This window comes from Schistocerca americana, chromosome X (genome assembly GCF_021461395.2).
Source record: "Schistocerca americana isolate TAMUIC-IGC-003095 chromosome X, iqSchAmer2.1, whole genome shotgun sequence".
Classification (NCBI taxonomy): domain Eukaryota; kingdom Metazoa; phylum Arthropoda; class Insecta; order Orthoptera; family Acrididae; genus Schistocerca; species Schistocerca americana.
In genome coordinates this window covers 561,824,431-561,968,609 of record NC_060130.1, presented here as the reverse complement: position 1 = coordinate 561,968,609, position 144,179 = coordinate 561,824,431, and the positions used below count along the sequence as shown (strand labels likewise).

Below are 144,179 nucleotides of genomic sequence, written 5' to 3'. Positions count from 1 at the left end.
TGGAGAAATCCGAAGGAAATGACCAGAGTTGTGGCAAACCACTTGCGAAAATTGCATCACGGTAGTGCTCCCGCTCACACCTCAATACTTGTTTGTGATCTTTGACAAAAAAACAAAACCGTTATGTTATCTCAGCCACCACATTCGCCGGACATGGTCCCGCATGACTTCTTTCTGTTTTCGAGGCTGAAGAGAACCATAAAAAACGTAGTTTTGCCACCATTGATGAGATAAAAACAGAATCGCTGAAAGAGTTGAACACCATAACGAAAAGTGAGCTCCAGAAGTGCTTCCAAGATTGGAAAAACCGCTGGAACGAGAATATTACACATGAGGGGGGTCACTTTGAAGAGGACAGAGTTATTGTTGATGAATAAATTAAGATTCTTTAAGAAAAACCAAAATTCCCGTTACTTTTTGACCACAGCCGTATACTCGTATATCTATGTATGTACGTTCCACATCTCCTCCTAAGCCACTGGACCGATTTCAACCAAACTTGGTTCACACGTCACTTACTGTCTGGAAAGAAATGCTGCGGGGGTAAGAATCACCTACCTGTTAAAGGAGTGGAAGTGGGGATGAAAAAGTAGCGGAGCTCACGAGGCGCCAACAGCTATACCACTTTCATCCAGTGTTTGAGAATGAGAGCACTTAGTGACTTGTAACAAACATTACACGTAATTTCAAATCTTTACGAAACTTTTTCTTGCTGACAACCACCACAAAATTATGAAAGGAAAAAAGTTAATCGCTTAGTACATTTTCGCTGTTCACGCAGTAAAACTGCTTCATCAGGCATCCCGTTTAATTTATTACTTCTTTAACACTAACTGTATTCGTAACACATTTTGTAGACAGCATACATATATACGGCTGAATGTACTAACAAACTTAAATCATTGCAGCTCAAGAGATGCGACGTCAAAAACAATAAGATGTGTGAAAAACTGGTGCATCGTGCATGAACTTCAAATTACTTCTTTGCTGCTAACTTTATTCGCAACACAGTTCGCTGGCGGTATCCAGGTGTGCCTCTGAAAATATCTACAAAATTATATCATCGTACAAGACATAGGTAAGGATATATGACATCCTAAGTATTTAGCTGCGTGATGATGAAACTGCAGGGTGAATTTTAACACAGATAAAGGTGGAATTATGTATAAATGCGTATGAAATGTGTTAAATATCTGTGAAGTACATGTGACACGTGTATACTTGAGCGAAGTAGTGGGTAAAAAGCTCCTCCTAAAGCCCTGGATCGTTTTCGACCTCTAAATCTACACACAAACTGTACAAGCCACCTTACGGTGCGTGACAGAAGTTACCCTGTACCATTGCTAGTCATTTTCTTTTCTGTTGCACTCACAAACAGGGGGAGGGAAAAACTGCCGTCTATATGCCTCCGTATGAGCCCTAATTTCTCGTATCTTATCTCCGTGGTCCTTGCGTGAAACGTATGTTAGCCGCAGTAGAATGGTTCTGTATTTAGCTTCAGATGCCGGTTCTCTAAATTTTCACAATAGTGCTCCCCGAAAAGAACGTCGCCTTCCCTCCAGTGATTCCCATTTGAGTTCCTGAAGCTTCTGTGTAACATCAGAGTGTAGTTCGAACCTACCGGTAACAAATCTAGCAGCCGGCCTGTGAATTACTTCAATATCTTCCCTTAATCCGACCCAATGCTGATCCCAAACACTCGAGAACTACTCAAGAATAGCTCGCACTAGTGTCCTATACGCGGCCTGTTTTACAGATGAAGCACACTTCCTCAAAATTCTCCCAATAAACTGAAGTCGACCGCTCGCCTTCCTCAAATGCTCGTTTCATTTCTAAAAGCTTTGTAACGTCATGGCCAGATATTTAAACGACGTGACTGTATTAAGCAGGACATTACTAATGCTGTATCGGAACATTACATGTTTGTTTTTCCTAATATCCGCATTAACTTACGGTTTTCTGTATTTAGAGCTAGCTGCCATTGATCACACCAGCTATAAGTTTCGTCTAAGTTATCAAGTATCATCCCACAGTCACTCAACGACGACACATTCCCGTACATCACAGCATCATCAGCTAACAATCACAGATTACTGCCCACCTTGTCCACCAGATCATTTATGTATATAGAAAATAATAGCTGTCCTGGGGCATTCCTCATGATACCCTTGTCTCTGATGAACAGTCGCCGCCGGGGACAACATACTGGGTTCTATTACTTAATAAGTCTTCGAGCCACTCACATATCTGAAAACCAATTCCATATGGCCTACAATGGGGCACCGTGTAAAATGGACAGAGAGAGGTGGAGGAGGAGCTGGACAGAGAGAGATGAAGGGAGGAGATGGTCAAAGAGAGGGGGAGGAGGATATGGGCTGAGAGAGAAAGAACTAATGGACAGAGGGGGAGGAGCAGGTGGTTAGAGGAAGAGGAAGAATGAGATGGAGGGGGAGAGGGGCAGGAGCAGATGGACAGTGATTTGAGGATGGAGGAAGTAGGCAGGGAAAGGAAGTGGTGGACATGGACGGAGAGAGGATGAGGAGGAGATGAACAGAGAGAGGGTGATGCAGGAGATGGACTAACAGGAGACTGGAATAAATACAAGCCAGAGTAATGCCAGGTACTCTCGCAGTATAGCCTACCATAAAAATGGATGTATGCACACTGATGAAAAAAAAAAATCAGACACCAAGAAGGACTCGTACGACATGAACGAAAGATGGTAGGCGTGGTCTGTTTCTGAAACATGATGTGTTTTCCAGTTTCGCTCGAATCGCCTAAGTCGCCTAAGAGTGGCACTATGAGGATGCTTTAAATAAACGCCGTAACCGTCATGAGCGTTAGCTACCTTTGAGGTTGGATGTGTTGAATTGATGTTACTCAAGAATGCCCTTATCAACAACACCTCACTGAGATTTGAACAAGATCGTGTAATAGGGCTATGAGAAGCTGGCTGTGCCATATGCGATACTGCAGAAAGACTTGGCAGGAATGTAGCCAGGGTGCATGACTGGTCTCTGGACGGCCACGTGGCACTACCGAGAGGGAAGACCATCATGTTCGGCCTGTGACTCTGGCGCATCGTACGGTACCCGCAGCAGAAATTTGTGTAGCAGCTGGCACCACAGTGACGCAACGAATTGTTGCAAATCGGTTAATTCAAGGACATCTCCAAGCCAGACGAACTGTAGCGTGCGTTTCAGTGACCCCAGTCAACCGGCATTTGCGACTTCTGAGGCGTCAAGCGGAAGCTCAGTGGAGAGGTGGGTAGGGGTCTGTTGTGTTTTCTGATGAAAGGTGGTTCTAAATCTGTGCCAGTGATTGGCGCGTGTTGGTTAGTGCGAGGCCAGCTGAGGGCCTGCAATCAATCTGTCTACTTACCAGACATACTGGACCTACACGAGGGGTTAGGGTCTCGGGTTCTTGACATCAGGAGCACTCTCGTGGTTATCCCACGCACACTGACTGCAACTTTGTACGTCAGTCTGGTGATTCGACCTGTTGTGCTGCCGTTCGTGAACAGCATTCCATGGGTTTTTTTACAACTCGGTAAAGCTCGCTCACAAGCCGCTGTTGTAGCCCAACATGCTCTATAGAGTGTCGATACGTTACCTTGTGTTCCTCGATCACCACATCTGTCTCTAATCCGCCACGTATGGGACATCATCGGGCGACAACTCCAGCGTCATCCACAAATAGCATTAACCGTAGATGTATTAACCGACCAAGGGCAACAGTCATTTAACAACGTCCTACAAACCTACATCCACCACCAGTACAACATAGTGCATGCAGTTTTGCATGCTTGCATTCTACATTCTGGCGGCTACATTCTGAGGTGTGGGGTTGATCTGTTATTCTGCGCAAAAGATTCATCTGAGATGTACCCTTTACCCTGTGGCTCCTGCAAGATGCAATTTCCACCCCCACACTACTACAGAAGTCAGACAGACGCTCCTAACGTTCTAAAGAGAAATGCCTGAAAAACTTTCAGCAATAAATATCTTCTGGAGTCGTCCGCTGTAAGGAAATGACACAAAAATTCACAAAATTTCTTACGTAACTATTGGGATACTTGGGTACTGGAGTAGCGCTAGTTAGTGTAATAAAAACATGAGACTAAGGGAAGTTATGTGGATCAAGACGCGCGAATACCCTAAACTTAGTCATCCAGTACGAGAATGAGAGCGATTCCTTATAACAAATTTCACACATAATTTCAAACCATTAGGAAACGTTTTCTCGCGGACAGGTTCCTCAAAAAGAAAAAAAAAAGTTTTATCACTTACTACATTTTCGTTCTTCACGCATTAAAAGTGCCACATGGATCATGACGTTCTAATTTATTACTTCTTTACTACTAACTATATTCGCGATACATTTGCAGACACTACTGAAAGTACCAGCCAAATTATATCATTGTAAGACATATAGTTCAGCAAATATGACGTCATAAACGCTGAGATGCGTGAAGAACTGCCACATTATGCAAGACGGTTTAGTTTATTACATATTTACTACTAAAACCGTCCCTAAAACATGTCGCTGGCAGCAGCCACTTATACCACTGTATGTACCTCCAAAATTTATCGTTGTACGACATAGTTCAGGAAATATGACGTCATCAGCATTGAACTGCCTGAAAATGAAACTACAGCGCGAAACTCGCTAGAGATACAGGTAAAATATGTGTACACACACGTCTGGATTATGTTGAATACGTGAAAAATGTATTGGACATGTGCGAATGCAGCCAAAGCCACGGTAAAAACCTCATCTTAAACCTCTGGAACGATTCCAACGAAATTTGGTGCATCCATTAGTTACGATCTGGAAAGAAATACTGTGGGGTAAGAACCATCACTCTCATACGGGCGTAGGGTTGAAAACAAGCAGAGAGAAGGGTTCAAAATGGCTCTGAGCACTATGGGACTCAACTGCTGAGGTCATTAGTCCCCTAGAACTTAGAACTAATTAAACCTAACTAACCTAAGGACATCACAAACATCCATGCCCGAGGCAGGATTCGAACCTGCGACCGTAGCGAGAGAGAAGGGGGATGAGGAGATGGGCAGATAGTGAGGGCGAAGGAAGGGGTGGATACAGATAGGGAAAAGGAGCAGATAGAGAAAGAGGGAGGGTAAGTGGACAGAGATTGACGAGAGGAGAGGGGCAGAGAAAGGAAAGAGCAGGAGATGTACAGAGACAGGAGGAAGGAGGAGAGCAACAGCTAGTAGGGTAGGAGGAAATGGACAGGAAGAGTCGGGGGAGGAGATGGGGAGAGAGAGGGAGATGACAAGATGGGCGGACAGAGGAGGAAGAGGCGGAAATGGACAAACACAGGAGAAGAAGGAGAAGGGATTAGATGGCGGAGGAGGATATGGTCAGAGGGGAATGAGCTGATGGACAAAGAAAGGGGGAGAAGAGGATGGACAGAGAGAGGGTTAGGATGAGATGGACTGAGAAGGGTAAGGAGGAGATGGACTACTAGAAGAATGGAATATATACATACCTTGGCACTGCCAAGTACTCAGCTAGTTAGCAAATAATCTTCAAGAACGTAAAATTCACAAATATTCAGAAAACTTTTACCTACTTTTAGTCTTAATTGAATTGATTCATACGCTTACAAAGTGTAAAAATATGATGGACATTGAGAAGGTTGCCGAATAAGTATTTTTCCGGCTTTAGAGAGGTTTTAATGAATTTTAGATTATAAATAACATTGTCGCAAACCAATTGTCTTTCGAATCTTGTAAAGTACAAGGTACCTCCAAAAAAATCGTTGAATGAACAAACACATAAATGACAACGTGAACGGGTGCATACGTAAGGAAGGATGGGTCAGTGAGGCCAAGCAGATTGCTGTAGCCAATTGAACGTATAGACTCGTGTCAAAGTTCAGTGATAGGACACGTAATCGATCATATTGTACAAACTGGGAAAATGACAACGTAGAAGAATGGAATTTTACTTTATGTACATGGAACAGAAGCTGAAAGAAGAAAATAAAATTACTAATGGTTCAAACGCTTTTGTGTCGGAAAGCATATTGTTATATAACAACAGACAATATCTAGCAAGTGCAACAAATACTGAAACTGGCTACTTTCTGCGTGATGGATTTCGGATACTAATAAGAGTAGGGATAAAGCCAGCATTCACAAAAATTTGGATAAGCTAAAGACGAGTTCAAGGTTTGTGCTGTTCAACTTGACCGAATGGCAAAAAGCACTGCCGACGGAAACAGCAGACATTACGTTGATACATATGACCAAGATCCACAATGATAGCTAACTATTATTTCGGAGGTTATCAGTTCAATTTGAGTAGGGATGCCAACCATCAATGTACATGAGTCTGTCTAACATTTCGACGGATATCTAAAATCAGGAACACTATAAAAGTAATAAAAGTTGCATTTCCTCGAACGTAGAAGTATTTTATCTTCTTTTTCCTTTGTGGTACAATGTCATTTCCGGAATTTTTAGGTGGCTCAAGTAATTGCCATGAAGATTTGTAAAAAATGCTTCTTCACCATTATCATATTTCTTAAAATATTACATGGTTAAGTGAAGGTAAATTGAAATAATGCGCTACGGCGGCTAACAATGCAATAATTAATGAAACCCTCTTTGTGCATCTGCGCTGCTGTAGGGCATTTTGATGGGCCAACACCCTGACAGCACCAACGGAGTAACCGTGGTACAAAATTGAGGAACTAATTCTCACGCGTAGTGAATGTAGTGCATGCGAAAAATGCCTTGAACGCAGGTCCTTTTCCTTTCTTACATGTTTATATTTTATCTGTTTATAGGAGCATGGGCAGCAGAAACCAGAAGAGGAGATTGCCAAAAGGCAGTTTTATTAAGACGACAAATGACATTACCTAGAACAAATTATAGGTTTCATTTTATCAAATAATAGTGCTGGGCCATGCTTACCGTCTGAAATATGCTTGAGGGTGTGTAGTGATGCACAAAATTTAACAAATGCTCTCACCTAAGTAAGTGACCGTTATGGTGAAGAATCAGCGAAAACAAAAATACCCAAATCTCAAGGTGTACAAAGTGACTATGACAGCAAGGTGAAAGGTGTTCTGTATTCAGCGAACAACTTTATTTTTGGATCAAAACTGTACTTTTTTAGATTAATGACAGTCTGGACTTGTCCTGTGTTTCTCTAGTGAGTAGGTTTCATCGCTTGAGTGTGATTATAAAGTGCAAAAAAAGTAAAAAGAACTTCAAATGTATGTGAAGTCCTAAAGGACCAAACTGCTGATGTCATCGTTCCCTAGACTCACGCGCTACTTAAACTAACTCATGCTAAGAACAACACATACACCCATGTGAGAGGGAGAACTCGAACATCCGGCGGGAGGGGCCGCGCAATCCGTGACATGACACCTCAAACCGCACGGCCACTCCGCGCGGTTAAAAAAAGTCTACGGCTACAAAATCTCGTCACTGGAAGCAACACGTTTCTCAGCAGCAAATGTCTTTAAATCTGATAATAGCTGAAAGTCATGAGGCACATTGCTGTTAAAAATCTGAAATTTTATTCAGCAAACCAGTCATCTTCTCACGTACCTTTTTTATTCCGTTTGCCCAGAAGAATTACATAATATCAACCAGTTATTATTTTAGATGTTAGGAGATAATCACGAACAAAAATTCATTTTGCATCCCATAATACTACAGCGACAACCTTTCTGTGATAAGAAACCATCTACGATCTACAGTAAGAAAGAGATGAACGACACCGGTTGAATTCTCTCTCAAGATAATTGAAACACTGCTAAGAAATTCACTCTTCCGTTAGCCGGTTAGCTTTTGCTCATCATTTGACCAATGTGACACCCAATGGACACATATCTTTATCATAGCTTCCATGTATGACCCATGCCTTGCAGTGATTATCGACTTATTAAGTGACCCCATCTTCAAAGCCTTTGCTGCAATTTGCTCTTTTATTTCCTGTACTGAAAGTGTTTCATACATGCGCTGTTTATTACCTGTTTCGCACTTTCATTTCTAGCCGCAAGACTGTTGATAATGAGCATAATATTTGACACACGCCCAGTACGTGATACAGAAGTATATATTGCAGCAAATTCGATGAAGATGTTAACGTTTAATAAATTTCTTAAAAAAGTGACACACTTTTTCTTATGATATGCCTTTGCTGTTAACTATTTTATACACTTTTAATAGACGATCGTCCAATATTTTGTTTTGTAGTTTCCCTATGATTTGATCTGTGGTTGCATTTTCGAGATGACCTTCACGTAGATAATTTTCGGCAAAGTAGGGTCACTTAGGATCAACATTCCAATTATATATTTTTGAAGAGATGACTCCTTCAAATTCGATGCAGAGTGATTCATGTAAGACATAACACCCCTTTTATTTCGCGAACGCTTTCAGGTATCAATACGAGGTTTCCATAAGTGATAGTGCTCTAAGGAGCATGTACTTTGCTTTGTCATAAAGTGTGAGACAACTCTGTTGTCACCTGACCATGCTGGGCTTGTTATTGCCACGGAAGGTACAGAATCCAGTTAATTTTGGCCCGCTGCATACGATTCTGTTCATTGCACACGAAAAAAATCGTGAATGGTCAATTACGTCCCAGGCCTGAAGATGACATCATGTGGTATCGAAACTGGTAACGTGTTTTGAAAAGAATAAACAACGTTAGATTTAAATACAGAAGCTGGTTTTGTCATCATTATTCAAGTACTAAGGCGCAGAGATGTTTGATCTACCGCATAGGGCATATCTCTTGGAGGTTAAAACCTAGCGCCAGAGGCCCCTGCAGATGCTGACTGCGCTGGGCAAACCCTCAGGCAACAAGCGGCCTGTAAGTTCGCTGCAATGTAGACCAGACAGAACACCCCGTTATATGAAACTGTTCGGAAAACGCCATACTAGCCCAGTCTGGGTGACGACGCTGTGTACTTGGATTTAGTAAGGGATTCCTCTTTGGATTCCTCTGTTGTTTATGGACATCGCTTAGTTTGCAGGACGGTTGGCTTACTACCTCGAGTGAAGTCGCTCGGCCCCATCTCCAAGCAGGCAGGAATTCTAAATATAACCTTCGCATTTTCTAGCTGATCCATGGGTGTTTAATGGTTGTGGATTCGAACCCCATCACTGCTTGGTGAGATTCCCGTTCGGCGCGTGTAACGAAGAGTGTTTACATCGTAAGGAACTAAAAAAAAAAGTAGTTGGAAACGATGAAAGAACAGACTTACTAAACTAGTAACAACTTGTTGAATTTTATTTAATTGTACGGCTGGTCCCGGCGGAGGTTCGAGTCCTCCCTCGGGCATGGGTGTGTGTGTGTTTGTCCTTAGGTTAATTTAGGTTAAATGGTGTGTAAGTTTAGGGACTGATGACCTTAGCAGCTAAGTCCCATAAGATTTCACACACATTTGAACATTTTTATTTAATTGTAAATTGATTGGTACAAACGAAGACCCCAGCTTGAAATCGTGAGAGCCTCATCAGTAGCTAACAAGGAAGATGTCAAAGTGCTTAACTTCCTGTGTTCGTATTGAGAAGTCAGATCCCTGAACGACTACCTTGACTTAGACTATCTGTGGTTTCCCTAATTCACTGATGGTTAATGCCTGGATAGTTATTTCTGTAAGACAGTGGCCCGTTTCTCTACAATTTTAACAAATTAAGCATGTGCTACATCTGTAATGATATGGTTCAAATAGCTCTGAGCACTATGGGACTTAACTTCTGAGGTCATCAGTCGCCTAGAACTTAGAACTAATTAAACCTAACTAACCTAAGGACATCACACACATCCATACCCGAGGCACTGCAATGATATAACTGTAGTTTAACTATAATCTTTCTTCCATCTTCAGTAGCACTCTTTTGCCAAATTCGTGTTTCTGAGGTTTAAAATACTGCACATTATTCGGATTTATCACCTGCTGTTGGTAATCTACATCAGACAAGAACGCGTAATTCCCAGCATGTATCTAACGCAGACGATTTGTATGATGGCTGACTCGAAGCTGCAATAAATGAGACGTGCGTCTTGTTTTTGCATCAGTCTGCAAACTCGAAGGCTGTATATATCTTTGATACGTCGGAAACCGCAGTCAGCCAATTGCAGCAAATTAGTCTTATAGAGGTGCCATTTCAGGTGATCATGACGATGATAATGTTGATGATAACTATGATGATTATGATGATGTTTCCTGCTCATTAGGCAGACCCATTACTGCGAATTCAGCATTCTCCAGTCCTCCTGGTTTTTCGCCAACCTTTTAGTACTTGCATATGATGCGTTTATGTTGACATTGTCAGTTTACTGGTATCTTCTTCTGCCTCTGGACCTCTTTCCAGCACCTACTTTTTCTAGGGCATGCTTTGTTATGCAGTATCTTCTCATCTAGTATCCTAGAAAACTTCTTTTGCTCCTCTTAATTGTTTCCAGTATATATTTTTCACATTCACCCTTTGTAATACGATCTCATTCCTTATTTTATCACCGGCTGGAGTGGCCGTGCGGTTCTGGGCGCTACAGTCTGGAGCCGAGCGACCCCAACGGTCGCAGGTTCGAATCCTGCCTCGGGCATGGATGTGTGTGATGTCCTTAGGTTAGTTAGGTTTAATTAGTTCTAAGTTCTAGACGACTGATGACCTTAGAAGTTAAGTCGCGTAGTGCTCAGAGCCATTTAAACCATTTGAACCTTATTTTATCTGTCCGTGTTATATCTGCGCTTCTTCTACAGATCTACATCTCAAAAGCCTCTAACCATTTCTGCTCTCTTCGCCGCAGTGTCCATATTTCGGCACTATACAGCAGTGGCGTTATGAAACGCCTACAAAAATTAAGAACCCCAGGAAATATTTAACACTGGTAGACAAGGAATTTGTTTAAGTGGTAGCTGCGCTAATTTCGCCTTACTAGCTCAACGTACTGGCACGTGCTATCTCATGAATTGGTCCCATGGTGCGATAGCAAATATATTAATGGAGCTTCAATTTACGTTCTAAGCATGTGTACTCTGCAAGGCATAACGGAGACATCATCAAATAATCGTGATCTGGTCGAGTATTGTAAATGAAGTATGCAGCCATTCTGCTAAAGTGTCTGATGATTTTTTGCAGTTGAAAAAGGAGCACGCAGGTATTTCTTAATATTAATGCAAGCCTGCTGGTGAATGGTTTCACATTGCGTCCATAGTTAAATGTCGGTTTACGCTACCCAAGATGATCGTCGTCCTTGGGAGGGGTCCCGTTCTTCCAATGTATTGCAGAGGTATAGCGATGTTGCTCCTGGCGTCATCGTGAGGGGAGCCATCGTGTACCACTTCAGGTCACGGTTGGTAGTGATCGACAAAAGCCTGATGCCACAATTGTACATCACCGTCATCCTCTGCCCTCAAGAGTTACTCTCATGAGACAGTATCTTGGTGCCATTTTTTAGCAGATCAATACTCGCTCACATAGAACGTACCCTATGAACTGTTTGTATGATACTGGGGTTCTCCCATGGCCAGCAAAATCCCTAAATCTGTCACCGATGCAATATGTATGGGCTCAGCTCGGTCGTCAATTCTGTCCCAAGGTATCAAGGAGTAGTTACAATTATTTTCGGTCAGCTGGAATTAGGAGATGATACAACAGCTTTATGACATCCTTTCCAACAGCATCCGTGCAAGCACTCAGGCCAGAGCGTGTGTAAGGTCATACTGATAAGTCGACTCATACTGCCAAGTTCTTTATAAATTTGACTCGGCTTCGTAATCGTTAAAGTAACGTCACATGCCCTCTCAACCAGTGAAGCTTCATTTTGTTTCCTTGTCCCTTTATGGATGCTTCGCTTTTTTTGTCAGCTAGTGTATGTTCTGCCGTACTCAGCGCTGCAGTCCACAAACCCGTTAGAGTCCGCACACTGCACGTGATCATCCACTTGTCCTAGGGACCCTCACAATCCTCTGTCTTTTACAGTCACTTCTCATCGCTACCACCACCATCACTACCACCACCGGTAACAAGTGGTCACACGAGTCAATCAACCAGTGTTTGTCACCCCAGCTAAAACTAGAAAGTCTATGCTTGTTTATGATATTAAAAGTAGTTTTGAAAGGACATGTACGTCCAACTATGATGTATTTACCAACGATGTTTGCCGTAAGACAACGAAAGAACAGTCCTTCAGCAGTGTGGCTTTACTTACTCTGGTAACTCATCAGGAAAATGGCATCTCATGGTATCGTGAAGATCGATGCAAACGGGATAAAGGGCTGCTTCCTGAAACACTAAAAGAGGAAAGGTAATCAAATTTTTTGTCGCTAAAGAGACATCAGTATACATAGAACATGAAACACGAGTCCAAATATGTAGTTACAATGTAGAGTCAAGAGTTATATAGAAGCTGTCGCTATCCTGCTTATAATCAGTGCGCAAATTTCTGAAAACTAGCGGCCGCTTCCTATCATACAACGCATAACACTAATTAAGCAGCACTTTAGATGTCCAATAATTGTGTAGATTTAAATGATTATTTTGTGTTTTAGGGAAAATGAAAATTAAGCATCAATTAAAAATAGTGAAACAATCTTATTAAGAAAATTACGAAAGGGAAGAGACGGAAAGCATATATCACAATTAAGCGACCAATTCAGAAGTCTTGTTAAGGTAATTATCAGCTTGTAAATACTTTATGAAATGCATGACACACAAATGCTTACGTTATTTATATTTTATTCCGATCGCTTTTGTTCGTAAACCATGTTCATTGTCTTCGAAAAATTAATCTGCAGCCAACATACCATGTCAAAACTAAAAGTATCATTCGTTTCGAACACTACACGTATGGTATCAGTGTGAAGAGCAACTAACTGGTTGTCTTCAGTTTGCACACACAAAGAAGCTACTCTGTGCAGATAAATAAATCACAGGTTAATCAAAAAATCTTGTAATGTCGGAACACAGGCCATTTAAGGAAAACAGTAACAGAAATACTCCAGATCTGTCCAACTTTGTGATATGAAAACTTTGTAAATATGAAGAAATATTAATTTAATTAAGATTACTTTTTCGTCATAGATTTTTGATTATTCGTCTTTTCTCCTCCTACTGCATAATAAAAAGAAAGCAAATTCTTTTTACAGAAGTAACACTACACTGTGTGGAAACTGAATTACGATTACCAGTCTGATATTATGCAGCTCAGACTTCAGTTACGTGTATAGAAACTATCTGACGTGATCTAATGATACGTAGTTGTCTTGTGATACGACGAGCCACGATGACTGTAATGAGACCTGTAACAGCGGCACAGACGTCAGTACGTCGTGCGAACGGCGGACGAAGTGAGGGACGGAGCGAAGGGGTGCGTATGAGCCACAGGCTGCGTTTGAGGCTCAATGCACACGAGTGATTTACTATCGTCAGCTCGCAGCGTCGTTTTCTCTTGCGTTTCGGCAGTGTATGTGAAACAATGAAGCCGCGCACACTACGGCAGTGACGCTGTGAACTCGCCGCGAGGATGCAGCGAGAGAATTTAGCTTGCCAACCATTGCTGCACCGCAGCGATCTCGCCGACTGCTGCGAAGCAGCAGTCTTTGCAAATGAATAGGTTGTGTATGTGTGTGTATGAAACCAGGGACCTAGAAGCGACGGAGAAGTTTCATCCCGCCGTCGCTCTCAGTGGTTCATAATCCCACAACAGGCACAGCAGTCCACCCACCCCACCGCCGCCCCACACCGAACCCATGGGAACGTCTCATACCAGACGAGTGTAACTCCAAATATTTGCGTGTTTGCGTGGTAGAGCAATTATGATGTACGCGGACGTGGAGACTGGTGCGCAGCAATCGCCGACATAGTGTAACTGAGGCGGACTAAGAGGAACCAGCCCGCATTCCCCGAGGGAGATGGAAAACCGCCTTAAAAACCATCCACAGGCTGGCAGGCACGCCGGGCCTCGACACTAATTCGTCGGACGGATTCGTGCCGGGCACCGGCACGCCTTCCCGCTCGGGAAGCAGCGCGTTAGACCGCGCGGCTAGCCGGACGGGCAAAAGCGAATGGGGTCGTACACACAAATTCGCAACACTAGCAACAGCTACCGTCAGCCAACATGGATGCAGCAGGTCTGAACATGGAATTTGTTCACTGCAAATGTGAAGAAATAAATGGCTCTGAGTACTATGGGACTTAACATCTTAGGTCATCAGTCCCCTAGAACTTAGAACTGATGATGTGTGTGAAATCTTATGGGACTTAACTGCTAAGTTCATCAGTCCCTAAGCTTACACACTACTTAACCTAAATTATCCTAAGGACAAACACACGCACACCCATGCCCGAGGGAGGACTCGAACCTCCGCCGGGACCAGAACTTAGAACTACTTAAACCTAACTAACCTAAGGACATCACACACATCCATGCCCGGGGCAGGATTCGAACCCGCGACCGTAGCAGGCCCGCGGTTCCGCACTCAAAATGTGAAGAAATACCCTGAAATACGGGACACAATTCGCAAGGTGTATCATGATAAATTAAGAACAGAGCTGCATGATTTCAAGTATGTGAATGATAAGTTTTATGAGGGTTTTTCTGTGAAATGGAATCAGGACAAAAATTATATAACTATCACAATAAACTGTATCACTGTTAAACTATTTTGTGTTTGTATTCTAGTGGTTGCGTTTTTGTTCGAATGTGGTCATTCAAAACTTGAAATAATGCTTTGCCTCCTGGCAATAATCCTTTCCGCTGAATGAATAAATCTTCAGTTAATAATCATTAATAGATTCGGTGTTCACTACGATTGTTGCGGACCAGAATTAGATACATTTGTCGTGCCATGGTACTTTGTCAGTTGTGTAAGAGTGAAAACATTACTTCTACCGTTATACCGTTAAGTGAACTTCTTCCTTGGGTTGATGGGATTCCATTGTCTAGATTCCACAGCCTCTTTACAACTTAAGTGTCTTTAAAGTTAAAACCATCACTGGAACGATAGTGGTTGTGAAGAACGCAGCAGCATTTGATCATGCTAACAGTAAGTTTAGCTTAACACTGATAGGTCTGTGAAATATTCTCCATTTAATCGTTACAATTCCAAATGTGCACTGCACATATCTTCGGGTACTACTTTTTTTTTTTTTTTTTTTTTTTTTGTAAAAGGAGAGGAAAGTTCCGACCTCATGACAAGATTAGACGGACTGGGCAGTACTGAATGCCTCTTCTCATAGCCTTTGCTTTTGATGGATGACTGCAGTTATACTGTTTGCTCATCGAACTACTGCACACTCATTCCAAAATAATTAAGGAATTTCCTTTCGTCTTATCTTGACGCGAACGCTCCTTTCAGTAGCCGTGATCTAAGAAGACAGTAAGTCCTAAATCTGCTGTTGCGTTTCTTAACGTATTCATAAACGAAATAAACAAGCACTGCCTGCTTTCTTTGGTCTACGTCCCTAATGTTTGGCTTCTAATCTAGTACTGTGGCGAGATTATCGCTGCGATGACCTCGTGTGTGCTCTGAAACGATTCCCGACGCCGCGATCTCGTTGCGAGCACGCACGGCTGTTACACTCTGGTTATGCATCGAGTCTGAGTCACTGCCTGGGCACGTGTGAACCACCGCGCATGCTGTCCAGTGTTGTGCCTGCAGAATGTTATGAGTAAGACACTTGTTGCAACGTCGCGATTACTCAGCACTGTCACACGGATGGAGAACCGTGGGATTTTCGTCAGTAGTATACACCGGGAATGTTTACATGAACACAATTCCTAACAATGTTATAAAATTAAATAGAAATTTATTTCAAGATGAATCAGTAACCTTTTATGTGGCATAAACTGAGATGCTGCTCTCTGATAGTATGGTCGTCTTCGAGCAAGTTTAGGGAATATTATTATACTATTCACTGTGAAATAGGCACCTACACACTCGCTACTTACAAACAATTCCTTAACATTGCATGTAGGTAAAATACATATTATCGCTTCTCTTCAACTGCAGCCTCAAAGAAGGGGAGATAAAGTTCTACGGGAGACTAGAGAGTCTGAATGTTCAAAATTCCAAAACGGGTCACAACAGAGAACGGTTGACAGACCTCTCATAACTATATAGCAATAATTTACCATTGCCTATAAACAGCGGCAAAGCGGGTAAAATGCTTGAGAAGGCAAGCAGGCAAATCAAGACTCCAAGTATCACAAAACAAAACCTCGTACTGTGGCAATTTGAAACAGGCTGATGAAGAGATATCACTGGACCAGAGGAAATTCAAGAAAGCTGTTAAATTTAAATTTCTCGGTGAATGCATTCGACCTGACTTGTCAGCGAAAGCAAACCATTTCTGCTATAGTTGATAAATTCGAACTAACCTGACCAATGACACGAAATATCTGCAACAATAAATTCTCATCGAGTAATATAAAGCGAAACACTCCACAACAGTCATGCTCACTGAAGCCTGAGTGAAATAAAATTATGAAAGCCGAGAGTATTAAGAAAGACAAGTCGTTTAACGTTGTTGCCAAAAATCTCGAAAAGTTCTTGACCAGTTCACTTCAAATGTTTCCCGAACTCTAACAAACATTCGGAAAGACAGAGGGCACATATTTTTTCATTATATGTGGCATATGAAGATACATATAATTATGAACAATAAGGAAACAGCCGGCCGCGGTGGTCTAGCGGTTCTGGCGCTGCTACGGTCGCAGGTTCGAATCCTGCCTCGGGCATGGGTGTGTGTGATGTCCTTAGGTTAGTTAGGTTTAAGTAGTTCTTAGTTCTAGGGGACTTATGACCTAAGATGTTGAGTCCCATAGTGCTCAGAGCCATTTGATTTGAATAAGGAAACGTTTAAACATTTTTTAGCAAAAATGCCAAACAATTCTTGACCGATTTACTTCCAAATTTTACATGATACTCTAATAAACATTTGGTATGGCATTGGCTATATTTTTATGTTTTTATATTGAAGTTGCCTCCTAGCGTCCGTCTGTATTCTCAGGAACAGCTGTAGGGATTTTGTTCCGCTTTTCACTAACATATACATCCCGCGTCCGGCCATCCTGATTTAGGTTTTCCGTGATTTCCCTAAATCGCTCCAGGCAAATGCCGGGATGGTTCCTTTGAAAGGGCACGAACGACTTCCCTAATCCGATGAGACCGATGACCTCGCAGTTTGATCTCTTCCCCCAAACAAATCAACCCCAACCCAACTAACATATACACTGATCCACGAGGAACGTTTGCCCTATACAATTTATGAATTTTTCTTACAAATAGTCTGAATTACGATGACTTAAACTTGCGTTTGTAAAAATGATGCAATTGTCACCTACCTAACAGCAGCCATGCCTCGATAGAGCAGTCAGCAGTTCCAAGAGTTAGCAGAAAGCGTGACGAAATTCGGATCTGGTTTTATGGTGTACTTGCAGAGCGTTTGCCTGGGAACCGAAAACTGACAGGACTGAAACCTGGCCGGGTCAGTTTTTTAACCCTGCTTTTTAACCTAGCATTCGCCTGTCAATAACGTGGAGATTCGCCATGAACGAAACTTGGCTCCGATTCACGTTACACTGCAGCTCCCTTTCCCCGGTGTGGTAATTGGTTAAGGACATGCAGGTCGCCTGAATGACATGCAGTCGATTGCAATCGTTTCATAACAACTGCCTAGCTAAAAAACACGCGAATCCAAAACCTGTACTTATCAATTATTTACCCATAGAGTAAAACGCAGCGCGGTATGCAGGTTTACTTCGTTTATATAAAGAAAGTTTAGCCGCAGAAAATGACTCAGTTTTAAGCTTCTTGCTTTCCTTGAGTCAAACACAGATGTGAACACGATTCTTTGCTTGGTGGGGCGAAGCATATTAATTATTTTGACACTTTCACATTATACGGAAGACTGGTAGACGAATCCCCACTGGTGAGAAAGAGATTTAGGCCTTTTAAAGACCGTAAAGACACGGGCACGATCATCTAGACTGGAATTCAAAAATTTCTTGTGGATTAATAAAGAAGGCTTCGATATACTTCTACAGATGATTGAGGGAAGCATTTCGAAATATGACAACAAATTCAGAGTACCAATTTCTGTTTCCCTCAGACTACTAGTGGCAAATGGTATCCTTAATTCATTGCAATTCATCGAACTACGGGCAGTGAGTTACTCAGCTTTTAAGCATCACTATAAATATGACCAATAACGGAAGGATAACCACTTCATCATCAAGCTGTAATATGAAACTTACAATTTGAAATAATCACATACACTCCTGGAAATGGAAAAAAGAACACATTGACACCGGTGTGTCAGACCCACCATACTTGCTCCGGACACTGCGAGAGGGCTGTACAAGCAATGATCACACGCACGGCACAGCGGACACACCAGGAACCGCGGTGTTGGCCGTCGAATGGCGCTAGCTGCGCAGCATTTGTGCACCGCCGCCGTCAGTGTCAACCAGTTTGCCGTGGCATACGGAGCTCCATCGCAGTCTTTAACACTGGTAGCATGCCGCGACAGCGTGGACGTGAACCGTATGTGCAGTTGACGGACTTTGAGCGAGGGCGTATAGTGGGCATGCAGGAGGCCGGGTGGACGTACCGCCGAATTGCTCAACACGTGGGGCGTGAGGTCTCCACAGTACATCGATGTTGTCGCCAGTGGTCGGCGGAAGGTGCACGTGCCCGTCGACCTGGGACCGGACCGCAGCAACGCACGGATGCACGCCAAGACCGTAGGATCCTACGCAGTGCCGTAGGGGACCGCACCGCCACTTCCCAGCAAATTAGGGACACTGTTGCTCCTGGGGTATCGGTGAGGACCATTCGCAACCGTCTCCATGAAGCTGGGCTACGGTCCTGCACACCGTTAGGCCGTCTTCCGCTCACGCCCCAACATCGTGCAGCCCGCCTCCAGTGGTGCCGCGACAGGCGTGAATGGAGGGACGAATGGAGACGTGTCGTCTTCAGCGATGAGAGTCGCTTCTGCCTTGGTGCCAATGATAGTCGTATGCGTGTTTGGCGCCGTGCAGGTGAGCGCCACAATCAGGACTGCATACGACCGAGGCACACAGGGCCAACACCCGGCATCATGGTGTGGGGAGCGATCTCCTACACTGGCCGTACACCACTGGTGATCGTCGACGGGACACTGAATAGTGCACGGTACATCCAAACCGTCATCGAACCCATCGTTCTACCATTCCTAGACCGGCAAGGGAACTTGCTGTTCCAACAGGACAATGCACGTCCGCATGTATCCCGTGCCACCCAACGTGCTCTAGAAGGTGTACGTCAACTACCCTGGCTAGCAAGATCTCCGGATCTGTCCCCCATTGAGCATGTTTGGGACTGGATGAAGCGTCGTCTCACGCGGTCTGCACGTCCAGCACGAACGCTGGTCCAACTGAGGCGCCAGGTGGAAATGGCATGGCAAGCCGTTCCACAGGACTACATCCAGCATCTCTACGATCGTCTCCATGGGAGAATAGCAGCCTGCATTGCTGCGAAAGGTGGATATACACTGTACTAGTGCCGACATTGTGCATGCTCTGTTGCCTGTGTCTATGTGCCTGTGGTTCTGTCAGTGTGATCATGTGATGTATCTGACCCCAGGAATGTGTCAATAAAGTTTCCCCTTCCTGGGGCAATGAATTCACGGTGTTCTTATTTCAATTTCCAGGAGTGTATTTTTAACCAATACTTTCCTTACAGTTGCTTAGTGAAAAACATGCAAAACCAAAATATATGGTGTTTTACGTTTTCTATACTTCAAGTATAATGTTTTCCGATGAAGTACTTCGACAACTTCAGAAACATTGGTTCGGTTACGCACAATACATTCTTTCTGCAGGGCAACAGATGACTCAATTTTCAGCTTTCTGCTTCCCTTGAATTAAACCTGCGCGTGGACACGATTATTTGTGAGGCACGACTTAGAAGTTTGCCATCCAGAGTTAACGACAAAGAATTGTGGCAATGAGTCTCATCAGTGCATCACAGTGCGTACAAAGCTTCACAAGAAGAGTGTTGTAACATGGCTGGAATTTCAATGACTGAATTAGAACTGTCTTCAGTGATGAGTCCCGCTTCTAAGCCCCGATGACCGGTGAATACGTGTCTGAAGACGCACCAGACAGTGGTGGGATACCAACCTGACTGTCGCTCGCCACACGGCGACCTGGAATGACGGTCTACTGTGCCATTTCTCTTTATAGCAGGATCCCTTTGGTTGTCATCCGCGGAACACTTACAGCACAACGGTACGTCGACGATATTCTAGGCCCCGTTTTGGTGCCCTTCAGGGAAAGCCATCCTAGTCTTACATTTCAGCAAGATAATGCCCGCCCGCCCACGGCGAGAGTTTCTACTGCTTGCCGAAGACTACCTTGACCAACAAAGTCACCGGATCTCTTCCCAATTGAGGATGTTTGGAGCGTTATGGGCAGGGCCCTGCAACCAGCTAGGGATTTTGATGATCTAATGCGCCAATTGGACAGAATTTGGCACGCCATCCCTCAGAAGGACATCAGAAACCTCGGTTAGTCAAAGCCAAAACCGCATAAAGGCCAGAGGTAGACCACTAGGTTACTGACTTGCTCAATTTGTGAAGCTCTTTCTCTTGCAAAAATCATCCAGTTTTTCTGAAACTGTAATCCTTTGGTTTGTCTGTACACTTACATCACACCTCCTATTTCCGCCCCATTCGGATAATTCCTTCGGTGGGGTTCGTTTAATTTTATTGATTCAGAGTGTCTGAATAGCAACCGTTACATCAAGCAGATTATACAGCCGACGTAGTGCCCCTCTTACAGGTAAATTTACACGCCATATTTCCTTAGGGCAGTGTTCAGCCACGTGTGGTGAAGAATGTGTATATAGCATTTAAAATATTGATCTTGCTTGGCATCCCAAGTTTCCAAAACTTTTAGTGCACATACTTCTTCCGGGATATAAAATAGATTATTGGCACTTAATGGCGAAATTGCTGAAAAGTAAAATCACTGTCTGAAGACACTAAAGTACGCTGGCTGCTATCAATTAACGAAGAAACTACAATTTCTATTTGTTTAAATGATAATGGGATCTCAGGAGTACACAAAAATCATAATTAAAACATCTGGCAACTACGAAAACGTCCCTACATACTGCCCCGAAAAGGATTAAAACGGTCAAACATGCATTTTTAGAATTAACAGTGCCCTCACTTACAAACGGCTGATTTACTCAGGTGTACATTAAATTTTCTGGAAATACAACCATGAATTTAGCTAATCTCTATTATAATTTTCTGAAATGACGAAAAAGTAACAAGCTTATCATGCTGCAGTAAGTCAAAATTAAGTAACAAATAGTTCTACATTTCATCCTTTTATTCAGAACTGCCACGCCATTCTCAACTAATCTTTTCTGGTGTTTACAATAGAAATACCAGTAAGTGAGGCCGAAGCTGTATTTCATAAAATGTCATTTTTAGCTGTCAGAAAAGACAGCCATCGCATGAAACTAACGTGTCATAAAAAAATAAAGATGTAACAAGCATTTTATCACATGAAGTACTCTGAAAAGTTTCGACCGTTGACCTCTCGTTACTTTGAAAAGTTTCGAGCACTGAGTTTTCGTCAGGAGATATTTTTGTAAGTCTGTTACTTTGTCAAGATGAAACACTGCTGTTTACTCAGTCAGATATTTGAAAGGAGATTACTCTAAAAAATAGTTCTGACGTCACAAATCCGTTCTGTCTACAGGGCAAGAAATTGTAGGTTTTTATCTGAAGGCAACAGGCTATTTCTTACCGTTTAGATGCAGGAGAACAGCGAGGTAGCAAGCAGCCTTCATGGTCGTCCGACTTCTTAACACTACGTTGATACGCATTCAGCCCGGAGGACGGCGACTAAATGACTCATAACCCCCTTGGAAGCCAAACTCCTTACTTGTACGCTGTTTCCCTCACAGACTGCGCAGTCGCATAGCGGCGATAGTAATCACCCGCAAGCAGGAATGCGATTCGTTCTCAGAATTTCATGTAATTCGAGCACACAATGCTCTCCTCTCGTTTCCCAATGACTCGTGCTACATAATTAGATGCGTATATATCGTAAAGGTCTCAACGTGTCGTTGTTTCTCGTCTTCATTGGGAAAATGATAAAAATAGTAGATCGTGCCAGCATTGAATTTTCATTAATAACTGTTCAAAGCGTTTATGAACCGCCTTACACATTAAAACACGCTTTTGCTAAATATTTTCCGCCGCTGTCCCAATAATGGGAAAGAAGTAATTTCGTCGTATTTAAAAATTATGCTTCGGCCAGGTCAGTCAGAAATTTTATGACACTCTCAGCAATCACGAGGAATGATGAGAACGGCTTATGCTGAGAACTAAGTATGAAAAAATGGTTTTGGCTGTTCTTACACGCTTATGTCAGTTTTTCACACTTAACCTTTTTGAAGATACGTCACAAATTTTATGGACCCGGTGTAAGATCTTTCGAGCTGAAGGAAGAATACAACTGATCACCATTAGTAAAAGTTGCGAATTTTAGGATTTATGTTACTTAGTTAACGAGCTACTTATTAACTGGAAAATATCAGAAAGTTAAATTACGAAAAACCTTGGAAAAAGCGTATTTACACCTAACGTCGAGACATGATACGAAGGCAACCTTTGAACTGCTGTCGATATCTATGTAGTTCCCGAACAGACAACTGCTTGTGTAGCGGGATGCTGAAATTTACGTGGACTCGACGTTGCTTATGTTTCGAAGGTTATACATCGTCGTTCTAATTACGTTTCATTACTGGTTTCTCCATGTTTTGAGAGTGCTGTTGTTGCGCACCTTATCCTCAATGAATAGCCGCTCCTGTTACTAATAGGTAGCCGGCCGGAGTGTCCGAGCGGTTCTAGGCGCTACAGTCTGGAACCGGGCGACCGCTACAGTCCCAGGTTCGAATCCTGCCTCGGGCATGGATGTGTGTGATGTCCTTAGGTTAGTTAGGTTTAATTAGTTCTAAGTTCTAGGCGACTGATGACCTCAGAAGTTAAGTCGCATAGTGCTCACAGCCATTTGAACCATTTTGCTAATAGGTAGTTTATTTAAGTTCATGATCGATTTCGGGCTTCACGTAAAGGCCATTTTCAAGTGGATCTGAAATTGCCATTGTTAATGCATGATATAATGGATACGTCAATGTTTTACATAACAGAACTTGAAAGACTAAGTTTGCACATGTACAGTTTAAGTACAGAAAAAACGTATATCTTATTTTGTGCTATGCTGAAGTGAATACAGATGATTAGAGAAAGTAAACGTAAAGGAGATCTAAAGTGATACGTTCAATGATTCCGTAAGCAAATGGGTGTGTCATAATTACACACTACTGGCCATTACAATTGCTACACCAAGAAGAAATGCAGATGATAAACGGGTATTCATTGGACAAATATATTATACTAGAACTGACATGTGATTGAATTTTCACGCATTTTGGGTGCATAGATCCTGAAAAATCAGTACCCAGAACAACCACCTTTGGCCGTAATAACGGCCTTGATGCGCCTGAGCATTGGATGGAGTGTACAGGTACAGGTGCCCATGCAGCTTCAACACGATACCACAGTTCATCAGAAGTAGTGACTGGCGTATTGTGACGAGCCAGTTGCTCGGCCACCATTGACCAACCATTTCAATTGGTGAGAGATCTGGAGAATGTGCTGGCCAGGGAGGCAGTCAACATTTTCTGTATCCAGAAAGGCCCGTACAGGACCTTCACAGTTGCTCGGCCACCATTGACCAACCATTTCAATTGGTGAGAGATCTGGAGAATGTGCTGGCCAGGGAGGCAGTCAACATTTTCTGTATCCAGAAAGGCCCGTACAGGACCTTCAACATGCGGTCGTGCATTATCCTGCTGAAATGTAGGGTTTCGCAGGGATCGAATGAAGGGTAGAGCCACGGGTCGTAACATATCTGAAATGTAACATCCGTTGTTCAAAGTGCCGTCAATGTGAACAAGAGGTGACTGAGACATGTAACCAATGGCACCCCATACCATCACGCCGGGTGATACGCCAGTATGGCGATGACGCTTCCAATGTGGGTTCACCGCGATGTCGCCAAACACGGATGCGACCATCATGATGCTGTAAACAGAACCTGGATTCATCCGAAAAAATGACGTTTTGCAATTCGTGCACCTAGGTTCGTCGTTGAGTACACCATCGCAGGCGCTCTTGTCTGCGATGCAGCGTCAAGGGTAACCGCAATCATGGTCTCTGAGCTGATAGTCCATGCTGCTTCAAACGTCGTCGAACTGTTCGTGCAGATGGTTGTTGTCTTGCAAACGTTCCCATCTGTTGACTCAGGGATCGAGACGTGGATGCACGATCCATGCGGATAAGATGCCTGTCATTTCGACTACTAGTGATACGAGGCCGTTCGACTACAAACGTCCCCAGGGATCGAGACGTGGCTGCACGATCCGTTACAGCCATGCGCATAAGATGCCTGTCATCTCGATTGCTAGTGATACGAGGCCGTTGGGATACAACACGGCGTTCCGTATTACCCTCCTGAAACCACCGATTCCATATTCTGATAACAGTCATTGGATCTTGACCAACGCGAGCAGCAATGTCGCGATACGATAAAGCGCAATCGCGATAGGCTACAATCTGACCTTTATCAAAGTCGGAAACGTGGTGGTACGCATTTCTCCTCCTTACACGAGGCATCACAACAACGTTTCACCATGCAACGCCGGTCAATTGCGGTTTGCATATGAGAAATCGGTTGGAAACTGTCCTGATGTCTGCACGTTGTAAGTGTCTCCACCGGCGCCAACCTTGTGTGAATGCTGTGAAAAGCTAGTCATTTGCATATCACAGCATCTTCTTCCTGTCGGTTAAATTTCGCGTCTGTAGCACGTCATCTTCGTGGTGTAGCAATTTTAATGGCCAGTAGTGTAGAAAACTATGCACTTTAATACGTTACAAACATTGGCATGTTTTAGCTTGACAGTAGAGTAATATTCTGACATGTTCAAAAATTTTTAGACTCCAGGGTTTCCCAACAAAAAGCTAAAAGCGATTTTTTTCAGATTTAATGTAATGTCGGAATATTTGGAGTGGATTATGTGTCCAGCTCGAGTGTACAGTTACATCCTCTAGCGTCAACGGGTCAAGGTTAGAACGCAGTGAACTATAGAGAACGTTAGGGTGTCTTGGACGTAATGTGGACTACTTACAAGAACATTTTCACTGAAATTTGGGTGCACTACTAAATTCAAGACTACCTTTGAACGAAGTTATCAATACGAGGTGGCATATGTCGTAGAACTTGGTGTTTCTTAGTGTACACTGTTCGTTGAGCGTCTCATCCCTGGATTCTTTCAGGTGGGAGCAAATTTCTGTTTCTTCCGATATGTTGATAAAGTATCCCCTCTTCACTGTATGAAGAACTAAGAGCTTATTTTCGAGCCTATCTTATATGAGATGACCCGCGAAGGTTGATTTACTTCCTACTTTTTGTCGTTCTTAGTTCTCTGTTTTCATTATAACACTTTCTAAAACTCCTTTCCGTTGTTGCAATGTAGCTAACCTTACAGTCAGAGCAGTAAATTTTGTATATGCCACGGTTTTGGGGTACGTCCGGTGTTGTGTTAATGTCGTGTATAAAAAGACGTAACGGTTTTGGCTGCAAGTTATATGCAAAAATCATGGTCCTGGTAAAGGCTTATTCATTGCCGGAAGGATAGCCTTAAACGCTTTTCCGCTTAAAAGTGCGGGATACGAAGGCATACCTTAAATTTTTTAAATGAAGACTGGGCTTCTCTGCTCTACACTGGATGTTTTTGGGACCTACCAAGATGCCTGGGTGTATCTCTAAGTGGAGTGTACATGCTGCCTGGTCTTTGCTTCCCAAGGAGGTGTGCCAAAAATGTTGGATTTTATATCACTCTGTGAGTTAGATGTATAAGTCCTAAACTTCAGGTTGATGAAACCTGCTGCAGTGTTCTCGGGTAATTAAGGTACACTAGTTGTGAGAATAAGGGATCACATCTTCCCAAGTACGCCATTTACATGTTTCATAGTATTTCACACTTCAGTAACACCTTCGGTTTCCCACTCTTGTTGCAGTTCATCAGAGTCTAGATGCATTATGTCACTGAAACCACCTCTCCTTTGGTATAATTTAGGGCTGGATAAAGCTCTGTCGTTGTAGCATCTCCCCTAGCAACTTCGCATTGAATAGCTTGTTTACTTGGGCAGCTCTTCATTCTCGACTGGAGTGTACTATTTCTCAGTCTGTTATTTAATCTTAGAAACCCTTCAAGTGTTTTTAATGCCTTATTGATGTGGAAAGCCGACAATTAAAAAAAAAAGTTCGTTCCTCGCTTTCAGTAATATAAATTCTCTGTTTACCACTGGTCCGTTGAAAGTCTTATTTGCGTCAGTCTATGATGATTTCGTTGATAGACTAGCCACATGAAGTCTCTTGTTCGTATGTAATTACCGTTCAACTGAACATCCGAAACTCTGGGTGTGCTTGGAAGTAGCGCAGGATCCATTTGTGTCCAACGAGCACATAGGGATATAAGGATTCACCCAGACAAAGTTCCACTTGCCTAAATAAACCTTATATAACTCAAGTGCAGAACGTTCTCTAGACGCCACCTCCTGACGACTGTTTCGCCTCACCATCCATTCACCCAGTCAGCCTACAGCGCACATTGAGGTTGATAGGTTGTCTGCAGAGCTTTGTAACATCCTCGCAATCAGGGCGGTTTAGACAATATGTCAGTCATCTTCTTCCCTGCCTTTGCCGTGTTCTTTATGCGGTCGGCATTGTTATATGGATTTTGGCAACGTTAGTGACAGTAAGTGGTGCGATGCCCTCGCTAAAATCACCACTCCCCTCGGGAGGGAATTCGTGTACAGTGTACACCATCTGTCTGCATCTAGAGTACATCTCTTGTTGGAGTATAAAAGCATAGAGTGCACCTAAGGCGGGATGTGGGTACCAACTCGGTATTTACCTAGTTGGATGTGAGAAATACCTACCTGGCCGGCTCCCCAACCCCTTCGTTAATCTAGAAGGCAGATTCGGTCCAGGGCAGGCTCGCCTTCCAGAATCCTGTCCCACTTCTGATACACGTCGAGACGACTGAATCCTGTATCTCTTATCCTAAGCTGACGGGCAGTGTGAATTTGTTGATAGCCGTTGTAGAAAAGAAAACATTTCCATATGTCAACTGCAGACCCAGTTACTCGGTCTCACGGTTCTTACTAATGCGATGAGAGCATTAAAGCTTGTGACAGGTTTTACTTGTGTGACGAAGCGTTTTCTACTCTAGTTCAAGTGAAAAACAAATGTAGATATAGAGAAAAACTGTCTTGCTTTGTCTCAGAATACAGATGCTCTGGATTTATTTCAATCAGTGCTTACATAAATTGTTTATTGGCTCTAGAAGTTTCAGTTGACTATTCAGTATCAATAATCCGACAAAAAATAAACAGTAAACATATAACGACAACATATTAATACATTAAATAAATACCTAACGTCACTATACAAAATATAAAAGTGGTTCCATAAACTCTTCTCTGCCGATGTGTAATGGACCTGCTATACCATGACAATTTTTAAAGCTTTTGAATATTGGGCAGTGGTACTGATTGGCACAAAAATGGACACCTTAGTCTTTTACACAATACACAAAGAAATAGTGGGGCGACAGTCTCTAAGATCAGAGAAGACGCATGTCCTTAGTGGAAAACCTGAGAGACATTCTAACAGAGATCTGTTTTTAGATTATTTAAATTCTTGCACTACCAGATTTATCACTAAATACGGCCGTACTGATTTGGCTCTGAGCACTATGGGACTCAACTGCTGAGGTCATTAGTCCCCGTACTGATTTATTTTAAATGAAGTTAACTGCTAAATTTTTGTACTTTCTCAACCAGTTAAGGATTTAGAATATTAATTTAAGAAATCATCGTAAGGAACGAGGAATGAAAATGATTCTTGGAGGGGCAGCAGAGGATTAGAAGAAACACGAGAACGAGTCTTTTGTGTGAGGAGCATTTAGAACGTCGCCACACGTAGAAGGTAGCCGCTGCGCGTGGGCGCGATACGGGACAGCAGCAGCAGCCAGTGAGAGGCTACTGGCGCAGTCCGGCGGAAACAGGATCTAGCAACCGGTCTCAGCTTACGCTACCATCACAGACGTTGCATTCGGCTGCCATTGTGGAGACCCCGCCCATAACTTCGAGCTAAGTCAGCTCATAACATCAGTACTGCAAGAATTGGCTGGGTAACAGTCTCAGAAGTAAAGATAGTTCCCGTTAGCGGCACCACATAAAGCAAAGGACCATCGCCATCTTGTAAAACGACCCCTATAGCGTCAAAAACTTGCATAAATTGATGTTAACATTGGTAGCGATGGTTCAGAATCTCGTTTACGTAAGCTACCATATTTGCTAAGAACACACCGTTGTTAAAAGAGCTTTGAACCCTAAGTTATTATCTTCCAAATTCATAAATTACTGACTTTTTACCTGAGCTCAGCGGAGAACCATATTAGAGCAACTAGGGACGAAGTGGCATCTCGCCGCACTTAGTGCGACGAAGACATCGCAAATAAATTGACTTGCCGACTACATGTAAGTGTGATCAACATGATTACACACAATAAACCTTACTGTCATAATTACTTTTTGCTTAACTTACGATGTCACAGTTGTAGCTTGCTATTGAAACACAGATGGTTGATTATTATTTTTTATTAATATCTCAGTAGAAATATTAGCAAGAAACTTTTATTTTTCATCTTATTCATGTATCTGTTTGGCTCAGCTTCCTTTCAGCGTTTTTGGTCAAAGCATTGTGTTCAGAGCTCAGCTTAATGTGGATGAGTGGAAGCAATAATTAAAATTTTACTTCGCGATATGTAAGTGCTATGCGTCACTGCTCCAAGTGTAGATGTGTAGTGTAGAGACCAAAACTTGTAGAGCAGCCTACAGTTGGCAGTCAGAGGCTCCTGTAGTAGTAAATTTTACGACCTACGAGGCGTCCTCAGATAGGGACAAACTAATGACAAAAAATCGGATGAGAGTGTTCTTTGCCTTTAAATTCAACTTTGCAATTGTTAAATTATAATAGTACTAAAGCTGAAGCGATATTATTAAAAAAATCCATAGGCCGAAAAGACAGTTTTTGTGGCAACTAGCACTTGGTTCATTATAGTGTCGCGATTTAAATATCCTAAGCGTTAGCGAACGTTACAGCTGGCTGTGCCAATTCATGCTCAAGTCATCATTTCCCTGAGGCTCCTGCTGTACGACTGACGTAAGTCCTTATGTAGGCAGAATTGACTACCGACATAGCCATTAAACAGTGTATGTCAACGCTGACTGAAGTAAATTTTATATTAAGAAATAGTGTGCTCGATGGTGCTTTTTACGAATAATATCTACATCTACACGACTGCTCTGCAATTCATTACCTAGTTGCTTGGCAGGAGGTTCACCAAACCACTTTCAGACTATTTTTCAACCGTTCCATTCTTGATTAGCACGTGGGAAAAACGAACACTTAAATCTTTCTGGACGAGCTATTATTTCTCCTATTTCATTACACTGGTCATTTCTCACGATGCAAATAGGAGTAAAAAAATACTTTCTCATTCGGAGGAGAAAGTTGGCGATTGAAAATTAATGAAAAGATCACTCCGCAACGACAAACGCCTTCATTTTCATGATTGCCACACCAACTCGCGGATCATATCCGTGATATTTTCACCCATATTTCGAAATAATCTAGAACGAGCTACCCTTCTTCGAAATATTCCGACGTCCTCCGTCAGTCCTATCCGGTAAGGATCCCATACCGCGCAGCAATACTCAAGAAGACGACGGGAAAGCGTAATGTAGGCAGTCTCTTTAGTAAATTTCTTTCATCTTCCAAGTGTTGTGCCAATAAAACGCGGTCTTCCGTTCACACCTCCCACAACATTTTCTGTGTATCGCGCCAGTTTAAGTTGGTTGTAACTGTAATCCCTGGGTATTTAGTTGAATTAGCAGTCTCTAAATTTGTGTGATTTATCTTGTAACCGAAATTTAACGGAATCCCTATATTAATCATGTGGATGACCTCATAGTTTTTATTGTTTAGGGTGAATGGACACTTTTCGGGAGATGCAGATACCTTGTCTAAGTGATTTTGGCAAATTTCAAAATGCCGAGGATTAGCCTGATGTTAATACGCTTTTCACTGAAATGCAGTATCCAGAACACCACTAATTTCATTACATTTGTACAGTTCACAATGGAGCTCTTTTCTTTGTTAGTTAATACGTTTCATTCATTTTAAATAAATAGGAAATTCTGCTCGAGACCATCTGGTAAATTTCTGTCATAAAATACAGATTTGCCTCATGTCATACTCTAGCTATCTGTAATACACGCCGGCCGAAGTGGCCGTGCGGTTAAAGGCGCTGCAGTCTGGAACCGCAAGACCGCTACGGTCGCAGGTTCGAATCCTGCCTCGGGCATGGATGTTTGTGATGTCCTTAGGTTAGTTAGGTTTAACTAGTTCTAAGTCCTAGGGGACTAATGACCTCAGCAGTTGAGTCCCATAGTGCTCAGAGCCATTTTTTGTAATACACATGTGTGAATTCCTAAGGGACCAAACTGCTAACGTCATCGGCTCCTAGACTTACACACTACTTAAACTAACTTACGCTAAGAACAACACACACACCCATGCCCGAGGGAGGGCTCGAACCTCCAGATGGAGGGGCCGCGCAATCCGTGACATGGCGCTTCTAACCGCGCGGCCATACGGCTCGGCTAATATACACTATGTGATCGAAAGTATCTGGACACCTGGCTGAAAATAACTTACAAGTTCGTGGCGCTCTCCATTGGTAATGCTGGATTTCAATATCGTGTTGGCCCACACTTAGCCTTGACGACAGCTTCCACTCTCGTAGGAATACGTTCAATCAGGTGATGGAACATTTCTTGAAGAATAGCAGCCCTTCTTCACGGAGTGCTGCACCGGGGAGAGGTATCGATGTCTGTCGGTGATGCCTGGCACGAAGTCGGCGTTTCAAAACATCACAAGGTGTTCTATAGATTTCAGGTCAGGACTCCGTGCAGGCCAGTCCATTACGGGGATGTTATTGTACTGTAACCATTCCGCCACAGACCGTGCATTATGAACAGGTGCTCGATCGTGTCGAGTGATGCAATCGCCTTCCCCGAATTTCCCTTCGACAGTGGGAAGCAAGAAGGTGCTTAAAACATCAGTGCTGTGATAGTGCCACGCAAAACAACAAGGGGTGCAAGCCCCCTCTACGAAAAACACGACCACACTATTACACCACTGCTTCCGAATTTTGCTGTTGGCACTACACACGCTGGTAGATGACGTTCACCGGACATTCGCCATACCCACATCCTGCCATCGGATCGCCACATTTTGTACCGTGATTCGTCACTCCACTCAACATTTTTCCACTGTTCAGTCGTCTAATGTTTACGCTCCTTACACCAAGCAAGGCATCGTTTGACATTTACCGGCGTGATGCGTGGCTTATGAGCAGCCGCTCTATCATGAAATCCAAGTTTTCGCACCACCCGCCTAACTGTCATGGTACTTGCAGTGCATCCTGATGCAGTTTTAAATTCCTGTATAATGGTCTGGATAGATGTCTGCCTATTACATATTACGACCCTCTTCAACTGTCGACGCTCTCTGTTAGTCAACAGACGAGGTCGGCCTGAGCGCTTTTGTGCTGTCCCGTGCCCCTTCACGTTTCCGCTTCACTATCACATCGGAAACTGTGAACCTAGGGATGTTGAGGAGTGTGGAAATCACGCGTACAGACGTATGACACAAGTGACACCCAGTCACCTGATCACGTTCGAAGTCCGTGAGTTCCGCAGAGAGCCTCAGTCTGCTTTCTCACGATGCCTAATTACTACTGAGGTCGCTCATATAGAGTTCCTGCCAGTAGGCGCAGCACAATGCACCTCATATGAAGAACGTATGTTTTTGGAGGCGTTCGGGTACATTTGATCACATGATGTATATGCTGGACTCGAATTCCATCGATAAAATCTTAGAGATTGTTCAGGGAAATATTATGAGTGCTTCGGACCTGTGGTCTCCGGTGGCTCGTTACAAAGCAATATCGAGATTATGATTCATTAGGTTTGTTACTACAATCACGTTTGTTTCCGTGAAAGTATAAGGTGTAGTCAAACGAGAACGAAACAGACAGAAAAAAGTGAGCAAAGTGTTTATTAGTTCAAAATTAATCGCCATAACTGTTAATGTATATATTGCACTGTGAGATAAGACTTTAAATATCCTCATGGAAAAATGTTCGTGATTGCCTACGGAATCATGCCTGTACCCAGGCGAGCGTAAATCCACGGCTCCAAAAATATGAAAATCGCGTGGGGAGATCGGAAGACATGGGAAGTGGATGGAGGATGTGTAAGGCTTCCCAACGAAACTTCTGCAGCGTAGTCGAAATAACCTTGGCAACTTGAGCGCGTGCAGCAGAAGTTTCGCTGGGAAGCTCTTACACATGCTCCATACTGTCTCGACCACTCCCCATGCAATTTCCACATTTTTGGAGCCTTGAAAAACGATATTTCAGGCTGTTGATTTGCTTGGGACGAACAGGTGCATGCCTGGGTAAAATCAGGTTCCGTAGGTAATGGGCAAACATTTTTCCATGACGGCGTTGACCGTCCTGTCTCACAGTGGAATAAATGTATTAACAGTTAAAGCGACATCTTCTTAAATAATAAACAGTTTACTTACTTTTTCCCAACTACTGTATTTCGATTTCACTTGATTGTTGCTTATACGTTAACAACGTCCGCGTGGTGCCACTCTACTTATCGACATCGAAGCCAACGTCTTGCTGCATCAATAATCTCTCCATCATCTACGTACTGCTTCCTGTAGAGTGTATCTTTCATCGGGCCGAACAGATGGAAGTCGGAAGAAGGCAGTGGGCACAAACCTTTGAGTACCCCAACTACTGGACGAGTATGTCGGCACTACCAACAGAGACGTCTATTTGAGCAGCGAGGATTTTCTTTGTGATCCGTCGCTCACCCCGAATAGTGTCCGCACGTTCCAACATTACAGAAGTCACAGCTGTGCGCGGCCATCCGGCACGCTGTAGATTGGACAGGTTTGCGCGCCCTTGGTGCGACGATGACAGACGCCTCGCCCAGCGACTCACTGTGCCTTTGTTCACTGCCAGATCTCCGGAGACATTCTGCAAGAGCCTATGAAATCTGCGAGATTCTAGTTTTCCGCCAAAAGAAACTAGATGACAGCCGGCCGGAGTGGCCGTGCGGTTTTAGGCGCTACAGTCTGGAACCGAGCGACCGCTACCGTCGCAGGTTCGAATCCTTCCTCGGGCATGGATGTGTGTGATGTCCTTAGGTTAGTGAGGTTTAATTAGTTCTAAGTTCTAGGCGACTGAAGGAAGACCTCAGAAGTTAAGTCGCATAGTGCTCAGAGCCATTTGAAACTAAATGACAGCTCTCTGTTTGGAACGCATCTCCGCTATAGACGCCATTTTGAAGGCTTTGAATAGCAATGCCACCTACCGAAACTTCATGAAACTATATGGGCTGAAGCGGGAATATTCCACGATGTCCCACAACAAATTCTGCATTTTCTCAACTAAAACTGCCCGAGAAGAAATTGTGATGCAGTACTTACTGAACGCCTCTCGTACACATATATGTACATCTATTTTTAAAATACGTATATTGACAATAGCATTGCTCACATTCCCCTTCACTCTAAAGCTTCTTCTTAATACTGCAATGTTCTGACCTACGTTTTTTCTCCGGCAAAGTTAGTTATACGTTATGTAGCAGCGGATGGGTTTGCTGATGAGGAGTTAGCCGTTATGCAGCACGTGTATGGATAAGGTGACGTAAGGCCGTCGCATTGAACGAATATTATGTTACAAAATAGGGTTTTGTAGCCAAAAGAATAGGGAATAATTTAGAGTATTGAAATCTTGATTAAAACCAATCAAATCCCAGAAAAAAATATCGCATTACTTATTGAACGCCCCTCGTATGTTTGTATGTATGTATGTTCCACATTTCCTCCTAAACCACTGGGCCGACTTCAACCAAACTTGGTACACATATGGCTTAATATTTGGAAAAATTCGCTGTGGGGGTAAGTAACTCATATCAGTCAAAGGGGTTGTGATGGGGGCAAGAAACCAGTGTAGTACACGATGCGTGAATAGTCATACTTTAATCACCTAGTATTTGAGAATGACAACACATAGTGACTTGCAAGAAACTTAACACATAATTTAAAACATTTACGAAACATTTTCCCACTGACAGCCCTCACAAAATGCTGAGAGGAAAAAAAGTGTTATCGCGTACTACATTTTCGTTGTTCATGCAGTAAAACTGCCTCGTGGAGCATAACGTTTTAATTTATTACTTCCTTACTACTACCTGTATTCGCGACACATTTTATAGAAAGTGTTCACATACACCACTGAGAGTACCAACAAAATTATAACTTCGTACGACACATAGTTCAGAAGATCTGACGTCATAAAAACTGAGATACGTGAAAAACTGTCGCTTCATGTACGACGTTTAAACGTATTTATTGCTACTGTCTCTATTCGCAGCACCTGTTGCAGACAGCATCCATATACGTCGCTGAATGTACCTACAAAAATATAGCAATGTGCAGCACATAGTTCTGGAGATACATCAAAAATATTAAGCTGCGCGAAAATGAAAAAAGCAGGACGAAATTCTCTGCAGATACAGCTGAGATACGTGTACTAATATGTGTGAAATATTCTTAATATACGTGAAATACACTACTGGCCATTAAAAGTGCTACACCAAGAAGAAATGTAGATGATAAACGGGTATTCATTGGACAAATATATTATACTAGAACTGACATGCGATTACATTTTCAAGTAATTTGGGTGCACAGATCCTGAGAAATCAGTACCCTGGCCGTAATAACAGCCTTGATACGCCTGGGCATTGAGTCAAACAGAGCTTGGATGGCGTGTAAAGGTACAGCTGCCCATGCAGCTTCGACACGATACCGCAGTTCATCAAGAGTAGTGAGTAGCGTATTGTGACGAGCCAGTTGCTCGGCCACCATTGACCAGCCGTTTCCAGTTGGTGAGAGATCTGAAGAATGTGCTGTCCAGGGCAGCAGTCGAACATTTTCTGTATCCAGAAAGGCCCGTACAGGACCTGCAACATGCGGTCGTGCATTATCCTGCTGAAACGTAGGGTTTCGCAGGGATCGAATGAAGGGTATAGCCACGGGTCGTAACACATCTGAAATGTAACGTCCACTGTTCAAAGTGACGTCAATGCGAACAAGAGGTGACTGAGACGTGTAACCAATGGCACCCAACACCATCACGCCGGGTGATACGCCAGTATGGTGATGACGAATACACGCTTCCAATGTGGGTTCACCGCGATGTCGCCAAACACGGATGCGACCATCATGATGCTGTAAACAGAACCTGGATTCATCCGAAATAATGACGTTTTGCAATTCGTGCACCCAGGTTCGTCGTTGAGTACACCATCGCAGGCGCTCCTGTCTGCGATGCAGCGTCAAGGGTAACCGCAATCATGGTCTCTGACCTGATAGTCCATGCTGCTTCAAACGTCGTCGAACTGTTCGTGCAGATGGTTGTTGTCTTGCAAACGTTCCCATCTGTTGACTCAGGGATCGAGACGTGGCTGCACGATCCATGCGGATAAGATGCCTGTCATTTCGACTGCTAGTGATACGAGGCCGTTGGGATCCAGCACGGCGTTCCGTATTACCCTCCTGAACCCACCGATTCCATATTCCGCTAACAGTCATTGGATCTCGACCAACGCGATTTCACTGGCTCTATTTGCTTTGTTTTATTGCTCGCGTAACAACTAATATATGAGATAAAATATGTTGCTACGAAAAGAGCCCTGAAATACTTTTTAGGGATGCTGTGCTGTGACTTTCTTTGGATCATTCATTTTCAACAAAATTAAATATTTTATGTTCTTATTATTCTGGATGTGTCTATCTATTAAAGGAACATTGTTTCGTTACTGTAACTCGCATTAAAGTTCAACATATCTTCCTTACTTTACAGTTATTGAAAAGGCTACTGCAAATTATTTCGTTATCAACACTGATGTTACAGTACGCAATGTTTGTTCAACATCAAACTTTTGCAGTGGATTTTTGTTAACAGTAAAACCTCAATAAGTACCACGACTAACACGAGAACATGAGACTATTATCAGAGAAAAAGATGTTTTTACTATAATGTTTGTCAGACCAGAACTACGCACAGCAAGATTTCTTTTATGTTATGAAAGTAAATTATCTTTTTGCACTGTTAATAATATATCATCGGCAGCCCGCGTCAACCTGTAAAACACATCATAAAATCTGCTGCTCTGCTCTGCAATTCCGAAAGCTGAAAGGAATAATTTTAGTTTACTATTACCTGTCCGCTTCTTTGCGGTATGATTGGTTTCATTTAATGCAGTTTGAATGCGCCGCGGCAGCGGCTCGTTCGTTCGTAGCGCAGCTCTGCACCACGAATTATATTTAAATAGCTGAAAATGTCTTAAAAGGATGGGATAAAGTACCATGCAAGCTTATTACAAATCATAATGCAAGTTTTCACTAAGTAACTCCATTCAAAACATCTAAACAGAATAAATTATTACACACCCTTTCAAATCAGTACCTAATGGCGTACGTCTCTCAATCTTGACAAAAGAATGCTACGCAAGCGTACACTATAACGTCACAGGCTCTTCCTACTCACGTAACTCCAAGAAGACGACAGAGAAATTAATGTTCGGTCACTACTATTTATACCTGTTGTGACCTGTTCTCATCTTTGTTTGGTATTTAATAAGTATCGTCTGTGGCGGTTTCAGTACTCGCCGACACAGATATTATCTTTAAAAAAATCGGTACATAATTCTATACAAGAACAAAACATGACACATAATGCTTTCTCTTTATTACATAAAGTTCACACAATCGTTGTCCACGCAATTACAATCATCCAGTTCAATAATTCCTTTCTCCTTTTCTTTTTTTACCACGTATAATATGTGTTTTGCTATGACACGTTACAGCGAGCAGCAATGCCGCGATACGATAAACCGCAATTGCGATAGGCTACAATCCGACCTTTATCAAAGTCGGAAACATGATGGTACGCATTTCTCCTCCTTACACGAGGCATCACAACAACGTTTCACCAGGCAACGCCGGTCAACTGCTGTTTGTGTATGAGAAATCGGTTGGAAACTTTCCTCATATCAGCACGTTGTAGGTGTCGCCACCGGCGCCAACCTTGTATGAATGCTCTGAAAATCTAATCATTTGCATATCACAGCATCTTATTCCTGTCGGTTAAATTTCATGTCTGTAGGAAGTCATCTTCGTGGTGTAGTAATTTTGATGGCCAGTAGTGTATATTTGATATGTGCTTACGCAGGTCGACTGAGCACTTAACTGCAGTAAGCGCAGGCCGGCGCAACTTCCCCACGAAGCGAGTCAGCCGCTGTCCCAGCAAACAAACAACATTAAATTTCCTGCAAAGAATATCCTATTCAGTTTTTCTCTAGGAGTAATAGTTTGCGGGAAGAGAGAGTGCGAATATTTAAAACCTCAAGCGACACGCATGCGTGTAGCTTAGGTAGATTTTGTAGGCCAACTTGAGTTGGTTTCCTAACTTGAGAGACCACAAGTGTCTTTGATCAAACTGTTCGTCTCAACTTACTCTACTCTACTGCGGTTCGTTGTAAAGAAGGACAGTGTTAGGATGATATAGAAAATAAACAATAATGTACTATGAGAGGCAAAAAGATATGCCGGCCCGAAAAATTTGGAGTCCAGAAACACAGCATTGCGCAGGCCGAAGCTAAGAAGTGCCAGTTTTCACAACTCTAGCGGTCTGTGGAGCTTCAGCTTGGTGTTTACATCGTCAAATGGAAGCAATATATTATTTAGGATACAGTATATGTCGAGATTCATTGCATTGAAATTATTGGAGCAGTGATCCTATTCTTGGAGTAACTGCTATCTCATCGGTCATGACAAAGCTTCGACACAAAAAAATTGTTGAGAACCTGCATTGCAATGACAACAGCACGTGTGTCAAAAAAGGGAAGCCAGGTAATGACAAGTTACACAAAATTCGACCTGTCATCAGAGCAATATCAAATAAGCTTTGTAAAGTCTACAAACCATCTTCTGTTTTAGCAGATCCTTCAAAGGACGGTCAACACTCAAACAATATATGCCAATGAAACCAGTGAAGCGTGGATATAAAGTGTGGTGCTTAGCTGATGCTAGTACTGGGTTCATCATAAATTTCGACATCTACACTGGAAAAAGAGATACAAATAATACATCCAAATTTACTTTGGGTGAAGAAGTTGTGCTTACTCTAACAAAGGCAATGGATGGCAGCAATAGGCTGGTAGCTTTTCACAATTATTTTACAACAGTACGAATAATGGAAGAGGTACAGTCTCATGGACTTTATGGCATCGGAACTGTTCGTCCAAACAGGAAGGATTTGCCTGACATGCTGAAAAAAAATTCCAAGCTTAGCAGGGGAGAATTCGAATTTGCTGTCAGGTCATGCGTTGCAGCAGTGAAGTGGCAGGATAGTAAACCTGTTCGTATATTATCAAATTACCACAATCCCAAACACGTTACAACTGTTTTGAGAAGAAACAAAGATGGAAGCAGAAGTGAAGTATTCTGCCCATTGGCTGTGGCAGAGTATAATAAAATAATGGGAGGAGTGGATAGATTTGATCAGCTGCGTGAACGGTATGCTGTAGGCCGTCGTTCATGGAAATGGTGGCACAGACTGTTTTTCTTTCTTGTAGATTTGGCAGTTGTCAATTCCTACGTTATGTGGAAGCTACAGAAGACAGAAGCAGACCAGCTAACATTTAGATTGCACTTGGCAAGGCAGCTTATCTCTGGCTTCTCAAGTCGTAAGAGAAGAGGAAGGCCCGTTCATTTTCAAACACCAAAAAGAGGTGTGTCTGGAGTACCAGATGAAGTTCGTCTGGAGGAAGTTGGAACTCACTTCCCTACAAAAGGTACAACAAACAGAAGATGCCGCCAATGTAGCACCAAGAACAAAGAAAAGAGAACAAAGATAATGTGTAGCAACTGTCGTGTACCTTTGTGTGTAGCACCATGCTTCTGTAAGTTCCATAGTAGATCACCTTAGTGAACTCAAAGGACAATATGAACTAATACAAATATAAATGTAATGTTTAACATGTTTTTGCACTAAAAAATAAAGAAAATACATTTTTTTAAATTAGCAAGTGAAGTTACTCCAGAGTTGCAGCTGTGACAGCGAGCGGACGTGTGGCAGCTATGTCTCGTCCACTGCCGCGACCGCTGCGTGTTTACGCCCCGCGTCACGTTCGTGATTTCGTGTGTGCCATAACAACGTTCTGTAAGTACCGTTTGTAACTTAAACTGAACAGATTTTATCCTGTGCATCTCCGATTGGAACTCTTTGCGTCCTACTGCTCTAGATATTCAGAGCTGGGTACGTGAGGAATTTATGATTGCTCATGAAGATATAATGGGATTTCAGTTGGATTTCATTTTGAACTTCCTCTTTATAGGACTGAAAACTTTGGAGTCATGTGGAAATATTATAACTTCCACTGGTGGTAATCGATAATTTAAACATTTTGATGGCTCGATTAGTAACGTAGAAATTGTACATGGTGGTTCTGGGATCCGTCATATACGCACATTCAATCTGCCGTTTGAATTTTCGACTCACGATATGTCAAGATGGCTATGCCTGTATGGAACTGTCGTTACTGTCACTAATGAAAAGTGGCGGTCTGTTTACGTCTACCAAGTTGATAGCAGTTTAGGAATGTTTGAATTAATCTGAAGAACCATATATCTTCGTATCGTCCGTTGGTAGCATACGAGCGTTCTTATTGTACAGTGAACAGCCTCCTCCTCTCTCCGCCCCCCCCCCCCCCCACCTGATCTTTTTGCAGGTGGACTGAGCACTTGCGGGCAACCTGAAGGAAGCGCAGGCTGGCGCAACTTCCCCGAAAAGCGAGTCAGTCGCTGGCCCCGGAGACAAACGCCGGCCGGAGTGACCGAGCGGCTATAGGCGCTACAGTCTGGAACCGCGCGACCGCTACGGTTGCAGGTTCGAATCCTGCCTCGGGCATGAATGTGTGTGAGGTCCTTAGGTTAGTTAGGGGACTGATGACCTCAGCAGTTTTTTTTTTTTCTTAATCTCATTTTGTTCGTTTCCGTTCGTTGTATCTGCTCTGGGCGGACGTCGAAAGACACCCGTTTCAGTTCGTTGTTGCTCCATTAACTCAGTTTTTTTATTACAGAGGGCAGAGGGCAGCCAGCCCTCTGACCGAACACGCTGAGCTACCGTGCCGGCTATAAATACATGAAACTTCCTGCCAGATTAAAACTGTGTGCCTGACTGAGACTCGAACTCGGGACCTTTGCCTTTCGCGGGCAAGCGCTCTACCATCTGAGCTACCCAAGCACTACAGTTAAGTCCCATAGTGCTCAGAGTCATTTGAACCATTTGAACCTGCAGACAAACAACTACTCCATCGTGCTTTCGCGCAATGTTCTGGTTGACACGGCCTGTGCGGCAGCTGACGCGAGAGCTACTGCGGGCACCCGCACTTCCCCTTACCGAGGAGCACACCCGTGAAGAGGAGGAAGTATTGTGATGGACGAGGCACCATCACATGACGCGGAAGGTGTTGGTGACACTCCATTTCCCACTGCACGCACCCTCGATGCCGAACAGTAAAATCTGCCACTCATTCAGGCGTCGATATTCCCGGCGAATCAAGCAGTGTATTTCCGTTTAGAAGTAATGACGGGGCCTTCCCTAACTCCACAGGCTCCACTCGGTGTTTCGACGACGAAATGCAACCCAAACAGCGACGTAACAAGAGCACCACTGGCAAAGGAACGAGAGACACGTTACATCTGTCACCCGCATAGAAAAATCATTCGTGTCTCGGATTCCGTGGCGCAGAAGAAAGCTAAACACCTGAAGCCTATTCTATTGAAAACGGTCGCTTCCATTAAGGGTGCCGCATCTGTGTTGGAATCTACACCAGATATCATATCTGGCGCTACAGCCATGGAAGAAGACCCACATGCAACGTCCGAAACATCGCGCTGGTGAGCCGAAATCGAGACGGGAACGCCACCTCTTGCTGAAGTGCGACTACAACCTCCCAATGCACTACACTCAATATTAACCGGATTACGTGTGGCCATAAAATCCGTTCTCTTGAGGACTTTCTGTACGGCACTGCGGTCGATATTGCTCTTCCTCAGGAAATCACCTCCATTGATATTGCTATTGCAGGTTATATCGCCATTTTTAATGTGGGTAGTGAAGATTCTGCTGGAACCGCAATCCTGATGCGTGACGGCATTCCCTTCACGAGTATCCTGCGTCTTCTTAATGGTCGAGGCATCTCATGTACCGTCAGCGGATCGCAGATAATAGACATCTATGCTCCATCAGGCTCAAACAAACGACACGAGCGCTAACTGTTTTGTAAAAGAAGAGCTACGAAGTCGTATCGGCACCAACGGTGGTTCACTACTTATCGCTGGAGACTACAACAGCGTCCTCCATGCTAAGCATCAATTGCCCAAATAGAATGAGAGTCACGAGCTGGTCACCGGTCTTCATCTTCTCGACACTTGGGAACAGTTACACGGCTCCGCGTCGCATTTACCTTTCTACCCTACTGTGCAGCGAACGGGCTGGATAGGTTAAATGTTTCTCCCGCTCTGAATCAGCATGTCACGAGCGATAACATACCACCAGCCTGTTTTTTTTTTTTTTTTTTTTTTTTTTTTTTTTTTTTTTTTTTTTTTTTTTTTTTTTTTTCTACCACTGTGCCTACTCCCGTTTTCTAAATCTTCAACGATAACAGGTCTCTCGAGGTTTCGGCTACTGGAAGCTGAATACTAGCCTCCTGCAGGACCCCGAGCTTGGAAATGAAATAAGACTCAATTGGGATCAAAATCTTCTACAAAGACACCGCCATCCCGACGCTGTAACATGGTGGATTCGCTTCGAAAAGCCTAGGCTGCAGCAAGTAGTGAAACAGTACGAACGGTGGAAACGATTCAGGCAAAATCGGGCATAGTCTTTTGCTGTCAAAGTATCAAGGACCTTCATCAAAGAACTACTGACCTAGACGCTGCATCACATTTAAATCTCATTTATTTTAAAGCTAAGATTACTGACATATGACGAACGCAGCTCCATGGAGTCTTTGTTCAGTCATGACCAAAAGACGTAGAGGCCATATTTTGCACTTTGCACGCTAGGGAAAGCTCAGCTAATTGCTGAAGTTTTGAATGACTCCAGCCAGCGAGTAGATACCCAGAGGGGATTATGGACTCCCAGGCATATTATAGTACCCTGGGTGAAAGATGATAAAATATTGACGATCAGGCCTGTTACGTACTGCTAAACACATCGAAGAATAGCTGCAAGAGGCGGATAGAGTCACTTAGCAAGCCCCATTTACCAGCGACGAAATCGCGCAGCCAAGGAAAAATCCCGGCCTGGGAGCATAATTCTACCAATGCTACTGGGACATGCTCAAAGAGTCTCTTCAAACTATTGCTAATCATGAAACTTCCTGGCAGATTAAAACTGTGTGCCGGACCGAGACTCGAACTAGCGGTTCTAGGCGCTTCAGCCTGGAACCGCGCGACCGCTACGGTCGCAGGCTCGAATCCTGCCTCGGGCATGGATGTGTGTGATGTCCTTAGGTTAGTTAGGTTTAAATAGTTCTAAGTTCTAGGGGACTGATGACCTCAGATGTTAAGTCCCATAGTGCTCAGAGCCATTTGAGACTCGAACTCGGGACCTTTGCCTTTCGCGGGCAAGTGCTCTACCATCTGAGCGACCCAAGCACGACCCACGCCCCGTCCTCACAGGTTTACTTCTGCCAGTATCTCGTCTCCTACCTTCCAAACTTTACAGAAGCTCTCCTGCCAAGTCCTATTGCTAATTATGTGTGACGAGGCGCACCAGTACAGGACGCTCTGAAAGAAGGGATAGTCGTACTTCTCCCTGGTCAAAGCGCGCGTGTAAGCGACCTGCGGCGTGTCACGCTGCTTATAGCGGAATTCAGAATCATTGCACGTGCGACGAAGATTCACATGGAATCACTCTTGGAGAAGACTTTAGGCACCTACCAACATTGTATCATCCCTCGTACAAGGATTCTTACTCTAGCATACAGACTAGGAGACGTGATATGCTCCGCTGCAGCGACCGGAACTAAAGGAGAAATTGTATTTTTAGACTTCTCTAAAGCGTTTGACAACGTGAGACATTAGCTTTTAATTGAAGCCTTGAAGAATATGGGATATGGCGATCTTACTACAACAATTCTCCGCGGTCTAGTATCAAATGCTTCCTGTCGGATTTTAATCAATAATTTGTCGGTTTAAAACTGTATGCCGGACCGAGACTCGAACTCGGGACCTTTTGCCTTTCGCGGGCAAGTGCTCTACCGACTGAGCTACCCAAGCGCGACTCACGCCCCGTCCTCACAGCTTTACTTCTGCCAGTACCTCGTCTCCTACCTTCCAAACTTTACAGAAGCTCTCCTGCGAACCTTGCAGAACTAGCACTCCTGAAAGAAAGGTCCCGAGTTCGAGACTCGGTCCGGCACACAGTTTTAATCTGCCAGGAAGTTTCGTATCAGCGCACACTCCGCTGTACAGTGAAAATTTCATTCTAGAAACGCCCCCCAGGCTGTGGCTAAGCCATGTCTCCGCAATATCCATTCTTCCAGGAGTGTTAGTTCTGCAAGGTTCGCAGGAGAACTTCTGTAAAGTTTGGAAGGTAGGAGACGAGGTACTGGCAGAAGTTAAGCTGTGAGGACGGGGCGTGAGTCGTGCTTGGGTAGCTCAGTCGGTAGAGCACTTGCCCGCGAAAGGCAAAATGTCCCGAGTTCGAGTCTCGGTCCGGCACACAGTTTCAATCTGCCAGGATGTTTCAAATCAGCGCACACTCCGCTGTAGAGTGAAAATTTCATTCTAATAATTTGTCGATCTGTCCGCCAAGGACGCCCGCTGTCGATGGCTCTATACTGTATGCCACAGCCATTGAACCACTACTACGTCTCACTGAAAACAGAATTAGAGAACTACTGTTTCAGAACACGCGGATCTGTTGCACAGCATACGCAGACGATGTATCTGTTGTTGTGTCTTCCCAACAAGACCTACCCTCCCTGCAAGACGTACTTAACATCTACATCAAGGCGTCTGGCCACAGATCAGCAGCAGAAATATTACCATACTTCCCCTTCGTGGCGGCTTTGACGAAACTCCTGAAATGACATGGACTGAGCAACAGATCTCACACCGTTCTCTGGGTATCTACTGGGAGGCCACACCTGACCGCATGAAAACTAAGAACAGGGAGGACCTCCTGCACCACGCCAAGGCCTCACTGAAACTACTCTCCGACAAACATCTGAACATTCTGTAAAAGATGCAAACAATTCATGTAGCCATCCCAAGCAAAATGTACTACATGGCCCAAGTACTTCCGCTCCCTGTAGCCTTGGCGGCGAATATTCAGTGGGTATTCAGCTGGTCTCTTCTACGTGGCAACATCTTTAAAGTATAGATCACGGCACTCACCCTTCCTCTCTCATGGGCTAATCAGCGTCCGACACCAACGTGTAACACTCCTCGTCAACTTAAAGAGAAAAGAAATTCAGCATCAAGACGTGTGCCTTGTCCGCAGTCTCTTAAACAGCATGAGACCAACGACCCTAGCCTCACCGATACACCTTGCAAAGATCCTTCCTCCAGAATATCAGCTCATCCAGAAATACTTCCTTGAATTTAGTTATGTGCGTGCCAGCGCTCCAAGCACTTCACAGCTCCTCAGCAAGACAATATTCGGAATCATGACAAAGATCGCACGTGCAAACCCCATTGAAGAAAGGAACCACAGGTGAACTGGATAGTACTTTGGCGAACGAAACATTCACCAACCGTTTCTACCTTCACGGGTTCGATCACGATAGTATCTAATTGTCAATGCCAAAATTCCTACGACCGAAAATCTACACTGAATCCACCTTAGTGAAGCAAAAGCCTTCCACAAAGGCGGGAAGGTTGACTCGCTCGCCACAGATTTGTACGCGGAGCAGCGTTGGACATGTGGAACTTTCTCAGCCACCGACTGGCAATCATTGACAGGGCGAACGCACGCTATCTGAACGTTCGTGAACTGATGCGACCTGATCGCATGCGATACCCTGTTATGAAACTAAGTGTAGCGCTGTGGATGATCGGACATACAGCCACCTACATTATTATTCTCCGAATATTTGTGTTACATGTAAGTGGAATATTTTCGGATTGCGCAGGGTGACAATCATCAGAAAGCATTTGACAACAAGCCGTATATCATGATCAGGGAATCCCCACAAGTGCTCTGCGTTATGCTAGTTAATAGATAAGCGACGCAGTCTGAAAGCAGAGACTATAGAAGAATCTCTTACAGTGCTATAGGTGTTTCACGTAAATGATAAAGTCGTGAGACTAGTAGCAGAAATCGGTAACACGAGAGGAGCAAGTACGTGGATCGAAGAAACTACGTAAAAAATAAATAAATAAATAAGTAAAAACGCGATTGACTTTCCGTCATTTGGATGATGAACCTATAACAACAAAAATTGCTTTCATTTAAATAGAAGAACAAAAAATTCTTTTCATGCAGATATAGTTAGTTTTCTCCATAATGTCCCAAATGTGATGAAATATATTTTATTCAACCAAGAGTAATAAGTGCTTAAATTAAGTTCGCCATTTATCTCTTTAACGAATTTTGTTACTTTATGAAGTCGGAAGAACGGCGAAATCCTATTTATTTCCTCATTCTCATATTATTATTTTATTATTAGGGTAAGCACGTACACAACAAAGGCACTGAAGCCTGGTCGATGATGGCACTTTTGATGAGAGAAAGGACGGGATATAAAGGCAGATGGGAGGCCCATTTAAAATTAAAACAAAAAAGTGTGAAAAAGTAAAAAAATAAAAACAAAAATGAAAGGAAACAATAAAAAACAAAAAAGTAGAAAATGAAAAATAAAAAATGTGGATAGGTTGACGGTTTACGAAGGTAAAGGACGAGAGTTACGAATCTAACTCGAATCAGTTGACTTTTTCTTTATTAACACCTGTGCAAGTAATATTCCCAATCTTTATTCTCTACAAATTATGCTGTTGTAGGCTTTTCTAGGTTCCACATTCTTTCAGAAGATTCCGTTTTTTGATAGTCTAATCTTTAGCCAAACAGACAAATGGTCATAGTAAAAATATTGCAAATGGATGTATTTTTTTTAGTTACTTCGACCACCAGCTGGTGTCTCTATAGTTTTCAGCTCAGAGAAATGTATCATATGGCAAATGTATCATGTGGCATATTTTTCTAAGTCCTTACGCGCGGTTTACACGAGAGAGTGGCTGTGCCTTCCAGTATCTGTTTTATGCAGTTTAATATTCGTTTTTCAACTACGGTAGGCCTAATCGACCGTTACGCTAAATAGAAGAGATCGGTAGCTTCTTGCTGGGGTGTCAGCTTGTTGTTCTGTTAGCTGTAGTATGTGTCGGATCGAATCTCACTGCAACTTTTTTTATCGCGTCGCAAATGTTTCGTGCTTTATTTACTTTTTGTTATTAAATTATATTTTCTTTTTTTTCTTTTTCAGTATTCTCTTCAGTAAGTAACTAATTATGGTTTGTGAATTTTATGTCTAAAAATAACCATCATTGAAAGGTAATATTTATCTGACCTCCCATAACAATAAAAATAATCTTTCTTGGAGCATGATATTCATCTGACCTTCCATAACAACACAAATAATATAGTAGCAAGTAGATTTCTACTTTTAAATTAATATTGTAGTCCGAATAACTATTTAGGTCTTTTATCTGGGATGCCTTGCAAGGTGCTGTTCAGAAGATATCTCCACCCCCTCTTACTCTTACGGATTTATGGACAGCTCTGCAGGATTGATGGTGTCAGTTCCCTCCAGCACTACTTCAGATATTAGTCGAGCCCATGCCACACTTCTGTGTGCTCACGAAGGCCCTACACAACATTAGGCAGGTGAACCAGTTTCTTTGCCTCTTCAGTGTATAAGAATCCTTTAGAATATCTATGGTGAAATCACTACAGGCTATTAACTGCCTTCTGCTGTCTGACAGCATAGTATGGAATCCATATGCCTTATTAACAGTTCAAGATTCCCCAATGAGTATCTACATACAGTAGCAATTAAAAGTGAACTATTTTTCAATATTAATTCGTAAGGACATGCTTCTATATGCTGACCACTGCAGAATCTACTTCTTGCAATGTTTTTGACCTTCTGTTCTGTATTAATATATTTAAAAACTGCTCCCATTTCAGTATTAGCTCTACATGAGTAATGCGTTAAAGTGTATTTCTTTATGTATGTAACTTTTCTAATCCTTCGGTTATCTGGTCCTCAGACAGGTACAAGATGTCCATATATCCAGAGGTCTCTAAATTTTACAAGCAGAACAGGAGCTCTTCTGCCTTGCTACTCTCTTTTCTAATATTCTGTTCAAACAGGCTAACCTTATTTTTCTGTGCATTCTTAATCATTTATAGAACTCTACTGTTATTTTAACTTTTTTCACAACAGGGTAACTAAATCCTGACTCTAACCTTAAAAAATACCACTCTCACACCAATAATCACAGGGATCGTTCTTTGTGTGACAGTGGCCCACAATACATTTTCTGCAAGAAGCTCATCCAACAGCTCTTATTCAGGTGTAGGCCATCCCCATCTTCCAATTATAGCAACAGACACTGCACTTAAATAAGGTATCATTTCAGTCACCAGCAGTCTTCTCAACCTTGTTTTCATAAGGCTCACAGCTGTGTTAAGCCAGGATTGATCATGGTTTATTAACACAGTTGCCAAGTGCCGAGTTGTACATGAACACTTTATGGAAAATTATATATATATATGGATGGCGGTATACCGATGTCCAGCAAGTGCAAGTAAAGTGCAGAATTTCACTGGAAATCACAGTTCTGTTGACGTACTAAGGCTGGCATACATTGAAGTCCAAGTTCCAGTGTAGTATTCAGATTCAAAGTCCCAAGTGCAGCCAGATCAACATTTAACAGCAAGTCTACTGGAGCATAGCACTTCTGAGTTGTGGAGTAGAACTTAGCAGGCTGAGAACTCACTCTTAGATGTCAGCAGTGGCATTAAATAAGGCTCCATAGCAAATGGAACCATCAGCTGGGGTTGCTGTATATTCTGGGTGGCCAATCACTGACTGTTACGGGTGGTCAGTTGCTGTGGTATGAAGGGCACTTGTGCGAAGGCAGCCTGCGATGTTAGCAGTGGGCCACACATGGAGAAGTGAGGCCAACAAGGGTTTGTCGCCCATGCATAATGGAGTGCTCCGCTGCTTGGTGCAGAGATTTAATGCTGGTGGATACCACAACCTACACAAAACTCAAACTTGAGTGTGTAGTTGCTATTCCTATTTCATCCATGTCACTTCTAATCTTCATAACCATTAATTAACTGAATCCATATCATCTGAAGTCACTTCCCCAACACTCAGTTGTAGGTCCAAATCATGATATTTATGAAAGAAGATTAAAGGTTAACTTCCCTTTGACAATGACGCCAGTAGAGATGGAGCAAAAACTCAGACTCTGGAAGAATGGGGAAGTAAATTGTCTGTGTCCTTCTAAAGGAACCTTTGTGCCATTTGCCTTAAGCAATTTAGGAAAATCACAGAAAACATAAATCAGGGTGGGTGGCTGGGTACCTAAACTGTGGTCCTCTCAAATGCAAAGTCAGTGTGCTAACCACTGCATGACTTCGCTCACTCATGATATTCAGTACTGTCATGTTTGTACAGGGTGAGCAAAATAAAACTGGCCACAAACTATTTGTCAAGCCCAGAAATTATTCTTGTTAATGGACAGGAGAACTGTCCATCACCAAAAAGTTGGAAAACTTGTTTTTGATGCACCAATTTCTTGCTGTCAGATTCCTGCAAATGCCCATTCCACCAAGCTCTGTGACGAGTACATTGTTGTGTCATTAAGTGTGAATGTGTGAGACCAGCAGACATGTTTACTCCCCACTGGCATGCAACACAAAATGCTGATCATGATGGAGCAGCACATTTCATTGCTGAGTGTTATGAAAAGCATAATTTGTGGATAATTTGTGTGGAGCTGTTTGAACAAGGACTTAGGACTGGAAGTGTTTTGGCAAAACCTCCAGCAAGTAATACGGTCTAAAACTTACACTCCTGGAAATGGAAAAAAGAACACATTGACACCAGTGTGTCAGACCCACCATACTTGCTCCGGACACTGCGAGAGGGCTGTACAAGCAATGATCACACGCACGGCACAGCGGACACACCAGGAACCGCGGTGTTGGCCGTCGAATGGCGCTAGCTGCGCAGCATTTGTGCACCGCCGCCGTCAGTGTCAGCCAGTTTGCCGTGGCATACGGAGCTCCATCGCAGTCTTTAACACTGGTAGCATGCCGCGACAGCGTGGACGTGAACCGTATGTGCAGTTGACGGACTTTGAGCGAGGGCGTATAGTGGGCATGCGGGAGGCCGGGTGGACGTACCGCCGAATTGCTCAACACGTGGGGCGTGAGGTCTCCACAGTACATCGATGTTGTTGCCAGTGGTCGGCGGAAGGTGCACGTGCCCGTCGACCTGGGACCGGACCGCAGCGATGCACGGATGCACGCCAAGACCGTAGGATCCTACGCAGTGCCGTAGGGGACCGCACCGCCACTTCCCAGCAAATTAGGGACACTGTTGCTCCTGGGGTATCGGCGAGGACCATTCGCAACTGTCTCCATGAAGCTGGGCTACGGTCCCGCACACCGTTAGGCCGTCTTCCGCTCACGCCCCAACATCGTGCAGCCCGCCTCCAGTGGTGTCGTGACAGGCGTGAATGGAGGGACGAATGGAGACGTGTCGTCTTCAGCGATGAGAGTCGCTTCTGCCTTGGTGCCAATGATGGTCGTATGCGTGTTTGGCGCCGTGCAGGTGAGCGCCACAATCAGGACTGCATACGACCCAGGCACACAGGGCCAACACCCGGCATCATGGTGTGGGGAGCGATCTCCTACACTGGCCGTACACCACTGGTGATCATCGAGGGGACACTGAATAGTGCACGGTACATCCAAACCGTCATCAAACCCATCGTTCTACCATTCCTAGACCGGCAAGGGAACTTGCTGTTCCAACAGGACAATGCACGTCCGCATGTATCCCGTGCCACCCAACGTGCTCTAGAAGGTGTAAGTCAACTACCCTGGCCAGCAAGATCTCCGGATCTGTCCCCCATTGAGCGTGTTTGGGACTGGATGAAGCGTCGTCTCACGCGGTCTGCACGTCCAGCACGAACGCTGGTCCAACTGAGGCGCCAGGTGGAAATGGCATGGCAAGCCATTCCACAGGACTACATCCAACATCTCTACGATCGTCTCCATGGGAGAATAGCAGCCTGCATTGCTGCGAAAGGTGGATATACACTGTACTAGTGCTGACATTGTGCATGCTCTGTTGCCTGTGTCTATGTGCCTGTGGTTCTGTCAGTGTGATCATGTGATGTATCTGACCCCAGGAATGTGTCAATAAAGTTTCCCCTTCCTGGGACAATGAATTCACGGTGTTCTTATTTCAATTTCCATTAGTGTATTAGCAAAAGACGCAATATGAGCTCTGTTGATACCAATTGATATAGCAAGATACTATGTCATTTTAGTGAGAACCAACTTACAATTCATACAGGTAATAACAGAACTGAGCTAGCTAAAACTGTTCCAGAAATATCTGGGTGACAAAAATCGCTAAATCACCTTGTGTATGGCATAGCCCAAGGCATTATGGTTAAACTCATAAAGATGGCAGAGAATTTTAATTATTTTGAAATAAGGAACTAAGTTAATTAATTGTGAGCAATGAATATTTACTTTTTTGGTGACATGTGGAATTTACCTTTTTAGTAACAACTTAAGATAGTAGCATCAACAGAACATAAAATTTCATTTCCAGTTCCTTCAGACAGATTTATAATAGCCAGAGACATGAAATTTCTGAATATAGGTACAATAAGTATTTATAGTGTGCTGCTAATTGTTACAATAATATCATATAATGAAGAAATAATACACAATAAAATGAATAAAAGCAAAGCAGTCTGTAACATCATTAAACAGGAAACCACGAGGAAGAATGTAAAGCATAATAATATACAAATACAAGAGAAGAGAATAAAGTACTAAATGATCCATAGCACGAGAAAACGTTGTAAATGACCACTATTCCAGTACTGCAAGGATAACAACATGAGCTCCCATAAACAAACAACACACCTGTAATAATGCAGTAAGTACAATGACGTTATTACCAGCCATAAAGCGTGGGAGTAACACTGTAAGAAACCTAAAAAAATTAAGTCAGCAAACTTGAATGAAACAACAGCCTGTGTAGTGAAACAACGCATATTGTTTTTTAACAAAAAGTGACTCTCTTTCATCAGTGAATCTTCCAAAGTATTTAAAACAGGCAAGAGTCATGCATCTGTTAAAGAAAGTTAATATCTGAATAATTATACAATGTAAGTGGATCGCAGTTGGGTTCTGAAACCATAGAAGTACGTAATTTCCCATAGTAGCATTCACAAAAGTGGTACTTCACAAAGATGAGTGTGTCACAGGGATATTCTTAGATATTTCTAAAGTAGTGATGCTTCTGGATATTAGGTTCCACTGAATAAGCTAACAGTAAGAAGTAAAACTAATGACTGATTACAGTCATACTTATCATGTAAGGTATAAAGGCCACAGCTATTAAAAGTATGAAATAAGGCTAAACCTTTAATGAAACACTTATCAAAACCAAAATAAATCAATATAAAAATTCCTCATGGAAGCCGATTAAAGTAATACTGTTGTTAATACACATCAATGATTTTTGCATTAGTGTTAATTGTGCGGAAAAAATTATCTTCATTGATGCCAGCAATATTACAGTCAATGAAAAACACAAGAACTTCATACAGAGAAGGTAAATGAAAATGGCAATGATGTTTGCAATTTGCCAGTATACAGTAAACTTTAATGGAACATAATGAAAACAAATGCCACAAAAATCAGTTTCAAGAGTCAACAACAACAGTGATGATGGTTATTATTGTTTTAGGGCACTAAATGGTAAGTTAATCAGCACCTTCTAAAATGACTCTGTTAAATTACATGTAGATCATGCCTCTGTTGACTGCATAACAAACATAAAATTCCTTCATCAGAGTATAACACCCAGTGTCTTTAAATTACATATTATTCTAATGGACAGTCGGTTCTTAGCTATTCTTTTATGGGAAACAAAAGCACAAAATATGAACAGAGTTTATTCAAACTACAGAAAAAGGTCATAACCAAATAATTATTGGGCTCATTATAAAGATTTGTTCGAAACAGTGAGCCTTTTAACTTCCCTTGTGAGTTTATTTACCAGTCGCTTGTGAGTATTAAAAAATAACCTTGTAATTACTGCACTAACAACTCTTTCCATGGCCATTAAACAATATCTAGACACAACTTACATTTACCAAGAATGAACAAACATAAATCTCAAAACTGCATTTTATACCAAGGAATGAAATTGTACAGTAATTTGCCAAGGAGATTAAAGAGATTACTGGAACAAGAAGTCAGTTAAAAATTACGTCTTAAGTAATACGTCCTGGATGTAAAGGATTACTAAGATAGCACAAAGTACAGATTTGATGAAAATGTAACATAATTAAGTATTAACAACAATAACAGAATAAAAATTATAATACTAACACATCTGTTATTTCACACCACACTTTTATTCTCCAATGGATAATGTTAACATCTTGCCCTACCTCTTTGCTCAACATCCCCTGATTATGGGGGGATGGTGAGCCTGTTTTTTAGGAAAACAAGTGTTAAGTTGCAGTACACAACCAAAAATAAATGCTATGTCCTTTTTGACAGCTAACAGCATGTGCAGTGCTACGTTACAAAATACTTTGCATGTGATGTATGGAATGACTGTCACTGAAAAATTAATGAACAGTGAAGCAGTAGCTTTTAATATTAATAAATAACTTCTTTGTTAAACATGTTGTGCATTAAGGATTAACTGAATGATTTTGCACTGTTTTAAACTGATTGACCTTCTATCTTGGCGGCTCTAATCTCTGTCTGGCTGTTGTAATTTAGGTTTTCTATTGTTTTCCTAAACTACTTCAGACTAATGTCAGGATGGTTTCTTCTATAATGCCATGGCCAACTATCTGCCCCATCCTTGTCTTACTAGACCAGTAAGTATGTAAATGCCTGCATATATGCATTGTTCTTAAACAACTATACCGTGACATGTCCAGTATCCTTGTAAAAGTGATCCATAGATGAATAAAATTGTACTACTAGTGCTACAACAACAACAACAACAACTACTACTACTACTACTACTGCTACTACCACCACCACCACCACCACCACCACCACCACCACCACTGCATCAAAATAACCTGAGTCCTCAAAAGCAGTGGTGGACTTTTATTCCTTATGTGCATGATAGTAGAGTCCTGCTACATAGTTCTTGGAGTAAAGCTCAAACTGATGCAGAACAACTTCACAAACAGTAAAAGCCAGGAGACAGGGATGCCCAACCTTACCCAATAAATTCTAAGCCAGTAAATTCCAGAACAGATGCCACATCAACTGTAAGAAGTACATAAACAGTCAGAGTTGTATCCAAATCAAAATCTAAGTCAAAAGCAAAGCAGCCAACACAGTACTACAATGGTGTTTAAGGAGTGCTTCATGTAAGTATGTGAACTGTGTCCCAGTTGTAGCACCTGCTTATTTAAAGTGGCCAAGAATCAAATGGTTTGTCTATCTGAGTAGCACCTTCTGGCAGCCTCTGTGTCAGTGTAGCTCAGTGTCTATGCTCTATCCCCTACTGAACTGATTTCAGCTGTCTACTCCTGTCCACTGGTAGAATGTCCTCATCATTTCCAGATGGGCATACAATATGGACCAGCACCTCCGGACAAAATAATAACATCAAAAGAAACAAATATCTCCATAGAAACTGTAAGATTTGGAAATCTAGTTATACGTATTCATGTGGGCATGTTTACTTATCAAATAACATTATGTATATAGCTCTCTCCATACCTGAATCCTATGGAAGTTATCTGAGATTTACTTCAAACACAGGTTGTAGTAAGAAAATGGCCTATCTGTTAATGATGGTCAAATAACAATTCTAAAACTCAGCAATACAGAAGCAGCTAATGTACACACCCAGTTGGGCATGTCAGAATAATAAACAATTAATCCACAAATATATTTAGAAATAGTTTATGACAGGAACTATGGGGAGAAGTGAGCCATGAAGATACTATGGATAAGAACTTTAACTCCTTTTTAAACCTTTTTCTTGAACACTTTGAAGCCAGCTTCCCCCAAAGACAAATGGAATCTAAACCAAATATAAGTAGGCAGAAAGAATGGTAATATATGAGAATAGACTAATATACGCTAGAAAAAGGGACATTACCTAGGGAGGATTAATACACAGAAAGCAGTGAAAATACGCTACAAGTGATACTCTGTGTAATCAAGGCTAAAAACATGCATTACGCACAGACAATCGACAGGTCAAACAATAAATCAAAAACTCTATGGAAACGTCTGAAAGCAAAAGGACACTACAGCCATAACTTTTTCTGAGGGAATGCTGCTTTACTGTATGGTTTAATGATGATAGCATCCTCTTGGGTAAAATATTCTGGATGTAAAATAGTCCACCATTCAGATCTCCAGGCAGGAACTACTCAGGATGACATCGTTATCAGGCGAAACAAAACTGGCGTTCTCCGGATCGGAGCATGGAATGTCAGATCCCTTAATCGGACAGGTAGGTTAGAAAATTTAAAAAGGGAAATGGATAGCCTGAAGTTGGATATAGTGGCAACTATTGAAGTTCGGTGGCATGCGGGACAAGACTTCTGGTCAGGTGAATACAGGGTTATAAGTACAAAATCAAATAGGGATAATGCAGGAGTAGGTTTAATAATGAATAAAAAAATAAGAGTGCAGATAAGTTACTATGAATGGCATAATGAATGCATTATTGTAGCCAACATTGACATGAAACCCGCGCGTGCTACAGTAGTACAAGTTTATATGCCAACGAGTTCTGCAGATGATGAAGAGATTGAAGAAATGTATGATGTGACAAAATAAATTATTCTGACGGTTAAGGGAGACAAAAATTTAGTAGTCATGGGGGACTCGAATTCGATAGTAGGAAAAGGAAGAGAAAGAAAACTAGTAGGTGAATATGGACTGGGGGAAGGAATGAAAGAGGAAGCCGCCTGGTAGAATTTTGCACAGAGGGCAACTTAATCATAGCTAACACTTGGTTTAAGAATCATGAAAGAAGGTTGTGTAAGTGGAAGAGGCCTGGAGACAGTGGAAGGTTTCAAATATATTATATAATGGTAAGAAAGAGATTTAGGAACCAGGTTTTAAATTGTAAGACATTTCCAGGGGCAGATGTGAACGCTGACCACAATTTATTGGTTATGAACTGTAGATTAAAACTGAAGAAACTGCAAAAAGGTAGGAGTTTAAGAAGATGAGACCTGGATAAACTAAAAGAACCAGAGGCTGTAGAGAGTTTCAGAGAGAGAATTAGGGGATGATTGACAAGAACAGGGGAAAGAAATACAATAAAAGAAGAATGGGTAGCTTTGAAATAGTGAAGGCAACAGAGGATCAAGGAGGTAAAAGGATTAATGCTAGTAGAAATCCTTGGGTAACAGAAGAGATACTGAATTTAATTGATGAAAGGAGAAAATACAAAAATGCAGTAAATGAAGCAGTCAGAAAGGAATACAAACATCTCAAAAATGAAATAGTCAGGAAGTGGAAAATGGCTAAGCAGGGATGGATAGAAGACAAATGTAAAGATGTAAAGCATATATCACTAGGGGCAAGATAGATACCGTCTACAGGAAAATTAAAGAGATCTTTGCTGAAAAGAGAACCACCTGTATGAATATCAAGAACTCAGATGGAAAACCAGTCCTAAGCAAAGAAGGGAAAGCAGAAAGGTGGAAGGAGTATATAGAGGGTCTGTACTTGGCGATATACTGGAGGGCAAATTTATAGAAATAGAAGAGGATGTAGATGAAGATGAAATGGGAGACATGATATTGTGTGAAGAACTTCATAGAGCACTGAAAGACCTACATCGAAACAAGGCCCCGGTATAAGACAACATTGCATTATAACTACTGAAAGCCATGGATGAGAGCCATGACAACACTCTTCCATTTGGTGAGCAAGATGTATGAGACAGGTGAAATACCCTTAGACTTCAAGAAGAATATAATAATTCCAATCCCAAAGAAAGCAGGTATCAACAGGTGTGAAAAATATTGAACTATCAGTTTAATATGTAATTGCTGCACAAACTAACATGAATTCTATACAGACAAATGGAAAAACTAGTAGAAGCTGACCTCTAGGTATACCAGTTTGGATTTTGTAGATATGTTGGAACGCACGAGACAATACTGACCCTATGACTTATCTTAGAAGATAGGTTAAGGAAAGGCAAACCTACGTTTCTAGCATTTGTAGACTTAGAGAAAGCTTTTGACAATGTTGACTGGAATACTCTCTTTCAAATTGTGAAGGTGGCAGGGATAAAATACAGGGAGCGAAAGACAGTTTACAATTTGTAGAGAAACCAGAATGCAGTTATAAGATATGAGGACCATGAAAGGGAAACAGTGGTTGGGAAGGGAGTGAGACAGGGTTGTAGCCTCTCCCCGATGCTATTTAATCTGTATATTGAGCAAGCAGTAAAGGAAACAAAAGAAAAGTTCGGAGTAGGTATTAAAATCCATGGAGAAGAAATAAAAACTTTGAGGTTTGCCAATGACATTGTAAGTCTCTCAGAGACAGCAAATGACTTGGAAGAGCAGTTGAACAGAATGAACAGTGTCTTGAAACGAGGATATAAGATGAACATCAACAAAAGCAAAATGGGGATAATGGAATGTAGTCGAATTAAATCATGTGATGCTGACGTAATTAGTTTAGGAAATGAGACACTTAAAGTAGTAGATGAGTTTTGCTATTTGGGGAGTAAAATAACTGATGATTGTCGATGTAGCGAGGATATAAGATGTATGCTTGCAGTGGCAAGGAAGGCGTTTCTGAAGAAGAGAAATTTGTTAATGTCAAGTATAGATTTAAGTGTTAGAAAGTTTTTTCTGAAAGTATTTGTGTGGAATGTAGCCATGTATGGAGGTGGAATATGGTCGATAAATAGTTTGGACAGGACAGAAACAGAAGCTTTCGAAATGTGGTCATACAGACGAATGCTGAAGATGAGATAGGTAGATCTCGTAACTAATGAGCAGGTACTGATTAGAATTGGGGAGAAAAGGACTTTGTGGCACAACCTGAATAAAGTAAGGGATTTTTTGATAGGACACATTCTGAGGCATCAAGGGATCACCAATTTAGTATTGGAGGAAAGTGTGGAGGGTAAAAATTGTAGAGGGAGACCAAGAGATGAATATACTAAGAAGATTCAGTAGGATGTAGGTTTTAGTAGTTACTCGAAGATGAAGAGGCTTGCACAAGATAGGGTAGCATGGAGAGCTACATCAAACCAGTCTCTGGACTGAAGATCACAACAAGAACAGATGAAAACATAGGAACACAAAACACTCATCCTCACTCAAAAGTCATCAGACTATTTAATACTACCCATTGTACACCAACACTGACAATGCAATTCAAATCCACAACACCCACTGAAATTATAAAGATCATCACATCCCTATTAAGCATAATCTCTTCTGGGTACAATGATATCAACCAGGGGATTAAAATTATGTGGTGACTTAATCAGCTATGTATTGTGCTATTCATGTAACCATTTGATGAAAACTGGGGTATTTCCTAATAGATTAAGACATGCAACAGTGATTCCAATATGCAAAGGTGGTGAGAGACATGCAATATTTAACTATCAGTATATCACCCTGTTGTCAGTTTTTTTCAAAAATATTTGAGACCGTAGTGTACAATATGCTACATGAACACTAAACACAAAAAGGATCACTGACAGAATTCCAGTTTGGCTTTTGCAAAGGGCTTTCCACAGAGCAGGCAATATTCAGTCTCATAATAGAAATTCTAGATGAACTGAACTGTAGAAGGTATCCTGTAGGGATTTTTTGTGAGCTCATTAAACATTTCAACACTGTCAAACATTACACGTTAGTACAAAAAAAACCACATTATGGCATCAAATACCAACCACTAGCATCACTGGAATCCTACTTACATAACAGGAAACAAAAAGTTGCACTAAACAGGTGCAGGTGAAACCATAAAATCAGTGTTGGAAACGGTGTTCCCCAAGACTCAATTCTTGAACCTCGGATCTTCTTAGTGTAAATTAATCACCTACCAGCATCAGTAAATAACAATTGAAATATAGTCATGTTTTCTGATGATATGAGTATCTCAATCAAGGATGTGAAATCCTCAATTCAGGGTACAACTGAAACAATAACTCAACAAGTAGGCAAATGGTTAGCAGCAAACAATCCATCATTAACCTCCTCAAAAAACAAATTTAATGCAGATTCAAATGGCAAATAACTTGAAATAGACATAAATAATGAGACAATAAATGAAACTTAACATATAAGTTTTCTAGAAATACAAATAGATAATAAATTAAGATGGAGCAAATATATTGATTACTTGCTCGAGAAAGTAAGCTCAGCATGTTTCGAACTAACAATTATTTTCCCCTATTGGTGACAGGGAAACGGTTTTCTCTTATTTTGTGTATTTACATTCTCTGATCTTGTATGGTCTAATACTCTGGGGAAATGTTGCAAAAGTGGAAAAAGTTTTCAAAACACTAAAAAGCTGTGAGGATTATCTGTATAGTTTCAAATTGGACTTCCTATAGGTACCTATTCAAGATACTTAGGCTATTGTCACTCATGAGTCAATATATGTACTCATTGATGTTATCTGTAATCAACAACAATTTTTTTCGAAACTGATTATGATATTCACAGTCGGCACAAAAGGCAGTAGCAAAGCCTTCACAATGACTGAATTGCTCTCAGTGTATTACGAAAAAGAGTTATCCAGGCTGGAATAAGAATTTAGAATAAATTCCCACTGAATATAAAAAAGGACATTGGCAACCTTCACATATTCAAGAGGAAACTGGAACAGTTCCTCATAAAGCATATTGCATATAATTTAAAAGAAGTTTTAGAGTTATAAGATTTACATGAGACATATTATATTGTAAATGATGTAACTTGTATGGCAATGTTTGTAATATTGTACATCTTGTATCCACATTGTCTACAGCATAATTGTTTTATAAACACTAAATGTAATATTGTACATCTTGTATCTATAGTGTTTACAGTACTGTTTGTTTTCCTTCTATTTTAGCCCATACAGTATTGTATTCATTGACTTGTCATATATTACAGTACAAGCTTTGTACAAAATGTAATTTTACAGTATCAAATAAACATTAATTAATCACTCACATATTGTAGCTAGCTAAGCTCCTACCATTACTCTTTCACATCTGGAAACTGCCTTCTTGAGGGACCAAAAAATGTTTCTAAGTGACTTCTCCATAATCCATATATGTAGGTTGTAATAAATAGACATTTTTAGTGTGGTATAGTATCTAAATCATTATTTCTATTGTTTGTGAAGTATTCAACTGGTGTAAACATTATCTTCTCATGTCTTGTCACATACATAAAAATTACTAGGTAGAATTAGAAGTTAGCTGCTAGAGCAATTGTTGCAGTATAAAATACGGTATCTGAAAGTATGCCTTCCTCAATATTTCAATGCAGATAAACAGTTTATATTTACAATTCACAAAGGGACTTAAGGATTTGCCAGTACTTAACTTAAGGGGGCACAATGTCAAAAGTGGCCATGTAAAACATGTATCAACAAGAAAAGAGTACTGCTGGCCTTTATTACTGTAGGTTTATCCTTCAGGGAGGGAGAAAGAGGATACGTTAGGTGATGTGGGAAGTGAGGAGGACAGATCAATCAACATCAAGGTTGCCAAGAATGTCATGAGCTGAAAGAAGGAAGTAAAGCCTCCCTAAGACCTTATGCATCATGAGTTCCATCTTATTTACGGGTCTTTCTCAGACAGATATAATGTCACATAAACTGCAATCCACATTTGTATAAACCGTAGAAGTAATATTGGTATGATATGCAAACAAACCAATTTTTCCCACTATTCAACACAAAATTTATCTTTCTATAACCCTATCTGCATATAATGAACACGTCACAGTGCTGCAAATGGATGGTACTGATATCTGTATATAATCTCATGAATATAATAGAGGGAAACATTCCACGTGGGAAAAATATATCTAAAAACAAAGATGATGTAAGTTACCAAATGAAGGCGTTGGTATGTTGATAGAGACACTAACAAACACAAACACACACACAAAATTCAAGCATTCGCAACCCATGGTTGCTTCATCAGGAAAGAGGGAAGGTGAGGGAAAGATGAAAGGATGTGGGTTTTAAGGGAGAGGGTAAGGAGTCATTTCAATCCCGGGAGCGGAAAGACTTACCTTAAGGGGAAAAGGGACAGGTATACACTCGCACATACACACACACATATCCATCTGCACATATACAGACACAAGCAGTGTTCCATGCTCCCTGTCTCTATGACAATAAATCTCCAACACCCCCTACAAGTTAAGGTAGAGGGCCACATGTCTATGCTTCACTGAATATTTCCAACTATATGTTTGGTAAGAGTCACAGAATATGAAAAGGAAACAGTCGTTGAGAAAGGAGTGAGACAGGTTAATATCATATCCCCATTGATATTCAACCTGCACATTAAGCAAGCTGTGAAGAAAATCAAGGAGAAACTGGGAAACAAGAATTAAAGTTCAGAGAGAAGAAATAAAAAAGTTGACATTTGCTGATGACATTATAATTATGTCACAGATGGCAAAGGACTTGAAAGAGCAGTTGAATGGAGTGGATACTGTCTTGAAAAAAGACGATAAGGTGAACATCAACAAAAGTAACACAAGGGGAATGGAATGTTCTCAAACTAAGTTGGGGGATTCAGAGAAAATTAGATTAGAAAATGAGACACTAAACTTGTTATTGACTCTTACCATTTAGGCAGTTAAATAACTGAAAATTTCTGAAGCATAGAAAATATAAAATGTAGACACAAAATAGCTAGAAAAGCACTTCTGAAGAAAAGGAGTCTGTTAACATCAAGTACAAATTTGAGTGTTATAAAGATTTTCCTTTTGCTGGAGTCTTGTTTGAGATATTATAAATTTTTATGCTGCCTTCCTTATACACATTTACTGTGACCACTTGTCTCACTATAATGTATTAAGTCCTTTAAAAAAAATTCATCATCATCAAGTGGCAACTACAATTTCCTGTTCAACGTAACCTGAAAATAGACCTGTTTGTATCAATTTGGATGACCTGAACATTCAGTGACAATGGAATCTATATGTGCAGGCTTCTGAAAAATCCCAGATTTATACCTGCCATTTTTTCTAGGAAATAGGTATAGAAAGTGAGTTTTTTCTTTTTTTTTTTTTAACTCCATGGCATATTTTAGTAGAGGTGAATTTCATCTTCTTGATGAAAAATTCTACTATTAAATTTAAGATAGTGTGAAACAAAACATTTGTGTAGCCATGAATACCTAATTTAATATTTAATCACACAGCTAGTTTCAGTTGTTATAATAACAAGTTAGGATGTATATTTGTCACTACTTTATTTTCATTTTTTATTTCAATAGCTGTACAACTGAAATGGAGAGTCAGGTCAGTTTTTAAAGTATACTAATGTGTTTTCTAAACAGTTTATTACCTATAAGTGTGACACACACTATGAAGCATACCACCTGCTTTGACAACATATGACTACCAGCTAACCCAGACATGCTTCACAATTGCTAAATATGTATGGGAATTGGATATATGTACTAATCATTGGTATATGGGTTGTGAGAGATCTCTCCTGCTGTTGTATGTAATTGTAGTCTGACATTTGGATATCTCTACTCAAAAATAAAAATAATTCACGGAAAATATACAGTGTGTTCATAAATATTTACCCTGATTACAAGATTACATATTAATTATATTTATGAGGGTAATGTTTGCCTTTGTTACAGGTCTACTACGAAACCCATGAAGCTTTTGTACAGCTGTCTTTCATTCAACACTTTCCCCACAAGCACTACGTGTGAGCTATATCATGAAAATGGCTTTCCCACAGGAGAATGCTCATTGCATTGTGTGGCTAGCAGAAATCAAATGACCCACTACTGTACATTGAAAGTTTGTATCCCATTTTCAAAAGAAAGCACCTGACGTTACATTAATCGGAATATGGATGAAAACTTTTTTATCAACAGGGTCAGTTGAGAAATGGACAAGCAGTGGCAGACCATCTGTTTTAGAGGAGAATGTGCAGGCAATTCAAAATGCATAGGCAAGGTTGCCAAAGAAATAGATTAGACAAGCTATGTGTGACCTCAAAGTGCCAGCGAGTACAGTGCATAAAATGGTTTACAAAATTCCTAAATTGTATGTGTACAAGGTCCAAATTGTTCAGACATTACAATGAAATGATCACCCAAAACGTGAAAAATTTGCAGTGGACATGGTGAACTGTTTGGATGAGGCCAATGATTTCTTGAAACATGTTTGTTTTTCCAATGAGGTTACATTTCATGTTTGTGGTTAAGTTAATTGCCATAATGTTCAGATCTGGCAGTCATAAAATCTTCATGTCATACAAAAACGTAGTGGGACTGTCCAAAGGTTAATGTGTGGTGTGGGTTAATGTGTGATTGAGTGGTTGGTTCTATTTTCTTCCTTCAAAGCAATATAAGTGATTTACCTAGACATATTGCTGAACTGCGTACTTCCCCAGCTACAGGACATGCAAGGCACTATCATCTGTCAAACAATGGAAAATCCAGGATGGAATGTAACAATTTTATGAAAAGGAAAGTTGCCACTCACCATATAGTGGAGATGCATAGCCACAGATAGGCAGAACAAAAAGACTGTCACAAATAAAGCTTTCAACCAGTATGGCCTTCGTCAAAAATAGATCACACACACACACACACACACACACACACACACACACACACACACACACACACACACACGACACACACACACAAACACATGACTGCAGTCTCAGGCGACCTGAGGCCACACTTGAGGCTCACACGTAAGCAAGCCTCATTTGTAAAAAAACACGTACAGGGAAATTCAGCTGTAGTGTTACTCATTGTAGCAACCATTCAGCAAATTCTGGACTCACAGCTTGTATCTTTTATTGCTAGAAAGGATGTACACCAATCTCATGAATGACATTCCAGGCATGATGCCAGTCCACTCGAAGTTCATGAGCAATTTGTCTGGTAATTGTCATTGGATCTTGCTCCATGTGATGTAACACATCTTTGTCAAACTAAACTGTACAGACAGTGTTTCTCCTGCCTACACCATGGTTATTAGCTTGCAAAGGTACTGTATTTGTCATACATCTATCAACTGACTCAAAAATATTTTTCTGAGTCAGCCTGCAATTTGGATAATGTTCCTGGTAAACCCTATGACCCAGCCTTGCGTTGCTGTTAGTAGCACCATAAGCCAAGTGCATGTCACTTAGCTCATTCCATGTGAAACCATAATCTGTGTTGCTGCTTCACAACACTCTCTCACTACTGTAGTTGGACCATTATACGTTATGAATATGATGAAAGGGTGCTTAAAACCAATGTTCTGCATTGCAGATCTGTCCCACCTAGCACCAATGAGTAGAGTGCAGTTTGTTTACATATGGCAAACATAAACCAGTGTCAGACTTGAAGACCGTAATATGTAATATATATTTTAAAAATAATATCTAGGCTATGTTCATCTGAATATTTGCTAGAGCATCAGGTAAAAATTTGAAGTGAGTCAATCAACAACTTCTCAAGATTTTGTAATAATGTTAAAGGATGTCCCACAAGGAATTGTCAATATTCAGAGATATGGCAGGAACGATCATTCAAAGCAAAAAAGTCTTTTAAACATGGGATGTAAATTTAATATCTCTAGAGCTACAACCACCACTTCATCTTTGATATCATGAAACAAATCCCATACTACAAAATCTTTGTTTTCCGTGTGTTGGGAGAAGGTAGTATGGTTCAAAACAAGACAAAATTGTATAACAAACATGGGCTGTAAGCTGCATACCTTAGGAGATATGAGCACTTGTTTAATACAAGAGATTTGTTCCACAGTAGCAAAGATGAAAAATTGCCTGTAGCTCTTAAGATATGCACTTTAGATCCCATGTTTACTAGAAATTTTTGCTTCAGGTGATGCTTGCTGTCATATCCATGAATATTGACCATTCCTCTTAGGGCACCCCATCTAGATCCATGCATCCATCTGCAACATGCTCAAATTGTGACATGTTCATGGTGCACTGTAAAAGTTACAACAGAATAAATTTTGTAAAGAACAGGGGGAAAATGGTATAACTGCACATTGTACCTACATTAATTGCAGAGGCAATACAAATGTGAACTGCAGTTTATTATATTTTTTGTGATGATGTCATTAACTGTAGTTTTCCTCTTTCATTACCTGTAACAGATCTGAGGATGGCTAACGTCAAAACTGGTAATCATAATAAGGTGCACACGCTATCAAGGACTATAAAAAACTGTCGTAAAAGTTATTCACTGTTGCCAGTGAATTGTTCTTTCTCCTTTGTTTCCTATCTCCCGTAACATTTTCCTCTTCTCTCTCCCTGATTAATCAATATGTGACTGAGAAACTTAGGGATAGTGTTTTTAATTTATTCTCAATTGTTTCTGTCAGTTGTAGAAAAAGTTGCCTCTCCTGAAGGTAAGTTCTGGCCAGCCCATTGTCTCTCTGTGAAATCAGTAATTTTTTGTGATAATTTCATTACTTGTTTTTACATAATGTGGGATGTGATATTTTAACCCCTCCCCTTATTGGTCTGAGCATTGTATAATGAAGAATATGAATCTATTTAATATAAAACTGTAATTTCAATTTCATTCCACCTGAGACTGAAGTTTGCACTTTCCATTTCAACACTGTCACCAAGGAAGACCTGAAGTCTATTAGAAAAGTTTCAAGAACCAGATAATATTCTTCTTGGATGTGCAGCTGAATCATAACGTCATCTTGACACAATATTTCAGCAGTCCAACTGGCCACCATCTTCAGGTGAGAATGCTGGTACACAATCTCGCTGGAACTTTCTGTCGAGATTGTGTACCAGCACTCTCACCTGAAGATGGCGGCCAGTTGGACCACTGAAATATTGTGTGAAGATGATATTATGATCCGGCTGCACACCCAAGAAGAATATTATCCATTATTACTCCTGGAAACCCTTCGGGGTCGCATTTCAAGAACTACCTTTGAATGAGTACTCTAGGGATATACTACAGCCCTCCATGTATTCCTCATATAGGGATAGTGAGGATGAGATGCACACAAGGCATTACAAGTCATTCTTCCATAATTTTAAATGTGATAGGGCCTGCAGCTGCGATGAATTTTTTGAAAGATTTCATTATGCCTTCAGCTGCCATTCCTTTTATTTCTAGTACAGTTTTGGCCTCAGGCCATTTTCAAGGGTCTAAAATGAAAGCATTATACACTGGATGCATTAGTGACACTTGTGATTTAGATGCAGGAACAACTCATATCTGCAGATATTCTAGGCACATTATAACTTACTTTATGGATTATTTTTTATGCCGTGTATGTTCTCGATCCTATGACTCCATGTTATGCTCATAATATAAATCTGAGATGTTTTACAGTATCTGAAAATGGCCTAAGGCCGAAACTGTACAATTGTACTTGAAATAAAAAGAATGGCACCTGAAGGCATCATGAAATCTTTCAAAAAAGTCATTCTTCCCATGCTCCATATATGAATGAAACAGGAAGAGACCCAAATAACTGGTACAATGGGACATACCCTCTGCCATACACCTCACGGTGGTCTGCAGAGTATAGATGTAGATGTAGAAGTTTTTATTTAGCCATCAGAGTGAAACACAGATTCCATCCTAAAAACCTTTAAATTATGCCGCATGGGTCCTTAACCTCTCAATAACATCTTAAAAATGTTGGTCAGCAACTGAAGACATGAAATAATATTATTAGAAAATTTGCTGATAGATCTTGGGGTCTGCATCCACACTGTGATCACCAGCAACACCAACAGTCCACTCCAGTGCACCATACTGTGTTCGAGTCTGGCAAGGAAGTCATCAAACAAGCAAGTTAGAAACTTTGTGTATAATCAGCAGTAAACTAAGATCTACTCTGATACCAAGGCTCTCCATCATCAGTAACATGACTTCACTAAAGCTAAGATGACAAGAAACAACTATTAAAGAATGGGAAAATATATTACAGACAGACCACACAAAAAATTTATTTATTCACAGTGTTGTAGCGGGTTTACCAAATACGTGCTTGAAATCAAAGAAGCCAGTATGGAACTACAACTATGTAAGAGTAGTGGATACCTTTAACCTAACACACACATGGAAAAATGACTAAGAGAAGGCAGTTAGTAATCACCATCTCATAACTGATTCCTCCTAAACACTATAAGGGTTCAACCTCTATCTGAAGCAGCCACACAAGATGCAAGGCCATGTTTTATGGATGGGGACTTGTGGAAAGCCAAGTAGTGACTGCAGAGCACCCAAGCAGACTCTGGTCTATATCATGAAAGTATGCACTGCCAACAGCTAGTCTCACATACTGCATACATTAATTCTATGTGTTGTGTTTCTTATGTGCTACATACTACATCCTTTAAAATTTTTATTTTGGCTGGAGCCACAGTCATTGAATTTTTTGAATGATGCTGTGAAACATTATTAAGGGAACTGAGGCATTCTCTAAAGTTTTTGGTTAGATCAGGAGATGAGCCTGGTGGGTGATGAGAAGATCAAATTACCGTTTTATGCTGCCATCCCTGATACTGAGTCTTGCCCAAACAGTCTCATGTGCTGCTTCAATTTCTACCTCGGCGGACATGACTTTCTCATACACGGTGACAAATACACCATCTCCATTTCCCATTAGACTATCCTTTTGACGTACACTTAAATTTTCCCCAAAAATTTCACTGTTTTCAATTTCAGGTTTCAACCAGCTTTCTGTACCTAGTATTATGAGAGCTTCAATGCTTTTCAGGAGCACTTCAAACTCTGGGACTTTGTTGCAAATGTTTCAGCATTTAATCACAAGAATTTTAATACCCACACCTGTGGAGGCGTTTCTGTGAACCTTCATACTGATACTTCTGGGTTTCCTACAGCTGTCATTATCTGGATTGGATGGAGAGTCACATAATCTAAAAAACCCTTGTGTGCACTCCACACACAGTCAGGTACCTTGGTGGCAGCCCCTGCAATGTTCTGCACACCTGACACATTTAGGGGCACCCTACAGTTCCCCATTCTATGGCACAAGTCCCAGAAGTCACAGCCTATCTTGTCACAGAACTTTCAAGGGTCTTTGGTTCAGTCCTTCCACTTGACTCAGAACCAAGGGCCACAATCTGTTCAGGGGGCAATGCTGCAAATTGTGGGCTTTGTTGAAACTCCTTGTGCCAGGCTGTTCTTCTCAACCTTCTTTCCCAGTCACTGGAATTATCCAAGTATGACCTCAGAGAACAGATTACAGGGATTATTTGTTCCAACATTTGCCACAATCTATAGTTGTTTGCACCCTGTTCCCTCAGTGGCTGCCATCATTCACCATATGTTTCAATTGCTGATCATTAATAGACCCTACTCTTCTATGTTTTCCTCCTCTTCATACCAGACAAAACAGGTTTCCCCAAGACAGGTGAAGTGAGTCCCACTGCTTTAGTTTCAGTTTCAGCAAAAGACAACACCTCGAACTTGTCAATAGTAGGTATAATATCCTGAGTCTTCCCTGATCCATGTAAATAAACACTGTACAGGATGCTTACCTCTACTATTGAAATGGCACTCACAGTCTAGTGGATGAGTAATGACAGAGGGCATACTCTCTACAGAGAAGACAGAATCCACAGGAGAGGACAGTACTTGAGGTACCTTTGGTACCGGTACCACTGTAGCAGCAGCAGCCAATTATTTGACAGTAGTCAGGGGGATTTCCATTTGCTTACGAATGTCAACCATCTCATCCCGTGTTCTAGAGCAGCATTCACAGTGGGGCTGCATTTTGGCTGGTGCATTGTATTACAGGACAGTGAACAAATAACTTCAAACTAATCCTGCTGATTATCTTTCATGCCTGTTGAACCAAAAAACTACTAATTCCCTTTAAAAACTGAAGCAAATATGACAAAATGAGATTTCCATTAAAGCAACAGAAAAACCTGGGGTAAAAATTACAAATTTCTTAAAACTTTTTTAGGTAAATTTTAGTTATTAGGAAACTCAAAAATATAGTTAATTTACGATAAACATATATAATATATAGGCCTACACCTCTTTAAGGGAAAACTAGATGTAGCACAATGTATTAGTTAGAACATCTGCTACAGTAACTAAATCACAAATGCCAATCTACTACAAATTAGATTATGTACAGGACAAGCAACTTCGAAATATTCTCAAGAATGCACTTTTTATGTTGATATACAATGAAATATGTGGTGATCTATTCTTTGGCAGTAACTGTGAAACACAAATGCTGATTTGCTACAAAATTAGTTATCCAAGAACACTTGTACTGGTAAGTTACAGAAATGTAGTTTTTGTAGTCCTCAAAAACTTCTAAAAACTAATCTATTTCTCATCTAATTATACAATGAAATTAGAGAACAATTGTTCTGAACAAGGTGGGTCTACTGTTCTCAAAAATTTTAAAAGAAAACAAATAAATTTAAGCCTACAATTGGCGATAACAGCAAGAGTTTACATGGCACTCGCAAATGTTCAGATTTCGCTATATATTTCACAATACAGATGGGTGTTGATACAATAAATGAAAGATTAAGAAGAAGTTATATGAACAGTAAAATATGTGAATCTATAATTTCGAATTAGCACATGAGGTCTCTCGCAAAAGAAAATTCTGAAGTTGACTTTTACATACATATAAATAAACATGCTAAGCATATAGATTTCTTACTTAGCTGTTTCTGTGCCAGCTTCTACACTGGTGTGCCAAATACAAACATTGCAGCATGAGTTCCTCAGTGAAAATATCAAAAAATATTCAGCATCCACAGAGCAAATCTTCTGCCTGTTGCAGCAAACAATGCCAGGTCACCCTTCTCTTCATTTCCTCTATATCAGCATCATACTGGGTTGGCAAATTTAAGGTGCTTTAAGGTACTTCTCCACTATGTCTTTTCACTATCCTTCTTCTATAACTCTTTTGCTCCAGTCCAATTTTTTCTCCTCTTAAACTTGCCTTTATTTAGTGAGTCCATCTTGTTCTTGGTCTATCTCCCGCTCTCAAACATTGTCTCCAGCATTCATTTTGGAATTCTTCCAGCTTCCATTCTCTTTACATATACAAACCATTTTAACCTGCTACACTACTTTCTTCTTGTTTGTATCTACATGATTACTCTGCAGTTTATGAATAAGTGCTTGGCAGAGTCCGGCCATGGTGGTCTTGCGGTTCTAGGTGCTGCAGTCCGGAACGGCGGGACTGCTACGGTCGCAGGTTCGAAATCTGCCTCGGGCATGGATGTGTGTGATGTCTTTAGGTTAATTAGGTTTAAGTAGTTCTAAGTTCTAGGGGACTGATGACCTAAGATGTTAAGTCCCATGGTGCTCAGAGCCATTTGAACCATTTTTGCTTGGCAGAGGGTTCATTGAGCCACATTTGAGCAATTTCTCTACCGTTACACTCTCAAATAGTGCAAGGGTTGCATGAACACTTAAATCTTTCCCCCTGACCTCTGACTTCTCCCTATGTAGGTGGATGACAACAAAATAATGTCAGAGGCAGAGGAGAAATTTGGTGACAGAAATTTCATGAGAAGATTATGGCATAATGAAAAAGCCTTTGCGTTAATTAATTCCAGTTCAATTCATGTATCATATCCAAGGCACTCTCTATTTTGCAGTAATACAAAATTAGTTGCTCTTCTTTAAACATTTCCAATGTCCTCTGTCAGTCCTACCTGATGCAGATCCCACACCACACAGCAATAATAAAGCAATGGTGGACAGGCCTAGAACAGGCAGTCTCTTAAGTAGGCCTGTGGCATTTTCTAAGAGTTCTGGCAATAAATTGCTATCTTTGGTTCACTTTCCCCATAACATTGCCTATGTTATCATTCCAATTTAAGTTACTTGCAATTGTAATCCCTAACTATTTAGTTGAATTCAAGCCTTTAGATTTGTGTGATTCATCATGTAATCAAGATTTGGCAGATTCCTTTTAGTACTGATGTGGACAACTTCACTTGCCATAAAGATATCTTGTTCAAGTCATATTGCAATTGGTTTCAGTCATCTGGTGACTTTACAATGCAGTAAATGACAGTATCACCAGCAAACAATCTAAGAGGGCTGCTCATATTGTCTCCTAAATTGAATCCAGTCACATAGCTAAGAATGATATTTTCTGAATACATGTTGGCTATTTGCGAATAAACCATTTTCTTCAAAGTAATCAAATATTTTCAAACACAATGTAGGTTCAAAAATCCTGCTTCAAATGGATGTCAGTGAAATGGGTCAATAATTCAATGGATCACTCCTGTTTACTTTCTTGAGTACTGATGTGCCCTATGCATCTCTACAAACTTTAGGTATAGCAATGAAAACAATTAGTTATTGACAAAATATTTGGATAGATAGAAAATATACTCAGCAAGCAGTGATACAACTCACACATAAAAGACTGTTGTAATTTGCAAGCTTTCAGAGTCAGAGGATCCTTCTTCAGGAAGAAGGTTTGAAGGGGAAGGAAGAAGGGTTAAAGAAAAGGATTGGAAAGGTCTAGGAAAAAGGGTAGATTTCAGGAAGTCACCCAGAACTGTGGGTCATGAGAGACTTATCATACGGGGTCTTTCCTTCTCATCCCATACTGTAAGTCTCCACTGACCCGTGGTTCTGGGTGACTTTCTGAAAATCTTGCAAATTACAACAGTCTTTTATGTGTGTGTTCTGCCACTCTTTATGTATGGATCTTTTGATGAGTGAGCAATTGTATGTTATTGCCAGGTATGGAGCTATTGTGTCAACATACCCTGAAAAGAATCTAACTGGTATACAATCTGGATCAGAGGCCTCTCATTTACTAACTAATTTAATTTTCTTCAGTACCCTGAGGATATCTACTTCTAAGTTACTCATTCTGGCAGCAGTTCTTGATTTGAATACTGGAATATTTACTTCATCTTGTTTGGTGAAATAAGTTTGATAAACCACATTTCGTAACTCTGCGTTAGTGGCACTGTCATCAGTATACAGGGTCCCAGACTTCCTGTATTTGGAAAGGCCACTGTACAAGCAGTAGTGGCATTACTGACTTGGAAGAGGTATCAATCATTAGTGATGTATGTGCCATTTTCAGCAGGCACAATGGCTTGACTAGGTGAGTATCGTGTGTTTGTTGTGGAGGTGTATATTTGTAATGGTGAGTCTGTGACTGCTACTCACTGACCATTTCTCATTCAGTTGAGCTTGACCGACATGATTCTGTACCTGACAGAATAGCTATTCAAGTTTGGGTGTCAAACTCTAGAGCGTTGGTTCTGAACCCCAAAGAAAATCTACTGGATGACCTCAGACTGCAACCATACCAGAAAATGTGGCTCATGTGAAAACATCCATCCAGCAATGTCCAAAGTGCTTAGCACTTAAACATGCAGCTAGTCTGGGATTATCTGATGGCCCAAACTGTACATGAACAAAGATGTTCACATACACCCCAATAAAATAATCACTATCCAAGAATGAAATGAGAGTCATTCTGAAACTCGCAGACCTTTGTGAGGGCTTATTCAGAACATTCCCCCGGGCACTGTTTTGATTTATTCTGATGTGATGCACTTCCACTTGTCAGATACTGTAAATAAACAAAGTTTCCACTATTGTGCAGTGCAAAACCCTCAGGAACTTTAGTAATGTTTCACAGCTATACTGTAACAGTTTGGTGCACAGTTGCTGAATTAGGTGTGTGGGCCCGCACTTTTTCAGAGGAGAAGGTGTAACGGGAATGGTCATTCACATTGCCACTGTGACATGGTAGTGACTTAAATTAAACCAGTGTGTTGGGGACCGTTAAGAGGGAGCATCTGGTTCCAACAACATGGAGCCACAGCTCCCAGCCCTTGGTGTCCTCTTTAAATTTTTAAGGCATTGTTTCCTGGACATCTTCTCTCTTTGAGAGCAGACATTGCCAGGCCCCCAAAGTCACCTCATTTATCACCTGGTGATTCTTTTTCTTTGGGAACACTTAAAGGTTCAAGTGTACAAACACCACCTCACAATCCTGAAACCACATCAAGAGGTGATCACCCAGGAAGTGCCTGTCATTCCACTGGAAAGGACAAGAAGAACTTTGGACCCCTTAAGGGAAAGGCTTCATCAATGTGTCAACAAAGGAGGATGCCATTTGCCAGACATAATTTTTAAAACCTACTGACATAAAATGGCAGAGTATTGGTAGTTCACAACTAAAAGTATTTTCTTTGTATCCTTATTTGTTCATTTGTAACTACCTTTTGAAATATGGGAGGTCGTTTTGCCAGACTCTGTATTTCAATTGCTATTGTGCAGTGAAGGTATTGATTGTGTCTTGCCACTGGTATACTTTACATACAACCAGAACCTCTTAGCATTTTGTGCCAGATTTCAAGACAGAGTTTTGTTGAGGAAACTTTTAAAAGCATCTTGCATTGAGGACCATACTAAATTTCAAGTTTCTGCAGAGCTTCACATATTTTGAGGGTTTTACATTCTTTTAAATTTGGCACACTTTCTCCATTGCTTCTGCGACAGTGTTCTGTTTTTTGTAGCATGGGGGATCAGTACCATCTCTTATTACTTTGGTGTATATCTCTCAATCGCTGTTAATACTATTTCTTTGAATTTAACCCACATCTGGTCTACATTTACACAGACATATTGGAAGGAATGGAGACTGTCTCCTAGGAATGCATCAAGCAAATTTTTATCTGCTTTTTTAAACAGTACTATTTTGAATTCATTTTTGGGTGGATTTAGATATTATGGTATGCAGTCTTGCTATAATGATCTTGTAGTCACTAGTCCCTATACCCATCATCCATCATGCTGCTCCCTATTGGCTCATGATTATTTGTTACTAAGTGCTCAAGTTTGTTTTCATGACCATTTACACTTTGAGTGGGCTCCTGATCTCATTGTTCAAAATAATTTTCTGATAAAGTATTCAGTGCTATTTTGGACCATGTTTTATGCCTGCCACTGATTTTAAACATGTATTTTTGTCTACATATTAAAGGTAGATTGAAGTCACCACCAACTAAATTGGTTTGAATGAGGCATCTATTTGAATGAGGCACCTATTTGAAATGAGTCTAAAGTTTAATTTGATCTGTACAGCAACTTTATCATCTGAGTCAAGAAGTCAGCAAAAGGAATCAATTATTTACTTACTCCATTGTCAGTCGTAAGCTGTAACTGTACTAACTCAAAGGAACAATCAGCTTCAATTTCCCTACAGGGTAAACTGCTACTGACAGCAATAAACACTCCACCATCAACTGTATTTAATCTATCCTCTCTGAACATGGCTAAGTCCTTTGTAAAAATTTTGGTTAAATTTATCTCCTGCTTTAGCCCACTTTCCATACCTATAAAGATTTGAGCTTCAGTGTCTCCTATTAGAGCTTGGAGCTCTCGTTTTGTGCCAAGACAGTTATAACAGTTTACAACTACAATACCAGTTGTATTTCTGAAAATCTTGCAAATTACAACAGTCTTTTATGTGTGTGTTCTGCCGCTCTTTATGTATGGATCTTTTGATGAGTGAGCAGTTGTATGTTATTGCCAGGTATGGAGCTATTGTGTCAACATACCCTGAAAAGAATCTAACTGGTATACAATCTGGATCAGAGGCCTCTCATTTACTAACTAATTTAATTTTCTTCAGTTCCCTGAGGATATCTACTTCTAAGTTACTCATTCTGGCAGCAGTTCTTGATTTGAATACTGGAATATTTACTTCATGTTGTTTGGTGAAACAAGTTTGATAAACCACATTTCGTAACTCTGCTTTAGTGGCACTGTCATCAGTATACAGGGTCCCAGAGTTCCTGTATTTGGAAAGGCCACTGTACGAGCAGTAGTGGCATTACTGACTTGGAAGAGGTATCAATCATTAGTGATGTATGTGACATTTTCAGTAGGCACAATGGCTTGATTAGGTGAGTATCATGTGTTTGTTGTGGAGGTGTATATTTGTAATGGTGAGCCTGTGACAGCTACTCACTGACCATTTCTCATTCAGTTGAGCTTGACCGACATGATTCTGTACCTGACAGAATAGCTATTCAAGTTTGGGTGTCAAACTCTAGAGCGTTGGTTCTGAACCCCAAAGAAAATCTACTGGATGACCTCAGACTGCAACCATACCAGAAAATGTGGCTCATGTGAAAACATCCATCCAGCAATGTCCAAAGTGCTTAGCACTTAAACATGCAGCTAGTCTGGGATTATCTGATGGCCCAAACTGAACATGAACAAAGATGATCACATACACCCCAATAAAATAATCACTATCCAAGAATGAAATGAGAGTCATTCTGAAACTCGCAGACCTTTGTGAGGGCTTATTCAGAACATTCCCCCGGGCACTGTTTTGATTTATTCTGATGTGATGCACTTCCACTTGTCAGATACTGTAAATAAACAAAGTTTCCACTATTGTGCAGTGCAAAACCCTCAGGAACTTTAGTAATGTTTCACAGCTATACTGTAACAGTTTGGTGCACAGTTGCTGAATTAGGTGTGTGGGCCCGCACTTTTTCAGAGGAGAAGGTGTAACGGGAATGGTCATTCACATTGCCACTGTGACATGGTAGTGACTTAAATTAAACCAGTGTGTTGGGGACCGTTAAGAGGGAGCATCTGGTTCCAACAACATGGAGCCACAGCTCCCAGCCCTCAGTGTTCTCTATAAATTTTGAGGGCATTGTTTCCTGGACATCTTCTCTCTTTGAGAGCAGACATTGCCAGGCCCCCAAAGTCACCTCATTTATCACCTGGTGATTCTTTTTCTATGGGAACACTTAAAGGTTCAAGTGTACAAACACCACCTCACAATCCTGAAACCACATCAAGAGGTGATCACCCAGGAAGTGCCTGTCATTCCACTGGAAAGGACAAGAAGAACTTTGGACCCCTTAAGGTAAAAGGCTTCATCAATGTGTCAACAAAGGAGGATGCCAGTTGCCAGACATAGTTTTTAAAACCTACTAACATAAAATGGCAGAGTATTGGTAGTTCACAACTAAAAGTATTTTCTTTGTATCCTTATTTGTTCATTTGTAACTACCTTTTGAAATATGGGAGGTCATTTTGCCGGACTCTGTATTTCAATTGCTATTTTGCAGTGAAGGTATTGATTGTGTCTTGCCACTGGTATACTTTACATACAACCAGAACCTCTTAGCATTTTGTGCCAGATTTCAAGACAGAGATTTGTTGAGGAAACTGTTAAAAGCATCTTGCATTGAGGACCATACTAAATTTCAAGTTTCAGCAGAGCTTCACATATTTTGAGGGTTTTACATTCTTTTAAATTTGGCACACTTTCTCCATTGCTTCTGCGACAGTGTTCTGTTTTTTGTAGCATGGGGGATCAGTACCATCTCTTATTACTTTGGTGTATATCTCTCAATTGCTGTTAATACTATTTCTTTGAATTTAACCCACATCTGGTCTACATTTACACAGACATATTGGAAGGAATGGAGACTGTCTCCTAGGAATGCATCAAGCAAATTTTTATCTGCTTTTTTAAACAGTACTATTTTGAATTCATTTTTGGGTGGATTTAGATATTATGGTATGCAGTCTTGCTATAATGATCTTGTAGTCACTAGTCCCTATACCCATCATCCATCATGCTGCTCCCTATTGGCTCATGATTATTTGTTACTAAGTGCTCAAGTTTGTTTTCATGACCATTTACACTTTGAGTGGGCTCCTGATCTCATTGTTCAAAATAATTTTCTGATAAAGTATTCAGTGCTATTTTGGACCATGTTTTATGCCTGCCACTGATTTTAAACATGTATTTTTGTCTACATATTAAAGGTAGATTGAAGTCACCACCAACTAAATTGGTTTGAATGAGGCATCTATTTGAATGAGGCACCTATTTGAAATGAGTCTAAAGTTTAATTTGATCTGTACAGCAACTTTATCATCTGAGTCAAGGAGTCAGCAAAAGGAATCAATTATTTACTTACTCCATTGTCAGTCGTAAGCTGTAACTGTACTAACTCAAAGGAACAATCAGCTTCAATTTCCCTACAGGGTAAACTGCTACTGACAGCAATAAACACTCCACCATCAACTGTATTTAATCTATCCTCTCTGAACATGGCTAAGTCCTTTGTAAAAATTTTGGTTAAATTTATCTCCTGCTTTAGCCCACTTTCCATACCTATAAAGATTTGAGCTTCAGTGTCTCCTATTAGAGCTTGGAGCTCTCATTTTGTGCCAAGACAGTTATAACAGTTTACAACTACAATACCAGTTGTATTTCTGAAAATCTTGCAAATTACAACAGTCTTTTATGTGTGTGTTCTGCCGCTCTTTATGTATGGATCTTTTGATGAGTGAGCAGTTGTATGTTATTGCCAGGTATGGAGCTATTGTGTCAACATACCCTGAAAAGAATCTAACTGGTATACAATCTGGATCAGAGGCCTCTCATTTACTAACTAATTTAATTTTCTTCAGTACCCTGAGGATATCTACTTCTTAGTTACTCATTCTGGCAGCAGTTCTTGATTTGAATGCTGGAATATTTACTTCATGTTGTTTGGTGAAACAAGTTTGATAAACCACATTTCGTAACTCTGCTTTAGTGGCACTGTCATCAGTATACAGGGTCCCAGAGTTCCTGTATTTGGAAAGGCCACTGTACGAGCAGTAGTGGCATTACTGACTTGGAAGAGGTATCAATCATTAGTGATGTATGTGACATTTTCAGTAGGCACAATGGCTTGATTAGGTGAGTATCATGTGTTTGTTGTGGAGGTGTATATTTGTAATGGTGAGTCTGTGACTGCTACTCACTGACCATTTCTCATTCAGTTGAGCTTGACCGACATGATTCTGTACCTGACAGAATAGCTATTCAAGTTTGGGTGTCAAACTCTAGAGCGTTGGTTCTGAACCCCAAAGAAAATCTACTGGATGACCTCAGACTGCAACCATACCAGAAAATGTGGCTCATGTGAAAACATCCATCCAGCAATGTCCAAAGTGCTTAGCACTTAAACATGCAGCTAGTCTGGGATTATCTGATGGCCCAAACTGAACATGAACAAAGATGATCACATACACCCCAATAAAATAATCACTATCCAAGAATGAAATGAGCGTCATTCTGAAACTCGCAGACCTTTGTGAGGGCTTATTCAGAACATTCCCCCGGGCACTGTTTTGATTTATTCTGATGTGATGCACTTCCACTTGTCAGACACTGTAAATAAACAAAGTTTCCACTACTGTGCAGTGCAAAACCCTCAGGAACTTTAGTAATGTTTCACAGCTATACTGTAACAGTTTGGTGCACAGTTGCTGAATTAGGTGTGTGGGCCCGCACTTTTTCAGAGGAGAAGGTGTAACGGGAATGGTCATTCACATTGCCACTGTGACATGGTAGTGACTTAAATTAAACCAGTGTGTTGGGGACCGTTAAGAGGGAGCATCTGGTTCCAACAACATGGAGCCACAGCTCCCAGCCCTCGGTGTTCTCTATAAATTTTGAGGGCATTGTTTCCTGGACATCTTCTCTCTTTGAGAGCAGACATTGCCAGGCCCCCAAAGTCACCTCATTTATCACCTGGTGATTCTTTTTCTATGGGAACACTTAAAGGTTCAAGTGTACAAACACCACCTCACAATCCTGAAACCACATCAAGAGGTGATCACCCAGGAAGTGCCTGTCATTCCACTGGAAAGGACAAGAAGAACTTTGGACCCCTTAAGGTAAAAGGCTTCATCAATGTGTCAACAAAGGAGGATGCCAGTTGCCAGACATAGTTTTTAAAACCTACTAACATAAAATGGCAGAGTATTGGTAGTTCACAACTAAAAGTATTTTCTTTGTATCCTTATTTGTTCATTTGTAACTACCTTTTGAAATATGGGAGGTCATTTTGCCGGACTCTGTATTTCAATTGCTATTTTGCAGTGAAGGTATTGATTGTGTCTTGCCACTGGTATACTTTACATACAACCAGAACCTCTTAGCATTTTGTGCCAGATTTCAAGACAGAGATTTGTTGAGGAAACTGTTAAAAGCATCTTGCATTGAGGACCATACTAAATTTCAAGTTTCAGCAGAGCTTCACATATTTTGAGGGTTTTACATTCTTTTAAATTTGGCACACTTTCTCCATTGCTTCTGCGACAGTGTTCTGTTTTTTGTAGCATGGGGGATCAGTACCATCTCTTATTACTTTGGTGTATATCTCTCAATTGCTGTTAATACTATTTCTTTGAATTTAACCCACATCTGGTCTACATTTACACAGACATATTGGAAGGAATGGAGACTGTCTCCTAGGAATGCATCAAGCAAATTTTTATCTGCTTTTTTAAACAGTACTATTTTGAATTCATTTTTGGGTGGATTTAGATATTATGGTATGCAGTCTTGCTATAATGATCTTGTAGTCACTAGTCCCTATACCCATCATCCATCATGCTGCTCCCTATTGGCTCATGATTATTTGTTACTAAGTGCTCAAGTTTGTTTTCATGACCATTTACACTTTGAGTGGGCTCCTGATCTCATTGTTCAAAATAATTTTCTGATAAAGTATTCAGTGCTATTTTGGACCATGTTTTATGCCTGCCACTGATTTTAAACATGTATTTTTGTCTACATATTAAAGGTAGATTGAAGTCACCACCAACTAAATTGGTTTGAATGAGGCATCTATTTGAATGAGGCACCTATTTGAAATGAGTCTAAAGTTTAATTTGATCTGTACAGCAACTTTATCATCTGAGTCAAGGAGTCAGCAAAAGGAATCAATTATTTACTTACTCCATTGTCAGTCGTAAGCTGTAACTGTACTAACTCAAAGGAACAATCAGCTTCAATTTCCCTACAGGGTAAACTGCTACTGACAGCAATAAACACTCCACCATCAACTGTATTTAATCTATCCTCTCTGAACATGGCTAAGTCCTTTGTAAAAATTTTGGTTAAATTTATCTCCTGCTTTAGCCCACTTTCCATACCTATAAAGATTTGAGCTTCAGTGTCTCCTATTAGAGCTTGGAGCTCTCGTTTTGTGCCAAGACAGTTATAACAGTTTACAACTACAATACCAGTTGTATTTCTGAAAATCTTGCAAATTACAACAGTCTTTTATGTGTGTGTTCTGCCGCTCTTTATGTATGGATCTTTTGATGAGTGAGCAGTTGTATGTTATTGCCAGGTATGGAGCTATTGTGTCAACATACCCTGAAAAGAATCTAACTGGTATACAATCTGGATCAGAGGCCTCTCATTTACTAACTAATTTAATTTTCTTCAGTACCCTGAGGATATCTACTTCTAAGTTACTCATTCTGGCAGCAGTTCTTGATTTGAATGCTGGAATATTTACTTCATGTTGTTTGGTGAAACAAGTTTGATAAACCACATTTCGTAACTCTGCTTTAGTGGCACTGTCATCAGTATACAGGGTCCCAGAGTTCCTGTATTTGGAAAGGCCACTGTACGAGCAGTAGTGGCATTACTGACTTGGAAGAGGTATCAATCATTAGTGATGTATGTGACATTTTCAGTAGGCACAATGGCTTGATTAGGTGAGTATCATGTGTTTGTTGTGGAGGTGTATATTTGTAATGGTGAGTCTGTGACTGCTACTCACTGACCATTTCTCATTCAGTTGAGCTTGACCGACATGATTCTGTACCTGACAGAATAGCTATTCAAGTTTGGGTGTCAAACTCTAGAGCGTTGGTTCTGAACCCCAAAGAAAATCTACTGGATGACCTCAGACTGCAACCATACCAGAAAATGTGGCTCATGTGAAAACATCCATCCAGCAATGTCCAAAGTGCTTAGCACTTAAACATGCAGCTAGTCTGGGATTATCTGATGGCCCAAACTGAACATGAACAAAGATGATCACATACACCCCAATAAAATAATCACTATCCAAGAATGAAATGAGCGTCATTCTGAAACTCGCAGACCTTTGTGAGGGCTTATTCAGAACATTCCCCCGGGCACTGTTTTGATTTATTCTGATGTGATGCACTTCCACTTGTCAGATACTGTAAATAAACAAAGTTTCCACTATTGTGCAGTGCAAAACCCTCAGGAACTTTAGTAATGTTTCACAGCTATACTGTAACAGTTTGGTGCACAGTTGCAGAATTAGGTGTGTGGGCCCGCACTTTTTCAGAGGAGAAGGTGTAACGGGAATGGTCATTCACATTGCCACTGTGACATGGTAGTGACTTAAATTAAACCAGTGTGTTGGGGACCGTTAAGAGGGAGCATCTGGTTCCAACAACATGGAGCCACAGCTCCCAGCCCTCGGTGTTCTCTATAAATTTTGAGGGCATTGTTTCCTGGACATCTTCTCTCTTTGAGAGCAGACATTGCCAGGCCCCCAAAGTCACCTCATTTATCACCTGGTGATTCTTTTTCTATGGGAACACTTAAAGGTTCAAGTGTACAAACACCACCTCACAATCCTGAAACCACATCAAGAGGTGATCACCCAGGAAGTGCCTGTCATTCCACTGGAAAGGACAAGAAGAACTTTGGACCCCTTAAGGTAAAAGGCTTCATCAATGTGTCAACAAAGGAGGATGCCAGTTGCCAGACATAGTTTTTAAAACCTACTAACATAAAATGGCAGAGTATTGGTAGTTCACAACTAAAAGTATTTTCTTTGTATCCTTATTTGTTCATTTGTAACTACCTTTTGAAATATGGGAGGTCATTTTGCCGGACTCTGTATTTCAATTGCTATTTTGCAGTGAAGGTATTGATTGTGTCTTGCCACTGGTATACTTTACATACAACCAGAATCTCTTAGCATTTTGTGCCAGATTTCAAGACAGAGATTTGTTGAGGAAACTGTTAAAAGCGTCTTGCATTGAGGACCATACTAAATTTCAAGTTTCAGCAGAGCTTCACATATTTTGAGGGTTTTACATGCTTTTAAATTTGGCACACTTTCTCCATTGCTTCTGCGACAGTGTTCTGTTTTTTGTAGCATGGGGGATCAGTACCATCTCTTATTACTTTGGTGTATATCTCTCAATTGCTGTTAATACTATTTCTTTGAATTTAACCCACATCTGGTCTACATTTACACAGACATATTGGAAGGAATGGAGACTGTCTCCTAGGAATGCATCAAGCAAATTTTTATCTGCTTTTTTAAACAGTACTATTTTGAATTCATTTTTGGGTGGATTTAGATATTATGGTATGCAGTCTTGCTATAATGATCTTGTAGTCACTAGTCCCTATACCCATCATCCATCATGCTGCTCCCTATTGGCTCATGATTATTTGTTACTAAGTGCTCAAGTTTGTTTTCATGACCATTTACACTTTGAGTGGGCTCCTGATCTCATTGTTCAAAATAATTTTCTGATAAAGTATTCAGTGCTATTTTGGACCATGTTTTATGCCTGCCACTGATTTTAAACATGTATTTTTGTCTACATATTAAAGGTAGATTGAAGTCACCACCAACTAAATTGGTTTCAATGAGGCACCTATTTGAATGAGGCTCCTATTTGAAATGAGTCTAAAGTTTAATTTGATCTGTACAGCAACTTTATCATCTGAGTCAAGGAGTCAACAAAAGGAATCAATTATTTACTTACTCCATTGTCAGTCGTAAGCTGTAACTGTACTAACTCAAAGGAACAATCAGCTTCAATTTCCCTACAGGGTAAGCTGCTACTGACAGCAATAAACACTCCACCATCAACTGTATTTAATCTATCCTCTCTGAACATGGCTAAGTCCTTTGTAAAAATTTTGGTTAAATTTATCTCCTGCTTTAGCCCACTTTCCATACCTATAAAGATTTGAGCTTCAGAGTCTCCTATTAGAGCTTGGAGCTCTCGTTTTGTGCCAAGACAGTTATAACAGTTTACAACTACAATACCAGTTGTATTTCTGAAAATCTTGCAAATTACAACAGTCTTTTATGTGTGTGTTCTGCCGCTCTTTATGTATGGATCTTTTGATGAGTGAGCAATTGTATGTTATTGCCAGGTATGGAGCTATTGTGTCAACATAGCCTGAAAAGAATCTAACTGGTATACAATCTGGACCAGAGGCCTCTCATTTACTAACTAATTTAATTTTCTTCAGTACCCTGAGGATATCTACTTCTAAGTTACTCATTCTGGCAGCAGTTCTTGATTTAAATACTGGAATATTTACTTCATCATGTTTGGTGAAACAAGTTTGATAAACCACATTTCATAACTCTGCTTTAGTGGCACTGTCATCAGTATACAGGGTCCCAGACTTCCTGTATTTGGAAAGGCCACTGTACAAGCAGTAGTGGCATTACTGACTTGGAAGAGGTATTAATCATTAGTGATGTATGTGCCATTTTCAGCAGGCACAATGGCTTGACTAGGTGAGTATCGTGTGTTTGTTGTGGAGGTGTATATTTGTAATGGTGAGTCTGTGACTGCTACTCACTGACCATTTCTCATTCAGTTGAGCTTGACCGACATGATTCTGTACCTGACAGAATAGCTATTCAAGTTTGGGTGTCAAACTCTAGAGCGTTGGTTCTGAACCCCAAAGAAAATCTACTGGATGACCTCAGACTGCAACCATACCAGAAAATGTGGCTCATGTGAAAACATCCATCCAGCAATGTCCAAAGTGCTTAGCACTTAAACATGCAGCTAGTCTGGGATTATCTAATGGCCCAATCTGAACATGATCAAAGATGTTCACATACACCCCAATAAAATAATCACTATCCAAGAATGAAATGAGAGTCATTCTGAAACTCGCAGACCATTGTGAGGGCTTATTCAGAACATTCCCCCGGGCACTGTTTTGATTTATTCCGATGTGATGCACTTCCACTTGTCAGATACTGTAAATAAACAAAGTTTCCACTATTGTGCAGTGCAAAACCCTCAGGAACTTTAGTAATGTTTCACAGCTATACTGTAACAGTTTGGTGCACAGTTGCTGAATTAGGTGTGTGGGCCCGCACTTTTTCAGAGGAGAAGGTGTAACGGGAATGGTCATTCACATTGCCACTGTGACATGGTAGTGACTTAAATTAAACCAGTGTGTTGGGGACCGTTAAGAGGGAGCATCTGGTTCCAACAACATGGAGCCACAGCTCCCAGCCCTCGGTGTTCTCTATAAATTTTGAGGGCATTGTTTCCTGGACATCTTCTCTCTTTGAGAGCAGACATTGCCAGGCCCCCAAAGTCACCTCATTTATCACCTGGTGATTCTTTTTCTTTGGGAACACTTAAAGGTTCAAGTGTACAAACACCACCTCACAATCCTGAAACCACATCAAGAGGTGATCACCCAGGAAGTGCCTGTCATTCCACTGGAAAGGACAAGAAGAACTTTGGACCCCTTAAGGGAAAGGCTTCATCAATGTGTCAACAAAGGAGGATGCCATTTGCCAGACATAATTTTTAAAACATACTAACATAAAATGGGAGGGTATTGGTAGTTCACAACTAAAAGTATTTTCTTTGTATCCTTATTTGTTCATTTGTAACTACCTTTTGAAATATGGGAGGTCATTTTGCCGGACTCTGTATTTCAATTGCTATTGTGCAGTGAAGGTATTGATTGTGTCTTGCCACTGGTATACTTTACATACAACCAGAACCTCTTAGCATTTTGTGCCAGATTTCAAGACAGAGTTTTGTTGAGGAAACTGTTAAAAGCATCTTGCATTGAGGACCATACTAAATTTCAAGTTTCTGCAGAGCTTCACATATTTTGAGGGTTTTACATTCTTTTAAATTTGGCACACTTTCTCCATTACTTCTGCGACAGTGTTCTGTTTTTTGTAGCATGGGGGATCAGTACCATCTCTTATTACTTTGGTGTATATCTCTCAATTGCTGTTAATACTATTTCTTTGAATTTAACCCACATCTGGTCTACATTTACACAGACATATTGGAAGGAATGGAGACTGTCTCCTAGGAATGCATCAAGCAAATTTTTATCTGCTTTTTTAAACAGTACTATTTTGAATTCATTTTTGGGTGGATTTAGATATTATGGTATGCAGTCTTGCTATAATGATCTTGTAGTCACTAGTCCCTATACCCATCATCCATCATGCTGCTCCCTATTAGCTCATGATTATTTGTTACTAAGTGCTCAAGTTTGTTTTCATGACCATTTACACTTTGAGTGGGCTCCTGATCTCATTTTTCAAAATAATTTTCTGATAAAGTATTCAGTGCTATTTTGGACCATGTTTTATGCCTGCCACTGATTTTAAACATGTATTTTTGTCTACATATTAAAGGTAGATTGAAGTCACCACCAACTAAATTGGTTTGAATGAGGCACCTATTTGAATGAGGCACCTATTTGAAATGAGTCTAAAGTTTAATTTGATCTGTACAGCAACTTTATCATCTGAGTCAAGGAGTCAGCGAAAGGAATCAATTATTTACTTACTCCATTGTCAGTCGTAAGCTGTAACTGTACTAACTCAAAGGAACAATCAGCTTCAATTTCCCTACAGGGTAAACTGCTACTGACAGCAATAAACACTCCACCATCAACTGTATTTAATCTATCCTCTCTGAACATGGCTAAGTCTTTTGTAAAAATTTTGGTTAAATTTATCTCCTGCTTTAGCCCACTTTCCATACCTATAAAGATTTGAGCTTCAGTGTCTCCTATTAGAGCTTGGAGCTCTCGTTTTGTGCCAAGACAGTTATAACAGTTTACAACTACAATACCAGTTGTATTTCTGAAAATCTTGCAAATTACAACAGTCTTTTATGTGTGTGTTCTGCCACTCTTTATGTATGGATCTTTTGATGAGTGAGCAATTGTATGTTATTGCCAGGTATGGAGCTACTGTGTCAACATACCCTGAAAAGAATCTAACTGGTATACAATCTGGATCAGAGGCCTCTCATTTACTAACTAATTTAATTTTCTTCAGTACCCTGAGGATATCTACTTCTAAGTTACTCATTCTGGCAGCAGTTCTTGATTTGAATACTGGAATATTTACTTCATCTTGTTTGGTGAAACAAGTTTGATAAACCACATTTCATAACTCTGCTTTAGTGGCACTGTCATCAGTATACAGTGTCCCAGACTTCCTGTATTTGGAAAGGCCACTGTACAAGCAGTAGTGGCATTACTGACTTGGAAGAGGTATTAATCATTAGTGATGTATGTGCCATTTTCAGCAGGCACAATGGCTTGACTAGGTGAGTATCGTGTGTTTGTTGTGGAGGTGTATATTTGTAATGGTGAGTCTGTGACTGCTACTCACTGACCATTTCTCATTCAGTTGAGCTTGACCGACATGATTCTGTACCTGACAGAATAGCTATTCAAGTTTGGGTGTCAAACTCTAGAGCGTTGGTTCTGAACCCCAAAGAAAATCTACTGGATGACCTCAGACTGCAACCATACCAGAAAATGTGGCTCATGTGAAAACATCCATCCAGCAATGTACAAAGTGCTTAGCACTTAAACATGCAGCTAGTCTGGGATTATCTGATGGCCCAATCTGAACATGATCAAAGATGTTCACATACACCCCAATAAAATAATCACTATCCAAGAATGAAATGAGAGTCATTCTGAAACTCGCAGACCTTTGTGAGGGCTTATTCAGAACATTCCCTCGGGCACTGTTTTGATTTATTCTGATGTGATGCACTTCCACTTGTCAGATACTGTAAATAAACAAAGTTTCCACTATTGTGCAGTGCAAAACCCTCAGGAACTTTAGTAATGTTTCACAGCTATACTGTAACAGTTTGGTGCACAGTTGCTGAATTAGGTGTGTGGGCCCGCACTTTTTCAGAGGAGAAGGTGTAACGGGAATGGTCATTCACATTGCCACTGTGACATGGTAGTGACTTAAATTAAACCAGTGTGTTGGGGACCGTTAAGAGGGAGCATCTGGTTCCAACAACATGGAGCCACAGCTCCCAGCCCTCGGTGTTCTCTATAAATTTTGAGGGCATTGTTTCCTGGACATCTTCTCTCTTTGAGAGCAGACATTGCCAGGCCCCCAAAGTCACCTCATTTATCACCTGGTGATTCTTTTTCTATGGGAACACTTAAAGGTTCAAGTGTACAAACACCACCTCACAATCCTGAAACCACATCAAGAGGTGACGACCCAGGAAGTGCCTGTCATTCCACTGGAAAGGACAAGAAGAACTTTGGACCCCTTAAGGGAAAGGCTTCATCAATGTGTCAACAAAGGAGGATGCCATTTGCCAGACATAGTTTTTAAAACCTACTAACATAAAATGGCAGAGTATTGGTAGTTCACAACTAAAAGTATTTTCTTTGTATCCTTATTTGTTCATTTGTAACTACCTTTTGAAATATGGGAGGTCATTTTGTCGGACTCTGTATTTCAATTGCTATTGTGCAGTGAATGTATTGATTGTGTCTTGCCACTGGTATACTTTACATACAACCAGAACCTCTTAGCATTTTGTGCCAGATCTCAAGACAGAGTTTTGTTGAGGAAACTGTTAAAAGCATCTTGCATTGAGGACCATACTAAATTTCAAGTTTCAGCAGAGCTTCACATATTTTGAGGGTTTTACATTCTTTTAAGTTTGGCACACTTTCTCCATTGCTTCTGCGACAGTGTTCTGTTTTTTGTAGCATGGGGGATCAGTACCATCTCTTATTACTTTGGTGTATATCTCTCAATTGCTGTTAATACTATTTCTTTGAATTTAACCCACATCTGGTCTACATTTACACAGACATATTGGAAGGAATGGAGACTGTCTCCTAGGAATGCATCAAGCAAATTTTTATCTGCTTTTTTAAACAGTACTATTTTGAATTCATTTTTGGGTGGATTTAGATATTATGGTATGCAGTCTTGCTATAATGATCTTGTAGTCACTAGTCCCTATACCCATCATCCATCATGCTGCTCCCTATTGGCTCATGATTATTTGTTACTAAGTGCTCAAGTTTGTTTTCATGACCATTTACACTTTGAGTGGGCTCCTGATCTCATTGTTCAAAATAATTTTCTGATAAAGTATTCAGTGCTATTTTGGACCATGTTTTATGCCTGCCACTGATTTTAAACATGTATTTTTGTCTACATATTAAAGGTAGATTGAAGTCACCACCAACTAAATTGGTTTGAATGAGGCATCTATTTGAATGAGGCACCTATTTGAAATGAGTCTAAAGTTTAATTTGATCTGTACAGCAACTTTATCATCTGAGTCAAGGAGTCAGCAAAAGGAATCAATTATTTACTTACTCCATTGTCAGTCGTAAGCTGTAACTGTACTAACTCAAAGGAACAATCAGCTTCAATTTCCCTACAGGGTAAACTGCTACTGACAGCAATAAACACTCCACCATCAACTGTATTTAATCTATCCTCTCTGAACATGGCTAAGTCCTTTGTAAAAATTTTGGTTAAATTTATCTCCTGCTTTAGCCCACTTTCCATACCTATAAAGATTTGAGCTTCAGTGTCTCCTATTAGAGCTTGGAGCTCTCGTTTTGTGCCAAGACAGTTATAACAGTTTACAACTACAATACCAGTTGTATTTCTGAAAATCTTGCAAATTACAACAGTCTTTTATGTGTGTGTTCTGCCGCTCTTTATGTATGGATCTTTTGATGAGTGAGCAGTTGTATGTTATTGCCAGGTATGGAGCTATTGTGTCAACATACCCTGAAAAGAATCTAACTGGTATACAATCTGGATCAGAGGCCTCTCATTTACTAACTAATTTAATTTTCTTCAGTACCCTGAGGATATCTACTTCTAAGTTACTCATTCTGGCAGCAGTTCTTGATTTGAATGCTGGAATATTTACTTCATGTTGTTTGGTGAAACAAGTTTGATAAACCACATTTCGTAACTCTGCTTTAGTGGCACTGTCATCAGTATACAGGGTCCCAGACTTCCTGTATTTGGAAAGGCCACTGTACGAGCAGTACTGGCATTACTGACTTGGAAGAGGTATCAATCATTAGTGATGTATGTGACATTTTCAGTAGGCACAATGGCTTGATTAGGTGAGTATCATGTGTTTGTTGTGGAGGTGTATATTTGTAATGGTGAGTCTGTGACTGCTACTCACTGACCATTTCTCATTCAGTTGAGCTTGACCGACATGATTCTGTACCTGACAGAATAGCTATTCAAGTTTGGGTGTCAAACTCTAGAGCGTTGGTTCTGAACCCCAAAGAAAATCTACTGGATGACCTCAGACTGCAACCATACCAGAAAATGTGGCTCATGTGAAAACATCCATCCAGCAATGTCCAAAGTGCTTAGCACTTAAACATGCAGCTAGTCTGGGATTATCTGATGGCCCAAACTGAACATGAACAAAGATGATCACATACACCCCAATAAAATAATCACTATCCAAGAATGAAATGAGCGTCATTCTGAAACTCGCAGACCTTTGTGAGGGCTTATTCAGAACATTCCCCCGGGCACTGTTTTGATTTATTCTGATGTGATGCACTTCCACTTGTCAGATACTGTAAATAAACAAAGTTTCCACTATTGTGCAGTGCAAAACCCTCAGGAACTTTAGTAATGTTTCACAGCTATACTGTAACAGTTTGGTGCACAGTTGCTGAATTAGGTGTGTGGGCCCGCACTTTTTCAGAGGAGAAGGTGTAACGGGAATGGTCATTCACATTGCCACTGTGACATGGTAGTGACTTAAATTAAACCAGTGTGTTGGGGACCGTTAAGAGGGAGCATCTGGTTCCAACAACATGGAGCCACAGCTCCCAGCCCTCGGTGTTCTCTATAAATTTTGAGGGCATTGTTTCCTGGACATCTTCTCTCTTTGAGAGCAGACATTGCCAGGCCCCCAAAGTCACCTCATTTATCACCTGGTGATTCTTTTTCTATGGGAACACTTAAAGGTTCAAGTGTACAAACACCACCTCACAATCCTGAAACCACATCAAGAGGTGATCACCCAGGAAGTGCCTGTCATTCCACTGGAAAGGACAAGAAGAACTTTGGACCCCTTAAGGTAAAAGGCTTCATCAATGTGTCAACAAAAAAGGATGCCAGTTGCCAGACATAGTTTTTAAAACCTACTAACATAAAATGGCAGAGTATTGGTAGTTCACAACTAAAAGTATTTTCTTTGTATCCTTATTTGTTCATTTGTAACTACCTTTTGAAATATGGGAGGTCATTTTGCCGGACTCTGTATTTCAATTGCTATTTTGCAGTGAAGGTATTGATTGTGTCTTGCCACTGGTATACTTTACACACAACCAGAACCTCTTAGCATTTTGTGCCAGATTTCAAGACAGAGATTTGTTGAGGAAACTGTTAAGAGCATCTTGCATTGAGGACCATACTAAATTTCAAGTTTCAGCAGAGCTTCACATATTTTGAGGGTTTTACATTCTTTTAAATTTGGCACACTTTCTCCATTGCTTCTGCGACAGTGTTCTGTTTTTTGTAGCATGGGGGATCAGTACCATCTCTTATTACTTTGGTGTATATCTCTCAATTGCTGTTAATACTATTTCTTTGAATTTAACCCACATCTGGTCTACATTTACACAGACATATTGGAAGGAATGGAGACTGTCTCCTAGGAATGCATCAAGCAAATTTTTATCTGCTTTTTTAAACAGTACTATTTTGAATTCATTTTTGGGTGGATTTAGATATTATGGTATGCAGTCTTGCTATAATGATCTTGTAGTCACTAGTCCCTATACCCATCATCCATCATGCTGCTCCCTATTGGCTCATGATTATTTGTTACTAAGTGCTCAAGTTTGTTTTCATGACCATTTACACTTTGAGTGGGCTCCTGATCTCATTTTTCAAAATAATTTTCTGATAAAGTATTCAGTGCTATTTTGGACCATGTTTTATGCCTGCCACTGATTTTAAACATGTATTTTTGTCTACATATTAAAGGTAGATTGAAGTCACCACCAACTAAATTGGTTTGAATGAGGCACCTATTTGAATGAGGCTCCTATTTGAAATGAGTCTAAAGTTTAATTTGATCTGTACAGCAACTTTATCATCTGAGTCAAGGAGTCAGCGAAAGGAATCAATTATTTACTTACTCCATTGTCAGTCGTAAGCTGTAACTGTACTAACTCAAAGGAACAATCAGCTTCAATTTCCCTACAGGGTAAACTGCTACTGACAGCAATAAACACTCCACCATCAACTGTATTTAATCTATCCTCTCTGAACATGGCTAAGTCTTTTGTAAAAATTTTGGTTAAATTTATCTCCTGCTTTAGCCCACTTTCCATACCTATAAAGATTTGAGCTTCAGTGTCTCCTATTAGAGCTTGGAGCTCTCGTTTTGTGCCAAGACAGTTATAACAGTTTACAACTACAATACCAGTTGTATTTCTGAAAATCTTGCAAATTACAACAGTCTTTTATGTGTGTGTTCTGCCACTCTTTATGTATGGATCTTTTGATGAGTGAGCAATTGTATGTTCTTGCCAGGTATGGAGCTACTGTGTCAACATACCCTGAAAAGAATCTAACTGGTATACAATCTGGATCAGAGGCCTCTCATTTACTAACTAATTTAATTTTCTTCAGTACCCTGAGGATATCTACTTCTAAGTTACTCATTCTGGCAGCAGTTCTTGATTTGAATACTGGAATATTTACTTCATCTTGTTTGGTGAAACAAGTTTGATAAACCACATTTCATAACTCTGCTTTAGTGGCACTGTCATCAGTATACAGGGTCCCAGACTTCCTGTATTTGGAAAGGCCACTGTACAAGCAGTAGTGGCATTACTGACTTGGAAGAGGTATTAATCATTAGTGATGTATGTGCCATTTTCAGCAGGCACAATGGCTTGACTAGGTGAGTATCGTGTGTTTGTTGTGGAGGTGTATATTTGTAATGGTGAGTCTGTGACTGCTACTCACTGACCATTTCTCATTCAGTTGAGCTTGACCGACATGATTCTGTACCTGACAGAATAGCTATTCAAGTTTGGGTGTCAAACTCTAGAGCGTTGGTTCTGAACCCCAAAGAAAATCTACTGGATGACCTCAGACTGCAACCATACCAGAAAATGTGGCTCATGTGAAAACATCCATCCAGCAATGTACAAAGTGCTTAGCACTTAAACATGCAGCTAGTCTGGGATTATCTGATGGCCCAATCTGAACATGATCAAAGATGTTCACATACACCCCAATAAAATAATCACTATCCAAGAATGAAATGAGAGTCATTCTGAAACTCGCAGACCTTTGTGAGGGCTTATTCAGAACATTCCCTCGGGCACTGTTTTGATTTATTCTGATGTGATGCACTTCCACTTGTCAGATACTGTAAATAAACAAAGTTTCCACTATTGTGCAGTGCAAAACCCTCAGGAACTTTAGTAATGTTTCACAGCTATACTGTAACAGTTTGGTGCACAGTTGCTGAATTAGGTGTGTGGGCCCGCACTTTTTCAGAGGAGAAGGTGTAACGGGAATGGTCATTCACATTGCCACTGTGACATGGTAGTGACTTAAATTAAACCAGTGTGTTGGGGACCGTTAAGAGGGAGCATCTGGTTCCAACAACATGGAGCCACAGCTCCCAGCCCTCGGTGTTCTCTATAAATTTTGAGGGCATTGTTTCCTGGACATCTTCTCTCTTTGAGAGCAGACATTGCCAGGCCCCCAAAGTCACCTCATTTATCACCTGGTGATTCTTTTTCTATGGGAACACTTAAAGGTTCAAGTGTACAAACACCACCTCACAATCCTGAAACCACATCAAGAGGTGATCACCCAGGAAGTGCCTGTCATTCCACTGGAAAGGACAAGAAGAACTTTGGACCCCTTAAGGGAAAGGCTTCATCAATGTGTCAACAAAGGAGGATGCCATTTGCCAGACATAGTTTTTAAAACCTACTAACATAAAATGGCAGAGTATTGGTAGTTCACAACTAAAAGTATTTTCTTTGTATCCTTATTTGTTCATTTGTAACTACCTTTTGAAATATGGGAGGTCATTTTGCCGGACTCTGTATTTCAATTGCTATTGTGCAGTGAATGTATTGATTGTGTCTTGCCACTGGTATACTTTACATACAACCAGAACCTCTTAGCATTTTGTGCCAGATCTCAAGACAGAGTTTTGTTGAGGAAACTGTTAAAAGCATCTTGCATTGAGGACCATACTAAATTTCAAGTTTCAGCAGAGCTTCACATATTTTGAGGGTTTTACATTCTTTTAAGTTTGGCACACTTTCTCCATTGCTTCTGCGACAGTGTTCTGTTTTTTGTAGCATGGGGGATCAGTACCATCTCTTATTACTTTGGTGTATATCTCTCAATTGCTGTTAATACTATTTCTTTGAATTTAACCCACATCTGGTCTACATTTACACAGACATATTGGAAGGAATGGAGACTGTCTCCTAGGAATGCATCAAGCAAATTTTTATCTGCTTTTTTAAACAGTACTATTTTGAATTCATTTTTGGGTGGATTTAGATATTATGGTATGCAGTCTTGCTATAATGATCTTGTAGTCACTAGTCCCTATACCCATCATCCATCATGCTGCTCCCTATTGGCTCATGATTATTTGTTACTAAGTGCTCAAGTTTGTTTTCATGACCATTTACACTTTGAGTGGGCTCCTGATCTCATTGTTCAAAATAATTTTCTGATAAAGTATTCAGTGCTATTTTGGACCATGTTTTATGCCTGCCACTGATTTTAAACATGTATTTTTGTCTACATATTAAAGGTAGATTGAAGTCACCACCAACTAAATTGGTTTGAATGAGGCATCTATTTGAATGAGGCACCTATTTGAAATGAGTCTAAAGTTTAATTTGATCTGTACAGCAACTTTATCATCTGAGTCAAGGAGTCAGCAAAAGGAATCAATTATTTACTTACTCCATTGTCAGTCGTAAGCTGTAACTGTACTAACTCAAAGGAACAATCAGCTTCAATTTCCCTACAGGGAAAACTGCTACTGACAGCAATAAACACTCCACCATCAACTGTATTTAATCTATCCTCTCTGAACATGGCTAAGTCCTTTGTAAAAATTTTGGTTAAATTTATCTCCTGCTTTAGCCCACTTTCCATACCTATAAAGATTTGAGCTTCAGTGTCTCCTATTAGAGCTTGGAGCTCTCGTTTTGTGCCAAGACAGTTATAACAGTTTACAACTACAATACCAGTTGTATTTCTGAAAATCTTGCAAATTACAACAGTCTTTTATGTGTGTGTTCTGCCACTCTTTATGTATGGATCTTTTGATGAGTGAGCAATTGTATGTTATTGCCAGGTATGGAGCTACTGTGTCAACATACCCTGAAAAGAATCTAACTGGTATACAATCTGGATCAGAGGCCTCTCATTTACTAACTAATTTAATTTTCTTCAGTACCCTGAGGATATCTACTTCTAAGTTACTCATTCTGGCAGCAGTTCTTGATTTGAATACTGGAATATTTACTTCATCTTGTTTGGTGAAACAAGTTTGATAAACCACATTTCATAACTCTGCTTTAGTGGCACTGTCATCAGTATACAGGGTCCCAGACTTCCTGTATTTGGAAAGGCCACTGTACAAGCAGTAGTGGCATTACTGACTTGGAAGAGGTATTAATCATTAGTGATGTATGTGCCATTTTCAGCAGGCACAATGGCTTGACTAGGTGAGTATCGTGTGTTTGTTGTGGAGGTGTATATTTGTAATGGTGAGTCTGTGACTGCTACTCACTGACCATTTCTCATTCAGTTGAGCTTGACCGACATGATTCTGTACCTGACAGAATAGCTATTCAAGTTTGGGTGTCAAACTCTAGAGCGTTGGTTCTGAACCCCAAAGAAAATCTACTGGATGACCTCAGACTGCAACCATACCAGAAAATGTGGCTCATGTGAAAACATCCATCCAGCAATGTCCAAAGTGCTTAGCACTTAAACATGCAGCTAGTCTGGGATTATCTGATGGCCCATACTGAACATGAACAAAGATGATCACATACACCCCAATAAAATAATCACTATCCAAGAATGAAATGAGAGTCATTCTGAAACTCGCAGACCTTTGTGAGGGCTTATTCAGAACATTCCCCCGGGCACTGTTTTGATTTATTCTGATGTGATGCACTTCCACTTGTCAGATACTGTAAATAAACAAAATTTCCACTATTGTGCAGTGCAAAACCCTCAGGAACTTTAGTAATGTTTCACAGCTATACTGTAACAGTTTGGTGCACAGTTGCTGAATTAGGTGTGTGGGCCCGCACTTTTTCAGAGGAGAAGGTGTAACGGGAATGGTCATTCACATTGCCACTGTGACATGGTAGTGACAGTCTTTTATGTGTGTGTTCTGCCGCTCTTTATGTATAGATCTTTTGATGAGTGAGCAGTTGTATGTTATTGCCAGGTATGGAGCTATTGTGTCAACATACCCTGAAAAGAATCTAACTGGTATACAATCTGGATCAGAGGCCTCTCATTTACTAACTAATTTAATTTTCTTCAGTACCCTGAGGATATCTACTTCTAAGTTACTCATTCTGGCAGCAGTTCTTGATTTGAATGCTGGAATATTTACTTCATGTTGTTTGGTGAAACAAGTTTGATAAACCACATTTCGTAACTCTGCTTTAGTGGCACTGTCATCAGTATACAGGGTCCCAGACTTCCTGTATTTGGAAAGGCCACTGTACGAGCAGTAGTGGCATTACTGACTTGGAAGAGGTATCAATCATTAGTGATGTATGTGACATTTTCAGTAGGCACAATGGCTTGATTAGGTGAGTATCATGTGTTTGTTGTGGAGGTGTATATTTGTAATGGTGAGTCTGTGACTGCTACTCACTGACCATTTCTCATTCAGTTGAGCTTGACCGACATGATTCTGTACCTGACAGAATAGCTATTCAAGTTTGGGTGTCAAACTCTAGAGCGTTGGTTCTGAACCCCAAAGAAAATCTACTGGATGACCTCAGACTGCAACCATACCAGAAAATGTGGCTCATGTGAAAACATCCATCCAGCAATGTCCAAAGTGCTTAGCACTTAAACATGCAGCTAGTCTGGGATTATCTGATGGCCCAAACTGAACATGAACAAAGATGATCACATACACCCCAATAAAATAATCACTATCCAAGAATGAAATGAGCGTCATTCTGAAACTCGCAGACCTTTGTGAGGGCTTATTCAGAACATTCCCCCGGGCACTGTTTTGATTTATTCTGATGTGATGCACTTCCACTTGTCAGATACTGTAAATAAACAAAGTTTCCACTATTGTGCAGTGCAAAACCCTCAGGAACTTTAGTAATGTTTCACAGCTATACTGTAACAGTTTGGTGCACAGTTGCTGAATTAGGTGTGTGGGCCCGCACTTTTTCAGAGGAGAAGGTGTAACGGGAATGGTCATTCACATTGCCACTGTGACATGGTAGTGACTTAAATTAAACCAGTGTGTTGGGGACCGTTAAGAGGGAGCATCTGGTTCCAACAACATGGAGCCACAGCTCCCAGCCCTCGGTGTTCTCTATAAATTTTGAGGGCATTGTTTCCTGGACATCTTCTCTCTTTGAGAGCAGACATTGCCAGGCCCCCAAAGTCACCTCATTTATCACCTGGTGATTCTTTTTCTATGGGAACACTTAAAGGTTCAAGTGTACAAACACCACCTCACAATCCTGAAACCACATCAAGAGGTGATCACCCAGGAAGTGCCTGTCATTCCACTGGAAAGGACAAGAAGAACTTTGGACCCCTTAAGGTAAAAGGCTTCATCAATGTGTCAACAAAGGAGGATGCCAGTTGCCAGACATAGTTTTTAAAACCTACTAACATAAAATGGCAGAGTATTGGTAGTTCACAACTAAAAGTATTTTCTTTGTATCCTTATTTGTTCATTTGTAACTACCTTTTGAAATATGGGAGGTCATTTTGCCGGACTCTGTATTTCAATTGCTATTTTGCAGTGAAGGTATTGATTGTGTCTTGCCACTGGTATACTTTACACACAACCAGAACCTCTTAGCATTTTGTGCCAGATTTCAAGACAGAGATTTGTTGAGGAAACTGTTAAAAGCATCTTGCATTGAGGACCATACTAAATTTCAAGTTTCAGCAGAGCTTCACATATTTTGAGGGTTTTACATTCTTTTAAATTTGGCACACTTTCTCCATTGCTTCTGCGACAGTGTTCTGTTTTTTGTAGCATGGGGGATCAGTACCATCTCTTATTACTTTGGTGTATATCTCTCAATTGCTGTTAATACTATTTCTTTGAATTTAACCCACATCTGGTCTACATTTACACAGACATATTGGGTAGGAATGGAGACTGTCTCCTAGGAATGCATCAAGCAAATTTTTATCTGCTTTTTTAAACAGTACTATTTTGAATTCATTTTTGGGTGGATTTAGATATTATGGTATGCAGTCTTGCTATAATGATCTTGTAGTCACTAGTCCCTATACCCATCATTCATCATGCTGCTCCCTATTGGCTCATGATTATTTGTTACTAAGTGCTCAAGTTTGTTTTCATGACCATTTACACTTTGAGTGGGCTCCTGATCTCATTGTTCAAAATAATTTTCTGATAAAGTATTCAGTGCTATTTTGGACCATGTTTTATGCCTGCCATTGATTTTAAACATGTATTTTTGTCTACATATTAAAGGTAGATTGAAGTCACCACCAACTAAATTGGTTTGAATGAGGCACCTATTTGAATGAGGCACCTATTTGAAATGAGTCTAAAGTTTAATTTGATCTGTACAGCAACTTTATCATCTGAGTCAAGGAGTCAACAAAAGGAATCAATTATTTACTTACTCCATTGTCAGTCGTAAGCTGTAACTGTACTAACTCAAAGGAACAATCAGCTTCAATTTCCCTACAGGGTAAGCTGCTACTGACAGCAATAAACACTCCACCATCAACTGTATTTAATCTATCCTCTCTGAACATGGCTAAGTCCTTTGTAAAAATTTTGGTTAAATTTATCTCCTGCTTTAGCCCACTTTCCATACCTATAAAGATTTGAGCTTCAGAGTCTCCTATTAGAGCTTGGAGCTCTCGTTTTGTGCCAAGACAGTTATAACAGTTTACAACTACAATACCAGTTGTATTTCTGAAAATCTTGCAAATTACAACAGTCTTTTATGTGTGTGTTCTGCCACTCTTTATGTATGGATCTTTTGATGAGTGAGCAATTGTATGTTATTGCCAGGTATGGAGCTATTGTGTCAACATAGCCTGAAAAGAATCTAACTGGTATACAATCTGGACCAGAGGCCTCTCATTTACTAACTAATTTAATTTTCTTCAGTACCCTGAGGATATCTACTTCTAAGTTACTCATTCTGGCAGCAGTTCTTGATTTAAATACTGGAATATTTACTTCATCATGTTTGGTGAAACAAGTTTGATAAACCACATTTCATAACTCTGCTTTAGTGGCACTGTCATCAGTATACAGGGTCCCAGACTTCCTGTATTTGGAAAGGCCACTGTACAAGCAGTAGTGGCATTACTGACTTGGAAGAGGTATTAATCATTAGTGATGTATGTGCCATTTTCAGCAGGCACAATGGCTTGACTAGGTGAGTATCGTGTGTTTGTTGTGGAGGTGTATATTTGTAATGGTGAGTCTGTGACTGCTACTCACTGACCATTTCTCATTCAGTTGAGCTTGACCGACATGATTCTGTACCTGACAGAATAGCTATTCAAGTTTGGGTGTCAAACTCTAGAGCGTTGGTTCTGAACCCCAAAGAAAATCTACTGGATGACCTCAGACTGCAACCATACCAGAAAATGTGGCTCATGTGATAACATCCATCCAGCAATGTCCAAAGTGCTTAGCACTTAAACATGCAGCTAGTCTGGGATTATCTAATGGCCCAATCTGAACATGATCAAAGATGTTCACATACACCCCAATAAAATAATCACTATCCAAGAATGAAATGAGAGTCATTCTGAAACTCGCAGACCATTGTGAGGGCTTATTCAGAACATTCCCCCGGGCACTGTTTTGATTTATTCCGATGTGATGCACTTCCACTTGTCAGATACTGTAAATAAACAAAGTTTCCACTATTGTGCAGTGCAAAACCCTCAGGAACTTTAGTAATGTTTCACAGCTATACTGTAACAGTTTGGTGCACAGTTGCTGAATTAGGTGTGTGGGCCCGCACTTTTTCAGAGGAGAAGGTGTAACGGGAATGGTCATTCACATTGCCACTGTGACATGGTAGTGACTTAAATTAAACCAGTGTGTTGGGGACCGTTAAGAGGGAGCATCTGGTTCCAACAACATGGAGCCACAGCTCCCAGCCCTCGGTGTTCTCTATAAATTTTGAGGGCATTGTTTCCTGGACATCTTCTCTCTTTGAGAGCAGACATTGCCAGGCCACCAAAGTCACCTCATTTATCACCTGGTGATTCTTTTTCTTTGGGAACACTTAAAGGTTCAAGTGTACAAACACCACCTCACAATCCTGAAACCACATCAAGAGGTGATCACCCAGGAAGTGCCTGTCATTCCACTGGAAAGGACAAGAAGAACTTTGGACCCCTTAAGGGAAAGGCTTCATCAATGTGTCAACAAAGGAGGATGCCATTTGCCAGACATAATTTTTAAAACATACTAACATAAAATGGGAGGGTATTGGTAGTTCACAACTAAAAGTATTTTCTTTGTATCCTTATTTGTTCATTTGTAACTACCTTTTGAAATATGGGAGGTCATTTTACCGGACTCTGTATTTCAATTGCTATTGTGCAGTGAAGGTATTGATTGTGTCTTGCCACTGGTATACTTTACATACAACCAGAACCTCTTAGCATTTTGTGCCAGATTTCAAGACAGAGTTTTGTTGAGGAAACTGTTAAAAGCATCTTGCATTGAGGACCATACTAAATTTCAAGTTTCTGCAGAGCTTCACATATTTTGAGGGTTTTACATTCTTTTAAATTTGGCACACTTTCTCCATTACTTCTGCGACAGTGTTCTGTTTTTTGTAGCATGGGGGATCAGTACCATCTCTTATTACTTTGGTGTATATCTCTCAATTGCTGTTAATACTATTTCTTTGAATTTAACCCACATCTGGTCTACATTTACACAGACATATTGGAAGGAATGGAGACTGTCTCCTAGGAATGCATCAAGCAAATTTTTATCTGCTTTCTTAAACAGTACTATTTTGAATTCATTTTTGGGTGGATTTAGATATTATGGTATGCAGTCTTGCTATAATGATCTTGTAGTCACTAGTCCCTATACCCATCATCCATCATGCTGCTCCCTATTGGCTCATGATTATTTGTTACTAAGTGCTCAAGTTTGTTTTCATGACCATTTACACTTTGAGTGGGCTCCTGATCTCATTTTTCAAAATAATTTTCTGATAAAGTATTCAGTGCTATTTTGGACCATGTTTTATGCCTGCCACTGATTTTCAACATGTATTTTTGTCTACATATTAAAGGTAGATTGAAGTCACCACCAACCAAATTGGTTTGAATGAGGCACCTATTTGAATGAGGCACCTATTTGAAATGAGTCTAAAGTTTAATTTGATCTGTACAGCAACTTTATCATCTGAGTCAAGGAGTCAGCGAAAGGAATCAATTATTTACTTACTCCATTGTCAGTCGTAAGCTGTAACTGTACTAACTCAAAGGAACAATCAGCTTCAATTTCCCTACAGGGTAAACTGCTACTGACAGCAATAAACACTCCACCATCAACTGTATTTAATCTATCCTCTCTGAACATGGCTAAGTCCTTTGTAAAAATTTTGGTTAAATTTATCTCCTGCTTTAGCCCACTTTCCATACCTATAAAGATTTGAGCTTCAGTGTCTCCTATTAGAGCTTGGAGCTCTCGTTTTGTGCCAAGACAGTTACAACAGTTTACAACTACAATACCAGTTGTATTTCTGAAAATCTTGCAAATTACAACAGTCTTTTATGTGTGTGTTCTGCCGCTCTTTATGTATGGATCTTTTGATGAGTGAGCAATTGTATGTTATTGCCAGGTATGGAGCTATTGTGTCAACATAGCCTGAAAAGAATCTAACTGGTATACAATCTGGACCAGAGGCCTCTCATTTACTAACTAATTTAATTTTCTTCAGTACCCTGAGGATATCTACTTCTAAGTTACTCATTCTGGCAGCAGTTCTTGATTTGAATACTGGAATATTTACTTCATCTTGTTTGGTGAAACAAGTTTGATAAACCACATTTCATAACTCTGCTTTAGTGGCACTGTCATCAGTATACAGGGTCCCAGACTTACTGTATTTGGAAAGGCTACTGTACAAGCAGTAGTGGCATTACTGTCTTGGAAGAGGTATTAATCATTAGTGATGTATGTGCCATTTTCAGCAGGCACAATGGTCTGACTAGGTGAGTATCGTGTGTTTGTTGTGGAGGTGTATATTTGTAATGGTGAGTCTGTGACTGCTACTCACTGACCATTTCTCATTCAGTTGAGCTTGACCGACATGATTCTGTACCTGACAGAATAGCTATTCAAGTTTGGGTGTCAAACTCTAGAGCGTTGGTTCTGAACCCCAAAGAAAATCTACTGGATGACCTCAGACTGCAACCATACCAGAAAATGTGGCTCATGTGAAAACATCCATCCAGCAATGTCCAAAGTGCTTAGCACTTAAACATGCAGCTAGTCTGGGATTATCTAATGGCCCAATCTGAACATGAACAAAGATGTTCACATACACCCCAATAAAATAATCACTATCCAAGAATGAAATGAGAGTCATTCTGACACTCGCAGACCTTTGTGAGGGCTTATTCAGAACATTCCCCCGGGCACTGTTTTGATTTATTCTGATGTGATGCACTTCCACTTGTCAGATACTGTAAATAAACAAAGTTTCCACTATTGTGCAGTGCAAAACCCTCAGGAACTTTAGTAATGTTTCACAGCTATACTGTAACAGTTTGGTGCACAGTTGCTGAATTAGGTGTGTGGGCCCGCACTTTTTCAGAGGAGAAGGTGTAACGGGAATGGTCATTCACATTGCCACTGTGACATGGTAGTGACTTAAATTAAACCAGTGTGTTGGGGACCGTTAAGAGGGAGCATCTGGTTCCAACAACATGGAGCCACAGCTCCCAGCCCTCGGTGTTCTCTATAAATTTTGAGGGCATTGTTTCCTGGACATCTTCTCTCTTTGAGAGCAGACATTGCCAGGCCCCCAAAGTCACCTCATTTGTCACCTGGTGATTCTTTTTCTTTGGGAACACTTAAAGGTTCAAGTGTACAAACACCACCTCACAATCCTGAAACCACATCAAGAGGTGATCACCCAGGAAGTGCCTGTCATTCCACTGGAAAGGGCAAGAAGAACTTTGGACCCCTTAAGGGAAAGGCTTCATCAATGTGTCAACAAAGGAGGATGCCATTTGCCAGACTTAGTTTTTAAAACCTACTAACATAAAATGGCAGAGAATCGGTAGTTCACAACTAAAAGTATTTTCTTTGTATCACTATTTGTTCATTTGTAACTACCTTTTGAAATATGGGAGGTCATTTTGCCGGACTCTGTATTTCAATTGCTATTGTGCAGGGAATGTATTGATTGTGTCTTGCCACTGGTATACTTTACATACAACCAGAACCTCTTAGCATTTTGTGCCAGATTTCAAGACAAAATTTTGTTGAGGAAACTGTTAAAAGCATCTTGCATTGAGGACCATACTAAATTTCAAGTTTCTGCAGAGCTTCACTTATTTTGAGGGTTTTACATACTTTTAAATTTGGCACACTTTCTCCATTACTTCTGCGACAGTGTTCTGTTTTTTGTAGCATGGGGGATCAGTACCATCTCTTATTACTTTGGTGTATATCTCTCAATTGCTGTTAATACTATTTCTTTGAATTTAACCCACATCTGGTCTACATTTACACAGACGTATTGGAAGGAATGGAGACTGTCTCCTAGGAATGCATCAAGCAAATTTTTATCTGCTTTTTTAAACAGTACTATTTTGAATTCATTTTTGGGTGGATTTAGATATTATGGTATGCAGTCTTGCTATAATGATCTTGTAGTCACTAGTCCCTATACCCATCATCCATCATGCTGCTCCCTATTGGCTCATGATTATTTGTTACTAAGTGCTCAAGTTTGTTTTCATGACCATTTACACTTTGAGTGTGCTCCTGATCTCATTGTTCAAAATAATTTTCTGATAAAGTATTCAGTGCTATTTTGGACCATGTTTTATGCCTGCCACTGATTTTCAACATGTATTTTTGTCTACATATTAAAGGTAGATTGAAGTCACCACCAACTAAATTGGTTTGAATGAGGCACCTATTTGAATGAGGCACCTATTTGAAATGAGTCTAAAGTTTAATTTGATCTGTACAGCAACTTTATCATCTGAGTCAAGGAGTCAACAAAAGGAATCAATTATTTACTTACTCCATTGTCAGTCGTAAGCTGTAACTGTACTAACTCAAAGGAACAATCAGCTTCAATTTCCTTACAGGGTAAACTGCTACTGACAGCAATAAACACTCCACCATCAACTGTATTTAATCCATCCTCTCTGAACATGGCTAAGTCCTTTGTAAAAATTTTGGTTAAATTTATCTCCTGCTTTAGCCCACTTTCCATACCTATAAAGATTTGAGCTTCAGTGTCTCCTATTAAAGCTTGGAGCTCTCGTTTTGTGCCAAGACAGTTAGAACAGTTTACAACTACAATACCAGTTGTATTTCTGAAAATCTTGCAAATTACAACAGTCTTTTATGTGTGTGTTCTGCCACTCTTTATGTATGGATCTTTTGATGAGTGAGCAATTGTATGTTATTGCCAGGTATGGAGCTATTGTGTCAACATACCCTGAAAAGAATCTAACTGGTATACAATCTGGATCAGAGGCCTCTCATTTACTAACTAATTTAATTTTCTTCAGTACCCTGAGGATATCTACTTCTAAGTTACTCATTCTGGCAGCAGTTCTTGATTTGAATACTGGAATATTTACTTCATGTTGTTTGGTGAAACAAGTTTGATAAACCACATTTCGTAACTCTGCTTTAGTGGCACTGTCATCAGTATACAGGGTCCCAGACTTCCTGTATTTGGAAAGGCCACTGTACAAGCAGTAGTGGCATTACTGACTTGGAAGAGGTATTAATCATTAGTGATGTATGTGCCATTTTCAGCAGGCACAATGGCTTAACTAGGTGAGTATCGTGTATTTGTTGTGGAGGTGTATATTTGTAATGGTGAGTCTGTGACTGCTACTCACTGACCATTTCTCATTCAGTTGAGCTTGACCGACATGATTCTGTACCTGACAGAATAGCTATTCAAGTTTGGGTGTCAAACTCTAGAGCGTTGGTTCTGAACCCCAAAGAAAATAAACTGGGTGACCTCAGACTGCAACCATACCGGAAAATGTGGCTCATGTGAAAACATCCATCCAGCAATGTCCAAAGTGCTTAGCACTTAAACATGCAGCTAGTTTGGGATTATCTAATGGCCCAATCTGAACATGAACAAAGATGTTCACATACACCCCAATAAAATAATCACTATCCAAGAATGAAATGAGAGTCATTCTGAAACTCGCAGACCTTTGTGAGGGCTTATTCAGAACATTCCCCCGGGCACTGTTTTGATTTATTCTGATGTGATGCACTTCCACTTGTCAGATACTGTAAATAAACAAAGTTTCCACTATTGTGCAGTGCAAAACCCTCAGGAACTTTAGTAATGTTTCACAGCTATACTGTAACAGTTTGGTGCACAGTTGCTGAATTAGGTGTGTGGGCCCGCACTTTTTCAGAGGAGAAGGTGTAACGGGAATGGTCATTCACATTGCCACTGTGACATGGTAGTGACTTAAATTAAACCAGTGTGTTGGGGACCGTTAAGAGGGAGCATCTGGTTCCAACAACATGGAGCCACAGCTCCCAGCCCTCGGTGTTCTCTATAAATTTTGAGGGCATTGTTTCCTGGAGATCTTCTCTCTTTGAGAGCAGACATTGCCAGGCCCCCAAAGTCACCTCATTTATCACCTGGTGATTCTTTTTCTTTGGGAACACTTAAAGGTTCAAGTGTACAAACACCACCTCACAATCCTGAAACCACATCAAGAGGTGATCACCCAGGAAGTGCCTGTCATTCCACTGGAAAAGACAAGAAGAACTTTGGACCCCTTAAGGGAAAGGCTTCATCAATGTGTCAACAAAGGAGGATGCCATTTGCCAGACATAATTTTTAAAACCTACTAACATAAAATGGCAGAGTATTGGTAGTTCACAACTAAAAGTATTTTCTTTGTATCCTTATTTGTTCATTTGTAACTACCTTTTGAAATATGGGAGGTCATTTTGCCGGACTCTGTATTTCAATTGCTATTGTGCAGTGAAGGTATTGATTGTGTCTTGCCACTGGTATACTTTACATACAACCAGAACCTCTTAGCATTTTGTGCCAGATTTCAAGACAGAGTTTTGTTGAGGAAACTGTTAAAAGCATCTTGCATTGAGGACCATACTAAATTTCAAGTTTCTGCAGAGCTTCACATATTTTGAGGGTTTTACATTCTTTTAAATTTGGCACACTTTCTCCATTGCTTCTGCGACAGTGTTCTGTTTTTTGTAGCATGGGGGATCAGTACCATCTCTTATTACTTTGGTGTATATCTCTCAATTGCTGTTAATACTATTTCTTTGAAATTAACCCACATCTGGTCTACATTTACACAGACATATTGGAAGGAATGGAGACTGTCTCCTAGGAATGCATCAAGCAAATTTTTATCTGCTTTTTTAAACAGTACTATTTTGAATTCATTTTTGGGTGGATTTAGATATTATGGTATGCAGTCTTGCTATAATGATCTTGTAGTCACTAGTCCCTATACCCATCATCCATCATGCTGCTCCCTATTGGCTCATGATTATTTGTTACTAAGTGCTCAAGTTTGTTTTCATGACCATTTACACTTTGAGTGGGCTCCTGATCTCATTGTTCAAAATAATTTTCTGATAAAGTATTCAGTGCTATTTTGGACCATGTTTTATGCCTGCCACTGATTTTAAACATGTATTTTTGTCTACATATTAAAGGTAGATTGAAGTCACCACCAACTAAATTGGTTTGAATGAGGCACCTATTTGAATGAGGCACCTATTTGAAATGAGTCTAAAGTTTAATTTGATCTGTACAGCAACTTTATTATCTGAGTCAAGGAGTCAGCAAAAGGAATCAATTATTTACTTACTCCATTGTCAGTCGTAAACTGTAACTGTACTAACTCAAAGGAACAATCAGCTTCAATTTCCCTACAGGGTGAACTGCTACTGACAGCAATAAACACTCCACCATCAACTGTATTTAGTCTATCCTCTCTGAACATGGCTAAGTCCTTTGTAAAAATTTTGGTTAAATTTATCTCCTGCTTTAGCCCACTTTCCAAACCTATAAAGATTTGAGCTTCAGTGTCTCCTATTAGAGCTTGGAGCTCTCGTTTTGTGCCAAGACAGTTATAACAGTTTACAACTACAATACCAGTTGTTGCTAGGTCTGCTCTTCTCCTGTGTTTGCCCTGTGCCCATTTAGACTGATGCCCTAGCATAAAAACTGCCCTGTACCCTCCACACAGCACCTGCTACTCATGTAACTGCTTCTTATGTGTTTTGAATCCCTGTGATTGTCATTGACCAAGTCTCTGACACATGTGTCAGTATAGGGGTGAAATATGTCTTGCACAGCACTTCCTTCTCCTTTATTGGGACTGACCTTCCCCAGACTAATCCCCATCACATACTAGTGAAATGCATTGCTCTGTTGTATCCTGTTGCTAAATTCTGCCTGCATTCTTGCATTCTCCATAGTCACACTTCCTTGATATTGAAAGTATCGAAACTTAAATATCCTGTCCTTTATTGTTAATTGGTCCCTTTCCTTCACTGTCTTCTCTGGTTACCATATTAGACTTGTTTTTCTCCACACTGCATTTCATGCCATATCTCTCATTTTTTCGTTTAAGATGTCTGTTTGGTCTTTTTCCTCCTTACTATTGGCCTCCCACACCAAAATACCAGTGGAGAATAGCAATAACTTCATCTCTCTTTCTCTGTGAGCGTCTTTTGTCTCTTTCACAGTTTCAGCCATCACCATAATCAATAATGATGGTGACACCACACTTCCTTGTGTTAACCATGTAACATTCCTAAACTAATCAGTTCTTCCAACTTAGGTCTGGACACAGCTGAAACTTTTGTCATGCATTGCCTGAAGTAGTTCAGCTGTTTGTTTTCCAGCTTCATGTCTCTCCAGAATTACCAATACCTTGTCATTGGGGACACTATCAAGAAATATCACCATCAAATCTTTCACATACTCCCAATGCCTTTCCATCAACTTTCTCATACTGAAGATTTGGTTTACTGTTGACCTACAACATTGAAATCCGTACTGCTCCTCTTCTAATTGACATTCCAAATTTTCCCTCAATATTCTTTCCACGATCCTCTCTGTTATTTTTGCCACCTGTGTTATGAGTGTGATCTCTCAGTAGTTATCACACACTTTTATGTCTCCTCTCTTGAAAAATGGAATTATGATTCCCTTTCTCCATTCTTCAGACATACATTTCTGAGTCCATATGCATCTTAACAGTCTATACAACCACCACAGCCCAGTAGGTTAAGCTGCCTTTATTGTCTCCACACTTATTTCTTCTGTCCCAAGTGCCTTTCTTGTTTTCATTTGTCTCAGTGCTAGTTCTTATTCCATGCCTGGGTCCATAAGCCATGCTCTTAATCTCTTTTCAGTGCTGTTTTTCATATATAGTAATTTGTCAAGGTACTCTTTCCACCTTTTGCTTATCTCCTGCAGTTGTGTTAGTAGCTCTTCAGTTTCCCCGTTCACCAGTGTTGTGTAAGTGCTTTCTATCTTCTTACTTGTAATTGCATGACATGGTGTCATCCAAGGAATGAGGTCCCATGGCAATGTTGGAACCTCATGACAGAAAGACAAGTAAGGGCAGTTGCTGCCTGATGCAGCAGCAAATGTGAAATGTTGGTGTTGACACACCATCAAGAGGTTCCATATACCAGTGCTCCCAGGAGATTACTTACATCAGAGCGCAGTGCTGCTCAAACATATCTTCCATCACAACTTACAATGACAGCATCGTCTTATTTCAGATGCAGCAGTGTTAGTTGTATTAGATGTCAGAACTATAGACCAAAGTTAATAGTCAAAAGTACATTGAGAAATGAGTATCATTCTGTACTGCTATCAAATGATAAGTTATAGTATTCAGCAACAGTAACAAATACATAGTGACACTCTTGTAGATTGTTACCAGATGAAGTATTTCAGCTTGTTCAAGTCGTAATAAAATGATCTAACATTTTGTATGTGTTGTAGTACTTGTTTGACCTCCTCCAGAAATAAATCGAGGCTTGCTAGGGCCCACTACCACGCCTGTGTAAATGTCTCAAGTAATGTTTTTGTTGGGCACTACACATACAGCATCCTTTCACCCGCAGTAACACCCTTTTCCAACTCATGCATGAATTTCACCCACCTTTTGCTCTTTTCTTCTGCTACCACTTTCTTACACTTCTTTCTGCTTACCAGATATATTCTTTCACTTTCTTCCTTTTAATCTCTGTTCTGTTCATGTATTGCTTTCTTCTTTTCTGAAGAGCTTACAAAAGCATCTTTGAACTTAACTGCATTCGACTTCCACATTTCAACTCTCAGTGCTTCAGATTTTATGCTAGAATAATTCCCTGAACTTTCCTTGTACCTTCCTGGCTTTTAGTTTTCACACTTTTATTCTCTTCTCCCTTTGTGCCTTTACTCCATCAGTTTTACTTATTAACATCTTTAACATCAATACTCAAAGGTCTCCATCAAAAGCTTCTCCTGGGAACTCTGTTATATCCACAACTATTTTGGTTTTCTGCCAGAAAACGGTTAATGACCATATTGACCCTTCTCTCTGCCCACTCGTACCTTGTTACTCACTGGCTATTTTTCTTCCTGAACCAAGTGTTGCCCATAATCAAACCATTTTTTAACTTAATATTTTTGCTCCTACATCATTTCTTTCCATGTCCACACAGTCCAGGTACCTCTTCATTGCCTAGTCCTTCCTTTACCACCAGTGCATTTAAGTCACCGATCACTATAGCTTCCACCTCCTAGTTTCATTGTCTAATTTCTCTTGGAATTCCTTGATGTTCTCCTCTTTATTTTCAGTCTGTGGTACATGTATTTGGATGAAGTCCTTTACTTCTCAACTTGTCCTCAGTCGAATTTTTATCATCCTGTCACTTATGAAAATTACTGATTTCACATATTCTTATAGGGTTAATTTTACTATTGTACCCACTCCTCTTGTTCCCCACTCCAAGAAAGTGTGTATCCTTTCCCCACACACCCCATAGATTTAATGTCATTTTTTACCTGTTGTGCTATGTACACACAATAAGTAAAATGTAGTTATTTTCCATTTTCCTGGTTTTACTCGGCAATATAATGGAATGTATAATTCATAATGAAATTTCTTCAGGAGACTTATGATTCCCACACCCATGTGCCAATACATTTACTGCAAAAAGGTATTGTGGTTAACAATAAAACTGAATTTAAGATGAAATTTGAAATTCACAATGATAAAACTATATGTAAAAATAATTTTGTATTAAATTAAGCATACACATCCAGATTTCAGAATGTTGTTTTACGGTCTGGTGCTAAAGTCTATAACTGGATGCTGAAAGACACCAGGCAAGAAATAAAGAATCCCTAAATATTACAAATAAATTGAAAGAGTACCTTACTACCAACTCCTTTCATAATTTATCAGAATATGTGGATCCAGAACTGTAAATTCTGGTTAACACGAATATTTGAAAAAATCAGGGTATTTATCACAAGAGATCTTCATAGCAGTGTTATTTAAGAAATAAATGATGGGCAGGTACACTGTGACAATACTTCAAGAATTTATTTACTCTTCTGATACTAGCTGTTGGCTTGTATCCTATTCCCTAAGTTGGGATAAACTGTGGCACAAGTCTCACAATTATTTACAGTATTCATGACCTTTCTCTCAAATTTTTATTCCGTTAGATTAAATTACATTAGATTAATACTTGTTCCATAGATCATGAATACGACACTTCGTAATGATGTGGAACGTGTCAGGAGAGTGGTCTTAGAAGAGGAAGAGCATAGAATTCATAATGATCTGAGAATCCTAGTGGGGTAAAGCTCTTAGAAAAAGTTTGTTTGGCTTGGAACTTGCAAGGTAGCTGTCCACCAACTGTATCTACACTGCACAGGACACATGTCATATCTACAGGAATTTTAAATTACTGACAGACTTAGTGCATCCTGGACACAACAGTGAACAAACAAAAATGGAGACAGTTACAAGATAAGAAAAAACAGGTGAGAACAATGTTTCAATGAAAAGTTTCAAAGTACAGACCAAATCAAGCTGCTATCAGGCACCGAAATAATTTGCTGGTGAAAGCTGATAATCTGTGCCGGACCGGGACTCGAACTCAGATCTCCTGCTTAATGCAAGCGTTGCCTTAATTGCCATGGCCATCTAGACATGCTTTCTGTCTGACACAACTTTCACTGCGGCTTTCATTATCTAATTATTTCGGTGCCCGACTGTGTCTGAAGTCAGGCTCTCTTTGCTAATATGATATTTACAGCTGCTGAAGCAACAACAGCACGGTGTCTGTTCTGTGGGACATGTCCTACAAAACAAACACCACACATATGCACTGAAGAGCCAAAAAAAACTGGTACACCTGCCTGATATCGTGTAAGCCCCACAATCACACGGAAGTGTAGCAACGGGGCGTGGCATGGACTCGGCTAATGTCTGAAGTAATGCTGGAGGGAATTGACACCATCAATCCTGCAGGGCTGTCCATTAATCCGTCAGAGTATCAGGGGGTGCAGGTCTCTTCTGAATAGCATGTTGCAAGGCATCCCAGATATGATCAATAATGCTCATGTCTGAGGAGTTTGGTGGCCAGCGGACGTGTTTAAACTCAGAATAATGTTCCTGGAGACACTTTGTACTAATTCTGGACATGTGTATCACATTGTCCTGCTGGAATTGCCAACATCCGTCAAAATTCACAATGGACATGAATGGATGCAGGTGATCAGACAGAAGGCTTATGTACATGTCACCTGTCAGAATTATATCTAGACATATCAGGGGTCCCAATCACTCCAACTGCACACACTCCACACCATTACAGAGACTCCATCAGCTTGAACGGTCTCCTGCTGACATGCAGGGTCCATGGATTCTGGGCTTTTCTCCATACCCGTACATGTCCACCCACTCAATACTTTTTGAAATGAGACTCCTCCAACCAGGCGACACAGTTCCAGGCATCAACAGTCCAATTTTAGTGTTGACGGGCCCAGGCGAGGCATAAAGCTTTGTGTTGTGCACTCATCAAGGGCACATGAGTTGGTGTTTGGCTCTGAAAGCCCATATCGATGATGTTTCATTGAACGGTTTGCATGCTGACACTTGTTGATGACCCAGCATTGGAATCTGCAACAATTTTGCACTTCTGTCACACCGAATGATTCTCTTCAGTCATTATTGGTCCCGTTCTTGCAAGATCTTTTTCCAGCAGCAGTGATGTCAGAGATTTGATGTTTCACCAGATTCCTGATATTCACAGTACCCTCATAAAATAGTTGTATGGAAAAATCCCCGCTTCATCTGTACCTCATAGATGCTGTGTCCCACTGCTCATGTGCCGGCTATAACACCATGCACAAAGTCATTTAAATCTTGATAACCTTCCATTATAGTAGGAGTAACCAATTTAACAACTGTGCGAGATACTTGTTGTCTTATATGGGCATTCCCAACTGCAGTAACATGTTCTGCCTGTTTACATATATCTTTATTGGAATATGCATACCTACACCAGTTTCTTTGGTGCCTCAGTGTAGATGTGTTTAAATGAAACCAAGAAGAAATTAAGAGATGGTGCCAAATTTTTCTCAATGCGGAATGAAGTGCCTCATAGGAAGTGGCCAGATGTGGAGTGACTCTCCTCATTGTTAAACAAACAGAGTCAGCTGACTCAACTTCACTCATAGTTTTGTAAGGAAAGCATCAATCACAGATGCAAGTTTGGCAGAGAGTATTCTACCATGCTGGCAGTCTATGCTCTAGAGGAAGGGCAAAAGTAAGTCTGAGTCACATGTCTTCAATCAATATTTTCAGAATGTCATTGATATAATTCACAAGAATAAGTACCTGTTTCTCAGGTCAGAAAAATGCTAATAAATGGTCAACCAACCATCAACTTAAAAGAGAAAATACTGAGGGCTTTGGAAGTATTAACACAGAGATGTTAGACATAATATTTTAAAATATATTATAATTATATATTTATTTTTAAATAAAATGTTTTAATAATCAAGAATATATTGCATTTACATGGTATGAAGTGTGTGAGAAAATAAAATGAGACTGACAACACTGCGAGCAACCTAGCAATGGTATGTTGTTCTACTTTTATAGACTGGTGTGTTCATCCCTTTCAGGTGCTCAGTCTGAGTTTCAGCTTCACACAGCCACCACATGATTTTTGAGAGTGCCATCAATGAAGGTAAGTTTTATTGGGTGTTACAAAAATGGAACAGCAGAATTTAGAGCAATGTTAGTGTTACCGCATAAGGTCAAGCACCGTCATGCCAGTCGGGAACGATAAAGGAGAGAGGACTGTGAGAAGAGGTCAGTTAATAGCATGCTAACTGACCCCTCTCCAAAACGACAACTCAACAGCAGCAACCCCAAAATGAAGAGGACATAAGCACTGTGCCTGACTGTCAAACAGTCGAACAGTAGTCTCAAGACTAGTGACTTGCATAGAAGCAGCACAGCTCATTACTTTGCTTGAACGCTCTATGTATCAGACTTTGGAATTGTTATACTGAAGAAACTTGATTATTTTGTATGTCATCCTTTGCTTGCCACACATCTGTGTAACACAAAGTTACGTTCTGCAATTGCTCATTTTGTAATAAAACTCATTAATATTATTTGTTTGAATGTTGTCTAGTGATGTGAGAAAGCAGGTTTCCTAGACACCCCACATTTGATGACTAGGCAGGACTTAAGAGTTTTGCCATCAAGTTTTGTGTTTAACTTGATAAAACAGTGAGTGTGGCCTTTAAAAAGTAGAAACAGGCCTATGGGGAATATTCCTTAAGAGCACAAGTTGAAGCCTGGCACAAATCGCTTTTGGAAGGCCAAGAACATGTTGAAGGTGAACCTCACTCAAGGAGCCCTTAAACTTCAAAAACCAATGAAAACATCAAATGCATGTATGCTGTTGTGAGACAGACTGTTGTTTAACAATAAGGATGATGGGTGACCCATTAAACTTAAACATTTTCACTGTACATCAAATTTTGATTCAAGTTTTGCACATTCAAAAGGTTTGTGGCAAAATTGTGCCAAAAACCTTACAACTGAGCAGAAGGACGATTGAAAAACTTGTGCATTGATCTTTTTGAGAGGATTGCCAATAACCATGAATGGTTCAGTCATTTTATCACAGGAGATGAATCCTAGATTTTTAAGTATGATCCTGAGACAAAATGATGAAGTGAGGAGCGGCACACTGAGACCTCTCCTTGACCAAAAAAGGCTTAAATGAACAAATCAAAGAGCAAAACAATGCTGGTTTGCTTTTTTGACAGTAGGGGTATCATGCATAAGGAATTTATTCCTCCAGGACAAACTGTCATGCAAGTGTTTTACAAAGATGTCCTTGAAAGGCTCAGGAAAAGGGTAAATCAAGTGAGGCCAGACATTGCAGTCAACTGGATGCTATATCATGACAGTGCCCCATGTCACATGGCATTTTCCATCACAGATTTTTCATCTAAAAAGTATTCCTGTTGTGCTACAATCTCCCTATTCACCTGATGTGAGTCCTTGTGATTTTTTTCTTTTCCTGAAATTGAAAAAGTCTTAAAAGGACACCATTTTAGGACTTTATAGATCATACAAAAGAATGTGACAGACATGTTAAAGGTCCTTACAGTACTGCTACCAAGACTGGGAACAATGACTCCGTTGGTGTATAGATTCTGAAGGGAACTATTTCGAAGAGGACAATATTGTTGGTTGAAAAAAATAAAAGCTTTGGTAGATAAAAAAATCATCTTCATTACTTTTCTCACACATCTTGTACAAAATCTAAAACACACGACTGAATATATATGATGACACATTATTTACTAAATAAATTGTTCAAAACTGTCAAACATAATAGGAGATTTGGCTTAGCATTTTATCATTCTTTACTAACAATGGACATGGTATGAGCTCAGATCAAGACACAACTGAGGTTAGAGATTAGATTAGATTCTATTCAGTTTTTGTTCCGTAGACTCAAGAAAGGAGATGATTCTTGTGGTTGTGGAACATGTCAGAAAATATAAAATAAAACATTTTTATATAATACTTACTACCCTGATCATTTGTCAGGAGATTGTCGAAATAGGTTAATACAATGTGGTATACACAAACAGCTAACATTTAAATATGTCTGCTTGTGTCTGTATGTGTGGATGGATATGTGCGTGTGTGCGAGTGTATACCTGTCCTTTTTTCCCCTAAGGTAAGTCTTTCCGCTCCCGGGATTGGAATGACTCCTTACCCCCTCCCTTAAAACCCACTTCCTTTCGTCTTCCCCTCTCCGTCCCTCTTTCCTGATGAGGCAACAGTTTGTTGCGAAAGCTTGAATTTTGTGTGTATGTTTGTGTTTGTTTGTGTGTCTATCAACCTGCCAGCGCTTTCGTTCGGTAAGTCACCTCATCTTTGTTTTTATATATAATTTTCCCACGTGGAATGTTTCCTTCTATTATATTAACATTTACAGAATTAACACACTGTCAGAATGAAACACTGTTAAGCACTATTAATAAATTTATGATACACAAAATACCTAATCTTGACTGTTGTGACCAAGTACTGTCAAAACAGAAATCAAACAGATATTTTTACCTAAGCTGGCTTAACAGTCTCTGTTAAGATATTCATCTATGGAGTAGAAGGAGTTGCCTATGAAAAAGTTTTTCAAACTCTGTTTAAACTGTGCTTTATCTGAAACCAAGTTTTTAATGGTTGCTGGCAATTTATTGAAAATGTGTGTTCCTGAATATTGGACCCCTTTTTGGACCAAGGTAAGTGATTTTAGGCCCTTATGTAGATTTTTCTTATTCCTAGTGTTGATACTATGTATCGAGTGATTGGTTGGAAATAGAGATATATTACTTGCAACAAATTCCATGAATAATTATACTGAGAAGCAGTGGTTAGAGCACAAAGTTCCTTGAACAGGTTTCTACATGATGTTCTTGAATTTATGCCACAAATGATTCTTATCACATGCTTTAGCACCCTAAAAACTTGGTTTTATGAGTTGCCCCAGAATATGATCCCATATGATATAACAGAATGAAAGTAAGCAAAGCATGCAAGTTTTTTGTATGTATATCTCCTACATCTGAAATGATTCTCATGGAAAATACAGACTTGTTTAGGCACTTAAGCAAATCTGTCGTATGCACTTCCCAACTGAATTTATTATTGAGTTGTAATCCCAGAAATTTAACACTGTCAACCTCTTCAATCTGCATGTCTTCATATGTTATACACATGCTGGAAGGAAATCCCTTACAGGTTCTGAACTGCATATAGTGGGTCTTCTCAAAGTTTAATGTAGAAAAGAACCTAAAAAATCATACTATAAAAGACCATGTCCATCAGTACGATGAAAAACCAATAAAAACAAGGAAATGTAACCAGAAACTACAGATAGTTCTAGAACAGTCAAAGCTTAAGGATGCAACAAAGAAGGCAGCCAAAGACACAATAAAAATCCACAGCATAAAAGGTCTTGCAACTAAAAATATGGATACTGAGGTACTTTGACACACATCTGAATAAGATTGCTAGCCGCCAGCAACCAGTTCAAGAAGCAAAGCAAAATCTGAAATCACTAAGAAAAGGCTGTAGTAGTTCCCATCTTCAAGATTGGAGCCAAAACCAGTAGTAATAAATCTAGGAGAACAGAATGTGTTCCACAATTTTTTTTTTCAGTAGTTGCAGGGGCAACAGTCTGGATGAGTGACTAATCTGACCCTGTAACACTAACTAAAACGGCCTTGCTGTTGTGGTACTGCGAACGGCTGAAAGCAAGGGGAAACTACAGCCGTAATTTTTTCCCGAGGGCATGCAGCTTTACTGTATGATTAAATGATGATGGCCTCCTTTTGGGTAAAATATTCTGGAGGTAAAATAGTCCCCCATTCGGATCTCTGGGTGGGGACTACTCAAGAGGAAGTCGTTATCAAGAGAAAGAAAAATGGTGTTCTACGGATCAGAGCGTGGACTGTCAGATCACTTAATCGGGCAGGTAGGTTAGAAAATTTAAAAAGGGAAATGGATAGGTTAAAGTTAGATATATGGGAATTAGTGAAGTTCGGTGGTGGGAGGAACAAGACTTTTGGTCAGGTGAATACAGGGTTATAAATACAAAATCAAATAGGGGTAATGCAGGAGTAGGTTTAATAATGAATAAAAAAAATAGGAGTGTGGGTAAGATACTACAAACAGCATAGTGAACGCATTATTGTGGCCAAGATAGACATGAAGCCCACATCTACTACAGTAGTACAAGTTTATATGCCAACTAGCTCTGCAGATGATGAAGAAATTAATGAAATGTATGATGAGATAAAAGAAATTATTCAGGTAGTGAAGGGAGACGAAAATTTAATAGTCATGGGTGACTGGAATTCGACAGTAGGAAAAGGATGAGAAGGAAACGTAGTAGGTGAATATGCACTGCGGCTAAGAAATGAAAGAGGAAGCCGACTGGTAGAATTTTGCACAGAGCATTACTTAATCATAGCTAACACTTGGTTCAAGAATCATGAAAGAAGGTTGTATACATGGAAGAACCCTGGAGATACTAAAAGGTTTCGGATAGATTATGTAATGGTAAGACAGAGATTTAGGAACCAGATTTTAAATTGTAAGACATTCCAGGGGCAGATGTGGACTCTGACCACTATCTATTGGTTATGGACTATAGATTAAAACTGAAGAAACAGCAAAAAGGTAGGAATTTAAGGAGATGGGACCTGAATAAACTGACTAAACCAGAGGTTGTACAGAGTTTCAGGGAGAGCATAAGGGAACAATTGACAAGAATGGGGGAAAGAAATACAGTAGAAGAAGAATGGGTAGCCTTGAGGAATGAAATAGTGAAGGCAGCAGAGGATCAAGTAGGTACAAAGACCAGGGCTAGTAGAAATCCTTGGGTAAAAGATGAGATACTGAATTTAATTGATGAAAGGAGAAAATACAAAAATGCAGTAAGTGAAGCAGGGAAAAAGGAATACAAACGTCTAAAAATGAGATTGACAGGAAGTGCAAAATTGCTAAGCAGGGATGGCTAGAGGACAAATGTGAGGATGTAGAGGCTTATCTCACAAGGGGTAAGATAGATACTGCCTACAGGAAAATTAAAGAGACCTTTGGAGAAAAGAGAACCACTTGCATGAATATCAAGAGCTCAGATGGAAACCCAGTTCTAAGCAAAGAAGGGAAAGCAGAAAGGTGGAAGGAGTATATAGAGGGTCTATACAGGGGTGATGTTCTTGAGGATAATATTATGGAAATGGAAGAGGAGGTAGATGAAGATGAAATGGGTGATATGATACTGCATGAAGAGTTTGACAGAGCACCGAAAGACCTACGTCGAAACAAGGCCCAGGGAGTAGACAACATTCCATTAGAACTACTGACAGCCTTGGGAGAACCAGGCCTAACAAAACTCTACCATCTGGTGAGCAAGATGTATGAGACAGGACAAATTCCCTCAGACTTCAAGAATTATATAGTAATTCCAATCCCAAAGAAAGCAGGTGTTGACAGATGTGAAAATTTCCAAACTATCAGTTTAATAAGTCACAGCTGCAAAATAGCAATGCAAATTCTTTACAGACGAATGGAAAAACTGGTAGACGCTGACCTCGGGGAAGATCAGTTTGGATTCCGTAGAAATGTTGGAACACATGAGGCAATACTGACCCTACTACTTATCTTAGAAGAAAGATTAAGGAAAGGCAAACCTATGTTTCTAGCATTTGTAGAGTTAGAGAAAGCTTTTGACAATGTTGACTGGAATACTCACTTTCAAATTCTGAAGGTGGCAGGAGTAAAATACAGGGAGCGAAAGGCTATTTACAATTTGTACAGAAACCAGGTGGCAGTTATCAGAGCAGAGGGACATGAAAGGGAAGCAGTGGTTGGGAAGGGAGTGAGACAGGGTTGTAGCCTCTCCCCGATGCTATTCAATCTGTATATTGAGCAAACAGTAAAGGAAACAAAACAAAAGTTCAGAGGAGGTATTAAAATCCATGGAGAAGAAATAAAAACTTTGAGGTTTGCCAATGACATTGTAATTCTGTCAGAGACAGCAAAGGACTTGGAAGAGCAGTTGAACGGAATGGACAGTGTCTTGAAAGGAGGGTATAAGATGAACATCAACAAAAGCAAAACGAGGATAATGGAATGTAGTCAAATTAAATTGGGTGATGCTGAGGGAATTAGATAAGGAAATGAGACACTTAAAGTAGTAAAGGAGTTTTGCTATTTGGGGAGCAAAATAACTGATGATGGTCGAAGTAGAGAGGATATAAAATGTAAACTGGCAATGGCGAGGAAAGCGTTTCTGAAGAAGAGAAATTTGTTAACATCGAGTATAGATTTAAGTGTCAGGAAGTCGTTTCTGAAAGTATTTGTATGGAGTGTAGCCATTTATGAAAGTGAAACATGGACGATAAATAGTTTAGACAAGAAGAGAATAGAAGCTTTCGAAATGTGGTGCTACAGAAGAATGCTGAAAATTAGATGAGTAGATCACATAACTAATGAGGAGGTATTGGGAGAAGAGGAGTTTGTGGCACAACTTGACTAGAAGAAGGGATCGGTTGGTAGCACATGTTCTGAGGCATCAAGGGATCACCAATTTGGTACTGGAGGGCAGCGTGGAAGGTAAAAATTGTAGAGGTAGACCAAGATATGAATACACTAAGCAGATTCAGAAGGATGTAGGCTGCAGTAGGTACTGGGAGATGAAGAAGTTTGCCCAGGATAGAGTAGCATTGAAAGCTGCATCAAACCAGTCTCAGGACTGAAGACCACCACAACAACAACAGTATTTTCTTACACTATTGATATTCCTTCCTGGACTTTCCTTTGTTTGATTTCATGTGGTGAAGCCATTGACGTAGTACTAAGAAAAAAGCTCTGGGAGATCATGAATAGGAAAAGAACTTCCCAAATATTTTAAAGGCATTTGTTCAGTTCAATAAGTACCTGCATTATGATTGTAGATCATGTCTTCTTTGTTGGTCCCTTTTTTTATACAGAGACAAATTATTTATGTGTAAGTGCATATTTCTGCAAAGACTAGTATCTTCAGTAACACATTTACTGATATATGACAATGCTGTTTACTAAACCAAAATTTTTGGGCATTGTAACTATCATCAGTGTAGTGACTTCCTTATTTTACTGAAACATTTTTACATCCAAGCAATTTATTGGTGTCTGGAAACAAGAGTAAATCACAGGGAGTCAGATTAAGTGAATACAGGAGGCACAGTGTCAATGTGTAACACAAATAATTAGGCATTTTGTGTTGTTAACTCCAGACAGATATACTGGTATCATTGTGAAGCAACACTTTATTCTTTGTTAAAATGGTACCAACCATGTTTCAAAAATCAGTATAAATCACAATTTAATTTAATTATTAACAACAAGAATGAAGAGACACTACAACACAAAGTATTAGTATTGCTATCAGGCCAAAGTGGAAGTCTGTAAAACCTGTCCACAAATCAACTGCAGAAATGTCACAGTCAGTTCAGATAACATCTGCAAATGTAGTACAGTAATGCAGTGGTTATTGTCCTTACAAAAGTTGAAGTGTGATGTGCATTGAACATCAAGTGAATTACTCAGGTTAGACAGCTTCTTTCAACTGGAGTTGCACCACAGGGCACACCCATAACATAAGGTATGGACTAGCCCATTTTGTTCACTTGTATGGTGCCTCTTCAAGATAAATTTCCTGTAGGTGCATATACCATAACACTACAATGTTTCTTTCTGTTTCTTCTTGAAGCAATCCATAATCTCACTATAGTACAGTTTAATGATCATTCTCCCTTCTCCTGGGAAGTATATGTGCACGAGGCACTTCACATCACAAAATGTAAACCCATAATGTCTCTGGCCAATTGGACTGACTTTATCTCCTTTAGAGCACATACAACAGAAGAAACATAGTGATTGATTGTTTGGGTTCCAGTGTACAACTACAAATAAGTATTATAAGATTTCTAACAAAGTTGCAGATTGTTGTTCCTTGTTACCTCTCGTGCTGAAAACTGTTTGGATTTGGTACTAAACTGAGCAATAACAGCTGCTATGCCATTAATCTGACATTCACTTATTTGCATATTTACTGTGATGAAATCACATTTGAGTGAACACTATTCTTCCCCACATTTGTGATAAAATTAGCAGCTGGTGAAATTTTGTTACTAATACTTGACTGATCAATTCATTTTTTCTTCAAGATGATGATGTGAGTCATCCAAATTAGACACATTATCTGCTTGAGTACAAAAGTCATTATGTGAGAATCCATAGATGTGCTACAGAACAAAATGTATGCAATTATGGTGTAGTTTACCCAAATCATGTAAGAAACATGTCAAAAGGCAATATTAGTGAAGATGAACAAATGAAAGTGTCTAGTAGATGTAAAAACATACAGGGAATAGTACTTTAAGATCATATACCAACTCTCCATAGAATCAAGAGTTAAGCTGAATCATCTAAAAGTCATGTAATAGAACAGAATGCAAAGGAACAGTCAAGGCACTATCAAGAGCAATCAATGCATCATATGTCACCCAATCAACTATAATCCAAAAACATGTGTCAATGTATACTATACAAAGTGTAATATGTCAGTCAATACCTTCATGAGTAAGTGGTTATGTGAGAATATGGATGTCCAGGAATATACCAGAACACTATGTTGGGTGTTACTGAGGCATAAGAGGTACAGGTGTGCAGTCTCCACAACATAACCATGTCAACTAATGAAAGTGCAGATGAGTGAAAACAAATACCCATCATGTACCATAAACACAATGTAAGAAGAGAAGAATACACAACATTAACACTATAATGTGAACAAATGTGGTGTAGCAACCATCATGTCTATGTGTTAAAGAATGATATTAAGCAAGTGAATAGGTCAGGGAAATGTTAACTTGCATCATACAGGAGTTGCAAAAAATTAGAAAGGTACAAAAAAAGATAAAACATGAATAGTAACCACACAGCTGTAGTGTAGTCTAGGAAAAATGATATTAATAACTGAGTAAGAAGTATGTGCGAAGAAATATCCCAGTATATAGGGTGTTACAAAAAGGTATGGCCAAACTTTCAGGAAACATTCCTCACACACAAATAAAGAAAAGATGTTATGTGGACATGTGTCCGGAAATGCTTAATTTCCATGTTAGAGCTCATTTTAGTTTCATCCACCTACGCTCAATGGAGCATGTTATCATGATTTCATACGGGATACTCTACCTGTGCTGCTAGAACATGTGCCTTTACAAGTACGACACAACATGTGGTTCATACCCGATAGAGTTCCTGCACATTTCAGTCGAAGTGTTCATACGCTTCTCAACAACAGATTCGGTGACCGGTAGATTGGTAGAGGCGGACCAATTCCATGGCCTCCATGCTCTCCTGACCTCAACCCTCTTGACTTTCATTTATGGGGGCATTTGAAAGCTCTTGTCTATGCAACCCCGTTACCAAATGTAGAGACTCTTTGTGCTCGTATTGTGGACAGCTGTGATACATTACGCCATTCTCCAGGGCTGCATCAGCGCATCATGGATTCCATGCGATGGAGGGTGAATGCATGTATCCTTGCTAACGGAGGACGTTTTGAACATTTCCTGTAGCAAAGTGTTTGAAGTCACGCTGGTACGTTCTGTTGCTGTGTGTTTCCATTCCATGATTAATGTGATTTGAAGAGAAGTAATAAAATGAGCTCTAACATGGAAAGTAAGCGTTTCCGGACGCATGTCCACCTAACGTATTTTCTTTCTTTGTGTGTGAGGAATGTTTCTTGAAAGTTTGGCTGTACCTTTTTGTAACATCCTGTATATTGAAGACCAGTAAAACAATATCATTTGTGGCTACATGTCAAGTGTATCAAATTGCTTTTGAGATGTACAGGAATCACAATGTACCATCAGGTATCATTTATAAAGTGGTATATGGTACATGTGAAAGCATTGAAAACATCAGTACTGAGTCAGACCTGGCAAATTATTTTAATTTATCCTAATAATCAGGCAAGCACAATATGAAATAGAACCCCACTGTCATTATCAATGAATTAAATGATCAGAAATGAGAAATGTGAAACTTCCACTATGTTGTACATCAGTCTGCAACCATATCTGGGAACAAAGCTCCTGTACTTTATGTAAACTGATCTTGAAGGAAAGAAGCAAGTTCCACAAGCAAACAATAGTGGTTATGACATAGAAACACCATATGTGAATGAATAATTAGCTCAGTCACACAAAGCAAAACAGAAAGGATCAGAAAAAGTGCGTCCATATCGGATTGAAAACAACACCTATAAACAGGATACCCATATTAGAAACCACTAACAACAAGCACACAGTTGTAGTGCGAATGGGTTAAATGAGGGTCATGAGACTCATATCACCAACACCATGGTTGTCTACACATAACACGTTATTTTGACCCCCAATTAGCAGGTTCTCTTTTACTATTACGTGTCATATATATTTTGTTCCCTAGTTTATATTTATACAATGTGCTACTGTTCTCTCATTTCATTCCTTAATTTCCCTTTAACTTTGATGTCACTCCCTGTACAGTTTGGTTTTGTATGTGTTTATTATACATTACTTATATTCTGTAAAGCGACCATGGTGTTTTATAGCAAACCAACATGATTCTCCAAAACAGATTATGATGTCCACATTATTGGTGTAATTGTCTTCACAGATGACACCAAACTGTATGTAATTTGATTTCTTAAAAAAAATTTACACCAGCCATTTTCTTATGTATTTTATGCTATGATCATTGTTGTCTTTGCACAGGGGCCTGAAGATGGTGTAATGTAATGCTGAAAATGGTAGCATAAACAAAAGAAGACTGGAAATTTAGATGGCTGAAGGTGTTTTGACTGACATTTTATATTGAACAGCTGAGGCCCCACAACTATCTTGTATAAAGATGGACTTACATTGAATTGTTTTTGTCTTTTTAACATTGAGCATGAGACCATTTTCAGTAAACCAGTCAGTGACACTTTTAAGAACACTGTTTACCATTTCTTCTTTTGCTATACGACAGGGCGTGGGAGGGGAGGGGGGTCAACTTTGAAATCTTTGATATGAACCCTTAATTTTTATTGATTCTCATTCTTTGGGGAAAAAAATGTAGCTTCCATACAGAACAATTTTATCATTGCATGATGGATGGCGCTGCCATTGACACAAATCAAAATGGGCTACAAACCATTTAAAAGTGATAGGGGAATGTTCAATATGTTAACCATCATCTGTGATACATTTTCTACCACTCAAATAACCATTTGTGATGTGCAGATGATGAATATCTGTCATAGTCTGCGGTCAGATTCTCACTGTAGGTGCAACACCTCTAGGTGCAAGGATGTGGTTCCATTGTATCAAGTGCAACTGTGGCCATACTGCAAATGATGGCCAAGGAAACAGTGGCGTAATGCTGTCATTGTTAACTGCAAACATTCAAACAGCAATCTCTTCATATGTCTTGCATCAAACAGACTTGTAGAAGAAGCTGTGTGTAAACTTGTTTCTTGAGAAGAATATTCCTTTGGCAAAGACATTTTGCAGTATTATCCAACTGTTCATTGCAGCTGGAAGTGTTCAACCCACATGTAGAATCTGACCACAGACTACAATGAATGAAAATGCTGCAGTATATGTTTTAGCTGTAACTGTTACATATCTTCACATTAGTTCATGGGAAATCAAATAAGGTTCAGAAATTTCATGAAAAAGTGTTCTGCAGATTCTAGAGAAACACAAATATCACACATATCACCTGTTGTTGCTTGAAGTTCTAGATGGGGTTGACTTTAAAAGCTGCTAGAACTTTTGCAATTGGATACAACAACAACTAGCAGCCAATGATGACTTTCATTCACAGGCACTTTTCTCTGATGAAGTAATGTTTACAAACTGTAATCACATGAATTGGGATAATATGCATTAGAGGGCAGTGGAGAATCTGCACTGGTTAAGCCAAGTTGAGCTTCAATGCCCCTGGAGTGTCAATGTTAGTGCGGTGTGTTAGATACCCAGATAATTGGCCCATACTTCTTGGATGGGACTGCAAATGGTCAAATGTGTGGCAACCTTTTAGATAATATTTTGACAGTACTATTGAAATATCTCCCACTTCAAATAAGAATGGATACATAGTCTCAACATAGTGGCAATAGTGTCTTTCTGACTGTTGTGTAGTTTGTAAATTAAAGTGAAACTAGAATCAAACCATAAATAACATATGCTAAATGCATCAATCACACAATTATGATCCATCCCAACACTTCTTAGTCCTTGTAATCACCATTTTGATGAAGCGTAGTCTCTGACTTGAGGTTTAGATACAAATGTCTGTTCACTTTAGCGATGAAATCTAGTATTTTTGTTAAGTCTGTGTGTTTCATGTGTGATCTAGCCATTTTGTTAAGTCTTTGTGTTTCAAGGCTGACATATGACTTCCCCTAAGTATTTGGCCATTAGCTTTTGCAACATATCGACAAATTGTGAGGAAATGACAAATTGTGGTCTTCCTCAATGTAACTTTAAGAAAATGGTGGCTTCCCACAACTCCTGTGAAGAATATAATACTTTAAACAACAATTCATGGCAACCTGTCAAAACCTTTATCTTTGTAAAATTCCTGACATTACAACAAACATCAGCATTTGGTTTGGTAGTGACATCAGTAAAACTCTTAAAGGTTCTGAAATCCTCAGTGTCCATTTTACTGATGGGAAATCTGAGACCATGGAATGTGAGGTTATGACTCGGCATTCCTACAAGAGCTTCCATCTTTAATGAAGAAATGGGCATCAGTATAACCAATGAGAGTTCCTACAGCAATGAAAATTTGTGCTTTGGGCCTTATGGAAGTGAATATCAGGGAAACTGGTAAGGCAGCTTTTCACAAATGTTCATATATAGTGTGTAGGGGTACAGAACTCATAAAGCTGATTCACCACAAGTCAATAGTTGTCAGGACCACACATACATACTACAGTCTCAAAATGATAATTGTGTGCTATAGGCCTATATGGTTCTCAGCCTCTCATATACACTGAGGTGAAAAAGTCATGGGATAGTGTTTTGGACATATGTAGATGGCAATAGTATCGGATACACAAGATATAACAGGGCAGTGCATTGGTGAAGCTGTCATTTGCATTCATGTGATCCAGGTGAAAAGATTTCTGATGAGGTTATGGCCACACAATGGGAATTAACGGACTTCGATTGTAAGATAGTAGTTGGCACCAAAGATATGGGACACATCATTTTGAAAGTCATTAGGGAATTCAGTATTCTGAGATCCTCAGTGCCAAGAGTGTGCTGCGAATGCCAGATTTCAGGCAATACTTCTCACCACAGACAATGCAATGGCTGACGGCCTTCACTTAATGACTGAGATCATCAGCATTTTTGTAGAGTTGTCAGGGCTAACAGACAAGCAGCACTGCATGAAATAACTGCAGAAATGCGAAATGTACAGAAAATGTTTCCATTAGAACAGTACGGCAAAATCTGGCATTAATGGGCAACAGCAGCAGCCAACCAACATGAGTGCCTTTGCTAATGGCACATCAACTGCAGTGCCCCTCCTGGGCTTGTGACCATATGTATTGGACTCCAGACAACTGCAAAATTGTGGTCTGGTCAGATGAGTCCTGATTTAAGTTGGTAAGAGCTGATGGTAGGGTTTGAGTGTGATGCAGACCCCATGAAGTCATGGACCCTGGTTGTCAACAAGGTACTGTGCAAGCTGGTGGTGGTTCCATAATGGTGTGGGCTGTGTTTACATGTTATGGACAGGGTCCTCTGGTCCAGCTGAAGTGATCACCAACTGGAAATGGCTATAATCAGCTACTTGAGACCATTTTCAGTCATTCGCGAACTTAATGTTCCCAAACAACAATGGAATTTTCATCGGGCCACAATTGTTCACGACTGGTTTGAAAATCATTTTGCCAATTTGAGTGAATGGTTTGGCCACCCAGATAACTAGAGATGAATCCCATCTAACATTTATGGGACATAATTGAGAGGTCATTGTGTGCATAAAATTCTGCATCGGCAACACATTCACAATTATGGTCAGCTATAGAGGCAGTATGGCTCAATATTTCTGCATTGGACTTCCAATGAATTGTTGAGCCACATCATGTTGTTTCACTACACCAGGCAAAAGGAAGTCCAACTTGATTTTAGGAGGTAGCCCATGACTTTTGTCACCTCCATGTATTTATATGTTTTGTGTGTGTGCTTTTTTTCATTCATGTTAAAAACAGAGCTGTATACATGTCCTGATTCATGCCACATCATTATGATAGAAACATCAACAGATGATTTATGGAACATGTAACTAACTGACCAATTAATTAAGAATGCAGGAAAAGATATATCACTACTTACTGTAAACAATACATGTCAAGTTACAGACAGGTACAATTAAAAGATACTCACATGTAGCTTTTGTCCACAGCATTTGTCAGTAAACACACACACACACACACACACACACACACACACACACACACACACACACACAAGCAAGCACACCACATGCACACATAACCACCAGCTCCAGTGCCTTGGCCCAGAATACCATTCCTACATGGAGTTTCCATTGCTTAATTAATTAATTACAATCTCTGCAGGATTACAAGATACAACAAAAGCTTGAGGCAATAACCTAATAGGAAGTGTATATGTGACATAAGAAAACATGTTGGAGAAACATGGATATAACCAGCTAAATATCATAAAGGACAGAGAAATCTAAGAAAAACTCTTTTTTCCATCAGTGGATGTCAAAAAATGTTTTACGCCACCATTAAGAGTTGCATAATCAGCATGTTTTGATGGAAGCTTATTTATTGATAACCTTTTGAAAACAGGAAATCATTAGTTACAGCTGCTACCTGTGCAGTGAAAGTGAAAATAAACTTGCATTCTCAGTGTACCTCAGTGCAGCAAGCTGTGTCTCCAGCTGTGAACATAACTTAATTTGTGTAAAAACTCCAGTGTACTACTTGCCTCAAAGAGTCACTTCAAATATAATCCATGCATAAATTGTTTCATTATGACAAGAATGGTTGTCAGCACAGATAGTTACCTGCTGAATTCTCTTACACCACAGCAATCTCATTCAAACATTTGCTAGCTTTTGTGAGAGTTGTGGGATTATGGTTTATTCATCTCCTGATGTATATTTTCAGCTCATTTGGTTTGCATACAAGAGACATGTCAAAAATTATTAATATAGTTAAAATGATTTTTATGTTAATAAATAATAGCATTAAAATAAATAATAACACTCTTATGCTATTTCTTGGGATCTGTAACACACTGCACCAGCTCAAAGTACCAGTTTGTCCTGTGTAAATTAGTCTACTGAGTAATAACATTTTAGTGTGAATGTCTGATACAGCTTTCTTTTAAGTGGACCTAAATTCATCTGCATTATCTTATTTCCTTTTAATTTATTATAAATTTTCATTACCATGTACAGAGGTCCCTGGTTTACAGTTTGAGCCAGTGTGTGGGGAGCATAAAATTTTGTGTTGGGATGGCAGAGTTAATATTGTAACTCTGCATGCAGAGTTATAATTTACAATGCACATACGTCAAACAATATTTTTCTGTATTTTTAGTATCCACACTATGTCTGTTAAGTTAACTCAGAAAACAACACTATACCTAATAATAGACTCAAAGTAGCTTGTATATGTTACTTTTTGCGTGTACATGTCAGTTGCAGTCAGCAATACCTGTATTGCAAATACAAAGCTGCTCAGTATCTTTACTAGTTATGCAATGTGTGTCTGCCAGCTAAAATTTTTATCCACATTTAAACCTAATAATTTGACTGAGTCAGTTTCTCATATATCTTGGTTATTTTGAACAATCTTAATCTGCTCACATTTTGAATGGTTTTGAAGTGCATCATTCGAGTCTTAGATATGTTTAGATTCAACCCATTTAGCTGAAACAAAATTTCTTAAGTACTGAGGGTACTGATCATAGATTTGGGATTTTTTTTCCAAATCCTGATATTCAATTAAGACAGAAGTATCATCTGCAAATAGAACTGATGGGGAGGTGATATGAGATGGTAAGTCATTAACATAGAAGAGAAATAAGACTGGGCCTAATATGAAGCTTTGTGGAACACCCTGAGATTTTTTTTCCAGTCAGAATACAAACTAGTCCCATTTAAAGAGTTATTGTTATTGTTATGTTTGATATGTAGAATTTAAGCCATTGTATGGCATTGCCTCTAATACCATACTTTTCAACTTTGTAAATAAGCAATGCATAGTTTACAGAATCAGATGTCTTTGTGTGATCGCAGAAAATTCCTGCCACCTATTCCACTTGTCTAACGATGTATGTATTTTCTCAATGAAATGTTCTCTGCACCTATGGTGTCTTTCCCCCAATGAAAATCAAACTGATTGTCTAGAATAATAAAATATTTTGCAATGGAGTTTTGGATTTGGACAACAGCAACTTTTTCAAATATTTTGGATATGACTGGGAGAATTGATATAGGATGATAATTTCCCATGATCTCTTTTGATCCCTTTTGGAAGAGTTGTTTGACTTCAGCATATTTCAGTACCTCTGCAAAACAGACCTCTCAAAAACATTGATTCATTATTTGAGCTAGTGGGTTTGCAGTTTTGTTGTTTACTTCTTTAATAATAAGTTTGGTGTGTATTCCACCCTGACCTGCAGATTTCTCGTTTTTTTTTTTTTTTTTTTTTTTTTTTTTTTGGTGTTACGCTTGCATTTTCTTCATCATTCATAGAAAGTTTTAAAAATTTTGTAAACATTTCAGTGTTTCCATTTAGGCCAAAAGGATTAACTTTGTTGTGATAATTTGTTACATTTGCGTCAAACTTTACAACTTTATTAAAGCACTCTTGTATTTAATTTGCACTTTCAACATTGTTTCCTTCAGTGTTAACTTTCGAAATTCTTTGGTTACAGGGCTTAATGCCTAACTCAAATTTAATCACTGACCACACAGCCCTTGTCTTATTTTTATGGTTTAAAGTTAGCCTGTTATTTGCCAATGGTTTTGCTGCTTTGAAAACCCTTAAATATAGTTTTAAGTAGTCTAACATATTCAATGACATCAATATCTTTATCATATTTCATTTCTCTGTCTGGTAGTCTTTTGCTTATGGTGGAAGTTTTTATGCCCTGTGTAATCCACTTTAATTTCTTTGGCACTTTATTGCTGCACAATATTGGTAGAAATGTTTGATTACAGGCACCAAGAAAACTATTTAGGAATTTGTCAATGTTTCCATCACTTGAATTACAATGATGAAAAGGTTACTTTTTCTCTTTTAGCTTATTACACAAAATTAGTAAGTTTCCTTTGCTAAAGTTCCTTCTCACGTGGGTTTTCACACTTAAAATGCTCCTGTCAGTCTGTGGCAGCTCAATGAACAATGCACAATGATCTGAAATGCTTTTTTTAGAGTAGAATATTTTCATTAGCCTTTCAGTATTTTTCATACAATTGGCTTCGTCAAAGTTAACAGAGTGTTTTAGTTTCAGTACAATATTCAAATAGTTACAGAAAGGGGAGAAAAGGAACTAAAGACCTTTTATTCAGCATTATGTAAAACAATGTTTTATACAGGAAGAAAAGAATCACAGTAAATAACTAACTTATATAGTATCAAAACATTTTCTTCATAATTTAGGTAAAACATATATTTTGATGATTAGTTTCTAAGAATTCTTCAGTTGCATAGAATTCATTGTTTTTTAGCCAGGTTTGCAATGTATTCTTATATTTATTTAGTGGTACTGTATGAGCTGAGCATGGTCACTTATTGAAAAATTTTATGCTTAAGTACTCATAGTTATTATGGACTACAGCAAGTCTTGTGGAAGGCAAGTCCAGCAGGTGACTGTTTCTTGTACTGAGTGCATGCACATCACATCTCATGTTCAATTTTTTCAGATTTTCTCTGGCATGTATTAAACAGTTATATATGTACATGCTTGGCACTGTCATTACGCCAAGAGATTTAAAATAATTTCTGCAGGACTCTCTGGGTGCTAACCCTTCCATGCACCTGATTGCTTTCTTCTGCCATCTGAAAACACATTCAGCCCCTGTGGAGTTACCCCAAAGCAATATTCCATATTGCAGTTGAGAATGAAAAAAAGTATAGTATGAGTGGAGTAGCAATTGCTTGTTCACACTGTTTCTTAATTTATACAATAAGAAAAGTACTCGTGCTAGTTTATTACATAGATAATTGGTGTGTCCTTCCCATGAGAGCTTTCGGTCTATGATTAGTCCAAGTAATTTCACTGTTTTGTTTTCGTTTTTAGTTACTTTGAGATTAAATATTATTTCTTCTGGTTTTGTTTGATTTATGCACAGCTGGTTAGCATGACACCAGTAATTAGCCATTTGCATCATTTCTCTATTTTTGTCCAGTACACTCTGTAAGTTCTCTCCTGTACTTATTAATGTCATATCGTCAGCGTATAGTATGTTCTCACATGGTATGTAATTCGAGAAGTCATTAACAGAGACAATGAACAGAAAAGGTCCAAGAACAGAGCCTTGGGGCATTCCTCTTTCAATAGGGAGTATTTCTGATCTCTTGTTATTTGCATATACAAGTTGTAACCTATTACTTAGATAAGATTTGAATAGACTGAGTGTATCATCTTCAATGCCATAGTGATTTAACTTTTTGATGAGTATGTCATGTGACACCAAGTCAAATGCTTTACTTAGGTAAATAAGTGTTCCAGACATTTATACCCTTTCTTCATACCCTTCATAAACATTGCTCACCAAAGCTTCCACTGCTTTTACAGTTGATAGGTGTAACCTGAAGCCAAACTGTTGTTCATTTAAAATTTTGTTGGTTTCAAAATACCTGTATATCTGCTTATGCACACAATTATCAGCTAACTTGGATATGATTGGTACTATTGAAATGGGTCTGTAATTATTTGGGAGGTTTCCTTCACCTTTTTTGTACACAGGCAATGTAACTGTGAGCTTAAGACAGTCGGGGAATATTCCTTCATCAAGTACTCTGTTTGATAGTGAGAGAAGTGGCATTTCAATTTCTTTTACTATACAGGGTGATTCAAAAAGAATACCACAACTTTAAAAATGTGTATTTAATGAAAGAAACATAATATAACCTTCTGTTATACATCATTACAAAGAGTATTTAAAAAGGTTTTTTTTCACTCAAAAACAAGTTCAGAGATGTTCAATATGGCCCCCTCCAGACACACGAGCAATATCAACCCGATACTCCAACTCGTTCCACACTCTCTGTAGCGTATCAGGCGTAATAGTTTGGATAGCTGCTGTTATTTCTCATTTCAAATCATCAATGGTGGCTGGGAGAGGTGGCCGAAACACCATATCCTTAACATACCCCCATAAGAAAAAATCGCAGGGGTAAGATCAGGGCTTCTTGGAGGCCAGTGATGAAGTGCTCTGTCACGGGCTGCATGGCGGCCGATCCATCGCCTCGGGTAGTTGACGTTCAGGTTTCATAACTAACCTTTTTCATAGGACTCTCCATACAGTTGATTGTGGAATTTGCAGCTCTGTGCTAGCTCTGCGAGTCGATTTTCCTGGGCTGTGAACAAATGCTTGCTGGATGCGTGCTACATTTTCATCACTCGTTCTCAGCCGTCCAGAACTTTTCCCTTTGCACAAACACCCATTCTCTGTAAACTGTTTATACCAACGTTTAATACACCACCTATCAGGAGGTTTACCACCATACTTCGTTCGAAATGCGCGCTGAACAACTGTCGTCGATTCACTTCTGCCGTACTCAATAACACAAAAAGGTTTCTGTTGAGCAGTCGCCATCTTAGCATCAACTGACGCTGACGCCTAGTCAACAGCGCCTCAAGCGAACAAATGTACAACTAAATGAAACTTTATAGCTCCCTTAATTCGCTGACAGATAGTGCTTAGCTCTGCCTTTTGTCGTTGCAGAGTTTTAAATTCCTAAAGTTGTGGTATTCTTTTTGAATCACCCTGTACATTTAATGATGAGATTACTGAGTCCATAATAGTCTTCTGTTTTGGAATTACTTAATTTGTTTATTGACTTATGAATATCATTTAATGTGATTTGGGTCCAAGTGAACTTCTCACTTCTTGTCTGTTTTGCACAAGTGAGCAATGCTTCTGCATCAGAGGCGGAATTGATGGGTGGGGTGGTGACACTATTTACAAAATATTCATTGAGAATATAGCAGTCAATAGGGATATTCCTTTCGTTATTGGTATTATTAATCTCCCTTTTAATGACAGTCCAGGCAACTTTACATTTATTTTTAGAATTTAAAATACACTCCTGGAAATTGAAATAAGAACACCGTGAATTCATTGTCCCAGGAAGGGGAAACTTTATTGACACATTCCTGGGGTCAGATACATCACATGATCACACTGACAGAACCACAGGCACATAGACACAGGCAACAGAGCATGCAAAATGTCGGCACTAGTACAGTGTATATCCACCTTTCGCAGCAATGCAGGCTGCTATTCTCCCATGGAGACGATCGTAGAGATGCTGGATGTAGTCCTGTGGAACGGCTTGCCATGCCATTTCGACCTGGCGCCTCAGTTGGACCAGCGTTCGTGCTGGACGTGCAGACCGCGTGAGACGACGCTTCATCCAGTCCCAAACATGCTCAATGGGGGACAGATCCGGAGATCTTGCTGGCCAGGGTAGTTGACTTACACCTTCTAGAGCACGTTGGGTGGCACGGGATACATGCGGACGTGCATTGTCCTGTTGGAACAGCAAGTTCCCTTGCCGGTCTAGGAATGGTAGAACGATGGGTTCGATGACGGTTTGGATGTACCGTGCACTATTCAGTGTCCCCTCGACGATCACCAGTGGTGTACGGCCAGTGTAGGAGATCGCTCCCCACACCATGATGCCGGGTGTTGGCCCTGTGTGCCTCGGTCGTATGCAGTCCTGATTGTGGCGCTCACCTGCACGGCGCCAAACACGCATACGACCATCATTGGCACCAAGGCAGAAGCGACTCTCATCGCTGAAGACGACACGTCTCCATTCGTCCCTCCATTCACGCCTGTCGCGACACCACTGGAGGCGGGCTGCACGATGTTGAGGCGTGAGCGGAAGACAGCCTAACGGTGTGTGGGACCGTAGCCCAGCTTCATGGAGATGGTTGCGAATGGTCCTCGCCGATACCCCAGGAGCAACAGTGTCCCTAATTTGCTGGGAAGTGGCGGTGCGATCCCCTACGGCACTGCGTAGGATCCTACCGTCTTGGCGTGCATCCGTGCGTCGCTGCGGTCCGGTCCCTGGTCGACGGGCATGTGCACCTTCCGCCGACCACTGGCGACAACATCGATGTACTGTGGAGACCTCACGCCCCACGTGTTGAGCAATTCAGCGGTACGTCCACCCGGTCTCCCGCATGCCCACTATACGCCCTCGTTCAAAGTCCGTCAACTGCACATACGGTTCACGTCCACGCTGTCGCGGCATGCTACCAGTGTTAAAGACTGCGATGGAGCTCTGTATGCCACGGCAAACTGGCTGACACTGATGGCGGCGGTGCACAAATGCTGCGCAGCTAGCGCCATTCGACGGCCAACACCGCGGTTCCTGGTGTGTCCGCTGTGCCGTGCGTGTGATCATTGCTTGTACAGCCCTCTCGCAGTGTCCGGAGCAAGTATGGTGGGTCTGACACACCGGTGTCAATGTGTTCTTTTTTCCATTTCCAGGAGTGTATATTCATCACTTGCACAGCACTTAGCATTTTTTATTTCTAATCTGTAAAGGTTTCTCGTTTTAGTGTAATTTTCCTTGTCCCTATCACTGTTATGAGATTTGTCTTTCATAATCATCAGTAGTATTCTGAGTTTGTTAAGTTGTGGGGTGTACCACTTGCTAATATTTTGTTGCTTATGAGTAATATTACTCTGGTACATTTTGGTTACCAAGGGGCATGTCATTTCTACTATATGCTTGATCTCTGTCAGGAAAATAGAAAATACATTTATTAAACATTTTCTTGTTATCCATTACATGAGTCCAATTCATTTCTTTTAACTGGTTTATCATTTTGTTTACATTTGATTCACCTAGAATTCTATATGTCACTTCTCTCTCTGTAGAACTGAAGGCTGACTTTTCTATTTGAAGCCATAGCCCAGCATGATCTGATACTCCTAATTCTTTTACATCACATTGTATGGAGTCTCTTTGTACATTGCTAATTATGTTATCAAGGCATGCGTTCAGTCTAGTGGGTTTTTCATTGAGTCAGTAATAGTTTAACGACTTCAGAGTGTTAATCATATGAATTACATTTTTTCTCTTTGCCCTTATATCTATGTTAATATTACCTACAATTACAATTCAATGCTGTTTGTATTTTGACAACAGCAATATTAAAGTGTTAATTTTTTCTATAAATACTATCTCATCAGAGCCTGGGATTCGATAGATTGAGACAATTACAGTTTTCTGTTCATGCATTACCACACCAGCTACTCCTATTGTAGCTTCAAGGCATATTCTACTAAGGTCTATAACTGAGTAATGCAATTCAAGGTTACTTTTGACATATATTGACACCCCACCATGTGGGATACTTTTTCTGCAGTAACATGTAACTAACGAATATCCAAGAGGAACACACAAGTCTATTTCAGGGTCTTTCATCCAGTGTTCGTTGATGCATAGAACACTGCAGTTGATTTTATTGAGCCAGTATTGTAATTCATCGATTTTACACCTAAGAGATTGTACATTTATATGAATGAGGAGGAAACTGTCACTGATACATAATGGTATTCTACTTTCACAGAACCTTCTGTATTCATTTATTTTTGCTACATGATCCAGGGTTGCACAATTATCTGAATGAATTAGACTGCTGCAGTTTCTACTTAATGTGGTTTCTAACTTTCCTTCATCTGTAATGTCGTTTTCTCTTAAAAAAAAAAAAAAAAGAAAGAAAAAAAAGGAGGTGTACAGTCATGCTCTGTGGGACTGTCTTTTAGGACAAGGCTGCTGTGTGCTTGTATTTCATTTACAACTTTGTTTATCTCCTGACACAAAAATGTTTTCCCATGGTAATTTAGATGCTCACCATGTTTAGTGTGCAAATTTCTTTCAAGTCTGTTAATATCCACTACATTGCATTTAGCATAAATGGAACATAGTTGTTTGATTTTAACATTTTTTTACGAATCTCTTTGTTAACACATGAATTATAGATCAAGTCATGTCTATGAGGTATCATCACAACAATAGTGTTTTCCATCTTACTTATATCTAAAAAAAATTTCAAACCTGTTATACACTTTTTGGCTTCATTACGTGCTACATGATTTGCACCAGTCACACAAACAACAAAGTCACTGTCCCTTGTTGTATTCTTGTGTTCTGAGATGTCTTCATCAATATTTTCTGTCTTTGCACCAGGTTTTCTGATGCCAGTTGCACTAAGATCCGTATTCACATCATGTAGAATATTTGCTAGCTTTCTTCTGTGGCTGTCTGCTACAAAAAGCACATTGTGTTACTTTGTTCACTGTTTCTGGCTGTTGGCAATGTTTTTGCAGCTCCTTACAATGTTTTTATCTTCATGTTGGGTGGCTTGTTCACTTTCAATGTTTATGGAGTTGCTGCTGCTTTCTGATAACACACTGAACTTGTTTGTACACACGAGATTAGGTTTATTCCATGTATTTTGTTGTGAGCATGGCACTTTTTTAGTCACTTAGATCTATACAAAATTTACACACATGTTCCTACAAATAATGTGTTGGAATGTTGACAGTACAGGTTGCTGGTTGGCCATTGTCTCTGGTAGATTCAAAGAAATTCAATTTGAAACCACATTTCTTTACCATGTCAGTGAATCTTGAAGTACGTCTATTCTCACATGTGATATTGACATTAAAATCAGTAGCTATTAGAATTTTTTCTTTTTTTTCTAGAAAGGTCTTCTAGTATAATTTGAAGCTTAGATAAGAATAGTTCTGTTGTTGATCTCCCTGGGATGCTATATATTGAGATAACTATAACATTTACTGGTAAGTCCATTATTTCTATACAACTACTCTGAAACACACATTCTTCATTTAAATAATTGCTCATTTAAATAAGCAACTCTAGTATTTGAACATTCTGAAAGAATGATTTCCAATTGTTCTATTCTAGAGCTTTTGTTGTTTAAAGCATCATTGTTTAAACCATTTATGTTCCAGTGCATTACAACATACTTTGACTATTACTTATAGGCTATAGTACATTTCTTGCCAGATATTAGTTCGGATTTGTCTTTCTTAATGATACACAAATTTTTTCACTCCCATTACTAGCTATAAGTTTCCCTTATTTCTTTAAAACCTGGCAAGTATCTATGAACATCTTACCGACTATTTTTGAGCCCAACCTATTCAGATGAAAACCATTTGTGGCAAGACACTTTGCACTTAGAAAGTTGTTGGGATTATTACATTGAAGATCTGCCTTGCAATTGTTTCCCATGGTCAAAAACACCAGCTGTGGCCATATTAAGATTCATAAGTACCCTGAAAAAATATGTGAGAAATTGTGTGCTGTTTTTTGGAGACAACTAACAGTGCCGTGTTAATCTAGAAAGCGTGCAACTGTCTCAATACAATCAGTTTCAGCCCTAAATGTCCAAACTAAACTCCCACCAGTATGATGTGTGGAGAAGGTAGGGAACTGAACTCCTAAAATGGACCTTTGCTAAGTAGCATTGAGTTCTCTTCACTGATGAATTCATGGCTTGTGTGACATTTAATAACCATTGTAAAACTTGAGTGCATAGGCAGCCAGGTACCAATGTATGTCTACGTCTACACCTACATAGATATTTCACAAGCCACCAATGGTGCATGGGAAAGAGTACCCCATACCACTACTTACCATTTCCTTTCCTACTCCACTCAAAAACAGAGCAGGGGAAAAATGACTGTCGATATGCCTCCCTATGAGCACTAATTTCTCATATCTCATCTGCAGGTCCTTATGCTCTATTAATGTTTGCAACTGTAGAATCATTTGGCAGGCACCCTCAAATGCCAGTACTCTAAATTTTGTCAATAGTGCTTCTTGAAAAGAAAAGTTACTGAAGCATCTCCATAACACTTATGTGTTGTTAGAACCTACCGGTAACAAATCTAGCAGCCTGTCTCAGGATTGCTTCAACGTCTTCCTTCAATCTGACCTGGTATATATCCAAAACCCTTGAGCAGTGCTCAAGAATAGGTCACACTAGTGTACTATATGTTGTCTCCTTTACAAGGGAATCACTCTTTCCTAAAATTCTCCCAATAAACTGAAGTCGACCATTCACCTTCCCTACTACAGTTCTCACATGCTCGTTTCACCTCACGTCATTTTTCAGCATTACATACAGATATTTAAATGACTATATTGTGTCAAGTAGGACACTAATAATACCATATCCAAACATTACAGGTTTCATCTTCCTTCAATTCCCCATTATGTTACATTTTTTCACATTCAGGGCTCACTCCTATTCATCACACCATCTGGAAATTTTGTCTAAGTCATGTTTGTATCTTCCTACAGTCTCTTAAAGTTGGCACCTCACCTTACACCATGGCATTATCAGCTAACAACCACAGATTGCAGCCTACCCTGTCTGTCAAATCATTTGTGTAAATAGGGAACAGCAGCGGTCCTCTCACTCTTCCCTGGGGCACTGCTGACAATACCCTTGTCTCTAATGAACACTCACCAATGAACACTCACCTTCGAGGACAACATACTGGGTTCTAATATGTAAGAAGTTTTTGAGCCACTCACATATCTGTGAACTTATTTCATATGCTCATACCTTTGTTAACAGCCTGCAATGGGGCACTGTGTCAAATGCTTTCCAGAAATCTAGAAATATGAAATCTACCTGATGCCCTTCATCCAAAGTTCTCAGCATATCATGCGAGAAAAGGGCAAGTGGAGTTTTTCACAAGTAATGCTTTCTACAACCATGCTGATTCATGGACATAAGTTTCTCAGTGTCAAGAAAATTTATTATATTTGAACTGAGAATATGTTCAAGGATTGTGCAGCAAACAGAAGTTGGTCTGTAATTCTGTGGTTCCATTGTCTCACCTTTTTTATATATTGGAGTCACCTGTCCTTTTTTACAGTCACTTGGAACTTTGTTCTGGGCATGAGATTCATGATAAATTCAAGCTAGGTAAGGGGCCAATGCCGTAGAGTAGGCCTACCCTCTGTAAATTCGAACTGAGATCCCAACTGGACCTGGTGATCTACTTGCTTTCAAATCCTTCAGTTGTTTCTCTAGACCAGGTACTCTTATTGCTATATTATTCATATGGGAGTCTGTCCAATGGTCAAATGACAGTGTTTAATAGATTCTCCTGTGTGAATTATTTCTTGACTGTGAAACTTAAAACTTCGGGTTTTGTTTTGCTATCTTCAACTGCCACACCAGACCGGTCAACAAGGGACCTAGTGGAAGTCTTAGACCAGCTTACTGATTTTACATATGACCAGAAGTTTCTCTGGTTCTCTGCCAGATCTTATGCTAAGGTGTGATTGTGGTAGATTTTGTATGCTTCGCACATGGATCTTTCGACAAATGCTCAAATCTTTACTAACCTTTGCTTGTCATCATCTATGCATTCCCTTTTCAACTTAGGGTGCAACAGCCTCTACTTCCTCAGCATCCACCAAATTTTGCTATTAAACCATGGTAGGTCCTTTCCATCCTTTATCCACTTATTAGGGATGTAACTCTCCAGACCAAAATTTACAATTTGCTTAAACTTTGCCCATAATTCCTCTACATTCCTCTTACTGGAACTAAGTGATGCCAATTAACTGTCTAAGTGAGATGTTAATAACCGCTTATCTTCTCTACTTAGCAGAAACACTCTCCTAACCTTCTTGACTGATTTATTAACTTTTTAATCATTATTGCTATAATGACATCATGATTGCTATTCCCCATTTCTATACTCACATTGTCAGTAAGGTCTGGCCTATTTGTAGCTACAAGGTCTTAGATATTTCCATTATGTATTGGCTTCTTAGCTAGCTCCTCATGACAATTTTCAGCAAACATGTTCAAAAGTATTTCTCATGACTGCCTATCTGCAACGCCAACAATGAATTCATAGACATCCTAGTCTATACTCGGTAGGTTAAAGTCACTTCCAACTAGTATTGCATGATCTGGGTGTTTGTGCACTATTGACTGAAGACTTTCTTTGAATGACTCCAAAACTGTCACAACAGTAACTGGTGCCCAGCAAAAACATCCAACAATTTACTTGGTTTCACCTACACCTGTTATATGCGACCAGATGAATTCACTGTCACACTCAACTTCGTCCTAAGTAGGGACAATATTTTTGTCAACTGCTATGAACACTCCCCTTCCTATGGCCTCTAATCTGTCTTTCCAAAACATGCACCATGACTTGCTAAATATCTCAGAGCTTCCACTTTGGGTGTGCTGTCTCAGACATGCAGTTCCATAGGTTCAACAAAGAAGTGGGCTGGTATCACATTTGGATATTTAATGTTTCTCATAAATATCAAGGGTATTTTGGAGACTCAACAACATCACAGCAGAATGCTCTAGTCTATTGACTAATCCTACAGTCTATGTATTGGTGATGTGTGTGCCTTTCAAGATGATAATACATGAGCATCCTGCACCTAACTCATGAGGCATTTCCTTCAGGAAGATAGAATCAATTGAATGGTATAGCATGTGGAACCTGGTGACCTGAACCTCGCTGATTATGTGTAGGACTAGTTAAATCTTGCACCATGTTGTTGCAAGAACCCTCCTCACACAGTGAATGACTTCAGGAGGCTGCGATTGAAGAAATGGAACAAGCTTGAGCAGTAGTGTCTTCACCAAGTAGTGGCCAACATGCCAAGGTGGATTCAAGCTTGTTACACTGAACAGTTTGGAGCAACATGGTATATAATATCAACCATCTGTAGAATTTGATTGCACAGATGTGCAAAACATGCACTTCCGGACAGAATGACTTTGTTATAATTATCATTTTGTTTTTATTTCAGACTAAAGCTACATTTAAGTTTCATCAGATTTATTATTGCCTTCCCTGGTCCCCTTGAAATTAATCCCACACACGTTCACAGATATGCAGGTGATGCAAAACTTTCATAAGTAAACTGCCATAAAGCTAGAAAAGTTTATGAAAGAGCTGCCAGTATTTCAAGAGATTGACTGATACAGAATACTGGCATCCAAAACTTTGTAAAAGAAGTGAAAATGGTTGTCATCCAATTCTATTAATGATTTGAAATGTAGGATGAAAATATGAATTATTTTAGTTTAAATACAGAAAGGGGTCATACACAAAATGAAACAGGCATATGGGGAAAATGATAATCACTATGCTGCTTAATAATTAGCAGTTACCTCTTGCCACAGGTGCCTCCATGTCATTTCCAGTCCTGCATCCAAAGAAACACAAATTATACATAAGTTCACCTAAAACATACCCACTGAATCCCAAAAGGAGTGGTGTGACAGTACTCATAATTTGTATAAGAAATTTGATTATGTCATTTTTATGACTGTTAATCAGTACATTAAAAACTCGGAAAATAGCTAGGAAACATTAACTTCATTTATTGACTCAATCATTTTTTGTGGTACTGGTATAATGATAACAGTTTAGGCACAAGTTATCATAAAGTTAACTATATGCACCGAAAAATCAACAAACTCTTCTGGAGCTATTCAGCACAGCTGCCTCCTGCAGTTGCCAACAAAGCAAAAGGTGCTGTGTTAAGTCTTGTTGACTGTTTAAAGGCACTTTCTGGATAACCCTAGCATCCAGTAATGTGCTTAGACTTCTATTTGCACATGGCTTTTATCTTATCAACTATTTCCCCGTATGTAGTCATCTTCTCATTTCAGATCTTTTGTGATTTATAGATGGTTATAGATGTTGTTGATATCAGGAAGATGACTTTCTCAGCTTTGTTGATCATTGTTATGTTATGTTGACTGCATCAGGTTGTTTTATTACTTATTGCACTGTTGTTCCAGTAAATTTTGCATTTTTCAGATTCTGCAACATCCAATGTTTGTCTCTGCAGCATGATGGAAAATCTTTCATTAACTGATATTGCTGTAACAACTTCTACTGTACTGTTCTGGAGATCTCATCATGCTTTTCATAAAAAAAATTCTGGGTGCCAGTTTTGTACATCAGATCCTCACAATTCCTGTAGCTATCATGTATGCCTAACTCCTTCATGACATAGCACAAGTAGTTCCTTGCCACAATGACCTGACTTTGTATTGCTGCCGGGAAGTTCTTCAGTTTTTATGTGGAAACCTGTGTATATCAACCAATTTTTGAATATATTATTTATTTATATTTCTGTAAGAGTTGCACATAATCTTTAATGGTCACTAGTTTCAAATGTGTTCATTCAGTTTAAAAGCATACCCTGCATCTGTAATATTTGACTGTAACATAATTTTTACTGCACATTTGAAACACTTGAACAGGTATTTCAAAATGTTCCATTGGAATTATATTACAGTCAGATAATATCTCTTGTATTATAAGAGATTTAGGCAATGGTTTGAAAATGAATGCACATGTTTGAAACTAGTTATTATTAAAATGATATGCTGGTTAGCAGAAAACTAAATAAATGACAAATGAAATGAGTTGTAGGACCTTTACACCAATGCAGTGTTGGAACTGCACAGTTGTTCATTGCTTGCAAATCAACACAATTCTTGTTGATGTACGGTAATATACCATTATCATTATTATTATTGTTGTTATGTATTACTTGTTAAGCATACATACATAGGTGGGTTAGAACAAGTAAAATGGCAATATTCACACACTATGCTAGTCTACCCATGAGTGGAAATAGTCCAATTGGATCTGAGTGGATACCTGTTTGATACTGATTTCATGAGTAAATGAATTTGACATCTTTGTAACAGTGTGGTGATCCTCTTTTGAACTTCATAAGACACAAAAAAGGTAGAAGAATTATCCTCATTCATTGACACTCGCATAGATATTGGCATGCCCATCTCATTCATTGGTGTCCCAGATACAGCTTGACATTGTTTTGGTCAAGTAATCAGGTAGGAGAGGGAGGAGCAGTACATACAACATCTCTCAGAACCATGAGGAGTTCTTGAAACCATCGGGACATAAATCGGAATTTGTATGACTGGAGCATTATCTTCCTGAAGCGGCAGGTTACCTTTAGGCTGCTGTAGACAATCAGACATATCCACATCATTCAAAAGGATGCTCTTGTATCAAACACCAGTGCCAGGCAGTTGCAAGTATGTCAATGTTTCCACTTTATCCTCTATATAAATAAGTCATACAGGAGTACTTCCAGCACATGCCTGAACAGTGCTTCGTTGGCAAGAAGAATGAGTCACCTCATGCAGTTTTCAGCTTATTAAAACCATGTCACTAGCTGGTACCAAAGTTTATTGCAACTTACTACTCCAGGTAAGCTATGACTTATACTACACTTTGCGTCGTGTTCCTGTACTCTCTTTGCTCTGAGATGTTCAGTGAGCAGAGATGTGTGTGGGGTGATGTATTTCATGTTCTTAGCATAGAGATAGTTTCACAAGAACTGCAGTTGTTGGGTGCCACTGTCAAAATTTGTCCCTATTTAACAAACAGCTTGGTTTCCTGCTAAAAGAAAACAAAATCATTCAGATTTAGAATGTTAATAGCCTACATTCATAGTAATCCCTCTGTCAAGAGCACCTTCATTGTTCATTCTACTTTTCCTGACACCAAACAGCTCTGACAAACACCACAGCAATCATTCTCCACATGAACTGATGACAAAACAGAGTATGAATGCAACTGTGTGTCCATGTCTGGTGCTATCACAGTCTGTGATTTGTCTCAAGTAAGAGGGTAGAATCGATTGCATGTACTTGTTAGGTGCCAGAAAAAAGATAGCTTAAGTGTAACATCCTAAAATGGCAGTTGTAGCAAACTGTTTCGTTAAATAAATTATAAACCATACTGACAGTGTTTCTGTCAATGTATAGTGTGATGTGAAAGAATATGGAGTTACTAAAGTTTTATCAGTTGATAATGGATTAAGGATCATGTTTCCCATTCAAACAACAACTAGTGGCAATGAAACTGTCCCACTTGTAGAAATAACTTATGACAGTGTTACTATAGAAGAAACTGGAGCAGACCAACATCACCAAGAAGAAAGAGAATCATCTAAGGAAGGTAACAGCCTTCAAATTGTCAATGATATTAGCAATCTGTGAACCTGGATGGATATTATAAATGATAATCTTAGGATAAGACCAGGTAAGGAAGGTCTACGAGACATTAGTGAAAAAACGTAGAATTTTCTGAGGATAGCGAGGCAAGAATGTGTTTACTGTTTTTCAATGCTACTGTTATCTTTTAAATGACAGAAACATTTAAGTAAACACAGCTTGTTGACTTTCAAACAAAAAATGCTGTGTATTGCTTTTGTAATAGGTTCTTCAATTCTAATGCAGGCTCTCTCACAAGAAATTGTTTAAGAGACTGGTAAAGCTTATCAAAAATTCTCTCTAACCATGAACTGTCCCACAAC

At 40.0% G+C, this 144,179-nt stretch overlaps 1 protein-coding gene across 1 annotated transcript; it reads left to right on the top strand.

The window, feature by feature from the left end:
* The first annotated feature begins 38,389 nt into the window (after positions 1-38,389).
* Positions 38,390-143,862, top strand: LOC124556157 (piggyBac transposable element-derived protein 4-like). The gene is made up of 3 exons (XM_047130168.1): positions 38,390-39,209; positions 46,911-46,921; positions 143,629-143,862. Exons 1-3 carry the CDS (start codon positions 38,390-38,392, stop codon positions 143,860-143,862), a joined length of 1,065 nt encoding a protein of 354 aa, XP_046986124.1.
* Positions 143,863-144,179: the final 317 nt, after the last annotated feature.

What these genes read in the sequence shown, in the direction of transcription:
- LOC124556157 (XM_047130168.1), top strand. Translation starts at nt 38,390, where the DNA reads ATGCCAATGAAACCAGTGAAGCGTGGATATAAAGTGTGGTGCTTAGCT.